The sequence below is a fragment of the Triturus cristatus genome, chromosome 5_1 (genome assembly GCF_964204655.1).
Source record: "Triturus cristatus chromosome 5_1, aTriCri1.1, whole genome shotgun sequence".
Classification (NCBI taxonomy): domain Eukaryota; kingdom Metazoa; phylum Chordata; class Amphibia; order Caudata; family Salamandridae; genus Triturus; species Triturus cristatus.
Window position 1 is genome coordinate 1,003,428,039 of NC_140587.1, and position 144,179 is coordinate 1,003,572,217.

General features: G+C 45.6%; 1 protein-coding gene and 1 long non-coding RNA gene across 2 annotated transcripts; one reads left to right on the top strand and one right to left on the bottom strand.

Moving 5' to 3' along the window:
• Positions 1-28,071: 28,071 nt before the first annotated feature.
• On the bottom strand, positions 28,072-33,049 carry LOC146832776 (uncharacterized). The gene is made up of 2 exons (XR_014961605.1): positions 32,908-33,049; positions 28,072-28,715 (listed from the first exon to the last, which is right to left on the bottom strand). It is a non-coding gene; the product is annotated as an uncharacterized LOC146832776 (long non-coding RNA).
• Positions 33,050-33,125: 76 nt separating this feature from the next.
• Positions 33,126-92,806, top strand: MED10 (mediator complex subunit 10). The gene is made up of 4 exons (XM_085606108.1): positions 33,126-33,354; positions 73,615-73,698; positions 74,220-74,322; positions 92,161-92,806. Exons 1-4 carry the CDS (start codon positions 33,200-33,202, stop codon positions 92,257-92,259), a joined length of 441 nt encoding a protein of 146 aa, XP_085462234.1. The 5' UTR covers positions 33,126-33,199; the 3' UTR covers positions 92,260-92,806.
• The last annotated feature ends 51,373 nt before the right edge of the window (positions 92,807-144,179 follow it).

The following is a 144,179-nucleotide window of genomic DNA, read 5'->3' on the forward strand; positions in this document are numbered from 1 at the left end:
TACCTTCGACATGGCACTCTTGCTCTCCTCAACTTTCTCAGACCACCTTGAGCTTGTTCTTCGTCACTCTGCTCCGATTCAGACGTTTCGGAAACTGGGGCAAGATCTCTCCCCGGTGCCAATCACAAGTTTACCCGTCTCTGACTCACGGGCCAAACTCTTTCTGCTTCTGTGGCACTTCTGCTCTCCCTTTGAGTACCCTGTGCACTACTTCCTTCTTCAGCAGAATTTGACTCTACTCCACCCACAGCAACACTTTCTTCATCTGAGTCAAATTCGGGACTTCGACTTGCACATCCCCTTTCAGCTTGGTCTAGTGCACCATCAACTGTGTCAGCAACCCTCACAGCTTGACTTGCCCTCTCAGATGGCTCTGCCACCTCAGCTGGATTTTCATTCAAGAGGGGCTGCATCTTCCAAGGGTGCTGGAACTCTGCGGGTATGGGAGGCATGCACCCAGTTCGGCAATCCCCCACACTTCACTGCTGTATTCGTAACCAGGATTATCTGGTACGGCCCACGCCAACGAGCATCCAGGCAACTCTTCCTCACGTGTTTACGCACAAGTACCCAATCCCCTGGGCACAAGTCGTGGCACAGGTCACTTGCGGCTGAAACAGCTGCTGCTTGCACCTGCTGAGACACAGAACGGACTACGTCAGCCAGGCCTTTACAGTAGTCGAGAATCAAAGCATCAGTGATGTTAATCAAAGCAGTGGCAGGTATTGCTGGCAAATACATCGCTCTCCCCATGAGGATCTCATGAGGTGACAATCCAGTCCTCCTATCAGGCACACTACGGGGACTCATGAGAACTAAGGGTAATGCGTCTGGCCATTTCAAAGATGTTGAAGAACACACTTTTGCCATCCGGTCTTTCAAAGTCCCATTAACTTATTCCACAATCCCAGAAGCCTCTGGTCGATAACTGCAATGCGACCTTTGGTCTACATTCAAAGCAGCACAGAGCAATTTCATGATCTCACTATGGAAATGCGTTCCTCTGTCTGACTCAAAAGATGTCGGGAAACCGAACCTCGGGATAAGCTCTCTCAGTAGTAACTTGGCTACGGTGAGTGTGTCACACCTACGTGTTGGGTAAGCCTCCACCCCTCTAGAAAAGACACATACAACAACTAATATGTACTTCAACCCATTGCACCTTGGCATTTCAATGAAATCCAACTGCATTCTGTTGAAAGGCCCACCTGACCTCCCAATATGACTCAGCGTCACAGCCGCACTTTTCCCTACATTCATTTGTTGACACGTAACACATCTCTGACACACAGCTTCAGCTACTGCACGAATCTTTGGATTGTACCACGTTTGACGAAACACCCGCACCATCGCATCTCTGCCAAGATGTACAGTACCATGTATCAATCTTGCCATTGGATTCAACAGACATTCCGGTAACACAGCTCTTCCATCATTCGAAATCCATACATCCACATCTCCCTTCTCACACCTAGCTCGCATCCAACTATCCCGTTCTTGATCGGAAACTTCATCCTGCAACCGTTTCAGTTCTTCCCATGTATCAGCCATGGCTAACATCACATTGAAATCGGTTCTTTCTTGGCTACCCTCAACATGCCTTTCAGTGAATGTGCATCCCTGTTATGCACAAAATCGAGCAACTTTGTCTGCATAGTTATTACCTAATAACACAAAGTCATTCCCCTTGGAGTGTGCAGAACACTTAACAACTGCGAATTCCTCTGGACTTTGTAATGCTTCCAACAATTGCCTCACATAGTCCCCATTGCTGATGGGTGAACCGGAAGATGTCATAAACCCTCTCTGTGACCATAGCTGTCCGAAGTCATGAACGACACCAAACCCATACTGACTATCGGTATAAATCGTTATACGGATCTTGTCAGCAGCCAAACAGGCACGGGTCAAAGCAATAAGTTCAGCCACCTGTGCGGAGTATACTCCTTCTAAATAAGCGGCTTCAACCACTCCAGTGAGGGTACATACAGCAAACGCTGCTTTCAGTCGACCAGCACTGTCTTTTAAGCATGAACCGTCCACAAAGAAAATTTCATCCGAGACTGGAAGCGGCTCATCGACAATGTCAGGTCTCGGTTTGGTGCACAATTCAGTCACATCAAGACAATCATGGTCCTCACAGTCTTCATCGTCTACATTTGGAATAGGCAACAGTGTGGCAGGATTTAAAACAGAACACCTCTTCAGCGTCACGTTATCTGCAGCAAGGATGACTTGTTCATAACGCGTCAACCTATTATTCGTGAGGTGCTGTGTTTTAGTCCTGGTCATCAACAGTTCAACAGAATGTGGTACATAAACAGTAAGCGGATGACCCATTACAATGCTCTCACATCTTTCGATACTGACTCCTGTCGCGGCAACGGATTTGAGACATCCGGGCAACGCAGAAGCTACTGGATCTAAAGTAGCTGAAAAGTAGGCAACTGGTCTACGGACACTTCCATGAGTCTGAGTTAAAACTGCCAATGCACAACCTTCCCTTTCACAGCAGAATAAGGCAAATGCCTTGTTGTAATCAGGCATTCCCAAAGCTGGAGCGCAACACAGAGCTTCTCTCAGCCTCAAAAATGACCTTAAACAGTCTTCGTCCCACTCACATCCTTACGCATCAGCCGCTGTAAAGGCTTCGCTTCAAAGGAAAAGTTTGGGATCCATTGGCGACAATAACCAACCATTCCCAAAAACATTCGGACTTCTCTCTGAGAAGTGGGAACGGGCATTTTCAGAATAGCCTTAATGCAATCTGGTGACACCTTTCTCTTGCCTTTCTCAATTCTGTGACCCAAATACTGTACTTCACTCAAACAGTACTGCAATTTGTTCGGAGACACTTTATGCCCATTCTCCGCCAAATAATTCAACAGAGCAACGGTATCGATCCTGCAAGCTTCTTCAGTTTCTGACGCAACAAGCAAATCGTCAATGTACTGCACTAGAACAGAGTTCTGTGGCAACACAAGACCTTCGAGATTTTTCTTCAAGATTTGATTAAAGATAGACGGGCTCTCTGTATACCCCTGTGGGATACGACACCACATTAACACACGATTTTCCAGCCAAAAAGCAAAAAGAAATTGGCTCTCCTCATGCAGAGGAATCGAGAAAAATGCTTGACACAAGTCAATCACTGTGAAGTATTCAGCTTCACATGGGATCTGAAACAGGATCACAGACGGATTCGGTACCACTGGACAACATGGAACGACTATCTCATTGATTTTTCGCAAATCTTGTACAATCCTGAATTTCCCACTCGTAGTGCCATAATAGGCGAATTGCATGGGCTACCCATGATCTCCCTCAGAATTCCCTGCTTGATCATAGACTCAATTACAGGTTTAATATCTGCATTAGTTTCAGGTGACAACTTATACTGGGGCGTCCTCGGGAACTCTACATTTGGCTTAATCTGGATTTTCACTGGGTCTACTCCCTTAACTAATCCGATCTCCTCTCCACTGAGGTCCCATACGTCAATTGACACTGAGTCCCTCAGATCAAGTGGAAGTTCCTCCACCGTCAATGCTGGGTACATTTCCACACACACACGCTGATTTGCAACCTTAAAGGTTGCATCGTCATCCCTCGTCTGTACTTCCACTCCCTTCGGGGTACAATAGATAGTGCAGTTAAGCTTGCACAATAGATCTCTACCTAACAGTCAAACTGGACTAGAATCGCACACCACAAACTGGTGTCGATCGCTGAAATTCCATATCTTGACTGGGATTGGCTCCGTCAATGGACTAGTCAGTTTCTTATTTACCACGCCAACGACTTGGATTGATTGTCCAGAAAGGGGTAGGTGTGGGACCACTGCAGATCTTACACTCGATCGAGTAGCGCCCGTATCAACCAAAAAGGTCGTAGGGTGAACGTCAATATCTGCTTCCACAAAGGGTCCCCTCTGATCTACCTCTAAGACAGCTCCAAGTGCACAATCCTCTTCTCCTCTCGAGCATGGTCGTGCCAACGGGTCTAGATCGTTTTCCTCACTCCCTTCAAACATAGGCATCTGCAAATATGTCCGAGCTCCCTGTTGTATATTCTGTATCTTGGGTGGTTGGGGAACCTGCATCTGCGGAACGCCCGTCCCCCCTTTGACCATCTTAGGTCGAGTCACTGTAGGGACCATGTCCGCCACAGGAACCTGGACTAACTCTCCTTCCTGCTGTATTTGGTTCAACGGGTTCAAAGGACACTTGCATCTCCAGTGTCCAATCTGGTGACAAAGATGACATGCTGTAGTCTTTTTCAATGTTGACACATCCATTCCTGTCTTAGGGTCTATTGACTTTGGCCTTCCCTGACCCTGGGCATTCTGAATTCCTCCTTGATTGTTTCCCTGTTTCCTTCCCAACGTTCCCCCATTAGGCTGTCCCTGGGCTGTTTGCATCTGCACAAGCATCAATTTATCTTTCAACTTCCTGTGCTTAGATTCTATCTCGTCACTACAGTATCTAGCATACCGTAAAATCTCGTCTACAGGCTTGTTCTGCCAACAAATCATATGCTGCTGTATCATGAGACTAACCTCTGGCCTCAATCCCAACACAAACTTAGAAACAAACTGTCCCATGTCTTTCGTATCCAACACATCTAGACCACTGTACTGTTTAAAAACCTGCAAAAGTCTCTCATAAAACTCATGCACAGTCTCCTTAGGCTCTTGCACTGTCCTATCTATCTTCACCCAATCGCTGTCCTGAGGTGAGATTTTCGACTTAAACCAAGTAATCACTTGTTTGAACTTTTTCATCACTATAGGCGACGGACCATTCGAAATCGGGTCCCTGTCAGGCTCCGAAGTCGGCCACTCAACAGCAATTTTACATGCCGACCACAAATCACTCGGAACCACAATGTCAAATAAGGTGTTCAGATCAATCCACAATACCTTTGAGATTTTGACAAAGCGATCGACTTGCTTATACCACTCCACAGGTTTCTCCCTAAGTCGGGGAAAATCATTTGTGAAGGCAGCCAAATGACCCCTACTCCAAGGTACATGTACATATCCTCCATTCTGCACTTCTCGTAAAGGGTAATTCCCTATCTCCGTCATCCCTCCACCCGGAGGTGGTGTCTCTCCTATAGTTCTCTTAGAGCTTTTCTTCTTGGACCATCTTCCTTCCCACTTGTCAAGCATAATCCATGCACGCATTGCTATGCTTAAATCTTTGATATGGGTTCTCAATCCCATGACTATTTTCTCTTCTAGTTCCTGGTCACTGTACTGCAACCTATGACTTCCTTGCAATGATTTAGTTTTAGACAGATCCACTTCATACCGCTTGGCCAATTCCGACAATTTCTCATGAGCAGCTTGTGCTTTTCGAGTCACATCCTTCGCTACAAAGAGTAATTCATCTTGTTCGTACATTTAGATTCTCTCAAGAGGTAAATTTCCACTTATTATCTCATCCACCTCTGCCTTCAATCTTACAACATCTAACATTCTCCCTTTCAGGGCTCCCTTCAGTACTTCTCGACAACCTACACCATCCCTTTCATTGTACTCACATTCTCGTTCCTGTGACCTACTGTCTTCTGACATACTCATAGGAACAGAACGATTCACCATTGTGCCTTATTCGCTTTTTGCTGTTATCACACTCTGGTTCTGGTTTCTCACTGGTGGTGTCCACATTCGCAAATCTGACCTTGACTCGGCCAAAGACCTCGGTCTCACTGGTCTCGGCTCTCCTTGTCCCCTAGAGGAGTCTGCTGTGGCTGGCAATGGCGTACTCCATTCTATAGGCTTCGGAGTCTGCTCCATTCCACTCACTGACCCACTTCCCTTGGACACACTCCTCACTCCTACAGCTGACTGTACTGAGCTTCCAACCTTCTCTTGATCTGGGTCGTAAACAGAAACAATAGGTCCAATAGTGACCGGTACCTTTAGAGCATTTGGTAACCTCGCACCTCTCCCAACCTCTGAGCTAGCTACAGACTGATTCCTCGTACCCTCAGCTCCTGTCGAGATCTTTCCTTCTACTCTCACGTCTGACTGGGTTGGTACTCCCCCAGTCCCTTCCATCTGAGCTGACCTCCCTTCTGGGGCATCTGGGTTGTATGGAGGTGGTCTCTCAGATAATAACCTCTCTAGTAGGCTATCATCAGTATCACTGTCATCCTCATCATCCGCTCTCTTTTCCTTTGAATTATCAGTCTTTACTAGTAAGGGATACAATCTGTGTCCTTCTACTGCCTGTACTCTCCATCTTTTCTCTTCTGCACCCCATCTGGCATCCTGGAACGCCTTAATCAACTTTTTCATCCTTTCCTAGTTTCTATCTCTTCTCCTGTCATGCGCTGCTCTAATCCACGCATGCAATGCTTCAAATTGTGTTGGCCTTGGCAAAGGTCGTAAAGCCGACATCACAGACTTCAAATGGTACAACACTTCCAACCTGAATGAACCGTATCTCGGGAAAGCTAATTCTCCTACACCTTGGGTCATTTTATGCCAATTTTCAAGCCAAATTATAGTATGCAATCCCACATTTCTTGCCATGTAATGTGCCGGAGTATCCTCGGGAGGGGCTTCTTCTCCCCCACGAGTAACCACATGTTTGTCACCTCTACACAATTCTCGGAAAGCTCTAAAGCATTTCATTGTGGAAGAATAGGTCGCACACTGCTCGTCACACCAGCAAGTTGCCCCAAAGGACTGTGGGAAATGTAGTGGCGACGGCGGGTACGCCTATGCCACGAAATGTAAATAGAACAGTATGTGTTGCGTTAGCCATCCCTGGACACGTGTTTCGAGGTAGTTGCCTCTCGTCAGCAGGGAGCAGGTCAGTGTAAAGGGGTGCCGCGTGGACTGCCAAAATGTAATTAAAAGCAGGTCAAGTACCTCTCCTGGCGCGCAGGTGCAGAACCAAGGCTCGTCAGCCCGTTAGCTCAAGGAAGCTGTTTAAATTGTGGAAGAATAGGTCGCACACTGCTCGTCACACCAGCAAGTTGCCCCAAAGGACTGTGGGAAATGTAGTGGCGACGGCGGGTACGCCTATGCCACGAAATGTAAATAGAACAGTATGTGTTGCGTTAGCCATCCCTGGACACGTGTTTCGAGGTAGTTGCCTCTCGTCAGCAGGGAGCAGGTCAGTGTAAAGGGGTGCCGCGTGGACTGCCAAAATGTAATTAAAAGCAGGTCAAGTACCTCTCCTGGCGCGCAGGTGCAGAACCAAGGCTCGTCAGCCCGTTAGCTCAAGGAAGCTGTTTAAATTGTGGAAGAATAGGTCGCACACTGCTCGTCACACCAGCAAGTTGCCCCAAAGGACTGTGGGAAATGTAGTGGCGACGGCGGGTACGCCTATGCCACGAAATGTAAATAGAACAGTATGTGTTGCGTTAGCCATCCATGGACACGTGTTTCGAGGTAGTTGCCTCTCGTCAGCAGGGAGCAGGTCAGTGTAAAGGGGTGCCGCGTGGACTGCCAAAATGTAATTAAAAGCAGGTCAAGTACCTCTCCTGGCGCGCAGGTGCAGAACCAAGGCTCGTCAGCCCGTTAGCTCAAGGAAGCTGTTTAAATTGTGGAAGAATAGGTCGCACACTGCTCGTCACACCAGCAAGTTGCCCCAAAGGACTGTGGGAAATGTAGTGGCGACGGCGGGTACGCCTATGCCACGAAATGTAAATAGAACAGTATGTGTTGCGTTAGCCATCCCTGGACACGTGTTTCGAGGTAGTTGCCTCTCGTCAGCAGGGAGCAGGTCAGTGTAAAGGGGTGCCGCGTGGACTGCCAAAATGTAATTAAAAGCAGGTCAAGTACCTCTCCTGGCGCGCAGGTGCAGAACCAAGGCTCGTCAGCCCGTTAGCTCAAGGAAGCTGTTTAAATTGTGGAAGAATAGGTCGCACACTGCTCGTCACACCAGCAAGTTGCCCCAAAGGACTGTGGGAAATGTAGTGGCGACGGCGGGTACGCCTATGCCACGAAATGTAAATAGAACAGTATGTGTTGCGTTAGCCATCCCTGGACACGTGTTTCGAGGTAGTTGCCTCTCGTCAGCAGGGAGCAGGTCAGTGTAAAGGGGTGCCGCGTGGACTGCCAAAATGTAATTAAAAGCAGGTCAAGTACCTCTCCTGGCGCGCAGGTGCAGAACCAAGGCTCGTCAGCCCGTTAGCTCAAGGAAGCTGTTTAAATTGTGGAAGAATAGGTCGCACACTGCTCGTCACACCAGCAAGTTGCCCCAAAGGACTGTGGGAAATGTAGTGGCGACGGCGGGTACGCCTATGCCACGAAATGTAAATAGAACAGTATGTGTTGCGTTAGCCATCCCTGGACACGTGTTTCGAGGTAGTTGCCTCTCGTCAGCAGGGAGCAGGTCAGTGTAAAGGGGTGCCGCGTGGACTGCCAAAATGTAATTAAAAGCAGGTCAAGTACCTCTCCTGGCGCGCAGGTGCAGAACCAAGGCTCGGCAGCCCGTTAGCTCAAGGAAGCTGTTTAAATTGTGGAAGAATAGGTCGCACACTGCTCGTCACACCAGCAAGTTGCACCAAAGGACTGTGGGAAATGTAGTGGCGACGGCGGGTACGCCTATGCCACGAAATGTAAATAGAACAGTATGTGTTGCGTTAGCCATCCCTGGACACGTGTTTCGAGGTAGTTGCCTCTCGTCAGCAGGGAGCAGGTCAGTGTAAAGGGGTGCCGCGTGGACTGCCAAAATGTAATTAAAAGCAGGTCAAGTACCTCTCCTGGCGCGCAGGTGCAGAACCAAGGCTCGTCAGCCCGTTAGCTCAAGGAAGCTGTTTAAATTGTGGAAGAATAGGTCGCACACTGCTCGTCACACCAGCAAGTTGCCCCAAAGGACTGTGGGAAATGTAGTGGCGACGGCGGGTACGCCTATGCCACGAAATGTAAATAGAACAGTATGTGTTGCGTTAGCCATCCCTGGACACGTGTTTCGAGGTAGTTGCCTCTCGTCAGCAGGGAGCAGGTCAGTGTAAAGGGGTGCCGCGTGGACTGCCAAAATGTAATTAAAAGCAGGTCAAGTACCTCTCCTGGCGCGCAGGTGCAGAACCAAGGCTCGTCAGCCGGTTAGCTCAAGGAAGCTGTTTAAATTGTGGAAGAATAGGTCGCACACTGCTCGTCACACCAGCAAGTTGCCCCAAAGGACTGTGGGAAATGTAGTGGCGACGGCGGGTACGCCTATGCCACGAAATGTAAATAGAACAGTATGTGTTGCGTTAGCCATCCCTGGACACGTGTTTCGAGGTAGTTGCCTCTCGTCAGCAGGGAGCAGGTCAGTGTAAAGGGGTGCCGCGTGGACTGCCAAAATGTAATTAAAAGCAGGTCAAGTACCTCTCCTGGCGCGCAGGTGCAGAACCAAGGCTCGTCAGCCCGTTAGCTCAAGGAAGCTGTTTAAATTGTGGAAGAATAGGTCGCACACTGCTCGTCACACCAGCAAGTTGCCCCAAAGGACTGTGGGAAATGTAGTGGCGACGGCGGGTACGCCTATGCCACGAAATGTAAATAGAACAGTATGTGTTGCGTTAGCCATCCCTGGACACGTGTTTCGAGGTAGTTGCCTCTCGTCAGCAGGGAGCAGGTCAGTGTAAAGGGGTGCCGCGTGGACTGCCAAAATGTAATTAAAAGCAGGTCAAGTACCTCTCCTGGCGCGCAGGTGCAGAACCAAGGCTCGTCAGCCCGTTAGCTCAAAAAAGCTGTTTAAATTGTGGAAGAATAGGTCGCACACTGCTCGTCACACCAGCAAGTTGCCCCAAAGGACTGTGGGAAATGTAGTGGCGACGGCGGGTACGCCTATGCCACGAAATGTAAATAGAACAGTATGTGTTGCGTTAGCCATCCCTGGACACGTGTTTCGAGGTAGTTGCCTCTCGTCAGCAGGGAGCAGGTCAGTGTAAAGGGGTGCCGCGTGGACTGCCAAAATGTAATTAAAAGCAGGTCAAGTACCTCTCCTGGCGCGCAGGTGCAGAACCAAGGCTCGTCAGCCCGTTAGCTCAAGGAAGCTGTTTAAATTGTGGAAGAATAGGTCGCACACTGCTCGTCACACCAGCAAGTTGCCCCAAAGGACTGTGGGAAATGTAGTGGCGACGGCGGGTACGCCTATGTCACGAAATGTAAATAGAACAGTATGTGTTGCGTTAGCCATCCCTGGACACGTGTTTCGAGGTAGTTGCCTCTCGTCAGCAGGGAGCAGGTCAGTGTAAAGGGGTGCCGCGTGGACTGCCAAAATGTAATTAAAAGCAGGTCAAGTACCTCTCCTGGCGCGCAGGTGGAGAACCAAGGCTCGTCAGCCCGTTAGCTCAAGGAAGCTGTTTAAATTGTGGAAGAATAGGTCGCACACTGCTCGTCACACCAGCAAGTTGCCCCAAAGGACTGTGGGAAATGTAGTGGCGACGGCGGGTACGCCTATGCCACGAAATGTAAATAGAACAGTATGTGTTGCGTTAGCCATCCCTGGACACGTGTTTCGAGGTAGTTGCCTCTCGTCAGCAGGGAGCAGGTCAGTGTAAAGGGGTGCCGCGTGGACTGCCAAAATGTAATTAAAAGCAGGTCAAGTACCTCTCCTGGCGCGCAGGTGCAGAACCAAGGCTCGTCAGCCCGTTAGCTCAAGGAAGCTGTTTAAATTGTGGAAGAATAGGTCGCACACTGCTCGTCACACCAGCAAGTTGCCCCAAAGGACTGTGGGAAATGTAGTGGCGACGGCGGGTACGCCTATGCCACGAAATGTAAATAGAACAGTATGTGTTGCGTTAGCCATCCCTGGACACGTGTTTCGAGGTAGTTGCCTCTCGTCAGCAGGGAGCAGGTCAGTGTAAAGGGGTGCCGCGTGGACTGCCAAAATGTAATTAAAAGCAGGTCAAGTACCTCTCCTGGCGCGCAGGTGCAGAACCAAGGCTCGTCAGCCCGTTAGCTCAAGGAAGCTGTTTAAATTGTGGAAGAATAGGTCGCACACTGCTCGTCACACCAGCAAGTTGCCCCAAAGGACTGTGGGAAATGTAGTGGCGACGGCGGGTACGCCTATGCCACGAAATGTAAATAGAACAGTATGTGTTGCGTTAGCCATCCCTGGACACGTGTTTCGAGGTAGTTGCCTCTCGTCAGCAGGGAGCAGGTCAGTGTAAAGGGGTGCCGCGTGGACTGCCAAAATGTAATTAAAAGCAGGTCAAGTACCTCTCCTGGCGCGCAGGTGCAGAACCAAGGCTCGTCAGCCCGTTAGCTCAAGGAAGCTGTTTAAATTGTGGAAGAATAGGTCGCACACTGCTCGTCACACCAGCAAGTTGCCCCAAAGGACTGTGGGAAATGTAGTGGCGACGGCGGGTACGCCTATGCCACGAAATGTAAATAGAACAGTATGTGTTGCGTTAGCCATCCCTGGACACGTGTTTCGAGGTAGTTGCCTCTCGTCAGCAGGGAGCAGGTCAGTGTAAAGGGGTGCCGCGTGGACTGCCAAAATGTAATTAAAAGCAGGTCAAGTACCTCTCCTGGCGCGCAGGTGCAGAACCAAGGCTCGTCAGCCCGTTAGCTCAAGGAAGCTGTTTAAATTGTGGAAGAATAGGTCGCACACTGCTCGTCACACCAGCAAGTTGCCCCAAAGGACTGTGGGAAATGTAGTGGCGACGGCGGGTACGCCTATGCCACGAAATGTAAATAGAACAGTATGTGTTGCGTTAGCCATCCCTGGACACGTGTTTCGAGGTAGTTGCCTCTCGTCAGCAGGAAGCAGGTCAGTGTAAAGGGGTGCCGCGTGGACTGCCAAAATGTAATTAAAAGCAGGTCAAGTACCTCTCCTGGCGCGCAGGTGCAGAACCAAGGCTCGTCAGCCCGTTAGCTCAAGGAAGCTGTTTAAATTGTGGAAGAATAGGTCGCACACTGCTCGTCACACCAGCAAGTTGCCCCAAAGGACTGTGGGAAATGTAGTGGCGACGGCGGGTACGCCTATGCCACGAAATGTAAATAGAACAGTATGTGTTGCGTTAGCCATCCCTGGACACGTGTTTCGAGGTAGTTGCCTCTCGTCAGCAGGGAGCAGGTCAGTGTAAAGGGGTGCCGCGTGGACTGCCAAAATGTAATTAAAAGCAGGTCAAGTACCTCTCCTGGCGCGCAGGTGCAGAACCAAGGCTCGTCAGCCCGTTAGCTCAAGGAAGCTGTTTAAATTGTGGAAGAATAGGTCGCACACTGCTCGTCACACCAGCAAGTTGCCCCAAAGGACTGTGGGAAATGTAGTGGCGACGGCGGGTACGCCTATGCCACGAAATGTAAATAGAACAGTATGTGTTGCGTTAGCCATCCCTGGACACGTGTTTCGAGGTAGTTGCCTCTCGTCAGCAGGGAGCAGGTCAGTGTAAAGGGGTGCCGCGTGGACTGCCAAAATGTAATTAAAAGCAGGTCAAGTACCTCTCCTGGCGCGCAGGTGCAGAACCAAGGCTCGTCAGCCCGTTAGCTCAAGGAAGCTGTTTAAATTGTGGAAGAATAGGTCGCACACTGCTCGTCACACCAGCAAGTTGCCCCAAAGGACTGTGGGAAATGTAGTGGCGACGGCGGGTACGCCTATGCCACGAAATGTAAATAGAACAGTATGTGTTGCGTTAGCCATCCCTGGACACGTGTTTCGAGGTAGTTGCCTCTCGTCAGCAGGGAGCAGGTCAGTGTAAAGGGGTGCCGCGTGGACTGCCAAAATGTAATTAAAAGCAGGTCAAGTACCTCTCCTGGCGCGCAGGTGCAGAACCAAGGCTCGGCAGCCCGTTAGCTCAAGGAAGCTGTTTAAAATATTGGAAGAATAGGTCGCACACTGCTCGTCACACCAGCAAGTTGCCCCAAAGGACTGTGGGAAATGTAGTGGCGACGGCGGGTACGCCTATGCCACGAAATGTAAATAGAACAGTATGTGTTGCGTTAGCCATCCCTGGACACGTGTTTCGAGGTAGTTGCCTCTCGTCAGCAGGGAGCAGGTCAGTGTAAAGGGGTGCCGCGTGGACTGCCAAAATGTAATTAAAAGCAGGTCAAGTACCTCTCCTGGCGCGCAGGTGCAGAACCAAGGCTCGTCAGCCCGTTAGCTCAAGGAAGCTGTTTAAATTGTGGAAGAATAGGTCGCACACTGCTCGTCACACCAGCAAGTTGCCCCAAAGGACTGTGGGAAATGTAGTGGCGACGGCGGGTACGCCTATGCCACGAAATGTAAATAGAACAGTATGTGTTGCGTTAGCCATCCCTGGACACGTGTTTCGAGGTAGTTGCCTCTCGTCAGCAGGGAGGAGGTCAGTGTAAAGGGGTGCCGCGTGGACTGCCAAAATGTAATTAAAAGCAGGTCAAGTACCTCTCCTGGCGCGCAGGTGCAGAACCAAGGCTCGTCAGCCCGTTAGCTCAAGGAAGCTGTTTAAATTGTGGAAGAATAGGTCGCACACTGCTCGTCACACCAGCAAGTTGCCCCAAAGGACTGTGGGAAATGTAGTGGCGACGGCGGGTACGCCTATGCCACGAAATGTAAATAGAACAGTATGTGTTGCGTTAGCCATCCCTGGACACGTGTTTCGAGGTAGTTGCCTCTCGTCAGCAGGGAGCAGGTCAGTGTAAAGGGGTGCCGCGTGGACTGCCAAAATGTAATTAAAAGCAGGTCAAGTACCTCTCCTGGCGCGCAGGTGCAGAACCAAGGCTCGTCAGCCCGTTAGCTCAAGGAAGCTGTTTAAATTGTGGAAGAATAGGTCGCACACTGCTCGTCACACCAGCAAGTTGCCCCAAAGGACTGTGGGAAATGTAGTGGCGACGGCGGGTACGCCTATGCCACGAAATGTAAATAGAACAGTATGTGTTGCGTTAGCCATCCCTGGACACGTGTTTCGAGGTAGTTGCCTCTCGTCAGCAGGGAGCAGGTCAGTGTAAAGGGGTGCCGCGTGGACTGCCAAAATGTAATTAAAAGCAGGTCAAGTACCTCTCCTGGCGCGCAGGTGCAGAACCAAGGCTCGGCAGCCCGTTAGCTCAAGGAAGCTGTTTAAATTGTGGAAGAATAGGTCGCACACTGCTCGTCACACCAGCAAGTTGCCCCAAAGGACTGTGGGAAATGTAGTGGCGACGGCGGGTACGCCTATGCCACGAAATGTAAATAGAACAGTATGTGTTGCGTTAGCCATCCCTGGACACGTGTTTCGAGGTAGTTGCCTCTCGTCAGCAGGGAGCAGGTCAGTGTAAAGGGGTGCCGCGTGGACTGCCAAAATGTAATTAAAAGCAGGTCAAGTACCTCTCCTGGCGCGCAGGTGCAGAACCAAGGCTCGTCAGCCCGTTAGCTCAAGGAAGCTGTTTAAATTGTGGAAGAATAGGTCGCACACTGCTCGTCACACCAGCAAGTTGCCCCAAAGGACTGTGGGAAATGTAGTGGCGACGGCGGGTACGCCTATGCCACGAAATGTAAATAGAACAGTATGTGTTGCGTTAGCCATCCCTGGACACGTGTTTCGAGGTAGTTGCCTCTCGTCAGCAGGGAGCAGGTCAGTGTAAAGGGGTGCCGCGTGGACTGCCAAAATGTAATTAAAAGCAGGTCAAGTACCTCTCCTGGCGCGCAGGTGCAGAACCAAGGCTCGTCAGCCCGTTAGCTCAAGGAAGCTGTTTAAATTGTGGAAGAATAGGTCGCACACTGCTCGTCACACCAGCAAGTTGCCCCAAAGGACTGTGGGAAATGTAGTGGCGACGGCGGGTACGCCTATGCCACGAAATGTAAATAGAACAGTATGTGTTGCGTTAGCCATCCCTGGACACGTGTTTCGAGGTAGTTGCCTCTCGTCAGCAGGGAGCAGGTCAGTGTAAAGGGGTGCCGCGTGGACTGCCAAAATGTAATTAAAAGTAGGTCAAGTACCTCTCCTGGCGCGCAGGTGCAGAACCAAGGCTCGTCAGCCCGTTAGCTCAAGGAAGCTGTTTAAATTGTGGAAGAATAGGTCGCACACTGCTCGTCACACCAGCAAGTTGCCCCAAAGGACTGTGGGAAATGTAGTGGCGACGGCGGGTACGCCTATGCCACGAAATGTAAATAGAACAGTATGTGTTGCGTTAGCCATCCCTGGACACGTGTTTCGAGGTAGTTGCCTCTCGTCAGCAGGGAGCAGGTCAGTGTAAAGGGGTGCCGCGTGGACTGCCAAAATGTAATTAAAAGCAGGTCAAGTACCTCTCCTGGCGCGCAGGTGCAGAACCAAGGCTCGTCAGCCCGTTAGCTCAAGGAAGCTGTTTAAATTGTGGAAGAATAGGTCGCACACTGCTCGTCACACCAGCAAGTTGCCCCAAAGGACTGTGGGAAATGTAGTGGCGACGGCGGGTACGCCTATGCCACGAAATGTAAATAGAACAGTATGTGTTGCGTTAGCCATCCCTGGACACGTGTTTCGAGGTAGTTGCCTCTCGTCAGCAGGGAGCAGGTCAGTGTAAAGGGGTGCCGCGTGGACTGCCAAAATGTAATTAAAAGCAGGTCAAGTACCTCTCCTGGCGCGCAGGTGCAGAACCAAGGCTCGTCAGCCCGTTAGCTCAAGGAAGCTGTTTAAATTGTGGAAGAATAGGTCGCACACTGCTCGTCACACCAGCAAGTTGCCCCAAAGGACTGTGGGAAATGTAGTGGCGACGGCGGGTACGCCTATGCCACGAAATGTAAATAGAACAGTATGTGTTGCGTTAGCCATCCCTGGACACGTGTTTCGAGGTAGTTGCCTCTCGTCAGCAGGGAGCAGGTCAGTGTAAAGGGGTGCCGCGTGGACTGCCAAAATGTAATTAAAAGCAGGTCAAGTACCTCTCCTGGCGCGCAGGTGCAGAACCAAGGCTCGTCAGCCCGTTAGCTCAAGGAAGCTGTTTAAATTGTGGAAGAATAGGTCGCACACTGCTCGTCACACCAGCAAGTTGCCCCAAAGGACTGTGGGAAATGTAGTGGCGACGGCGGGTACGCCTATGCCACGAAATGTAAATAGAACAGTATGTGTTGCGTTAGCCATCCCTGGACACGTGTTTCGAGGTAGTTGCCTCTCGTCAGCAGGGAGCAGGTCAGTGTAAAGGGGTGCCGCGTGGACTGCCAAAATGTAATTAAAAGCAGGTCAAGTACCTCTCCTGGCGCGCAGGTGCAGAACCAAGGCTCGTCAGCCCGTTAGCTCAAGGAAGCTGTTTAAATTGTGGAAGAATAGGTCGCACACTGCTCGTCACACCAGCAAGTTGCCCCAAAGGACTGTGGGAAATGTAGTGGCGACGGCGGGTACGCCTATGTCACGAAATGTAAATAGAACAGTATGTGTTGCGTTAGCCATCCCTGGACACGTGTTTCGAGGTAGTTGCCTCTCGTCAGCAGGGAGCAGGTCAGTGTAAAGGGGTGCCGCGTGGACTGCCAAAATGTAATTAAAAGCAGGTCAAGTACCTCTCCTGGCGCGCAGGTGCAGAACCAAGGCTCGTCAGCCCGTTAGCTCAAGGAAGCTGTTTAAATTGTGGAAGAATAGGTCGCACACTGCTCGTCACACCAGCAAGTTGCCCCAAAGGACTGTGGGAAATGTAGTGGCGACGGCGGGTACGCCTATGCCACGAAATGTAAATAGAACAGTATGTGTTGCGTTAGCCATCCCTGGACACGTGTTTCGAGGTAGTTGCCTCTCGTCAGCAGGGAGCAGGTCAGTGTAAAGGGGTGCCGCGTGGACTGCCAAAATGTAATTAAAAGCAGGTCAAGTACCTCTCCTGGCGCGCAGGTGCAGAACCAAGGCTCGTCAGCCCGTTAGCTCAAGGAAGCTGTTTAAATTGTGGAAGAATAGGTCGCACACTGCTCGTCACACCAGCAAGTTGCCCCAAAGGACTGTGGGAAATGTAGTGGCGACGGCGGGTACGCCTATGCCACGAAATGTAAATAGAACAGTATGTGTTGCGTTAGCCATCCCTGGACACGTGTTTCGAGGTAGTTGCCTCTCGTCAGCAGGGAGCAGGTCAGTGTAAAGGGGTGCCGCGTGGACTGCCAAAATGTAATTAAAAGCAGGTCAAGTACCTCTCCTGGCGCGCAGGTGCAGAACCAAGGCTCGTCAGCCCGTTAGCTCAAGGAAGCTGTTTAAATTGTGGAAGAATAGGTCGCACACTGCTCGTCACACCAGCAAGTTGCCCCAAAAGACTGTGGGAAATGTAGTGGCGACGGCGGGTACGCCTATGCCACGAAATGTAAATAGAACAGTATGTGTTGCGTTAGCCATCCCTGGACACGTGTTTCGAGGTAGTTGCCTCTCGTCAGCAGGGAGCAGGTCAGTGTAAAGGGGTGCCGCGTGGACTGCCAAAATGTAATTAAAAGCAGGTCAAGTACCTCTCCTGGCGCGCAGGTGCAGAACCAAGGCTCGTCAGCCCGTTAGCTCAAGGAAGCTGTTTAAATTGTGGAAGAATAGGTCGCACACTGCTCGTCACACCAGCAAGTTGCCCCAAAGGACTGTGGGAAATGTAGTGGCGACGGCGGGTACGCCTATGCCACGAAATGTAAATAGAACAGTATGTGTTGCGTTAGCCATCCCTGGACACGTGTTTCGAGGTAGTTGCCTCTCGTCAGCAGGGAGCAGGTCAGTGTAAAGGGGTGCCGCGTGGACTGCCAAAATGTAATTAAAAGCAGGTCAAGTACCTCTCCTGGCGCGCAGGTGCAGAACCAAGGCTCGTCAGCCCGTTAGCTCAAGGAAGCTGTTTAAATTGTGGAAGAATAGGTCGCACACTGCTCGTCACACCAGCAAGTTGCCCCAAAGGACTGTGGGAAATGTAGTGGCGACGGCGGGTACGCCTATGCCACGAAATGTAAATAGAACAGTATGTGTTGCGTTAGCCATCCCTGGACACGTGTTTCGAGGTAGTTGCCTCTCGTCAGCAGGGAGCAGGTCAGTGTAAAGGGGTGCCGCGTGGACTGCCAAAATGTAATTAAAAGCAGGTCAAGTACCTCTCCTGGCGCGCAGGTGCAGAACCAAGGCTCGTCAGCCCGTTAGCTCAAGGAAGCTGTTTAAATTGTGGAAGAATAGGTCGCACACTGCTCGTCACACCAGCAAGTTGCCCCAAAGGACTGTGGGAAATGTAGTGGCGACGGCGGGTACGCCTATGCCACGAAATGTAAATAGAACAGTATGTGTTGCGTTAGCCATCCCTGGACACGTGTTTCGAGGTAGTTGCCTCTCGTCAGCAGGGAGCAGGTCAGTGTAAAGGGGTGCCGCGTGGACTGCCAAAATGTAATTAAAAGCAGGTCAAGTACCTCTCCTGGCGCGCAGGTGCAGAACCAAGGCTCGTCAGCCCGTTAGCTCAAGGAAGCTGTTTAAATTGTGGAAGAATAGGTCGCACACTGCTCGTCACACCAGCAAGTTGCCCCAAAGGACTGTGGGAAATGTAGTGGCGACGGCGGGTACGCCTATGCCACGAAATGTAAATAGAACAGTATGTGTTGCGTTAGCCATCCCTGGACACGTGTTTCGAGGTAGTTGCCTCTCGTCAGCAGGGAGCAGGTCAGTGTAAAGGGGTGCCGCGTGGACTGCCAAAATGTAATTAAAAGCAGGTCAAGTACCTCTCCTGGCGCGCAGGTGCAGAACCAAGGCTCGTCAGCCCGTTAGCTCAAGGAAGCTGTTTAAATTGTGGAAGAATAGGTCGCACACTGCTCGTCACACCAGCAAGTTGCCCCAAAGGACTGTGGGAAATGTAGTGGCGACGGCGGGTACGCCTATGCCACGAAATGTAAATAGAACAGTATGTGTTGCGTTAGCCATCCCTGGACACGTGTTTCGAGGTAGTTGCCTCTCGTCAGCAGGGAGCAGGTCAGTGTAAAGGGGTGCCGCGTGGACTGCCAAAATGTAATTAAAAGCAGGTCAAGTACCTCTCCTGGCGCGCAGGTGCAGAACCAAGGCTCGTCAGCCCGTTAGCTCAAGGAAGCTGTTTAAATTGTGGAAGAATAGGTCGCACACTGCTCGTCACACCAGCAAGTTGCCCCAAAGGACTGTGGGAAATGTAGTGGCGACGGCGGGTACGCCTATGCCACGAAATGTAAATAGAACAGTATGTGTTGCGTTAGCCATCCCTGGACACGTGTTTCGAGGTAGTTGCCTCTCGTCAGCAGGGAGCAGGTCAGTGTAAAGGGGTGCCGCGTGGACTGCCAAAATGTAATTAAAAGCAGGTCAAGTACCTCTCCTGGCGCGCAGGTGCAGAACCAAGGCTCGTCAGCCCGTTAGCTCAAGGAAGCTGTTTAAATTGTGGAAGAATAGGTCGCACACTGCTCGTCACACCAGCAAGTTGCCCCAAAGGACTGTGGGAAATGTAGTGGCGACGGCGGGTACGCCTATGCCACGAAATGTAAATAGAACAGTATGTGTTGCGTTAGCCATCCCTGGACACGTGTTTCGAGGTAGTTGCCTCTCGTCAGCAGGGAGCAGGTCAGTGTAAAGGGGTGCCGCGTGGACTGCCAAAATGTAATTAAAAGCAGGTCAAGTACCTCTCCTGGCGCGCAGGTGCAGAACCAAGGCTCGTCAGCCCGTTAGCTCAAGGAAGCTGTTTAAATTGTGGAAGAATAGGTCGCACACTGCTCGTCACACCAGCAAGTTGCCCCAAAGGACTGTGGGAAATGTAGTGGCGACGGCGGGTACGCCTATGCCACGAAATGTAAATAGAACAGTATGTGTTGCGTTAGCCATCCCTGGACACGTGTTTCGAGGTAGTTGCCTCTCGTCAGCAGGGAGCAGGTCAGTGTAAAGGGGTGCCGCGTGGACTGCCAAAATGTAATTAAAAGCAGGTCAAGTACCTCTCCTGGCGCGCAGGTGCAGAACCAAGGCTCGTCAGCCCGTTAGCTCAAGGAAGCTGTTTAAATTGTGGAAGAATAGGTCGCACACTGCTCGTCACACCAGCAAGTTGCCCCAAAGGACTGTGGGAAATGTAGTGGCGACGGCGGGTACGCCTATGCCACGAAATGTAAATAGAACAGAATGTGTTGCGTTAGCCATACCTGCGCGCCAGGAGAGGTACTTGACCTGCTTTTAATTACATTTGGCAGTCCACGCGGCACCCCTTTACATTGACCTGCTCCCTGCTGACGAGAGGCAACTACCTCGAAACACGTGTCCAGGGATGGCTAACGCATACACATACTGTTCTATTTACATTCTGTGGCATAGGCGTACCCGCCGTCGCCACTACATTTCCCACAGTCCTTTGGGGCAACTTGCTGGTGTGACGAGCGGTGTGCGACCTACTTTTCCTTAATTTAAACGGCTTCCTTAAGCTAACGGGCTGACGAGCCTTGAGTCTGCACCTGCGCGCCAGGAGAGGTACTTGACCTGCTTTTAATTACATTTGGCAGTCCACGCGGCACCCCTTTACATTGACCTGCTCCCTGCTGACGAGAGGCAACTACCTCGAAACACGTGTCCAGGGATGGCTAACGCATACACATACTGTTCTATTTACATTCTGTGGCATAGGCGTACCCGCCGTCGCCACTACATTTCCCACAGTCCTTTGGGGCAACTTGCTGGTGTGACGAGCGGTGTGCGACCTACTTTTCCTTAATTTAAACGGCTTCCTTAAGCTAACGGGCTGACGAGCCTTGAGTCTGCACCTGCGCGCCAGGAGAGGTACTTGACCTGCTTTTAATTACATTTGGCAGTCCACGCGGCACCCCTTTACATTGACCTGCTCCCTGCTGACGAGAGGCAACTACCTCGAAACACGTGTCCAGGGATGGCTAACGCATACACATACTGTTCTATTTACATTCTGTGGCATAGGCGTACCCGCCGTCGCCACTACATTTCCTACAGTCCTTTGGGGCAACTTGCTGGTGTGACGAGCGGTGTGCGACCTACTTTTCCTTAACTTAAACGGCTTCCTTAAGCTAACGGGCTGACGAGCCTTGAGTCTGCACCTGCGCGCCAGGAGAGGGACTTGACCTGCTTTTAATTACATTTGGCAGTCCACGCGGCACCCCTTTACATTGACCTGCTCCCTGCTGACGAGAGGCAACTACCTCGAAACACGTGTCCAGGGATGGCTAACGCATACACATACTGTTCTATTTACATTCTGTGGCATAGGCGTACCCGCCGTCGCCACTACATTTCCCACAGTCCTTTGGGGCAACTTGCTGGTGTGACGAGCGGTGTGCGACCTACTTTTCCTTAATTTAAACGGCTTCCTTAAGCTAACGGGCTGACGAGCCTTGAGTCTGCACCTGCGCGCCAGGAGAGGTACTTGACCTGCTTTTAATTACATTTGGCAGTCCACGCGGCACCCCTTTACATTGACCTGCTCCCTGCTGACGAGAGGCAACTACCTCGAAACACGTGTCCAGGGATGGCTAACGCATACACATACTGTTCTATTTACATTCTGTGGCATAGGCGTACCCGCCGTCGCCACTACATTTCCCACAGTCCTTTGGGGCAACTTGCTGGTGTGACGAGCGGTGTGCGACCTACTTTTCCTTAATTTAAACGGCTTCCTTAAGCTAACGGGCTGACGAGCCTTGAGTCTGCACCTGCGCGCCAGGAGAGGTACTTGACCTGCTTTTAATTACATTTGGCAGTCCACGCGGCACCCCTTTACATTGACCTGCTCCCTGCTGACGAGAGGCAACTACCTCGAAACACGTGTCCAGGGATGGCTAACGCATACACATACTGTTCTATTTACATTCTGTGGCATAGGCGTACCCGCCGTCGCCACTACATTTCCCACAGTCCTTTGGGGCAACTTGCTGGTGTGACGAGCGGTGTGCGACCTACTTTTCCTTAATTTAAACGGCTTCCTTAAGCTAACGGGCTGACGAGCCTTGAGTCTGCACCTGCGCGCCAGGAGAGGTACTTGACCTGCTTTTAATTACATTTGGCAGTCCACGCGGCACCCCTTTACATTGACCTGCTCCCTGCTGACGAGAGGCAACTACCTCGAAACACGTGTCCAGGGATGGCTAACGCATACACATACTGTTCTATTTACATTCTGTGGCATAGGCGTACCCGCCGTCGCCACTACATTTCCCACAGTCCTTTGGGGCAACTTGCTGGTGTGACGAGCGGTGTGCGACCTACTTTTCCTTAATTTAAACGGCTTCCTTAAGCTAACGGGCTGACGAGCCTTGAGTCTGCACCTGCGCGCCAGGAGAGGTACTTGACCTGCTTTTAATTACATTTGGCAGTCCACGCGGCACCCCTTTACATTGACCTGCTCCCTGCTGACGAGAGGCAACTACCTCGAAACACGTGTCCAGGGATGGCTAACGCATACACATACTGTTCTATTTACATTCTGTGGCATAGGCGTACCCGCCGTCGCCACTACATTTCCCACAGTCCTTTGGGGCAACTTGCTGGTGTGACGAGCGGTGTGCGACCTACTTTTCCTTAATTTAAACGGCTTCCTTAAGCTAACGGGCTGATGAGCCTTGAGTCTGCACCTGCGCGCCAGGAGAGGTACTTGACCTGCTTTTAATTACATTTGGCAGTCCACGCGGCACCCCTTTACATTGACCTGCTCCCTGCTGACGAGAGGCAACTACCTCGAAACACGTGTCCAGGGATGGCTAACGCATACACATACTGTTCTATTTACATTCTGTGGCATAGGCGTACCCGCCGTCGCCACTACATTTCCCACAGTCCTTTGGGGCAACTTGCTGGTGTGACGAGCGGTGTGCGACCTACTTTTCCTTAATTTAAACGGCTTCCTTAAGCTAACGGGCTGACGAGCCTTGAGTCTGCACCTGCGCGCCAGGAGAGGTACTTGACCTGCTTTTAATTACATTTGGCAGTCCACGCGGCACCCCTTTACATTGACCTGCTCCCTGCTGACGAGAGGCAACTACCTCGAAACACGTGTCCAGGGATGGCTAACGCATACACATACTGTTCTATTTACATTCTGTGGCATAGGCGTACCCGCCGTCGCCACTACATTTCCCACAGTCCTTTGGGGCAACTTGCTGGTGTGACGAGCGGTGTGCGACCTACTTTTCCTTAATTTAAACGGCTTCCTTAAGCTAACGGGCTGACGAGCCTTGAGTCTGCACCTGCGCGCCAGGAGAGGTACTTGACCTGCTTTTAATTACATTTGGCAGTCCACGCGGCACCCCTTTACATTGACCTGCTCCCTGCTGACGAGAGGCAACTACCTCGAAACACGTGTCCAGGGATGGCTAACGCATACACATACTGTTCTATTTACATTCTGTGGCATAGGCGTACCCGCCGTCGCCACTACATTTCCCACAGTCCTTTGGGGCAACTTGCTGGTGTGACGAGCGGTGTGCGACCTACTTTTCCTTAATTTAAACGGCTTCCTTAAGCTAACGGGCTGACGAGCCTTGAGTCTGCACCTGCGCGCCAGGAGAGGTACTTGACCTGCTTTTAATTACATTTGGCAGTCCACGCGGCACCCCTTTACATTGACCTGCTCCCTGCTGACGAGAGGCAACTACCTCGAAACACGTGTCCAGGGATGGCTAACGCATACACATACTGTTCTATTTACATTCTGTGGCATAGGCGTACCCGCCGTCGCCACTACATTTCCCACAGTCCTTTGGGGCAACTTGCTGGTGTGACGAGCGGTGTGCGACCTACTTTTCCTTAATTTAAACGGCTTCCTTAAGCTAACGGGCTGACGAGCCTTGAGTCTGCACCTGCGCGCCAGGAGAGGTACTTGACCTGCTTTTAATTACATTTGGCAGTCCACGCGGCACCCCTTTACATTGACCTGCTCCCTGCTGACGAGAGGCAACTACCTCGAAACACGTGTCCAGGGATGGCTAACGCATACACATACTGTTCTATTTACATTCTGTGGCATAGGCGTACCCGCCGTCGCCACTACATTTCCCACAGTCCTTTGGGGCAACTTGCTGGTGTGACGAGCGGTGTGCGACCTACTTTTCCTTAATTTAAACGGCTTCCTTAAGCTAACGGGCTGACGAGCCTTGAGTCTGCACCTGCGCGCCAGGAGAGGTACTTGACCTGCTTTTAATTACATTTGGCAGTCCACGCGGCACCCCTTTACATTGACCTGCTCCCTGCTGACGAGAGGCAACTACCTCGAAACACGTGTCCAGGGATGGCTAACGCATACACATACTGTTCTATTTACATTCTGTGGCATAGGCGTACCCGCCGTCGCCACTACATTTCCCACAGTCCTTTGGGGCAACTTGCTGGTGTGACGAGCGGTGTGCGACCTACTTTTCCTTAATTTAAACGGCTTCCTTAAGCTAACGGGCTGACGAGCCTTGAGTCTGCACCTGCGCGCCAGGAGAGGTACTTGACCTGCTTTTAATTACATTTGGCAGTCCACGCGGCACCCCTTTACATTGACCTGCTCCCTGCTGACGAGAGGCAACTACCTCGAAACACGTGTCCAGGGATGGCTAACGCATACACATACTGTTCTATTTACATTCTGTGGCATAGGCGTACCCGCCGTCGCCACTACATTTCCCACAGTCCTTTGGGGCAACTTGCTGGTGTGACGAGCGGTGTGCGACCTACTTTTCCTTAATTTAAACGGCTTCCTTAAGCTAACGGGCTGACGAGCCTTGAGTCTGCACCTGCGCGCCAGGAGAGGTACTTGACCTGCTTTTAATTACATTTGGCAGTCCACGCGGCACCCCTTTACATTGACCTGCTCCCTGCTGACGAGAGGCAACTACCTCGAAACACGTGTCCAGGGATGGCTAACGCATACACATACTGTTCTATTTACATTCTGTGGCATAGGCGTACCCGCCGTCGCCACTACATTTCCCACAGTCCTTTGGGGCAACTTGCTGGTGTGACGAGCGGTGTGCGACCTACTTTTCCTTAATTTAAACGGCTTCCTTAAGCTAACGGGCTGACGAGCCTTGAGTCTGCACCTGCGCGCCAGGAGAGGTACTTGACCTGCTTTTAATTACATTTGGCAGTCCACGCGGCACCCCTTTACATTGACCTGCTCCCTGCTGACGAGAGGCAACTACCTCGAAACACGTGTCCAGGGATGGCTAACGCATACACATACTGTTCTATTTACATTCTGTGGCATAGGCGTACCCGCCGTCGCCACTACATTTCCCACAGTCCTTTGGGGCAACTTGCTGGTGTGACGAGCGGTGTGCGACCTACTTTTCCTTAATTTAAACGGCTTCCTTAAGCTAACGGGCTGACGAGCCTTGAGTCTGCACCTGCGCGCCAGGAGAGGTACTTGACCTGCTTTTAATTACATTTGGCAGTCCACGCGGCACCCCTTTACATTGACCTGCTCCCTGCTGACGGGAGGCAACTACCTCGAAATACGTGTCCAGGGATGGCTAACGCATACACATACTGTTCTATTTACATTCTGTGGCATAGGCGTACCCGCCGTCGCCACTACATTTCCCACAGTCCTTTGGGGCAACTTGCTGGTGTGACGAGCGGTGTGCGACCTACTTTTCCTTAATTTAAACGGCTTCCTTAAGCTAACGGGCTGACGAGCCTTGAGTCTGCACCTGCGCGCCAGGAGAGGTACTTGACCTGCTTTTAATTACATTTGGCAGTCCACGCGGCACCCCTTTACATTGACCTGCTCCCTGCTGACGAGAGGCAACTACCTCGAAACACGTGTCCAGGGATGGCTAACGCATACACATACTGTTCTATTTACATTCTGTGGCATAGGCGTACCCGCCGTCGCCACTACATTTCCCACAGTCCTTTGGGGCAACTTGCTGGTGTGACGAGCGGTGTGCGACCTACTTTTCCTTAATTTAAACGGCTTCCTTAAGCTAACGGGCTGACGAGCCTTGAGTCTGCACCTGCGCGCCAGGAGAGGTACTTGACCTGCTTTTAATTACATTTGGCAGTCCACGCGGCACCCCTTTACATTGACCTGCTCCCTGCTGACGAGAGGCAACTACCTCGAAACACGTGTCCAGGGATGGCTAACGCATACACATACTGTTCTATTTACATTCTGTGGCATAGGCGTACCCGCCGTCGCCACTACATTTCCCACAGTCCTTTGGGGCAACTTGCTGGTGTGACGAGCGGTGTGCGACCTACTTTTCCTTAATTTAAACGGCTTCCTTAAGCTAACGGGCTGACGAGCCTTGAGTCTGCACCTGCGCGCCAGGAGAGGTACTTGACCTGCTTTTAATTACATTTGGCAGTCCACGCGGCACCCCTTTACATTGACCTGCTCCCTGCTGACGAGAGGCAACTACCTCGAAACACGTGTCCAGGGATGGCTAACGCATACACATACTGTTCTATTTACATTCTGTGGCATAGGCGTACCCGCCGTCGCCACTACATTTCCCACAGTCCTTTGGGGCAACTTGCTGGTGTGACGAGCGGTGTGCGACCTACTTTTCCTTACTCTAAAGCATTTCATAATGACCAAATTCTGAACGCACACAATTTTTTCATTTACTTCCTGGTATCAATCCACCAATGACAACGCGGCTCACACCAACCGACCTATCGCAGCGTGACACCCTCTGACGTCACTTTTCTCCACTCGCAACAATTCCCCTCCTTCACAACTCACGTCTCCCCCTTGCATTCGTCCCATTCATACGCTGAAATAGCCGTTTGTCCCAAACAAGTTACTTCTCTGACTATACGTCCACAGTCTCTCGAAGTTGTCGACCTCGGTTGGCAACTGTCAGTCTCCATCCGGCCAGACAGATCGCCTCTGATAGGTTACAAATACTCAAATCCACATACAACAACCCACGACCCGCGTCGGTTTGCCATGCACTCACACATTCGCTCCCCCTATCTCGGTCCAGGTGATCGATGGCGCCTCACGATCTCCTTCGGGTGGTCAACAAATTCTACTGCGGGTGTCTTCTACACCCAATCGCTTAAGCTACTCGTCGAGCCTAAGACTTTCCCAGGCTGCGCGCGCTCACAGCCTGATCTCACAATCACTCAACATTCACACCAACTCCGCAAGACATCACACAACAAATCAACACCGCAATCTACAACATTTCACCCTATTCATACTCACTCCTCGAACTGCTGCTTTCTGCCACACTGCTACTCTCTGTCAATGTCCATCAGCCGCCGTCGTCTGCTGCTCACCATCTGATGATTCACCATCACTTAGCGTCTATGGGCCTCAAGGATCACTTATCCTAATCTAAATCTTCTCTCGCTATCGGAAATAACCATCCTCTGCTACCAACTGATAGGGCCGGATTCTTATCTAACCAATAATCTACAAGAACCCTCTCAGGTCGCCAGGATCTTTTTACTTGCCAAATAGCATAGAGGGAGTAAACACAATTATCAGAATATAACTACCGCAATTTGACATCATTAAAGGATAGAGGACTCAGAATCTAAAGTTTCTGAGATTTTATTATGAGTAAAAACATCTGAACATAAAGGCACCTCAATACAAGGCACAAAAGATAAATTGGCACTAATACAAAAGCCAACCTACGAAGGATTGCATTCGACTAAAAATAAAAAGAATTACAGATTCTAAAAGCATCAAATAAAGAATCGTTATACTAATATCAATTTTTGGAATCATTAGTTAAAACATTTCTGTCCCTACTCTATTCTGAAGGGACATCCCTACTTAGCATTCCCTCCCAAACCAGAGAATCATGAAAAAGGTGTCAGGAGTGAAACTTCCTAAGAAGTCTTCACTTAGTGAGAGCTCGATCTTTGATGCTCCTTCTAGCTTCCCGCCTAAACCTCATCTGCTCAACCCACGGGAGACTGTCCCTAATACAAAACACCAAAATCGTAGAACACGCCCTTCGGCACACCTCTTCAGTCAGGTCTTCCTCCGGTAAATTTCCATTCAGAGCTGTGGTGCAGATCAGAGCTTCCAAATCCCCTCTACTTCCACGGACGGAATGATTTCACAGTCACACACGCATACACACATCACACGCTGGTGGGGCCCATTACACCAACATTCACCCTAAATCACTCTATCCGTGCCCTGTAAAGGAGAAACACCTTTCAAATGAGCTCTATATCTAATCTGCCTGTACTTTGAGGTCAATGCGACCAGCTGATTGCTGTAGATCTAGCAAAATACACTTCAAAGAATACACAATAGAGTCAATAAACATGACCAGAAATAATCACCCGAGACAGTAATTCAAACAGATTATTCATTTATCTAATTTTTCAAGAAAAGCCAATTAAATGCAAATCCATTTTTCTCATATTTACCTATTCTGTCTAAAAGTCAGATCCTAAGTCAGAACCGGTCCTTTGTAGAAGATTTAGAGTCTTCTGTCGTCATGTAGAGTCATCATCCTCTCCGTCAGCATAGGGACCTCGCATCATCAGCTCGGGAAGAAGTGGCGCTAGACCTCTCTAGTCTACTATTATTTATACTAAAATTTACATTCTAAAAAGTTACTTTTCGTTATTCAGAACGGATGAATGGCGGAAATAATGTCATCTTGGTACTTTTTCGATATTGTGCGAGACTTTCTCACACATAGATTGTCCCAAATAATGAATAGCAGAATTGAACGTCCATGACTAATTTGCTACTTTTACGGATGTTTCCACTAGGTGAAATTGTTTCAAAAAAATGGGTTCATGTTGGGTTCGTATCAACTTTTCCGTCTTTCAGGGGCTTTTGGCAGGTATCCCAGACTTGTCATCATGCTTATGGCTTTTCAGTTCATCGGAGGTGCAAGGTCATAGGCAGAGCGAAGCCTTTCTGTAAATTTCCAGCAACTCCAATGCAGGCTGCGGGTGGTGGCCATTTTGTGGCAGGCCACAATGGACAACTTTAAGCAAAATAGACATAAAACAGAATTACTGCATAGAAATGATTATCCAGTGTTATTCCCCTGCTAATACCCTTATGTGTGTGTATTTATCTAGCCATTTGCGACATTAAAAGCCATTATTGCATATTAATTATAAGCACAAAACATCATAACATCACATAAGCAACATCGTTTTCTGTCAGTTTGCTCACCAACTTAGTTCACTTGTTATTTAGCCATGCAATAGCATTCCCACGTGTAATTCTCTTGTTAATAAGGTTGATTAGTCAACATTCGACAAACTTTTAATACTTAATAATTAATCAGTAGTACTTTTAGTTATAACATGCAAAAATGAAACAGGTATTCAGTTTCAGAGTAAAAACCCTGCTCCATCAGCTGTTCATCTTCCATCGTCCGTTAGCTTGACCTTGGGTCCCAGGCACCTTACATACTAAGAGTTACAGTTGCACATTCCAATGCACTCCCCTGTAGGCTTCTCACCGTATCTCAACTCCTAAAACAAAGACTTATTCTCACTAACGAGCTAAATGTCCTTGCACCTGCAACAGAAACATGGGAACGAAAAGGAAAGCTCTTCGCATCTTGGAGTTTTACATTTCACTGCAACTCAAGCCTTAACCATGAAATCCCTGTCGGCCTTTAAAATATAGCTAAAATAGTAAATGAACAGGCCTTCTCTTCTACATATGCAGTTAGGCCTTGCAAATTTAAACACACTACGAAATCACATTCTAAGCATTAATTCAACATGATTATCTTGTAAATAAGCAACCTACTTTTTAATTCTAACGTAGCACACATTTAATCCATTACATTGATTTGTGAAACTAATCATCTACATTATGCTAAATACATTCACGATAACTTGCAACGTTAAACTTCGCAAAACGTTATTACATGTCTAACACTCCTATGTTAAACGATTATAGCAAATACATTTCTATGGCGCTTCTAAACATACATCGATTATATGCGGGTGCCGACTAACGGTGAATATGATGCACCCCTACAAATCTTAGAATTGCATGGCGCTCTATCAGTTGCTTGATTAAACCTCTCTATATAAATACCCATATGCACATAGAAGGCAAATGAGCTCCTTGCATAAAGCTGACCAGGCTTGTTTACTATGTTTAATGTGCGAGTCTTCATTTCTGGATCTGCATGTAGATGCTTATGGTAATAACCCCGATGAAGCCATTAGCACCGCTAAGCGCTCGGGGACATTTAGCCTATGGATGTGCCACGTTAGCACTATAGCCCCATTAGTTTCCTTTTGACTGCGGTCTATGCTTATTGCAGGCAATGCCCAACTGCCTTCTAAGTCTGAGAAAAACTGCTAATTGTGTATATTTCCTTACAAGAGATAGAAAGAACCAATGGGGGTGCAGTGTGTAGAATGCAAAGTATTGGCAAGCATGCTATATTGTGAACTCTGGTTCTGAGATGAGTCAGTCTGAATGCACTGTGAATATGTTGAAAGGTAAAAAATTCAAGACACTGGCCAAATGCTAAGAATTTTGCGAAGGTAATATCAGCACAGCTAACTTTAATGAACCCATTGTTTCTGACCTCTGAGTGATACAGTGAGCAAAGGCTTGAGAAACTAGTGAGGCTATATTACTGTAAGAATATTTCAAGAGGCGCCTCCTCACGGCTGAGCACCTCACCCTAGTCCTGTTATTTTTCTTTTTACTTTTGACATTTCAAATCTAGCAGGAAAAACAATGCGGTACCTGTTAATATGGAAAAATAGAAAGACAGGGCGAACAGCTGGCGTCTGACATGAGGCAACTTGAGATTAGTTATTGCCCCTCTATCGTTTCTATTGAAGTATGGCAATATGCTTCAATAAACTGTTCTTTTTCACTGGTGTCATGAAATATGGTGCTGAGATTCCTTCTTGAATTTTACCTTCTCAAAATGAAGTTCTGTTTCTTTCAATTGAACAGTTGTCAGGAACTCGGTCTGAGATTCCTGCTGTTGCTTCACTCACTTGGAGAGCAGTCCCTCTTAGACACAGCTTTCATTGTTTATTTTACTTGGGGGTATTCATACTGTTCAAATATACATGTCCTGTAGCCTTCCTCAAGGGTGCGCACTATATTCTCTTGAGTGTTACTCCTTCTCAGATCTTTACTCCCAGCCTTGGCTAAATCGGTTAAATTAGCACACATACCAGATGTAAGTAACAAGAGGCTAATGAGGGTGCGGCATGCACAGGCACTGTGTCATGTGATGTGTTTGATACAGCCGTGCTGACACTCTCCTGCATGTTATGTAATTTCAAAAGAGGACAGTAATATAACTCAGGGTGTTCATGCATACATGCGCCTGCAGCCATCAGGTCGCCGTTTTTTTAATAAGGAGCCAGCTTGGCCTTTCATGTGCCAATAGCCAAAAAAAGCAAGGCCAGTATTCTACAGTGCTGTGAAGTGGCACAGCAGTGGCAGCAACCATTTCATAAAATGACATAATTGCAGAAGGGAAGAGGTGGTGAGCATGTGTCTACCCACATGGTATGGGTTATAAGCAGCTCTGGAAGGCCGCCAGTGTGGTGCCAGGAGCCAGTCTCTGCCGAAGCACCTGGGACCCTGCAGGGGCAGCAGCCTGCCAGGGCATTCCACCATCTCCCTGAACCCAAGGTTTACGCTAGGACCTCGTAGTCTCCCAGGGATGCCAGATTGTTGTGAAATCAGTTGATGCTCTTAAGCCGCAAGACATGTGACGGACTCCACCAATCTACCCTTTATAGACCCAGATTAGGAGGAGTAAGTCTGGGATATAATGCAAGCTTCACTCTCAGCAAGATGTGACTGCGTGCTCCCTGGGCAGATGTGGTCATAACTCCTTTGTTGTTTCCGTTTACCCTTTTGTAGACTGAGGTTAGCAGGAGTAAGTCATGGATTTAATGTATGTTTTACAAGCACCAAGATTTGACGGTGCTTGCTGTCAAGGACTTGGGCGGATGTGTAATAACTCCTCAATTGTTTTCGTATAGCCATTTCCTTCCGAGAGCCGGAAACATTGACTCCCAAGTAGAGAGTGCCTTTCTGCTCTAGCCTCTTCCTCACAAACTCACAACCACCCTCTATTACCTACCTGCTCTCATATTCCTTCTCCCCTGCCCCATTCTTCTCTAACCACCCCTTTCTCCCTGTCACTCACGCACACTTCTCTCTAAACCTCTTTCAATCTCTCAGTCTCTCATGCACATATCCTGCTCTGGTATCACACTCTCTCCTGCCATCTGAGGCGCAACTAGAGCTACATTTCGGGGGGGCTGAGCAAAAATTTCGGGGGGGGGGGGCTGAACTTTAAGCAATAGGCAGAGTGGAGCTGCAGGGGCTCTTAGAAGGGGTGAAACAACAGCAAGGCCTCATTAACATGCAAATGGTCTTTTAAAGACCTGTGAAGTGCTCGGGTGCGGCTGCTTTTTTGCCCAGGAAGGTGTCTCATCCCGGGCTGCCACACACGACGGGGGGGGTGGGGGGGAGGTGGGGGGGTGCTGAAGCCCTTTGAGTCCAATGGGTGTTGCGCGCCTGCCTGCCATGCATTATCCCTGACCCTTTACAGCAACTCCTTCCCTATTTTTTAATTTCTTTTGCCATTTGTGTCATTTATTTCTAACTCCCCTCCCTCATAACATATTTCCCATTTTCTGGTTCTCCAGCTCCGCAAGGTCATATAAATGGCAACAGCGCTATGCCAATATGATAACTCCAATGCAAACAGAAAAACAAAAGTAAAAAGCATTGTCATTTACTACACCAACAGCTTTAACTTTCAAAGATGCGAGACTGATTGCATTACAAATGCTTGTTGAGTGTAGATTTCTATGTTTTATATGTTGATTTTTCTCAGAATCTCAAAAAACAACTACTATACTATTGAAAATTGCAATTGAATTACTATGCTCTAAAAATGTGGCAACCCTACAGTGAACAAGCGTGCAAATAAGAGAAGTGCTGTGAGTGTATGAACGTGAAAGCAGGCAACATTAAACTTCTCATACAGCTTACCCAAGTGCTAAAAATAATATTTCGTACTAATACTATAACGGGAGTAAAGAACGAAGTAGCTTATTTTCAAGCCCCTTGTGCCTCCGGTACGTCACTTTTAGAATGGGAAAACGTGACATAACGGCGACTCAAGGGGCTAGTAAATAAGCCCCGAAGTGCCCTACCCTATTTTATACAGTCAGGCTTCCGTGATCTCTGTCTGTCTCGCGATCCTGGAACAGTCGAGCAAAGCAATAAACATATGCAGGTAGCAAGGAAGAGGCACCTCCCTGAAGACTTAGGATGTGCTTTAACTGCGTCATATTGCGTCACGTTCCAATCAAGGGCGGAGCCTGGGCGCGCATGTTCCCGTTCTTTAGTCAACAAGAACAGCGGTAGTCCTTTCTCTCTTTTTCCTGAACCTGGTTTGTTGCTGATTGGCTGCTCTGGCGGCACCGGGACCCCGGGGACTGGAAAATGTTCGGTCGGGCAGGAGGGGAGGCGGCCGACATGGCGGAGAAATTCGACAATCTGGAGGAACAGCTCGAGAAGTTCGTAGAGAATATCAGGCAGCTGGGGATCATCGTCAGCGACTTCCAGCCCAGCAGCCAAGCTGGGCTTAACCAGAAGCTGTGAGTGCCATCAGGCTGGAATCGTTCGTGCATCTAGAATGAAAATAGCGTAGTTCCACTTTATTGTCCATTGATGCTCCATTCTTCAGTGAACACTCGCTTCATTGACTACTCCGAACCTTTCCTAGGACTTGAGAGAGACTGCCACCAGCCTGCGAGTCATAACCCTTATATTACCCCTCTCCCCGTTGAAAATATAATGGAGTACACTTGCACTTCCCACCGTTTAATCGAAGTGCCTTGTCTCCATCAAATTGTCTTTGTAGTATTTGATATAGCATTGCTAGATACGACTGTGGCAGGTACAATAGAGTTAAAATACCGAATGGGATATAGTGTCCTACTCATACCGTTCTTCATTAATGTAATGCGTCGTTGAGGTATCCCCCTTTAAAACTAGCTCTGACATTGCCAATAGGTTATGCCTATTTATTATCCCCCACACGCTGACATGCCTCACAGAGACAGCAACACATACGTCCATCGGTGCACACAGACAACAACACACTTGCATCCATCTATACAGGCACAAAAACGGATGCAGGAAAATGTGACAGTAGCAAGTTTTTGAAGTGTGAGGAGCGGATGAGAGTGGTTGAAGAAAAAACAATAAAGGAAGTGGAAAAGGGTTTTAGTGGTAATGTAAAGGGTTGGGGGTTGGAATGTGGAACTTTGTTTATGTTTCAATGTTGCCTGGACAGTGAGTGTTCCACTTGAGGCAGTTACTCTGGTTGGTTTGGGAGCGCTGCTTTTAGGCTTGAGGTTGATTCTTTGCCTACGTGTCTTCATCATTACATATGTCTCAAAACGAGCTGGAAATAAGGGCTACATACCATCAACGTTTCTTGAAGAACAGGATCTTCAGTTCTTTTCTGAAAGGGGGGAGGGGTGGGAGTTTAGACCATAAGGACACATAGGAATGCTAGATGATTGGTGTTTTTCTTCTTGCAAAATTTGAATTTTAGCATGCCTCTTCTGCTGGGGGACACCGGCCCCACTTACCCTAGAACCCTAATCTTAGCCAGGTGCATTCTGATACCGCAATTAATAGCTAAGTTGGTGAAGCAGCATGTCGTAAGGTGACGTGTGCATGAGTAGTAAGCCAGCGTATTTCTTTCGGAGTTGATGTAATAATTTTTTTAGTCCATTAATGAAATGAGCAGCATACAGAACCCACATCAGCAGTGTAAGAGGAGTTTTGAGAATGTCAGTAACATTTCAGCAGTCGTCCCCAGGAACTGTCAATTTGTGATCAGGGAGTAATTTGCAAGATGATCATATTCCGGTAGACTTCTCTTTTTTGTTATTTTGTTTTTAGGTCTCGCTGAGACAGCATATGCTGTCACTTGCAAGATCTCTAACAGAACAAGCATTGGCATAGCCAATAGGTCTCGCTTTTGGGCCCTTATAAGTATTTAGTTATGCAACTGTTGCATAGTTAAACACTTATAAGGTCCCAAAAGCGAGACCTATTGGCTATGCCAATGCTTGTTACCATTACCAGGGTGATCAGATAGCTCCATGTCAGAGAACACCACGTTTGCATTCCTGGGCATTTTACAGGTCATTGTATTCTGGGAGTTGTAGTCTGGGTTCATTTCAATTGGACCAACACAGCTGATGACAATAGTATGTAAGGCAAAGTCAAGCAATGGAAAAGTGGTGTCACTCTAGCGTTATACCACCTGGTCACAAGTCACCGTAAAGCATAAGGTAACTCGATCTAAAAGCATGCACATGCTGTTAATTTCAAATCCAGGACTGGCAAGAGGTGTCTCACATGATATGGATCCAATTAGAAGCAGCGTGAGAAGACGCTCCGGGGGTGGTGGCAGGAATAATGACCATATGTCAAGCATACCTAAGGTTTACCGGATGGCCGCAGTTTACCGACTAGTCCATGTTTTAGTTTTTCTGTTTTGCGGTTTTACATAGCGTACACTCGCCCTGAAGGTATTGAAGCGCTTTTACTTGAGCGCCACTTACGTTACACACGGACACATTAATTTAGGGAGGCACGGGGAGATTAATCGATTTGTCCAGAATACCAGGATTTTGAGCCGACGTCGGGGCTCGAACCTGGTTCCCCAGCTCCGATGTCAGCAGCTCTGGCCGTTAGGCCATATCCTCTCCAATTGGGGTCTTGGGCTTAAATTGTATAACCAAATGCAATCTGGTGAATACAATTCGATAAATAGATCACCCCTTTAGAAGACAATTCTGGGGCAGGATCAATGACCCCTTGGCATCATGCAGTCTAAATGAACTGCGGGGCACAGAGGTTACATTCCCAGTTAGATAGCTGAATGGGTGTCGGAGATCTTGGGCTGATGTGTCAGTGTCAGATTCCCGTGCTAACCCACCTGCTCTGTATATGTATGATCCGCAGTTAGGATGCTCGAGCGGTTAGCGCGGTTGCTGCGGAGTTCGTCTTCAGGAATTCATCTGCTTGCCTTGGGTAAGTGTAAAGCCCAAAGTCTATGTGAGTCAATGAAGCTGCAGCTTCCAGCCCATCGCTACCCCCTCCCCTGCTTGTCCCAGATGTGGATTGGGGGGGTGGCACTACGGCAGCCCCCCGGTGGCTTCCTTATCGGCACAGCAGGGTGGACATGAGGTGGGCTGCTTTTCCATTCAGCGCTCCTGCGCCGAATGGGATGATGGGTGATGAGGGCTCACCTCTGTAATTGATGCTCTGTAGTGAGTAATGACATCCCTTTGCGAGGTGGGTGGGGGGGTAAATGATAGCCAGGCTGGTGCTGGGGGGGTTAAAGGTCACGGGGCCTGGGATTCTTCGTAGGGGGGCTCTTTCTCTTGACTGCACATCCACAGAGGGGTTAGAGAAAAGGGGGCACAGAGATAATCTCGTGCACCTCCGAGGGATAAGTGTGTGTGGGTGAGGGGTGATGCGAGCTGGAATGAATCAGTTTTTTTTAGCAGAGTGTGGGAGCGATCTCAGACGTGGTCAATCACTCTGGCAGGTCAAATCAGACGAACAGGCAGGCACGTGTAAAGCGAAAAGCTCCATGGACCACATTATATTTATTTATTGCAAATTTATATAGCGCAAACTCTGTATTGGAGCGCTTTACATGAGCACCCCTGTGTAATGCCAGCTGCTGCAACAGGGGGAGGGACGGAGTCTGAGGAGAGAGAGAGCGGAGGAGGAAAGAGCAACAGAGAACCAGTCTGCCAAGTAGGTGCGAACGTTAGATTGTAAGGATGAAAGGGTTGGTTAGGTGTGGCCCAAAGAAGAATTAGAGGGTATGTTTCACTTGTGCGGCCGCTAAAGTGAAAGTAATCATTTCGTGGGCGCTTTGATGTTCGCAGTGGCCGCGTGGCTCACTGAGAACATCAAAGCGCCCGCGAAATGTACACACAGGCTGCCAAATGGTGCACATGCACTGTAGTTGGGGGCCTGAAAAGCATTCGTTTGCACTTCCAAATCCCCGTTTTCTATAGCTCTCGCCAGAGCAGCGCTAAAGCGCTGGCTCAGGTGAGACCTAAAAACTTAAAAATGCTTAGAGCCCGCCCATTACTTCTCATTTGGTGGTTTCGTCACTCTAATTTCCTTGCATCTCATTGGGCAGCGTGTGCCAGTTTCACTTTCACGTTGTGCTTTTGTATCTTGTTTGGAGGATGGACCAAGTACAGCTTCCTGTCCGACGCCAGTGCCCTTCCACTAGTCACACTGTTCTGCAGATACTGTTTATTTTGTATTTTTAAGGTCTGCCTGCGGCATGCTTGCAATAAATATTGTAGACAACAAGGAGGCTGAAGCCCGCCAAATTGCTTACCATTCTTTGAATTCATTGTCACTCTTACTTTCTGCCTCCTAATTGAGTAGCGCTAGCCAACTTCACTTCCTCTTCTTTCCTATGGAGCATGTACCAAGTACAGATTTCTTCATCTGGGTTATTGTTCTTCTGCTGCTGGTGCTGTGATTAAGGTATTAGTTTTCTTTTTTTCTTCATCCTGTAGGTTGCTACTTTATTGGCACTGCATGAGTGAAAACCAAACCTCCATTAAATGTTACTTCTAACCTTCCTTCCATACAGCCATCATTTTAAGCTCCTTCATCCCTTCTACCATCTATCATTTTACTTATCCACTTCACCTATTCTTCTATATATTCATTCTTTCTCGCTTCATCCTTCCTTTCACTCATTCATCCTTTAACACATCCAGTTCACTCTTTCCTCTACGTATTCCGTCCACAGTTTTTTCCATTTATCCATCCTTTCACTCATCTTATCACCACACATTCCATCCGTCTTGTTAGCCTTCATTACACAATTTGTCAATACATCTTTCCATAGACCCTTCCTTATACCTTTTATTTGGTTAATTTTTTCCCCCATTCCTATCTTTTACTTCTTTTCTGAGGGCCTGGCAGCAGCCATTTGCTGTCTGGCCACTCAGTTTTTGAAAGTGCCTCAGCCAATTGTCTTTTTTTTCTTTATTTTTCTTAACCGCTCCAAGTGGCGTCTGCCATCTTCGAACGGTGAACAAAAAATAATTAATGTGGCAGCTGCATCTTGCCTAACGCATGCAGGTGTGATGTATTTTGGTGCTTACATCATTTTTACTGCATCTTCAGAAAAGATTGGCAAAGCCAATAAGCTGAAAAGGCAAGACCTGTTGGCTTTTCCAGTGTTTGTTTTTATTTTATATAGGCAGTCCAAGAGAGTGATTGTGTTTTCAAGTTGTCTCTCTCGTGTGCTTCTCGCACAACCACCTGCCCTCACTGCGCTCTCTTTTGGCCTTGTCCTTCTCTCCTCCCCCATGTTGCTTTCTCACCCGTGTGCATCTTTGTGCTTCTCTGTCCACATTAATGGATTAGAGGGCAGGGCTTTAGCTTGCTTTTTATCCATTTCCTGTTCCTTTCCCCGACTTTGGGGCATGTTTGTCTTTCTGTCCCGGGAGATTCTCACTGGCTCTGACAGTTTCAGAATCTAACTGCACAGGGGTCTTCAATCACCAATGAAGATCTTTGTCTTATACTGCATCTACAGTGAATTATCATTTGGGCTTTGTTTAAGGTTTTTTTTTTATTGTTGTGCTTTGCTCCTGCTACTAAGTGTCAGTTGTGTGCGGCACTCAAGGTTACACCCACTGACAGTCCACAGAATCTTATTAAATTGAGGGAATGGAGTTTCAAATCTGAGGACAGTCTTGTCTTTCTGACATTGGTAGCAAATCTGAAATTATGTGGAATCGATGCTTATGAAAGTCATAGGAAATAAAAATAATTTTCTTGCACATTTACCATGTGCAAATTACTATTTCTGATTTTAGTTTGGGATATTCAGGATTTTTTTTGGAAACATAACACATAGATGATAACTGCGCCTATGTCACTTGGGTGTCTTTTAGAGAGTCCTTTTTAGGTCTCGCCTAAGACAGTATACATGTGCTGTCGTTTACAAGAGGATTTGTTTACTACAAGGGGCTTGGAGCCTGCCCATTGCCTGCCATTCGTTGGTTTTACTTTCACTCTTATTTTCTGCCTCCTAATTAGCCAGCTTCACTTCCTCCTCTTTCGTGTGGAGCATGAACCAAGTACTGATTGTTTCATCTTGATTAGTGTCCTTCCACTGCTCGTGCTGTGCTTGGAGTACTATTTCTTCTTCCCCTGTCATCCTAGTCTGCGTTGCTTGTTGCATTCTCCCTCCATCCCCTATTGTACATGTTGCTTCTTCCCTCTCATCTACCACTGTCTTTTTTTGCTTCTTCTCCCTCCCTGTTGTCCATGTTGTTTCTTCCTCCTTCTACCCTATGTTATCCATGGTGCTTCTTCTTCCTTCCACCCTATGTTGTCTGTGTTGCTTCTTCCTGCTCCCACCCCTTGTTGTTGTGTTGTTTCTTCCTCCTCCCAACCCTGTTGTCCTGGTTGCTTCTTCCTTCTCCCAACCCTTGTTTCCTGAAAATGTGATAGTGGTCTGAGCATATATTGAACACCATTGTCCAAGTGTGTCTTCTCAGTAGTTAATTTTCAGTTAGATTCACTGCCTTCATGACAAAGTCAACCTGGTAAACCTCAAGTCCTGTCTCCCAGAGCATTTATATTGTGTTCAAACCCTATGTCTCTTTATTGAGATCTGTACATTGGACATGCTTTATGGAGCTTGATCCCCCTGCCCCCACAATATTGTAAAGTCCCTACTGCCAGCATGCATATTGCACCTAGCTGTGCCTGCCCAACCATATCCCAGTTGTCCCTTAATCATTTTTAGGTCTCGCTGAGACAGCGAAAGCTGTCTCTTTGAGACATTTTGTAAGTGGGTTTTTGAAAATGCTTCCCCTGGCATAGAGCTACAGTGCACGAGGCGTGCACGCGCGCAAAGCAGCCATATGGCTTTACGTCGCTCTCCCTCGTAGCCCCTCTCCGCCCCCTTCCCTGCTGCTATTTCACACCAGTTTATATCTACTCGCGCTTCTCTCCCCCACCCCCTCACCACCGCGTCTCGCGCGTTCAATGCCTGTTCATTATCCCCCACCATCGCGTTTTGCGCGGCCAATGCTTGTTAAAATGTTTGCTTGTTAAAATGTTTACTTTTCCTCGCTGCTGCTCACTCAGACACTCACATGCGTGCGTTTGTGTCCTTTGTTTCCTCCGCTAAGTGTGCCTGTGTTTCATCCTCTGACCTGCCAGTGGCGCGCGGTTGTTTCCTCGGGAGAGTTTGCCTTAGTTTCTCCCGGGTGAGTGCTTCACACCCTGATGCCAGCATGTTTATGCTTTTGGACCATTGCTGGCCGTTTTTATTCCCCTAAAGGTGCGATAATTTTAACGCCGTGCATGATAATATGCCCCTAAATTGTTCAATTTTACACCATACGCATATTGCATTGTGACCATGTTTTGCTATCAAGCAATGCTGCACCTGTTTGTTTAGCATTTTACATAATCCAAATTTGGAATCAACTGTTTTTCTGATCCAATCTGGTGGCGTCGGGTGACAGATTCACCAGTGCATACGTATACTTCAGTTTGCACCAGTTCTGCATGTCACATTATAATTCTAAAAGTGTTGCATCTTTATGTCCTTCTCCCTACATATGCTGAAGTTCGTTAGGTGTGGAGTCAAGGCAATCTGTTTAAAATTTCCTGACAGGAGGTATGAACACATTTTGGCATCGTGAACCTTACACCAACACTCCGTACATTAGGATTCTAACAAACCTTTCCATTCTATTGTCGGGAAAGCTTTAAAAGCAGTATGCTGAAACTGTCAGTATTCCTGCAATTGATCACATGGTGCACAGTGGAACATTAAAATGCACAGGCAATTAGATCTGACATCCGTGGTCTGGTATTTCCCCAAATATTTTGCCTTCATACCACCTGTTTTGATGAATTTGTTTTTTGTTTGCTTTAGGTCTGTGCACACTTTTTAACAATGGTAACAACTACTAAAGTGCTTATGCCCTCTCCTTCAAACATGGTAACATTGCCTTACACCAAAATAACAGATTGAATTACTTTTAAGTCCCTAGAAAAGTTGTACTACCTTTACCCATACCCTGCAGTACTCATTGTGCCACCCACTAAAGTAATTATCACTCAGGCCTGCTACTGCAGCATTTAGTTCAGTTTTAAACCGTCATTTCAACCTGGCACAATAAACCCTTGGCCAGCACTAAACCTATCCTTTTTAATGCATATTAGTCACCCTCAAGTATGCCCTGTAGGCAAATTGGGCAGGGTGCATAGTATTTAACAAGCATTTGCAATGCAATAGGTCTCGCATTTGGGAGGGTTTGAACTATTGCCTTTGTAAATGACCATGCCTTTTATTTGTATTTTCAAAACCTGCAAGTGTTGCATAAACACGCACTTTGTACTTGTAGTCGTAGCTTATGAGAAGCAAAGTTGTACTTTTTGACTGCCAGCCTTGCTTCTTGTAAGCAAGGACCATAAGTAACAAGCATTTACAATGCAATAGGTCTCGCATTTGCGAGAGTTTAAGCTATTAGTATTGTAAATGACAATGCCTTTTATTTATGGTTTAAAAACCAAAACATAAATAAAAGGCATTGTCATTTACAATGTCAATAGCTCAAACTCTCGTAAATGCGAGACCTATTGCATTGCAAATGCTTGTTGGGTTTTGCCTGCGCAGGACCTACTGTGAACTTGTAGTGGGCTTTCAGCACATCCATTGCTTATTATAGGTTGGCTTTATTGTCATTCTCATTTGCTTCTTTCTTATTTGATGGCTTATCTTCCTCTACTTGTATTTGCCCCTCCACGGAACCACAGCCTCTTTGCAATCCTTTGTTTGGATTACCTGGATCCCTCTGCTGCTCACATTTAGGAAACATGTCTTTTTCTTTCATTCAGCCAGCACTCTATCAGAGTGCATGTGTTTCCTACCTCTCTTCCTCGTGTTCCACTTCCTCCCTTCAAATGCCACCCACCTGCAGAGTTGCTCTCCACCCCTCCCAGTGTGTAAAACATGGCATCTAGGATATTTTTGATGGGGTAGAGCTGAATGGCTGTTTTTGATTTATCCCCTGCATTCCATATAATTCATAAAAACACAAAGGATTTTATGGCACTAAGGAAAGAACCATCTCCAGCACTCACTCGGGTGGCATCTGAGGCAGAAAGTTTACTTAGCATGACTCTTCTCCAAGAGGCTCATAAATCGCTCCCTTGTCTACTACAGAGAAGCACATGGCTGAATCCTATGGAAAATAAATTAAGCTGTGGCAATTGTTTGAAAAGTAAACCATTCAATTGATAAAGATTGAAACATTGAATTGATTGCAGTTTTGAGGTACCATAAGATATGTTTGCTTTTCCACCAGTATTTTTAGATGTATTTTTCATTCACTTTTTATAACCATATAAATACTTGCGAAACCAACAACTCGGCATTCACATTATAAAGGCAAGACCTATTTGCTTTGCCGATGCTTAATCCAAAGAGGTAGGATGTGCCGTATCTTGGGCTTGTGTGAAGACATTTCATGCAAAGGATGTGTTGACAGAGGTACAATAAAGGTGTAAGGGTTCCTCATTCACTGTTAATGACATGGTATAGTCTTTGCACACTGTGGCTTTTAGGTATTAGAGTAGGTTTGGTTTCTCATCAGAAGAGAGTGTTCTGAATAATGACCTGTTTCAGTGTCACTGTATGAGATCATCATGAAGATGTTGGGTGCTGGACTGTCACTGTATTGTAGAATCTTGTCCTTGAAGAGTTTGGTGATAATTATACACTTTTGTTCTTCTTAGTATATAGGGGACCAACATATGGTACAGTGCTTGATTGCCTGCAGTAGTCTCTTAGTTTTGTTAAAGGTCTTGCTGATGAGTCTTGTAATATGCCGTCTTGGATTCTGTGATGTGCTGACTGTGTCTGATTGATAGATTAGAGTAGAGTGCACTGAGACACCGGGAAAGATTCATGGTGTTGTAAGGGTAGTTCTGAAGGACTATTGGTTCGGTGAAGGGTCACTATCTATGGATGCCCAGAGGATTTGTAGGGTTTCCATCCAGATCAGGTATAGGCATGTACCTGGCACGTAGCAAGACCCTAGAAGAGTCACCCAATCATCGAGGCCCTAGCGTCTTGGGTGACATTGATTGACTGTAACTTCTACAGTGACTAACCCGGTATTGAGACCTATGGCTAGTCTTGGCCCTTGCAGTGAAGAGAATGTGGGAAGCTTGAGTCTCGGGGCAAAGTGCCTGGAGCATGTTCCAGAGAAGCTAACAACTCCCATCCCCGTGGTAAATGACAAGGGTTCGGTCCATGTATTGACACTAAACACTCAGGGCAATTAGTGGGGTGGGGAATTACCAAAAGTCAGATAATTTATAGAAGAACTTGCTAAGAAACTGGAAAAGACCACGTTCGTGCTCCTGCACAGGTAGGCCCTGAGCAGAGGGCGTTTGATCAAGCCCAATCTACAGCAGAATATTATGGCAATTCTTGCCATAATATTTTGACACACAAACCTGCCAAAGGAACACCATTGGCAGACCTGCTAGAAATGCCTACTGCTCCTATTGTTAACTTTGGTGGCGCAGACCATACGACTAGCCCGGGTGTGTCTGATGCCACCTCTGCGTGTACATCCCTGCCCCCGATCATCATAGGATCAGGGTATTTAGTATTCCAGCAAATATTGGCATGCAAAAAGAATTGTCGTTCATCTCCTGGAACCTGGCAGGGATTAGATCTAAACTCATTGGTAACGATTGGCTGCTATTTCTGGGGGAAACAATACCTGTATCTTCCAAGAAGCTTGGACCGTAGAAAGAATATTTAAAAATGGTTACACTGCCTATAGTGTGGAGGCAATAACTCAAAATAAAAGTGGGCAAGCAATGGGAAGATTAATTATTCTGTTCCCACTCACAGCTAAAGATTGACTTCCTAGATTTAATGAGTGTTCAGTTTACGTTTCCCTCTGGGATAACCATGGTACTGTTCAATGTGTATGCCAGATCAGTTTCTGTTAGAGAAGGTTCCCCTATTTTGGCCTTGCTGGATAATAAGATTGAGTTCTATCAACAGATAGTAGAAGTTGTGGTAGCAGAGGATTTCAAGGTCTCTTTTGAGCCTTCAACTTCTCTTAATGCATTGGTTGAAGAAGAGGATGAGATATGGAATATACAGTGGTTTGACTAGTAGACCCCGGCGCTCTTTTTCTTGTGCTGCGATGCAGGTAGCATTAATGATGGTTCAGCCCAGTCTCAGATCTTCCAATGGGTGAACCCCATCTGATCCTGACAGGTCACCTATATTTAAAAGAGGCTTTTGTTGAAGTGTTATAGATTACATATTACTAGATGTAAGTATTTGGCCATTCCTGAGTTATATGGTAATCATGCCCTGACTTGACAGTGACCATAATCCATTACTTTTAACTTTAAGCCGCGACGCTCTCAACAGAGAGCTGGTTGGTTGTCTTACTGTAATGCCTGAACCGCCACCCACCAATAACTCAAGAAGTTTCGGGGCCCAAGTATTGGCTAATGATAAACTGCACTCTGAAATGTATGAGTGGTATATGCACTTTTCCCTCTTTTTTTGAAGGAAACTTGGTAACTTCTATTCCAGTCTTAGATATTCAGAACATTTTTATAGAGAATTCTCACGTTTTCCCCAAAGATGTTCAAAAACGAAGGCCCCCATGTAGGAAGGAAAACCAGTTGTGCAATGCAGAATGTAGAGCTGCAAAATCACAGTTAATAGCAGCAATTAAATGTAATAGTTCTAATATTAGTGTTGTGCGCTACAGATACAAATTGGCACAAGATAAGGCTAAGAAGGAATGAGCGGACATGAATTGGGATGACATGCTGCAAACTGTTAGAATTAATGATAACAGGGTGTTTTGGCATATGATCTCCCATGGGAGCTCAGACACTGTCAGGAAAAATCTTTACTATATTGAACCATAGAAATGGGTCCATCATTTTACAACATTATATTCAGAAGCCATTCCATCTTTGCTACACCTCCAAAATCAGAATTGTGGTTTCTGTGATAATACAAATATCCCTAATGATACTGCTCTAGCATTCAGTTTGGCTGACACATCCTCTGCCAATAGTTGCCTAAAAGCAGCTAAGGCGCTTTTAGGCAACCACACCCTGACCACACCCAGGCAATTTGTACCAATCTTAACCCTCAATTTGGGAATTTTATGTCCATCTCCTATCCAACGCAATTGCGTCTGGGGGTAGGATCCCAGACACCTGGAGGGGTGCAGACATAATTTATATTTTTTGAAAAGGGGACAGCTCTAGTCCGTCCAACTATAGGCCAATCAGCCTCATTGATAATCTGAAACAAATATTTGCTAGGCACCTGCTCGACAAGTTGCAAGAATGGATGGAGACCAATCAATTCCTGTCACCCTTCCAAGCAGGATTCCGCCCCAAAACTAGCACGTCACACCAAGTTTTTAGGTTCACATTACTGTATTAGAAGTATGCTCTGATTTGTAATCAAAAACTCTGTGGCTTTCATAGATCTGAATGCGTCCTTCGACTTAGTTCCTTGAAGGCTACTGTGGAAGGTGTTAATTGAAATGGGGGCCTGGCCAACCTGATAAATTTAAATGCAAGGCTGCACGAAAATAATTATGCCCAGGTATGATGGGACCAGCCAAGGGAAATTAACATAGCAGATTCCAATTCTTTGTAGGATACGTCAAGGTTGAGTTTTGACTCTTACTCTGTTTACATCATATATAAATGATGATGTTAAGGAACTGCAGGACTGTAACAACGACTCTCCTGTATTGAATGGTAAAAATATTCCATGATACTACTACTTGCCCACGATTCCTTACTCCTATCGAAAACCTGTACTGGCCTTCGAAATACAATTAATAAGTTTCTGAACTTCTATGTTTCTAGGGGCCTGGAAATAAAAGCATCAAATACGTGATTTTTGGGAATTTCCCGTTAGAAATAGAACTGTGAGAGTGGCTGACAAACCTCTCGAAAGAGTTGATTTCTTTGATAATCTGGGTGTCAACTGACCGACTAGCTTAGTTGGGAATCCCAGCTTTGAAAAAGCACCGTACGTCTGACACAGATCCAAAGCAATACTCGGATTTCATAAACCGACCGTGTCCAGAGCCATATCCCCTGCTTTCGAGGTATATTGAGCCAAAGCACCGGGTGCTGGCCTTTTTGGTGCCGAAGTCTGGGGGTATGTGGATACTCAGAAGTTAACAGTGGAGGAGAATACATTTATCAGATCACTTATCTCTGTTCCTTCAAGTGCTCCCCTTAATCCACTTTTCATGGACTTTAGTAGCAAACATTGCAGATATGGCACACCTAATACCTTGGATGTATTGGGTTCGTATCTGGTCTACCCCAGAACTAATAGAGTATAGGGGCGCATTGCGGTATTTAATGAAGATAAGTGGCACCCTCAAGACCCCTTGGTTACAATGTATTTCAACATGGTGTAGGAGAATGGGGCTAAGCACACTCTGGGATAGTCCTGAGAAAATCAGAAAATCTGAGATTGCTGTACGCAAAACCAAGTATTGGGCCTTCCTGAATGTCCAGCAACTAGAAATGGCTTCTTTAGGTTGTCTGGCTGATCAGTTTGAAGTTTTTCTTGATATAATTTCCAACCCGCCCCCCCCGGCCAAAAGTCTGTTTGTGAGATTTCGGTTGGGTAGCCTGCCACCAAGATTTCTTCACGTGTAAGTGGGCAAGGGAGCGAAATTCAGACAAATGCGCTCCCTGTGGGGAAGTTCCTGAGATGGAGGTATACATTGTGCTTTTCTTCCCAGAAAACTGTGGCCGCATCAAGAAATGGATAAGCCCTGTCTTTTTAACCATGAAGGATAATTCTTATAAAATTTCATACAGAATTTTAAAAACTGACACCTCTGAAGCATGAATTTTTTCTGTAAGTTGGTTTTTTGCCAATGTTTGGCACAAATGCTGTAAGGTGGTACTCTAGCAAGAGAAAGAGTACATTACTCCCTTCTTGTAATTGAATTCTGATAGCTGGGGTTCGTGGGACTCTCTTGAATTAGATTATTATACTGGATGCCCTCTAAGCCAATTCAGGATACATTAGTCCTCTGCTAAATGTGCACAGACGTTATATTAGAAGAATGCCGCTGTACCTTTGGAATTTTAACAGATTTTTTTTTTCTTTTTATTAGATTTCGTAGACCTGTGAGAGAATTCTAATGGCCTCTTCTATCCATTTACTTTTTATACAGCACTAATTGTATTTTAGACTTTTAATTATACACATGTTCTTGTATTTGTACGCTTTGATGGTTCTTGGCAAACCGAATAAAGCTTATTTGATGATGGATAGATGCCAGGGTTGTCAGATTGTTGTTCTACTGCTTTTTGCCTTCTCTTCTTATGCCTTGTTTGTCCGCAAGCTCATGGTTGTCTATTGGCTTCTTCCCTATGATTTCTTTGCTATGATTTATAGGATAGCTCATAGTGCAGTGAGATTTCTTTCTCAGATAAAACGTATGCACCAGGGAAGTGATTGATTTTAGTAATCAGTAAAATAAGCAAGTCCTGTATCTTCTGTGATGACCCTAAAATAGAAATTAGATATGCCAGTGATGTTGTATGAGTTGAATGTATTGTTGGCCAGTGCTGTTAGAATCGTTGGCAGGCCACTGAGTTACTTCTAATTTTACTTACTCGATGACAGAAGGAACATGAATAAAACAGTAAATTTCCGGGGCTTATTGAAAACCTGGCTCTTCCCAATTTAGCTATTTATCTATTGATCCTACTCTCAGGGCTCCACCTCACTCCCGTGTTGTCCCCAGCTCCAAGACGCCTTGGCAATGGAGTACTGTATAAAACCCTTACTTACTTACATAAGTCCATTGACCATAGTGTATTCTTTTCCTGAGAATTTGACAAGTGATCAGTTTACTTATGTGTCCTCTGGGCGTTGGCCACTGGTGTAGTTTAATTAAACTAAACTACATTAAACCGAGCATGGAGGTATTATTGCAGAAGATAAATCTCCACCTTCCAATGGTATCTCTGCCCTGTGGATCCCTGCTTGGGGGTTGCCATAGGAGAGCGATCCCCAAATATGAATTCACCTTTTAGTCATCAGCTATTTGGGAAGCAACTCCTTAGGCAAGGGGTTGCTTCAATAGACACCTGGGATAATCCAAGATTAGAAAAATGAAGCCGGTGGGGGGCTGCTGACTGACCATGTTCCCACCCCAAAAAAGGGGCAAATGTTCTCCTCTCCACGCCCCCTCCCGGGACAAAAGTTTATTTCTATCACCCTGGGAGCAGTTAGAAGGTTTGTCCTAATTAACTAGGTTGCCCCAAATCGGCAGAAAGTTTTCACTGCATGGCAGGAATATATAGATATAGATAGATCTATAGTCTGGCCCATCCTAACGTTAGGCTCCACCCACCCCCTGAAGGCTCAACAGTCTTTCTGCTCCACTATGGACTAAAATATTTCTTTCCAGTGGCAAGCAAGATTATATTTGATTTGTTTTTTACGGTGTTGTTTTTATACATGGGCCAAGAAAGTGGGGCTAAATCTCAATATCGCCACAGGCACTAGGTCTAGCCGCACAAGTGGAGCATCATTTTTATCTGAATAGGTTTGGTTGGAATTTTGGGGATTTCTGTATGTTTCCATCAAATGTCAGCAAAATGCATGATTTAAGCCAGAATTTGGTGTTTACAAGGTATTGTGGGTAAGAAACCCCTGTAGGATCCACACAAGGCTCACCACCCTGGAATCCCCTGGCTGTCTACTTTTCAAAAATGTCTGTGGTTAGTAGGTTTCCATGGGTGCGGCTGAGCATAACACATAATACCGCAGCTACCCCCATTTCTGATCTCTCTACATAGCACTTTAGGGGCTTTTGTGTGGCGTTCTCTTGGCCCACCCACGCAAGCGGGGTACCATTATTATTGGGAGACATGTGGGATCTCGGGGTGGTACAAAATGTGTGGTTCTTCACAGATTCCAGAAGTTTTCCTCACAGACGGGTTAGGAAAATGTGTATTTTGTTTTGTCAACGTTTGAAGTTTGCAAGGGCTTCTGAATACGAAAACCTGGTGAGAGCCACTATGGTCACTCCACCTGGATTCCCCTGGGTGTGTAGTTCTTAAAAAGGTGCATATTTGCTGGGTTTTATTAAATGCTGGCTGAGCTCGGGCCCAAAATCCAGAGGTACCCGTTTTCCAAAAAAGGGTCTGTTTTCAGTGGAAAAATATGATGTGTCCATGCTGAGTTTTGGGCCTTTCCTGTTGCCAGTACTAGGTCTACCCACCCAAGTGAAGTACCGTTTGTAAAAAGTTTATTACCAATTGGATTTCTCTGCATATGTGCCATTCAAATGTAAGCCACTATGTAAGAAAGAAGACATTTTGAAAATGACCTCTGAATCACCTGGTAGTATGGGTACCCACAAATTCTGAGATGTATAAATAACCACAGCTCCTATACTCCGTATCTGATGTACATTTCAGAGATACACAGCTTTCCTTCATACACATTTCTCATTCCTTATATTGTGCCATATGAATTGCTCTATCCTCTGTGCACAATGAAACACCATAGTAAGGTGCTGCTCAGCTGTTGGCTATGGGTACCTTCAATTCAATGATAAACTACAAACCCTCTGTATCCCTGCACCCAGAAGAGTCTTGTGGACCAAACTGTATATTGCTCTTGTAATTCAGCTATTGTTACAAGAAGTTGCAGATTAAAACGTTGTAACCATTAAGCGCTTTTTCCTACTCGTTTTCATTATTTTTTAACAGTTGGTTTCTTTGGGAAAGCCTTGACGGTTTTATAGAAATGAACTCGTGCTGAGTTCAGAATTTTGTCTACTTTTCGCAATCTATTGCTTTCCAGGATCATACATGGGTTTCACCCCCCGTTTAACCATAAACTGGAAGTAGGTAGAAAGTACAAAAAGTTTGAAAAATGAGCTACCTCTTAAAAAAAAAAAATGCATGTACAGTTAAAAAATTGGATTCCCCACCCATACAGCTCTACATGTGCCTAAAAGCTGAGATGATTGTGACTTTGGCACAGCAAACCTCTTGTTGATGCCATTTTTAGGAGAAAAATAAGTACACTTTTTTGCATAGCACGTTTTTCCTATTTTTCCCCAAAAAACTCACACTGTAACTATATGTTTGCTATTTTCTTGGCCCCCTTCCAATATAATCCACAAACCCTGGGTACTTTTAGAATCCACATGATGTTGGAAAGGGGAAGGGTGCAAATTTGGCATGGGTACCTTAAGTGGGGGGAAAAAGGTATGGCTGCAAAAGCACAAAGTACCACAGAAAGCTAAAAACGGCTCAGCACGGAGTTGAAAAAGTTAAGGGGTTAAAGAACTGGTTAAGGAACAGGTCGACAAGATATGAAAAAAGAACGTTTTGTTTGTGTTACACTCCATTTCACTCCACATCGTTTGCAATTTCATTTTATCAGCATTTTCACCTGCTTCCCTTTGACCATCGCAAACTGCTTTGTAAACAAACTTTGACTAGGCAGACAAATGCTTGAACTTGTTTTTGCAATTTAAAAACACTCTGTTCTGCATACATGGGACAAAATTGTCACATAATTGCCTTTTGCCGTAGAGGTATTCAAAACATCCAAAGAAATTAAACTTATTTGGAATTCTCACTTTTACATATTGGTAACACAGCGAACTATTGTGCTGTCAGACCAGAATAGGTTGCCATTATTATCACAAAACAGAGATGAGATGCCTCAACTGTATCCTGGTTAAAAAATAAAGCTCTAAAGAACCCATTTGGATCCATGTCGCCAGGACATGTCAGGTTTTCTAGTCCCATGGCTGACCTACATAATTGGAAAATTAGCAGGGAACATGCACCCTCTTTCATGATGCGGGATATCCGTGTTCCTCCAGGGTTTCCTGTGTTTTTATTTGCTGCTCTTCCTCTATTCTGACTGACATTGATTTTTCTAGAATAGGACACCTGATGCTGTTGGAGGCAGATGATCGGTAAGAGTGAGGCTTTAACTCCTGCCCAGTTCCTCTGCTTCTGATGGCATAGTTTTGCTTCATGTATGAAGATTTGCATCGGAAAGGGTGGATGAGACGCTCTTGAGCAGTAAACTTGACACAAAGAGTATGGGTTTGTCATCTTTATTTCTTGTTATGTACTCCTATGGTCTTTATAAACTGATTGAAAGATCCTAAGGTTTTTACATGTGGAGAAGGGTTGGTGTATAATGGCAAAATGGGGGTATTGATTCACACAGGAGTAGCGGCGCCTGCGATGTATCGTACTGTAACTATGTGCATTTAAATATTGTGGTGCTGCAGGTGAGGTAAAAACCCCTAAAACCCTCCAATGGGACCAGAAGTCCTAAGTAAATAATGTCAACTCCTGTGCACGTGCATTCATGTAGTTTAAAAGTTCATCCAATGTTGAAAATCAAAGCAAGTATTGTCTCCTGGTATGTATTCTTAATCTTTAATCCAGAGAACACCACAAAGTCCAGCCAACACGTGTTTCGACGTTGGGGTGTTAACCCTCGACTTCTTCTGGCCTGTATAGTTGTTACCCAATGGAAATTCAATGCCTAGTTACCGGTTAGAATTCCGACCTGGCTAGTGCAATTATAGAGTCTTCAGAACGCATCGCCGGCATTGGTTAAGAGATCAGCGTACTCGCTACAGATCTCGTGGCATACTTCACCCATGATGAGAAGGACCGCGTACTCGCTGCAGATTTTCGTGGCTTACATCGTCTTCTTTGGTTTAATTTTCACACGCACCGGCTTATGATCGCTTACACTGTTACAGATTGTGGATGTTAAAGAAAATACTTTTATATTGATGAATCGGAATTATTTGGATACAAGACACTAGAATTGGAATGCCCTAGCCGGGTCGTAATTATAACCGGTAACTAGGCATTGAATTTACATTGGGTAACAATACAGCCCTGAAGATAACGACAAAACACGTGTTGGCTGGACATAGTGGTATTCTGTGGATTAAAGATTAAGAATACATACCAAGAGACAATACTTGATTGGATTTTCCACAGTGGAGGAAGTTTCAAACTGCACGAACGTGTGTGCACAGGAGTTGACATGAAGGGTTGGTGTATGTGTGTATTCAATTTGGCTTGATTGTATAAACCTCATGTTAAGCAGCTTACTATTCTGTCTCACACCAGATTATCAAGTATGTTTATACACATGTAAACTAGGGTGATGCGCCCTAGGAGGACTGTCAGGACATATATGATTCAAGTGTCAGTGTTATGAATGTAAATATCATTGTTTTAGGATTAGGCACACTAACGTTTTTGACATTCCCCTTACCTCCTTAATTTTATCCTATATTGTGTCAGTTGCCTTTTAAAAGAGGTTTTGTATGCTTTCCTGACAGAATAGTATATTTTTGTTTGATTATGTTTTTCAACATTGGCCCGCCACATGGTCATATAGAGTGATGTAATGTTTAAATTTTTTACTCCTTTAAAATGGTTAAACCTAATCAACGGGCAAGCTGTTGCCTCTCCTTGTTGGCTGCCTATGCTCGCTCTCACTCTGCGTGCACATTCCTTGCTGTCCCGCTCATCACCCTCCATCAAGCCTCTGCCAATCCGAGTATTGATTACCTGTCGTCTGCCCCCTGAGCAGTATTTGATTGTGCAAGGGAATTGTGCAGTATACTTTCAGTGTTATTTAGCTAGTTATTAAACTGCAGGCAATTCTGCACCAGTTCTGACCACACTGCTGCTGGATGCAGGGTGCAGGGAGCAGGGAGCAGGGACTGGCCCTGCTGGCGCCCTGAAGTTGTCTTCTTATAGCATAAGGACACAGGACGGAAATTGCTCTCATGGTGGAGGAGCGTAGGCCAGATGTAGTTTTCTTAACAGAAACCTGGCTGACGCCAGATTCCGATCCTGATATTGTATCCGCTCTGCCTCTGGGCTTTCAAATCACGCGGAGGGACCGGGCTGTTGGGAGAGGAGGTGGCATGACAATAATATATAAAGAACAGTTCCTTTGTCGAGGCACCTCCGAATCAATCCCTGACTGCGAAAGCCTCGCATTCAGCATTGAATTCTCCCCCAATAATTGTTTCTCAGGCACTCTTATATACCGACCACCCGGCCCCCCAAAGCAGTTCCACAAGACCCTCCCATCGACCCTGGCCGAGTCGGTCACAACTTTTTCCAATTATACATTGCTAGGCGATCTTAATCTCCATTTTGATGCCGCCTATGACCATACCGCCATTGAGCTGGCGAACGACTTAGCGGCTTTACAATTGGAGCAGCTGGTCGATTCAGCAACCCACATCAAGGGCCATCTTTTTGACCCAGTGTTCAGCAATTGTACCGAGCTCAAGGCTGGGCAACCTATTTGTCTTCCGTGGACTGATCATTCACTTGTCCCCCTTACATGGTCTATTCGCAATCCACCTCACCTAACCCCCATTGTAAAGAATGTTAGAAATTGGGCTAGCCTCCCGGTGGAGTCCTGGTCCAAAAGCCTTATTACCTCCTGTCCATTTTTCCTTGGACGTTAAAACCCAATATAGAGAGGCGATTGGAACCTACAAAGACAAGGTAAGGACTGCCCAAGCAACCTATCTCTCTACACAAATCATGCGGGCTAAATCTAAACCTAAAGAAATCTTTCAGATAGTAAAGAGCCTCACAAAACCTCCACCACCCTCTACGCATCCTTGTAAAACGCTAGTTCACTGTAACGAACTGGCAGAGTTTTTCCATCAAAAAGTCCTCCAAATTTACTCCTTATTTCCTGCCATGGATTTTCCCCCCGCTGCTCATACATGGCCAAGTCCGGTTGAGGCTCCCCCTCAACCCACGGCAACCTTGGAACACTTTCCCTTGTTAGAACAGGACTCCCTGGAATCTCTAGCTCGGCAAGTAAAATCAGGGTCACCATGTGACCCAGCTCCACCAGAGGCAATGATCTCGGTAATTCAGGCTGTCCTCCCTACTATCAGGAACCTCCTCAATGCCTCTATTACCTCCGGTATAGGTCTCCTCCCCTGGAAGCAGGCTATGGTGCGTGCACTGCTGAAGAAACTGAACCTTGACCCTGGCGACTTTAGCAACTACCGCCCCGTTTCCCTGCTCCCTTGGGTGAGCAAAATTCTAGAGAAGCACATCAATATCCATCTGATGGGCTTTCTGGAGAATAACCAGTTGCTGGAGGTCACCCAAGCGGGCTTTCGACCTAGACATGGGACGGAGTCTGCCTTACTAGCTGTCACCGAGGAAACCAGAAGGATCTTGGATCGAGGCGTGTCAGTGGCAGTGGTCCTCCTCGGTTTGAGCGCAGCATTCGATACGATTAATCACGACGTGCTGCTGTGTCGCCATTCCGAGGTTGGAATCTCAGGCTTGGCAATACTCTGGCTCAAATCCTTTCTGAGTAACAGGTCCTTTCAGATCTTTGAGGGTAATACATTCTCCTCTAGTAAACCCCTGAGCTGTGGCGTTCCGCAGGGCTCCTCTTTAAGCCCCGCGTTATTTAACATCTATATGAGACCACTGGCTGAGGTTGTTCGTCCGTTTGGCATTAAGATCATTTCATATGCGGACGACACTCAGCTAGTGGTATCCTTGGCACAGGAGGACGGCCAATCTGCACAAATGGGACTAAGGAAATGTTTGGCGGAAGTAACAAGCTGAATGACGAGATCCTCCCTCAAGCTTAATGGGGATAAAACTGAGCTGATGCTCATGGGACCCGCTGTTCCAACGCATTTTGACTCTCTCTGGCCCCCATGCCTAGGCACACCTCCTGTACCCAAGGACAATATAAAAAGCTTGGGGGTATGGCTTGATAAAGCCTTAACCTTTGACACCCAGGCCATCAGGCTTTCTGCAACTTGTTTTGGCCTCCTCAGGATGCTAAAAAAAAGTGCTCCCACTTTTACCTATGGATGCCAAGCAAGTTGTTGTCCAAGGCCTGATCCAGTCTCGACTGGACTTTAACAACACCCTGTATCTCGGTGCCCCCGACTATACACTGCGCAATCTGCAGATTGTTCAAAACTGCGCTGCTCGCACATTGCTCCAGCTGCCACGGAGACTGTCAGCCAAACCGGGGCTGAGTAGCCTGCACTGGCTTCCGGTTCGGCAAAGAATTGCCTTCAAGGCAATGTGCAGATCCCATCAAGCCTTCTGGCACAAAGGACCGGCAATCAGCCGTGAACTTATCACACAGTACCACCCTAGGAAACACCTTCGCTCCGGCCAGGCCTTTTTGGCGACAGTTCCCAGAATCAGGAGAACGAGAGCTGGTGGCAGGATGTTCTCCTATAATGCCGCCAAATCATGGAACCTCCTCCCCCTTCAGCTCAGGTCTAACCCTAATCTGCTCTCCTTCCGTAAGCAATTAAAGACCTTTCTTTTTAATGTCCATAACTAACCCTCAGTTGACCGCCTCTGACAAATGACTACACTCTCCAGGTAGCGCTTGGACGCCTCAGGGCAGCATTTCGCGCTTTATAAGTCTACATTTCATTTCATTTCATACCTTAGAATGCCCCAATTCCAAAACTCTCAATTTTAGACCAATTAAAAGCATTAGGACTACAGGAACAGGAGATCAGAGGAGACCTGAGCTCAAATGAGGATACAGCCATTTCTTCTGTTGGGGCGGTAAAAGAATCCACTAAATTACAAGGAAGTGAAGTGGCGTCTGTTATCATTTCAGTAGTTAGGATTATCTGCAGAATTTCACATTTTGTTTTTCCTTTATCCAAGCTGCAAACTGCTTTGTGAACAGGGATTGGGAAGTGATCTTGCATGGGACTTTGGTAACCCTGTAACCTCTGTCTTGTTTTTTCTGTTCGATATGTAGTCTCTGAGTCAAGTTTCGAGTCTCCTCTTCTTTCACTTCACTTTACCATTTAAATCTTTAGCAAATCCTTTAGCATAATTTTTTTCCTGACCTATAGACCTAGGACATGTAGAGGGACCTGCAAAGCAAGGAAGGGTCGACATAAGCAGTCTGTGAATAAGTTCTATTGAGCCTCGATTGTTAGGTCATGACAATATGTACGTATTTCCAAATAGTTGTATTGCCTAGAAGATCTCTAAGGAGTGTATAAGAGATTACTTGTTTTCCTCCCTAAAGGTGTAAAGCCTACTGTAAAAGTGGCTCAAATAATGCAACAATATCTTGACATTGATCTTACTCAAATTTCGTGCCAAACTCAGTAAAGTTAAATGTGGATTATTTTGTTAACAAACGAAGTACGCCGTTGCCACTGAAATAACCTAATGCCATAGTAAATGTTAATCTTCTTCATGATGGAACAAGTTTTGTGATGATATACTAAGCTGCTATGAAAGACATTGAGTAAAGACAGTCACACGGAGAGGACTGAATAAATAAGGTGAATCGATTGGCTACTGACACTCCAGCCAATAATTTGCGTTGTTGTACTCCACTGCTTTCTGAATGCTTGACATTAGCGAGCTCCTGTCTTATGAATGATTACTGTCTTCCCAGTATACAGGTGGTTGCTTCATATATGATATAATTCCAGAGTCGTAGCTGTGGTTTATTAACAACCAAACCAACCAAATATAAACATGGTTGGTGAACATAGGTCGCACCCGCTGTCGGTAGATTTTGCTTTTTGGACCAAATGTAGACTGCAGTCGTCCCATGAACTAATTATTCACGGTTTTATTATCTCATAAGCATTGCATTCCTCACAAAGATGATAATACTGCAAATACTGTCTAGGTTCTAGGAAACAGGTAATGTGGAAACTTAAATCTCCACTCAAAGATATATTCTTTACTCCTGACACAGATGTCTACGTTGAATAACAGTGCTTTATTGCAAAATATTCACTGTGTATTAAGTAATGCTATCCTCAAACATTTGAATGCTGGTCAAAAGGGAGTGAAGGTTGAACTTGCAGTGCAGTAGGTGAAGAAATATTGATTGATGATGAGGATAAGTGTAGACCGAATCCTGAAAGGAAAAGCCGTAATAAGACAAGAAAAGCGGTGACAATATCCTTGTGTATTCTCAGACACTTTCTATTGAATCCTAAGTATACAGCTGTGCCAAGGCACTAAGTAGTGACAAAGAAACCATAGTTGTTGCTAAGGAGAATTACATAAATACTGTATGTGAGTATGACCATGTAATCTGAACACTGTTCTGGCCTGTTGATTCAAGCTGTCGCTGGTCTCAGAACTAGAACTCTCAACCATGCCCCATTATAAACGCCCTCCTGCAACCAGAACTCACCTACACACCTAAATGTAACTCTGCTCACATGCACCATACAGTCATTGGAAATCCAATAGCTCAGTCTTTTAGAGCCAAGAATTCTTGGTTTTAAGAACATATAGATAATTGCAATACAAAATTGCATTAAAGCAAGGAGAGTTTAAAAACATCAATAAAGTCGAAGGGCCCGATTAAGAGTTCAGCAGTCCATGGGACCGCCAAGCCTGTGATGGCAGTCTACTTCCCGTATTACAAGTACAGCAGTTGGACCGCAGCTACTGACAGAATCCTCGGGTGGTGGCGCAGCCGTCTGAAGAAGTAATATGCAGATAGTGCCACATCGTCACCGTCAAGCATATTACAGGTTTCCTCACTGCCCTCCTTTTCATGGTGGTGAGCCTGCCATGGGGGCGTGGCCACGGCTGTGATGGAGGCAGACGTATCCGGGTAGAGCTCTGCTGGAGGCTCCCCCGAACGGGCTAAATTCTCCGTCCATAAGCTGCTTGCCGAGACCTTCGCCCAGCGCAGAGTAGTTCTGGAGGGACCACGGAGCTCCGGTATCGATCTTACACCGCCCGACTCCCGCTTTACGGCCCCCGGATGTGTGAGCTGATCGGCGGGCCGCTGCTACTCGGGAGGACAGGGCTTCGAGAGCCTGGGGCTTGGCTCCTCCCACAAGGCAGCAAGCAATGGCGTGGCTTGAGTGCGCTCCCTGAAATTTGCCGCGGCCGCCCTCCCTGTGACCCACTGCCTCGGCGACGGCTGCTGTGCTGCGGGGCGCTACCTGTAGTGCCGCGAAGATGCTTGCCTGAGGTCCCAGCCAAGACCTGATCGATTGGGACGCTCATCACTGCTGCAGCGCGAAGGGGAATGCCCGGGCCGGGCCTGCCTTCGCTACTTGTCTGACCAGTGTGCCGGCGCTGCCCTGTGGAGGCCCTGGACGGCAGTTGTCACTCGTGGCGCAGGAGGTTACCTGATAATCACTGCGACCGCCCTCCCTGAAGCTGCCTGTCCCAGCGTCCATGAGCATATCCTAGGACGCTAGCCTTATTGCCGAGGGGGGGCGAACACTCCTGCAGTGGATTATACTCTGCCCTAGTTGTTGACACACCACTGACCTCCGCTTTGTCTGAGGGACTACTGACGCTGTGATAGGGGCTGTGGGTCGACGTGAAGGGACTGTGGGCGCCTGCCTCCACGGACAGTTGTGCCCCCGACTGTGGGATTCCCGTGCAGCTCGACGCCACTCACAACGAACAGCGGGCGTCACCGTCAATCCGGTACTGGGCGCTCCCACAGGAATAACACGCTACCACATTTGTTACGCCTCGTCCTGAGTCATTGCCAAGTCATTGCCAAGTCTCCTCTGTGTGGGCCTCCGGGTGGGTCTGGCTGGTATTTGCGGAGGTTCCTGCGACCTGCACCGCCCAACATCTAATACACCTGGCAGCGGTAGTGTTGTACAGTGGACCGTGCGGTGCGGTTGCGCGCCCCCTCCCGGAGCATGTGCTCTACCTCTGGCGGGAGCTTTCCGCAATCCTTGACTGTTGCCTGCGAAGGTGCCTCTCTGTGGTCCCGAGTGACTGTACTGGAGCCACCTTGAGTGAGACGCGGCGTCTGCGGACCCTTCCTGCGCCTCATGTCGGTTGGCACCCGCGCGCGGGCTGGAACGGGAGGAGCGCAGGCCCCACTGACATCTACCAAGACAGGATGGCGAAGTAGGGCCTCACGCACCAAACCGTGAGCAAATTAGACGCGGTGCTCGCTGCGGTCGAGCGACTGGAGGGAACTATTAACCAGACCCGCACCTCCCTGGAGTCCAAAATTGACAAGGTGGCCATCGATCTCACTCACTTGCATGCGGATCACCAAAAGTTGGTGGATCGCACCACCACATTGGAAACTACTCTTTCAGAGATCAAACCGCAAGTGGCTCAAACAGATAACCACGTGCAGAACTTATTAAATTGAGTGAGAGGAATTTCTGGAGGAAAGGGCCGAGGATGCTGAAGGGCGGGCACGACGCACTAATGTGCGCATAGTGGGTGTGCCGAAGCGATGGGAAGGAGAGAAGCCTGCCTCTCACGTGGAGTCCTGGCTCAGGAACCTGCTGCCTGATGGAACTCTCTCGCCCCACTTTGTCATAGAACGCGCACACAGAGTCCCGGCGAGAACCCCTCCCACAGGTTCGAATCCGCGGCCTCTACTAATAAGGCTCTTTAACTATAGAGACAGGGACTCTATCCTGCACGAAACCAGGAAGCTGCAAGATGTCCAAATTGACAATAACAAAGTGATGTTTTTTCGGACTATACCATACAGGTGCAGAGACGGAGGTTTTCATTCATGGCGGTGAAGAGGCGCCTCCGGCAGCACAACCTGAAGTACTCGCTACTTTTTCCGGTTTGGTCACGAATGACAAAACTCACTTCTTCGCCACATTGGAGGAAGCGGAGGAATGGATGGACACTTTCCCCGCCGCGGGACCCTGTCACAATGGCGCCACTTCCGAAACCGAGGGTTCCCTTCCGTCGACGCCGGGGGGAGAGGAGGGCTGCGAGAGCGGATGCCATCTTCATCGCTTATGGGGCCGCACTCGGATTTGATCCTCAGTGGGCAGCGGGAGGCCCTGCAGGCAGTAGCGGAAATCAGCGTCTCCTTGATAGACGAGGGTGCTTCCAACTCCAGCCAACACGAACAGACAAGCGATGACGACCACGAATACGGCCTCCAGCCTTCACAAGACTCAAATGGACAACCGGATGTCACACCACAGACAGCTGATACCATAGTATAGGCATAGCGGAATTCCGTCGTTACTTGCACTGCAATCAGAGGTACTGTGGTCTGCATGGGGGGGGGGGGGGGGGGGGGAGCGTGGCTGTCTGCTGAACAAGTATAAATGATGGTTGCTGATGGACCTCTCAGCGCTGACGAGGGACAGGTGGTGTCCATTTCATCCAGGCCAGGCGGGTGGGCTTACTTATATACTCTGCTTCTGACACTTATGTTCCTCTGCTGCGAATGGGCCTCCTATTTTCATTGAACTTTGCCTGAAGACGGGGAGCCTCTGCGAAATGGAATATATACATTGCCAGTTATCACACAATAACGCGCAGCATACCCCCGAATGTTTTAACTGTTGTCTCTATTGAGAGTTTGGATGATTGCTAGTTGCATTTCCGCCCTTTTGGTATTATTCATGATTTTGTTGTTGTTGGGAGTTTTTATTGAGAGGTCACCTATTACATGCCAGATCACACAACATATCACACCACGATGTAGAAAGCTGGGTGAGTCGTCCATTGCCAGATCATTTGCACTGCTTATGGTTGCTGGGCAGCCGCGAACACATTTCCCATCAGGGGATCACACATGTCATGCCTACACTTAGAATCGGTACTTGGAATGTGAGAGGCCTGCATTCACCATCCCGCAGGTATCAGATATATTCTTTCCTCAAGCGACATCACATACAGATAGCTCTTCTCCAAGAGACCCATTTAGCTAAGACGGAAATTCAACGCCTACATCGCCGCTGGCGTGGTCAATTGTGCGCTACGGGGTACTCTGCTTTTGCCCGAGGAGCGCTTCTGTGGGTGCGACCAGGGGTACCATTTCAAATTACAGATTCATTGATAGACACGGAGGGTAGATATGTTGTGGTTATGGGTGCACTAGATGGCCGTCAGGTTGTCATAGCATCACTTTATGCCCCTAATACTGAGCAGGCTGCATTTCTTGATAATCTCTCATGAGTCCTGGCACCGTGTCATGATATCCTTATGTTCTTGGGGGGAGATTATAATAGTGTGCTGGATGTCTCTCTGGACCGCTCTTTTCCGCCCGTCCTGGGCACAAACACCTATAGGGCCATGAAGGCGTTAACTAGCTGGGCAGCACAGTGGCACCTGCAGGACGTCAGGAGACACCGTAATCCCCATGATAAAGTGTACTCTTATTTTTCGGGTGCTCATGGGTTGCATGTACGGTTAGACCGTTACATGCTCTCAGAAGAGCTGCTTCCTCACGTCACAGGAGCTTACTATCTAGGTAGGACACACTGAGATCACAATCCGCATGTGCTGGAGGTGGTCTGGGAATGCCCCAGGGTGACGATCCCCACTTGGCGGCTGCAGCCGGATGTCCTGCTGGATGCACCTTTCCGTAACCTGATGGCCACCAATATTACTCAATATTTTGAAAACAATGCGTATATGGCCATATATCCCCGCTGGTAGAATGGGACGCATTTAAGGTGGTGGTCAGGGGCGAATGCCTGGGTGCGCAGGCGGGTATGCGGAGGCAATTGGAGGGTGAGCTCACGCAACTTGAAAATAAATTACTTCATGGAGAGGGTGAGGGGCCGCACGGCAAGGCTGGCGCAGGATAGGGAGGAACACTCCAGACTGATGGACCGACTCCGTCTTTTGAACTATGCGGCGCACTCGGCCCGGACTCACCATATGGGGCACAAACCAGGCAAACTGCTGTCGTGGCTGATCCGACAAGATGCGGTCGCCACGACAGTGACGTCTATCAGGACTATGCGGGGCGTCACTGTGCATACACAACATGACATACATAGTGCTTTTGTGGAACACTACTCTGAATTATACAAGACTTACCTGCAAGGTACGGATGCGTACATTAGGAACTTTCTCTCTGCCCTCGCACTGCCGCAACTGGCACCGAGCCAGCAAGAGGAACTAGACGCTCCTCTGCTACCGGAGGAAATCAAGGATAGCATCTTTTCCCTTTCAAACGGCAAGTCTCCGGGTCCAAATGGACTACCGGCTGAGTTTTATAAAGCTTACTCAGGCATATTGATACCGGAATTGCAGCGGGTGTACACGAGAGCATTGGAGGATTCAACACTCACGCCTACGCAAAATGAGGCGTTGCTGGTCTCCCTTCTGAAACTGGGCAGAGATCCCGACCTCCTGGGTTCCTACCGCCCTCTGGCTCTGTTGAACACAGACTATAAGATCTTAGCCTCTATCCTAGCTAAGAGACTAGCCCCGTTTGTAAAGACTCTAATGCACCATGACCAAAATGGATTTGTCCCGACCAGAAGCACCTCTTTTAACATACGTAGACGATTCAGGCTCCAGACGTACGCATGGGAGCGCTGGCCGCACTCAGGCGGTCTGGTGCTAGACTTGGAAAAGGCCTTCTACTCCTTGGAGTGGCCTTACCTTGCAGCGGCTCTACAAAAGTATGAGCTTGGGGATGGATATTTACAACTAGTGCAACTACTGTACCAGCGCCCCACGGTGCAAGTCCGCACGGGTAAGCTTATCTCTGACGCACTATGCGTTCGGAGGGGCACCAGACAGAGATGCCCACTGTCCCCGCTGCTATTTTCCCTTGCTATGGAGCCACTGGCAGTTCTGCTCCGGGAGAGTGGTATGGACTGGGGCATCCCTCTAGGTGATGGACTTCACGCAGTGTCCTTATATGCAGATGACCTGCTGCTATATATCAAAGACCTGCGCGCTGTACCTCCAGCAATATCCACATTGTTCCATAGGTTTGAAGCGGTATCGGGACTCAGAGTAAATTGGGCTAAGTCAGGCGTTTACTCTTTCCCGGCTCGACGTGGCGGAGTCTGATGTAATCATTAACGGAACCACACTCACTTGGTATCCGACTACGTTCCGGTATCTAGGCGTCTACATATATAGGTCCTCTGCGGATATACTGGATGGCAACCTAGTGCGCGCCATCTCATCTATTAAGACACAGATACAGTTTTGGAAGACCCTACCACTAAATGTTATGAGTCGTATCACCTTAGTTAAAATGATAGTCTTACCACGACTACTTTATTATTTCGTGAACCTGTCTGTGTATTTTCCGGTGCGTGTGTTTCGGGAACTGGAAGGATTGATTCGCGCACTAATCTGGAATACGGGAAGGCCCAGAGTAGCACTGCAGAAATTCTATGCGTCGCCTGAACAGGGAAGTTTAGCGGTTCCGCATCTGGAGCTTTACTACGTAGCTGCCCAACTGCAATGGGTCACAAAATGGCTGCGTGGCAGGGACCTATCTGATACAGCAACCGGGTCACCCCCGTGGACACAGTCCCAAATATACAGTTTGTTTCATCCACGGGCAAAACTTCCCCATCCGCAACAGATCCGTGTAGGGCTGGCTCATAGAAGCTTCCGGAGAAGCCTACAGCTTACCAAAGGCACGATCCCCTACGCCCTGATATTGCCACTCACTGGGACGCCCGGAGGCGGATGCGCGATAACGGATATTGCATTATCAGCTTGGCATGAGGCTGGAGTGGAATCAGTGTGAGACCTGTACATGGATGGTGCTTTTGTTTACTTTGTGACCCTAACCGATTGTGGTATACCGGCGGGACAGTTTCTCCTACATGCGGCTATTGTGAGAACATTGATACTGGCATGGGGAGATCTGACAGCTGAGCCGCCAACACACCAGCTGATGCAGTACCTACATCTCATGGGGGAGGGGACGCATGTAGTCCACTGGCTGGTGCAGGCCTTGCTCGTGCACGTACTGACACCACCGCAGAGTCTTCGAACACACTGGGCTGTGGATGGAGGTTGGCCATGGACAGAAAAAGTGGGAACGTGTCTTAACTAGCGCCACACACATACCACGTAATTCACGGTTTAAACTCATACAAACGTACATATTACACAGAGCGTACCTTTCGCCGGACAAAATAAACCAATATTTCAACGTCACTACTTCTAGTTGTCCGAGATGTCAGCTTACGGTTGCCGACTTCCTACATATGTTGTGGTCTTGTCCCTTACCGCTGCCCTACTGGCGCACAGTAACTGAGACACTCACGAACAACACGAACACTCAGGTGCCTAGCACGTGGGAGGTTTGCATACTGGGATTTTATACTCGTAATAAAGCTAACCAGGTAAGCTCCAGGTTTTGCGACTTAGGCCTAATAACTGCAAAACGGCGAATTACTAAATGATGAAAGCACAAGGATCCCCCCGAAGCACTCAGTTGGAAAAAATCCCTAGAGATATGGGCGCAGGCGGAAGCACCGCCCTTCACAGGGAGGAAACGGCGGGGTTACGGAAGTACCCCATGGCACAATCCTGGGATGAAATTCTCCAAGCCCTTACATACCCTCAAGCTATATCACACGCACCTCCCATACAACAGGCAGGTGATGCCGCTGGAGGACTTGATTGATGAGTGCATTATGCCCTGTACAGTGCTGAATTCAACCGTATCCGTTGATCTGAAACACAGCTACGCAGGCCTCGGGGGACATTCCGTAGGTACATATTTAGTCATAAGTTGCCCTAGCATCTACACGACTGTGATCAAAACACAGTGTAGCCCGCACTCATTACAAACGATACGGCTTTGCCGCAACTTACCTCAGACGACCACTCGCCTAACGGTTTCATACTCCAGCTGGTATCTGACATCTTTCTATTATTTATTTTCCTTCTTTTCTCTGTTTTTCTCTTCCCCCCTCTTTTTGCAGTTGTAGTTCATGTTTTGCAAATCAAAAAATGGTTGATATCCTGCATTATTTACTATTATGAGCACATACTACACAAGAGGTTTTGTGATTTGAGTCTCAGGAGATGCCGGGAATGCGATGGGCATCTCTCCGGCGCCTGATGCATCTGCACACTGACAGCTTCTGTATAAGCGGAACATGCATGGGATATACATATTGACATATTAATGGGGACAACGGTATGCGTATGCAGTTTGAACTAATGGTCCATATACATACCGCTATGTGTGCTTCAGATGTAACATTTTGTCACAAATGCTTGGAGGGAACACCCGACCCTGTGTACACAGGCCCATGGCAGAATTTATTTCACTGTACGTTCGTTATGTGCATTGATGTGCTATAACTGTATGATAAAAGATAAAATGCAATAAAGATATTCAAACAAAAATGGTGGTGAGCCTGCCATGGAAAGGGTGCCATACAAGGCCCCTAGTTGCCTCTGTGCACAGGGGTGCCACCTCTATTTTTGCACCTCCTATTTCTGCACGGACAGAAATGCACAACATGTGCATTTCTCTCTGTGCAGGAATGGCTGCTGCGCTCCTCCAGTGGTGCCTTTCTAAGGCTCTCCTATGCAAGAACAGTTAGAATAAAGGCACAGAGGAATAGCTGGGACAAGGATCTGATCCTGTGGCAGAACTAAATTGGACTTGGCTACCGGCAATATTAAACTCCAAAGGGAAAAATTGTTACAGCACTATCTTAAATATAGAACAGTATCACAAAGCATACGTTTAAAATTACTTACCCAATGAGAGCCACGCAGACCAAATATAAGTGTCCAGAGGGCAATTATGTAATGATAAATCTGATCCGTAGCAAAATTCTAGAGCCTCCAAGTATGATTTTACACCAAAGGTTCTAAAAAAAACGTAAAAGTTATCTTTGTCATGCATTTAAGACTTTGCACCAAAAAGCATGAAGTGCTTTATTGCATATTTCACCATGAATAGCACAGTGAAAATATTTATTAGTTACTGGTAAATTGCCCCATTACACTTGGTAAACATTAGTTGGGAGAGTCCCCAACCTGAACTTGATATATAAAGTGCATTGCATTGCATTTCAAGTTGAATCAATTCCATATATGGTTCAAACTCTGTTTCTAAATAAGTCACTGGTAAAGTGCCTGCCGTAATACTATAGGTGTCAAATACTGTTCCTTAACAAGTCTAATAGCGTCAGGGCCAAATAGGTTGAGGTTACTCCAGAGGCATTAGCAACACAAAAGATGATGGGCGTAATGCTGAATATTGTCAAACCTTCACCACCAGTCACAAATCTGAATTATATCCATCATTGTTTTGCTCACCGTGCCACCCCAGTTTGGACCCACTCATACGCAAATCCAGCTTGACCCTGCTCCCCATGGGAACGGGTCAGCCCAAACTGCCAGACCAGGTCTTCCATTGATGTGGAAAACTAGCAGACGAAACCGGATGTGGAGCAGGGTCAAGACTGATTTTTCTTCTGGCTTGGTACAAACTGGGGTGGCAATGTGAGGCAAAAAACGATGGATAGAACCCAGTTCTGTGACAGAGGGTGAATGTCTGTCAATGTTCAGGATTCCGTCCATCTTTTTGTGTTATTACTCTAGAGATAACTAAGTTGTAGATCATCTAGTGTATTTTCTTTTTTACATGCATTGACCAGTAGTTTCATCCTGACTCTTCATACATACATTGATATCGCCGATGCAGATCGCATATATGAGGCTGCATGAGGGTTTGGATTCACACATAACCATTAGAATGAAGGTTAAATGGCAATAGTGTTAGAGATGGGACAGATTAAAGTTATAAATACATTGGGATTAGTGATGTAGTAGGATCTAATCTCAGGATTGGTCTCAGAAACCTTTTCTTGACTACCTGCAGCTCTTTGGTGTTACTGAATTCTCATAATTCTGCCCCAGAAATTGCAGCTGTGACTACCATTTGCCCATTTACTTGAGGGATTTCTCTTATAAACTGGTTGTCCGCCTTATTCTAAAATATTAGTAAAAAATGCAGATTTTGAATAAGATAGCTTTTGGCCTTTTCTTAAGTTTGCATACAGATTAAAGTGCTGGTCCAAATGAATATCTAAATAATTGAAATAGGTCACACACTTAATCCTGCGTGCAAAATTTCCTTTTTAATGGCAAGAGGGGCTTTAATAACAAGTTATTTTTTAAGAGCGTGTATAGCGTGTCCTCCTTTCAGTACTTTTTGAATCTTTCTAATAGCCTGTGCATTGAATTTTCTGTTCAAAATTTTAAAAAATGGCATCCTCTGCAAAAAGTAGGACTGGCATTTTTATATTAACTATTTTAGGTATATGAAGATCAGATTCCATTTAATAATCGACCGTGTCTTTCAAAAACAAGCTGAATAGATCCAGTGCCAGTACACAGCCTTGTCAGATACGCCTAGGGATTTCAAAACTGCCACTGCATTCACCAAAAGGACCATATCAGACCTTAGCAGTATTATCTGAATGTAGACCTTTCTCTGCAAACAGGTCATGGTCAACACCCACTCTCTGCAGTGAGTATTATAGCTTATCTTGATTTACTAAATCAAAAACTGATAATGGCCCCATCTCCACGGCCACCTACCTTTCTTCTTCAGAGTAACTAGAATTGCTGAGAGCATGGAAAATGGAATTATGTCGAATGTTACTGCTGCTTTACAGGACCACATTTTTGGGTCAGCACTTTATAAATCTGTTGGCACAAGATCTGGACATGTGGGTTTATTAACTTTCTGGCACAATATTGCACTCACCTCTGGCATCAGTGTAGTCCAGGTACAAGCAGTTTTGTTAAACCAATTACTCTGAACCCTATTGCTCATACTCTCGTTCTCAGAGGGTTAACTGCACCCAAGATAAAGCAACATTAATTTATTGCATGTTCGCTCCCCCTCCATAAGCATAGGTGACACGCTCCCAGATTTTTATTATATCCTTTCTAATGGCAACTTCTCTTAGCTTATTCCATAACCTTTGCTGATCACTTTCAAACGATTAATTGATTTCCATATCATTGACCCATTCCATAGTTCAAAAGTGATTAAGAAGTAGTCAATACGGCTGGCCTTCTTATCACATTTAATGTATTTTGCGCAGGTGAAACGGATGTGGTGCTGCCATTTACAAACGATAACCCAAAATTTTATTGGAGCATTGTAAAACATTGTCTCTTTTTATTGACTCTTCTCCAGTTTAGTTCTGGCTTCAGAATACACAAGTACCCTTCTATGACCTTACTTCCTATAACACTGGTGTGAGGGAAATGTATTAAAGTTTCTACAAACAAGTAATGTGATTCAGAAGTATTTACAGTGCTTATGATAAAGCTCAAACAATTCACTAACGCGTTCCAAAATACTTGCATCTCTGAAGACTAATCCGGTGGAATGTATACATTCCAGATCTTTTCTACTTAGGTGTTTGGTCCTGATAATCTCACATGCTGAACATTAGAACTTGCGTTTACAGCAAAACTTTGTTGTGATTTACAATGTTGTGATTTACAATTTAATTTAGTGAAGGCCCAAACCGAGAGACCACCGGTTGGTTACCCTATTTTTTTTTACTTTTCATGGGGATATGGTACTCCAAATAATCTTCCAGAATCAAGTCAGACAATGCTTCATGTCTCCTGAAAGCAGCAAACATCATGGATTTTCAATAAACCTGTCTCTTGGCATCATCAGTTATACAATTCAAGCCAGCAATATTCCAAGTCCTAATCCTCACACAGCATTTTCCTCACAATCTCGTCGACCTTCCGGTTGCTGCGTTGAAGACATGGCTATAATGCTGCTAAATGTTCAGCATCATTTCTTTGCCATCGCAGTTGTAACAGTGTTATGGCTAGTCTGTTATTTTATTTAGACAAATTAAGTAAGAGTCTAAAAATTGTTGTACTTTAGATACTTGTTTCATTGATTGTAATGATTTTTTGTAATGCAAGCTGTTTTTAATTTAAGGATGTTATTTGTTTTGGTATGTCTTAATGTGATTTGTTTTAATGATATTAATTAATATATGTTTCTTTCTGATTACAATAAATAATGTTGCTAATTGGTTACCCGTAATGCCTTGCGAATTTGAAGCTGAGCAGGCGACTTTTGACCCTCAAGTGTGCTAGGTAGATCAGAGGCTCAAAGAATGGATCTTTGGGTTTGTTCCTTCACCAGAATGGCTTTGGTTAGTTGGACATATTTCTCTGCTACCACATGCACTCCTGTTTGAGAAGGACTTACTGGCAAATGTACAGTTCCTGTGTCTTGCATAAAAGACAGCAGTCTACCAATGGAAATTTGTAGATTGGTACCTGAAACCAACTCCTCGTCTTGTCGATCCATGAGGGTATTCATTTCATATTTGTCACAGTTTGATTCTTTGCGGCCCAAGCTGTAACAGCTGGAATTTCTACTCCTGTTGTCTGTGATCAGTAGTGCTCCTTGTTGTAAAATAAGGTCGCTTTTGAAAGTTTGTGCTTTTGTCTGCTGACTTAATATAGGAAACATAACAACAGAAGAGTGGCATTTGAAAACCTCCCGGAAAAAGTTATGTCTAATCAAACATTCATATCCTTTTCATAATCATCATAATATTAAAAGACCAAAATGTAGAGGACTAAATGGAGATCAGGGTAATGAAACCTTGAATGTGACCCCCCTATGCGAATATCTACCTCTTCCCCAATGAGAACCTTCTAATGTTTCTGAACATCCATGCCGTCTCTTTCCCTTCTACTCACTGCATCGTTTACTGACGGATTCAGACTGATTGGAGAGACCACTGTCCTTTGTGCTAGATTCAGTTCCACCACAGATCTTACATGTGGATGTTGCAGACTATGAAGTTTCTAGTGAATACTGAGATTTGCAATCTTGCCGGAAAGGCTTCTGTAATCTGCTGCTTAAACACCCTGCTGACCAACCTATCTTCTCCTGTATAGAGGACAAAATAATTGGTGAGAACATCTTCTCACATAGTTCCGTAGAAAAAATACTTTTCCAGAGTCTCCAATTGTGGCAGCGGCCAGGGTCAATGCCCAGGGTTTAACATCAATTTCTTCCCTGTAGAAAGAAAGCAAGAGGATGGATACCGTAGGAAGATGTGCCAGATTTCAGCTGTTAATGAGAGCTGCGAGGGTCTCTGCTTTCCTCAGTCATTGTGACTGCTGACTATGGGCTTTGTTCAGCCAGTTTGCTGAGTTGGTTCTGAGAGAGAAAAACACTTCTAAAAGATTTTTAGAGAACGAATTCTTTCTCTGGATTCTTTTAACTATGCTTCCACAGCTTTTTAATTAGTTGAATGTCATGATGGTGTCTCACCTCACTAACACCAAAGATATTACAGAAAATCCTTGGCCTTTCATTTTTGGATTTCACTCACTTTGGATTCCTCACAGATGAAGTAATCCGAAGAACAAAACATTAGGAGAATCTTTCTGATGATCATCTATCTGCTCACGTAGACTTGCAGCACCAAACTACTTTAAACTTGATGGTGATAAAAGACCGAAAGATCTGTGTCTCAGCATCAATGCTGACAAACCTTCTCTCACTCCAGCACTGAACATCCAATACTTTGTAGCAGTGCTTGATACAAAAAGAACAAATGTGCGATTTCTTTGGAGGACAAACTGTTGTATATTTGGGTGAAATGTCACCGTGAAATCGCTTATCAACCCACACTCAGATGGAGTCTCTTTGCATTTGGGCTCTATGCCATTCTATATCTTTCTTTTGCCTAATGCTACTTTCTATTTCAAACTCCCTTCAGAAATATCTGGAGGACCAATGGATCACACATGTTGGAGGTTATGGGGACAAGAATTCTATGAAGTTGGTATTCATAATGGCTCTCTCTGCATCTAGAAGAATGAGTGAGCTTCCAGCTCTATGTATTCGTTTTTTAATTACAATAAGGTTTTATTTGTGATTTTCCTAACACTCACACCATATTACATTTAAAAATGTTTACTATGTTTTGGCGTGTCTCCTCAACTCAATTTAGTAGGTGTTTTATACTCCTGAGTCCTGACAGCAAAATGCAGTTGAAGTGTTTTTCCTCGATTGTTCTGTTGCCATTGGTGTGCAATACCAAGTTCAGTTGCTCTCAACTATTTATCCTCATGGAGACCCTGCACCCTTCCACTATGTTGAAATGTTTATTACACTAGGGTTAGACTTATTTGTTCTCTCAGTTGTCTTTTGTGGGACTTTGTATGTTGTTTTTAATCAGTTCTCTTGTACCATTTGATAACGAACACACAATCGGTCGAAAATTGATTTTATTTTTACACTTTGTGTCTGACTACAAGAGCAAAGGGCGCCTCGTGTTATAAAGGTGGTTTGTTGAACATTATGGATGGTAATTGGGTTATTCCAGAGGGAAGTTTTTGGTTCAGTTTCAATGCCCTGAGTTGGCAGATTACACCTTACTCAAGATTGCTCTGTACCATCTTATGGAACTGGTGATGGGTCAGAGGGAAATGTTCCCCCAAATGTGAACGGGTAGGTGATTGGTATAAACTAATGTATTTTTATGGAAAGACTAATTTACAGTGCAAGAGGTTGCTGGCTGAAACACCACATGGTATGTGAACCCTGGCCAAAAGTAACATCTTTTGGGGCGGTGGCTGGGAAGGTTGCGGGGGTCCACTAATGAGGATCCTAAATTACTCAACACTAATTTATGTCCATGCTGTGTGTTGAACGTTGTTGGATCCTGGACTTTTCCTTTGCATTTAATTGCAACAAACTTCTAATTGTCTGGTACTATTGCTTTTTAAGTATTTGTCTTATGTTGTTTAATGTTTACTGCCCTTTGTTTAAATAACTCGGCACTCAGTATGGGCGGCCGTGCTAATTCAGATGAGTGCAATATGTACAGATTTATCTAAACTGAGCCACTAATAACGGTGAATGTCCTTCAGTCCTAATTTAATTACGAAATAAGTCTAGATGAATGAAAAACAAAGGTTATTACCCATGTTCCATATTTGTATATTGGGTTGCCCTATTATGTTTATTCCCGCGTGTACGGAGCAAAAGTGTTAAACACCTGAGCATTCTTTATGGGATTTTGCAGAACCCTATCAGCAATCGCACTGGGCCAGACCCTTCTATTCTAGCTATCTGTCCTAGTACACACGTGATCATGAGAGCACTTTTAATATTGGTTTTAGCTGTACTTCAGAACCTGTCAAATATAACCGAGGGAAATGTAAGGTGCCTGTTGTCATATCTGCGTAGTAATCGACCAGGGACTCTAGCTATAATGCTTATGATGGACCATGCCAGTGTGCCAATCCCTATCTCAAAAAAGTTCTAGAAATCTGTTTTCATAGGTTAGTGTGATTTAGCTGTGCAGAAAATAGTTATAGTAGGAGTACGTGATTACAATACTTATTTGCTCAGTGCGATGTATTTTACTCAGTGTAAGCACTGTTGTTTTAAACTTGTATTAAACAAGCGCAAACCACTTTCGTCCTCTGAAATCGGTGTGTGATAACAGTCCAGAAATAGCTTAAGACTGTCCTTGAATTACACAAGATGTTAATGGCAACTTGCAGAGTCTATGCAGCTGGCAGACTGAGTTTCAGGCCCAGTGGTATCTAATCATCTCCTTTTACAGTCCGTTCACCTCCTGTGTATCAGAGGTTGGCATAAAGGGCCAGATGTCAAACTTTTTTTCCAGTCCAAAATACTGTAGTCTTTTTTTGCGGCCACAAAAAAATGTTTGCCCATTTACCAAAGCCATGTGGTAGTCAGTAAAATTTTACCTCCTCCTAAAATTGGTTTGTGACACGCTATAGATTTGGTGTTTTGAAGAGGCTTGTTTAAGGCGTCCCTTTCAAGTACCAAATTGCTACTAGATTTGTCAGTGGTTTGCTACAGGGATTCCATTCGTTATCCATTGAAAGGTTACTGACTCCTAGGTTTTTCGCAAAAGGGAAGGGGCGAATTGTTGAAAAGGTTTTAGGGGAGTAGGAAGCGGTCCAGGGGAGCACTTACCCTCTCTCAGAGAAGCTTTTTTTTAAAAAAAATGATTCGCCCTTATTTTAAAGAAATTGGGCTGCTTAAAATAAAATGTCTTTATTTAAATGCATTCACAGTAATAGTGGCCTGCTGACCTTTGCAGGTCGCCATGTCTGCGATTTTATCCAATCGGAGTGAGTTGCAATTTGTGTTTTGCAACCTACCTGATTAATATTAATTGGGTAGGTCGAATGAGGCCCACTTTGATTCGAAACTTTACAAACCAACCTTTTAGTACATAGGCTAGTTTCCTAAGTTCTGTATTGGTTGCAAAAATACTAGTTGTAGATTACAACTCGTTTATGCGACCAGTACAGTGAAACGTCTGCCTCACAGTGAGTTTTCACTCCCGTCTCCAACCTCCTTTTCAGGCTTTCACCCTCCGCTTCCAGCGCAATTTTTCTATCGGACCACCACTCAAGATGTGACCATATCACCTTAATGCTCCCCGGTTTCTAATTTAAACTCCTCACACCACCACCACATCTTTCTGCAACCCCTACCACTTGCTAGAATCTCCGTAGGTAACCACTTTATATTGTCTTGTTTCCAATGCCACCACTTTGACTTTAACCCGATGCATACAGAACTACTGGTCTTTCATCTTGTACTCCACCAGACTCCCCATGAACCTTGGTGGCTTGTCCTGCTCAACCATAGAAGAGACACCTGTGTACAGTGAGCAGCAGTCAGCTGACTGACTGCCTGCTTCCTTACCAATCTCATAACACAGGAGGCCATTCTTCAATCCACCCTTTCAAACCCACCCCATTCTCACTTTCTAGCACCTTGCCTCGTTCTCCAGGTAGTTACCTGAGCAGTACTGTTCTTGTAGTCCTAATTTTTTAAAGAACCATGATATGGAAACGCAGTCTTTCTGACTAGTGACTTGTAACCTTTTTTTCTTCAATATTACTTGTAGGAATTTCATGGTTTCTGGTCTGCAAGATATTGATAAATGCCGACAGCAACTGCATGATATCAGTGTACCGTTGGAGGTTTTTGAGTAAGTACGTTAGTTGCAGCTTTGTATAATTGCGTGCGCTTTGCATGTCCGAATTCCTTCTGTTATGCTTTGCGCAGGTTTAAAAAATGCATGTTGTTGTCGCACTATTTAAAACATTAATTGTGAACTGCTCAGTGCTTTACATTCGAGAACGGGTTGGGGTGGCTTCGTCTTATTTGACGCTTGGTTCAGTGAAACACGCCCCTTGTATTATCTCTCGCACATCCGTTGTAATTAAAGCGTAAAAAAGATCATTTTCTGTTCGAGAGAATGTGTAGAGGTATGATTTTTTTTCCTTCCTAGTGAAAAGCTTCGTGGCTTGTAGAGACTTCTTTTGTTTTCAGGATTTATGTTCATTCCTCTTCAGCAGCACCCTTTTGAAAGAGAGGGCTCCTGCCCAAAATATACAATAAAAAGAATACAGTGTACGTAGTGACCTGCTCCTAACCTTTCGTATAGCTCAGCATCTGTTGATAAATACGTTTTTTACTTTAATGTGTGGCATTTCTTTGGATTTACAGATACATTGATCAAGGACGTAATCCCCAGCTCTACACCAAGGAGTGCCTGGAAAGGGCCTTGGCCAAAAATGAACAAGTGAAGGGCAAAATAGATACAGTGAAGGTACATTTTCCATCTGCCAGAGTACAGTTACTGTTTCAAAGTGGATGTGTTTTGATATTTGGTTGCCGTTGTTTTCGGGTAAATTTTTCTGTTGTGATATTGCAGACTATTCCCTGGAGACTGGTCTGGGTGCATCCAAGACCTTTCCCATGAGCCTCACGTACTCTTAGATGGCAAACTCAATATTACAATATAATTAACCTGCCATTAGTTCAGAAACTCTTTGTAATGAGGTGTGCGGCAGGAAATGAGCAAGTGAAGTCTGGTTTTCTTCATGCTTTTGAGAATCTCGAAAGCGACCGATTTGGTGGATTATTTACCTGTCCGTGGTAGTCTGAAATTTGCCAACCCTTTCGCCAACCCCAAGCAGTTTGTAACACCGGGGCGTGATGGTCGACAGAGTACACTTGTTGCTTTTACCTGAGCAGGTATACTTCTCTTATTCTTTAATTTAAATTAAGACTGGGTATTTGTGCTCTCGTTTATTTATTTTTAATTGCACATCAAGTTAGAAATGCAAATTTAAGTTGACCAAACTAATGGGATGGGCATTTTATAAATTAATTTCTACAAATGTGCATAATATTAACTAGTGTTACTGTGCTGTTTTTGAGAATTTGATATTAATAAGTTTGTATTGCCTTCTGCTGCATTTGTGTCCTGTTGTACAGTTTAACTGCTTATAGTTTCTGTTCCCCTTCTAAATGTCAATCCTTATATCACCTGCAAGGAGGAAAGAATGAGTCAAACTTATGCCCGCAAAGGCTACACAAATGTCCGCACTTAACTCGCTGACCTATTTGATCTTTACTTTGGTTTCAGTTCTATGCCTAGATAGTTGAAAGCGGTTTTACCACCGTAGCCTGCATATGAGGCATAGTGCATAAACATTTTTCCAAAAATATAGGCTCCAAAAGATAGACCGCAAAAAATTTCGTCCTTCTATGAAATATCTATTTCCAGAGAAATTTACCTGCACCTATAAATGCTATCCAGGATTTGATTCTAATTGTGCCCTGACTAGAGTTTGAATAATTAACCAAGTCCTAAAATATGTGGAAAATTAGTTTGCCTTGATTTAAGGAATAAATACAGGTAGCAATTTGTGTAGGTCGATGTTAACTTTATTTTCAGAGGCAGTGATCCTTTCAGACTAGAGCTTCTAGCAAGCTTGTTGTTCAAGCATCATGTGATATATGTATGTAGGAAAGTAGTATCTGCTTCTTATGGTTACCCCCACTTTTTGCTGATGTCACACTGTTGTTGGCCTAGTCTGACTGGGATCCTGCTATCCAGGACCCCAGTCTATCTGCTTTCTCCTGTAAAATTGATATGCATGTACTTTAGGTACACTCCAGATTGGATTCTGGGGTACCCTTATCAGTCCCTAGTATATGGTACACCATGTACCCAGGGCATAGGTACCCCAGAGGCCTCCCATAGGCTGAAGCATGTATTATGCCACCCCTGGGAGGCCATCCAAATTGACACAACCAGCCTGCTACAGCAGACTGTGTAAGCTGGTGCTTGCACCACTTACTTAAGATATAGGTTCACTATATATATTAAGATCACTACACTTAAATATCTGTCACCCCTATAGCAGGCCTTAACAATCCTGAAGGCAGGGTGCTGGGTTTTATGCGAGAGGGTGCCCCTGCATGAGCAGAGCCCCTCTGCAGCCTTCGGAAACCATTCTCCGGGGTTGTCTGCGTTGCAGCCAGACATATACGTTTAAGTGCATTATAACCTCGCGGTAAAAGCTAACTTTAAAACGGCTGCTTAGAAACATGTTGTGCTTGGTGTCAAACACCTTGGAATCATACCTCCACGCCAGTAACTGTAGTGGTATGATTCCACCCTTCCAAAGGAACATATGTGAGTCACTGGTACACCGGGACCAGCTTTCTCGACCTGGGCAGCACAAAATGGATGCTGCCAGCCACAGACACGATTCTGCTCTCCTGCTGCTGAGCCAAGCTCGCGCAGAGGAAGGCATGACAATAGGCATCCTGTCACAGGGAGGTGTAACAACCTCCCAGATAGGATTTAGTGTATTAGGGCCGGGTGGGTGCTCTCTGAGAGTGCCAGAAAGTCTGCACTAGGGGCACATTTGGTGTCTCTTTGCACAGTCCAGCTCAAACAATTTCTAGGAGCCATTTGCTCCTGCTCTGGTGCAAAACTGGACAAAGGACATGGGTGTAGCCTCCCCTCTGCCCTACCCCTCCCCTAGGAGGGTCCACAGAATCTTTTGAGCCCCTTCCCATGGGTATAAAGTGGGTTACCTGACTACAGGACTTTAGATTTTACCTAGTACTTTGACTGCCTGCACAACGCTGGACGACTGAAGAATCTCCCTTGGAGTAAAGGAGTTACTCCCCTGCAAAAGCAGGCACCTAAACGCATCTGACCGGTTTGCTTCTCCCGAGCTCCTGAGGACTCCGAAGATTTCAGCAACACAGGAGGTGGGTTTCCGAAGGTCCCTGAGGTCGATCTGCCCTCTCAGCGATTCTGAGACCAGTATTCCTCGTGGTGACCGTGCACCCCGAACCCCTGTGCACCGCATACATTTGCAGTTGCATATGCTTAGTGACGATTCCTGAGCCTGTGCTTTGGATTCCGTGTAGTCCCGACCCCGTGGAGTATTTGCACCAAAGGTTTCCGGCCTCCACTCCACTCTGTTGGTACTTTGCAAACTTGCTTGAGGTCTCCTCGCGATCCCTGGTCCGTTGGCCCGTGGGTCCTGGCAAGGGTCACCTTGTTAATTCTTGGGCGTACCTGGTTGCTCCAGACGTGCCCTGACTCTCCTTTGCTTGGAGAGTCCCCTGGACCTTGCTGGTCCTCACCGTAACCTGTTTCCTCTGACCGCATGGGTTGCATTTGCCAAGACTTGTTGGTGCTCCAGCCGACATCGACCCCTCAGCTCTCGACATCCTTCGTGTGACAGCTCACCTCCGAACTTTGGTCGCCCTCGACGTCTCCTGGTCCCCGTGGCTGTAGAGTCAAACAACCCTTCTTCACTCCTGAAGCACTCAACTTTGGTGGGCATTCGACTACCGAGCCCCTGGTCACCTGAAGTGACCCAGACTCTGTCCCCTCTGCTTTCAGGTTCTTCTCCCCTCGAATCCAGGCTTGGATTCCACCAGACATTCTTCGCCCTCCTGGCAGCAGTACTTCTTTGCAGCTCTCAATTGAAAACGACAAAGGTTTATGACACCACTTGACCCCTATGCACCCGGCTCCTCTGGGCTAGATAACACGGGTACTTCGGTACTCACTGGTGGGTTGGCCTTAGAACCTTCTAAGTTCCAAAGGGTTTGCTCGAAGTCCTCTTAGAAGTGTCCTTAACTTGTAAATTTCCAATCGCAACTTTCCCATAGGGTTGTACGGAGCACGCGTCTGTGTTTCCTCACTGCACCCGTCCTCCGTGGGCTCCCTGTGTCGCTCCTCTGGGTGGTTCCTTGGGGTCACAGCGATTCTATGTGCTCTAGGCACTGTGTCTAGTTAAGTCATTGTTGTTATACCATTTTTTAGGTCTCGCCTAAGCCAGCGCATGTGCTGCACTGCAAGACATGTAGTAGGTGGATTTTCAAAGTGTTGCCACAGGCTTTTGGTGGCCTAAAGCTTACGTGCACCTGAGCAGGCATGCGCGCAGCCGCCATCTGTCTTTCCTCCGTTGATCGCGATCACTTTCGCGGGCCACGCAGCCGTGTCACTTTCACGGCCGCACGGCCAATGCTTGTTAATTCTAATTATAGTGTTGATTCAGTTCCACTGTATGTAGCTGGCAAGATAATATAAATAGGACCTATGTTCTTATTTGTGCAAGTACTTGTTTGCAAAATACTATATCTGTACAACCAATAAGCCTTTACTTTGGTTCTGCTTGTAAATGGGGCTGACAGGGGATTACATTCTATTGTTGCATACTGATTACAAAATTGCAGCCGCTGAAGGCAATCGGAGTCGAACAAGGAAAACCCTGCTGCTTTCCCCTAATAATTCACTGACCGAAACAATCATTCAAAAAGGCAGCGTCCCCACTCCCGCCCTCACCTGACAGACGCCCAGCCCCTCCTCACCACCCTGCCTTCTCACAAACGGGTTCGTTCACATATGCACCGGATTTTATTTCAGTCTCTGCTCTTATTTTGTAATCAGATAGTGTCACGAGAGTGTCAAGCTGTAGCATGTGTAATAAACGGAGCACCTGGGGCAACAGCGACCAGAACCCACTCCTGGCTCACTTTTCTGAGGTTAAACCTGCAGCGCATTAAACAAGAACCTCGATCAACAAAATCTAAATACACTTGCAAGGCCTGCCAAGACCATTCGATTTGGAAACTCTGCCTGGCGTTTGACATTACCGGGTTCATGACCTTTACCACCCCTCTGATGCCCTTCGCTTGTTTACTTTCCACCACTGTCTTAAAATAGAGGCCTCCCGAGGAAATGAATTCTCTAAAGCAAGAAAAATAATGAAAATGTCACTTCAAAGCAAATGCTTCAGTGAAAGCTGAAATAATCGAGCATTATAAAGACGCAAATGAGATGTCTTTCTGGGACAATAGTTTATTACATTCACAGCAAAGGAATTTACAGATCTCACAATCTTTTTTTCTTGTTGTAAATTCTATTAAACCAGCTGCAAATGGTTCTTACTTACAAAGGGTCTCGCCTCTGGGACCTTATAAGTGTTTAGCCATGCAACAGTTGATGTTGATGCACCAAGGATATTGTTCTGCATAACTAAATACTTATAAGGTCCCAAAAGCGAGACCTATTGGCTATGCCAATGCTTGTTTAGTATATGGTTCTGTCTCCCCCTGGAGCCCGCTGTGTTTTTTGCTATTTAAGAATGTTCTATTGATTCAGTTTTGTGTACTATGCGCCCTAGTCTCGTATAGAGACTAGTAGAGTGTTATAAAATTAATAAATACATATTTTTATATAAACACTGTGTGATTCTCTTTTCATTTAATCATTTAGGAGGTGAATTCTGGTAAAACAAGTTGCTTTACATTCCTTCAAGATTAAGCCTGAAGGCTGCTCTCCATAACTACCATTAGCTGTCAATAAGGTTATCTTTGACCTCCGACATCATAAGGGTCGTGTGGCCTGGTACAAGGTGCCCACAAGGTACGATTCCCCCCTGCTAGAGGGGTGATATGAGAAAAGCGGCAGAATTTAGACACCAATTTAAAAGTGCACACGAAGTACAAAATGGCTACCACTCGCCACCCACACAACTCTGGCTGGCTGTTGCTGGGGAAAATCCCAGCCTCGCCAGCTGGACAATAGGGCTCCTGTGGCAGGGAGGTGCTAGCATCTCCCCAGACAGGATAATATGGATTGGAACAGGGTGGGTGCACCAAATGTCCTTTCAGAGTTGCACGTAGGCAGCTGCAGAGCCCCAATTCTGCATACACCGCTTGGAACCGGTTCAGGGGCATCCTGCCCCTCGCCCAGGCGGGAAACACACAAAGGGGAGAGGGTGTAGCCACCCTTTCCTGCCTCACCAGCCATTGGTGGACACTACTCTGGACACTCCCCTAATCTTGGGGATAAAGGTGAAAAACGTGGCCCCAGAGCCTCAGATTAATCTTGGACTTCAAAGACTTGACCTTCGACGAGCTGCTGCCCAGCTGACTGAAGAAATCTCCCTTGGGATAAAGGAGTTATCCCCCTGCTTGGCAGGCACCTGAAACACTGCAAGTGACCCGGTTGGAACTTCGCTGCTCCTGCGGACTTCGACGACTTCCAGCACCCTTGAGGTGGGTTTCCAGCGCATCCCAGAGGCCAGTGAGTGTGCTCAACGAGTTTGGGCACCGTGGACCGCGTGGGTGCCGAGATCCCCAATACCCCAGGACACCGGCCACCTCTTGCGTAGCACACGACCCTGACCAGTGGGGAAGTTGTGCTTTGGCCCGTTTACGAGCCAACCACTCTACAGCAATTGTGCCAAAGACCAGCGCCCTAGCCCCCTCCGGTGGCCCGTGGGTGCCCTTTTACGCACTCCAATTTGCCGCCTCCCGCGGTCCCTCGTCTCTCGACTTGTGGGCCCTAGCGGAGGTCTATCTCGACAATCAAGAGTTCCCCTGGTTGCTCCAGGCCTGCTTTACAGTCTCCCCGAAGGAGACCTCTCTCAGACCTCGTGGGTCTGCACCGTAGCAGATTTGTTCATCTTGCGTGGGTTGCGGTTGCCAAGGCTTAGTGGATCCAATCCGGACACTAACACCGCAGCGACCCTCATCCGACGTGGGACAGTCGCCCTCCAGAAGCTGGCCTTCCTTGAAGCCTTCCGGAGCCCGTGGCTGCAGATCCAAGCTACACCACTTTCCACCTGAAGCACCCGACATCGAAGGGCTCTTTGCTTTGAGCCTCCTGGGCACTTTGCCGTGACCCAGACTCTGTCCCCTCTGCTTTCAGGTTCTTCTCTACAATCTTTGATCTTCACGGAATCATCGACGGTTTTGGCTAGCAGAACTTTTGACTATTTTCCCATTGAAAATCAGCCCGCGACCCGACAGCAGAAACGACCTATGCACCCGGCTTCCCTGGGGCAGGTAACAGTGGTACCTCGGTACTCTCGGGGTAGTGGGCTCCTCAAAAGCTTAACTCTAAAGTTTTAACTTTGAACTCCTGCTAGAAGTATTTTTAAACTATTTATTTCCAACCGCGACATTCTCCATAGGCTACAATAGAGATCCCGATAGCAGCTATTTCCACTGCACGCGCCTCCCGTGGGTCCCCTTCCTCATAACCTGGGGTGGATTCTTAAGGGGCCAGCGATCCTAAATGCCCTAGGCATTGTCTGTAGAATTGTCGTGGTTCTTATACCACTATTTTAGTATATGGTTTGGTCCCCCCCTGGGGCCCAATGTTAACAGTGCTATTTATTTGTATCTATCAATGCTTGTTTAATGTGTAACTTTGCCTCAGCCTCATAAAGAGACTGTGGGATTCTGTTTAGAATAAATACATATATTTTATATGTATACCTGTGTGGGCTACTCTTTCATTTGGTTATTCAAGAGGTTATCTATGGTAAAACAATAAGCTTAACACTCCTTCAAGACTTAGCCTGAAGGCTGCTCTCCACAGCTACCACTAGGATAGCTTTCTTTAAAGGTTGTCTTAAACCTATCATCAATAAGAGTTGAATTGGACTGGTGCAAGGTGTCCCTATAACTAGGAGACAGCATATGCCAGGCCAACTTCTCACACCAACATAAAAATAAAAATGTCACTTGCCCTGTATTTCTTTCTGTATGCCTGGAGGGTGCTTTTTGTTTTCACATTAGTTGACATATTCTTCCTAAACAACTTTGATGAAACACATAGCCTGTACAGATATAATCATAAGAATTCCCTGACCCCCCCGCCCCAAGCAACAATACACTCACTCCTACAAATATCAGGAAACCCCACCTGTCCTACTATCCATACACACCACAAAATACAACAGGTAAACAGTTTTGATTTTAGCCGTTGTAGTGTTGTGAGCTCGATCACTCTTAAAAACGGTCGATGCATGCTTCATGACAATATGATACATTATTTACATTAGTCAAAAGACAAGCTGTTCCTACAAAGTGACAGTGCAGCGTGAATGAATAATGTGATAAAAAATGGTGTCCTTGTGCTAAACACAGATATAAGCACATCTGACTGATTGGAATTATATGTTATTGTACATGGCGCCCATGCAATGACTGTCAAAAACCTCAATCTGAATTTAAAATCGGTCCACATATGTTGTCGACGTTTCTACCCCTTAGCACAATTACTTGAACAGGGTCATCATCAGGACAAAGTAAAAACAGGAGGAACCAGGGGATTGGGGTACAGGGACAACCGTAGAAGTCCACGCCACACTATTCCCCCCCATAGGGACCATCTTTTTGTTTATATGTATCTACATCTGAGCTTACAGCCACCTCCAAAGGCTTACCATTTGCTGGTACCATGATCACTCCATTTTTCCATCTCCCCATTTGTGAAGGGCATGCATACTTCCTGCCTCTTCGTGTCTTTAGCCCTCCCAAAGCACACCGACCAAATATTTAAACCTAAGCAGAGGCCATTGTTATTCATGGTTTCAGGAGTACTTTATTGTTTTATTTAACTGGGTTGGATGGCTCGTCCGCCACACATTATGAGCGTTGTTGTAAACTAGCTCCACAGTGCAGATTTCCATTATTTTTAAAATCCCTTGTCTGTCTGCAACCACCGCTTCCTCCTCCTGTGCCGTCTGCAACATGAAGCCTCCTGCGCTTCTCCCTCCCATGAGGTCAGTATTACCAGCCTGAAGAGGCTCCACAATTTATTAAAAGCTTACAGTGTATCACCGTCATTCTAGATGACATAGTGCTACGAAGCGGTAAGTGTTTGCTTACATCTCACTACAGATTCCTACATCGAAGGATAGGTTTACTTAGGCCCTTGTCGCTGCGTCAGCTTCCTCATAGGCATCCTCATTCTTCCTTCTAAAGCCACTTTATCTCACTCATTTTTTTTAGCTGGTGTGGGGACATGTTTGCAGTCTGTCTCCTGGCACTATCTTGCATACTTCAACAGGCTGCATGTCTCCCAGTCCATTTCCACTTGGACCCACCTCCTAGCTGCGCGGGCACCCTCCTGGGGCAGCTGGGAAAAGTTGGCGCAAGCTAAAAATGAAAAAATGCTATTGTGACTTGTGGACCACACAGAGCCGAACCTGGTAATTGCTAGAGATCTGGGTCACAGTAAAGATGTGAATTGTCAGTGTCTCCGGGATCACTGGATTCTGTTTCTCTCGGGATTTGATATGGGAGCCTCCTGGCACAGGACAATTTTGCACAGATAGGGCCAAAATTATTGTTGTATTCAACTGTATACAACAATGAAGGAATGTGGCATTTGTACCTGGTTAGTTCACTCCTATGTTTTTGTTTTCATTTGGTTATGGTTTGTTTTGACAACAGCAAGGGCTTGTCTTCGGAATGTTTCGCTTGCTGACTATTTCTCTGTGTGTTTTTGCCTTCACCCAAGAGTCTTTCCTAGTTTGTGTCTGGATCCCACCCAGTGATCCAGATCATGGCTTCCTTCTCTTTAGTAGTTGTAAAAGTCGCCCTCCTATTTTACCAACCCTTTGTAGTGGTGTCTACAAAGTGATTTGATTTATTTTTAAGTCCAAGCCTCATTACGTACGCTGTGCTTGTCCGTCTTTCGGGTTTTAACTTGGCAAACTAAGCAACAGTTTAATATTACTTGGTATTGAATTGGCACCAGTGTACACACCTTTTGTATCCGATGTCCACACAGATTAAGCGCACACATATCGTGTTTATGCGCATTATAAGTAATCCTTTACTGAACCGTTTTGCATGTAGACTTACTAAACCATTACAGTTCAGACTTTGTTTATTGCAACTTAAAATATGCGTTGCACATTTGTTTTGCTTGTGTATCTTTAGACAGTGTTTTATGTTTTCACATTGGTCACGTTTACCACCTTGTGCTTTAAGTGAATTGTTATATTTGTTATATAAAGTGAATTTTCTAAGTGTTCCGAGTATTTAACACACATGTGCTAGCAGTATGGCTCTGTAGTACGGAAGTAAGTTTTTGATGCATCTCCATGTGAGTTGTTTTGAGTTTTTCTTGAAGATTGAGTATAAATCTTCATATGATGTACTCAAATGTGGTGGTGATCTGGTTCATCTTGGGAATTTGATGTTGCCATTCTTTGTTATGAAGTTTGAACATTTAGCATGCTACTCGCCGAAAAGCTCTTCAACACCTTGTCTGGGGTAGTAAGCGCTTTATAAATACTATTACAATATTTCACATGCATGCTCATAATACTTTAGAAAACATTTTACATTTCAATACCAATCCACATACTTACACTCCATGACACGTAATACCACACCACATAATTCCAGTACACTCAATACCACATAATTACTATCCATATGTTTCCACTGCACATCATTCCACATAATTCCACTACACAACTCCACTCAACCCAACACAATTCCGCGCCACACAATTCCACTACAAACTGTTCCTGTCCAACCTGCATAAATTCACTCCACACATCCACTCCATAACACTTGGCTAAAAGACTTTGCCATTGAAAACGCCATTAGCTCTCGAATTGCCGAGACCAATTGGCTTTGCCAATGCTTGTAATTTATTAATTCCCCATTCTATCTGGCTTCTTCTTCCCACCAACTCGACCAGGCTTGGCGGTAGCCTGCCTAATCTTCTAATGCATATGCCTTCCTTGGTTTCATCAGATAATGCAGACATGACACATTGTGCGCTTCATTTAGATATTCTGTCTTTACCATTGCTAATTCTGTGGTTTGATCTACTTATGGCTGTTATCACATTCCTCTTTAAGTCCAGTACCTGCTTCTCCAGGGCTCTAATTCGCTCATACTGCTTCCATTTAATTCTTCCTATTGTGCTTTCTATTCTATTGTGTAGTACGGTTTTATACACTTCCCTGACTATGATCGAATAATCAACCATTTCAACATTCTCAACAAAATACAACAGAATCAGTCCAGATCCCCATTGTCATCAGGCCTTCCAGCTCCTAGGCATTAACCCTCCAGTTAGTCCCGAAAGTATCAGTATTTACCCTCAGCACTATTCAGTAGCGAATGATCAGAAAAACCATGTGTCAGATATTCTGCCTCTTTTATAGGAAAGCTTTCCCCTGCAGGGTAAGAGCGCATGATCAACCCTGAAAGTTTTGTGCGCTGTGGAGAAGTATGAGTACTGCCTGTCTGATGGTGCTTCAACCCCCAGACGTTTAATAAGCCTAAAGTTCTGATGTATTGAGCCAGTGGTGTTTGTTTGGGCACGTGGACTCTGGGTGATTTGGTCCTTTGCACTTCTAGTATCATTACGTCATTAAAATTACAGTGTACATCCACTTCAAGCAGGATTGAAACAATTTTCTTCAGTGCCTGCCATGGCATACTTGGCACATGCACATTAGTTATGGTGAGGCCGATATTTCCCCTGGTCACTTGTAATTCCATAGCACATTCCCTAGAGTTGGACCAAGTTTTAGTAACCAGGATGAGAGGGCTATTTTTTTTTTTTGGCTAGTAATGTTACTCTTTGAGCCCTTTGGGTAAAACCAGCAAGCGCTAATGAAATATATCGGCCTTTTCTAACAATTTACATGTTGTCCACATCAAGTGAGGTATATGGCTACTGATATATTGGGCCTCAATCGTTCTCTTGATTTTATTGCCCAGGCTATTGACATTCTATGGGAATATTTTCAGCCTCTCATAGGGTCTCTCAAACATCATCGTACATCTTGGTCAACCCTCCCTCCGTTACCCAGAGTGACTGCTGTCACTGTGTCCTAGCTTTCTGCTCTCTCTCTTCTACTTGTCTACTAACAAACATCTTTACTTCCATCGTCCCTATTCCCCTATCCCTACTTTTCCAGGTTACAAGCTTGAAAGTACTTGCTACCCCAACTACAGAAAGGTATTTTGCCTTCCCAACCCCTATAGTGAACCTTTAACCTTGCTTTTAAACTTAGCCCACCAAACAAGTCTGAGTGCTCCGCTTTCCTATTGAAACGTTGTGTGTATCTTGTTAACATGAAGCTGGCCTGGGAAAATGCTCTATATAAGTCAATGTGTATCTTGTGCCCTAGTCCCCATCATGATTTGTGTCCCCCATTCACCTTGTTTGCCATGTTCTTATTAGCTGTCAACCACCGGCCCCCGTGGTGCAATACCTTCCATATCTTGGGCATTATATTAGTCAAATCATTCAGACAACATTTTCCACTGTCATGGGTGTCACTTATGGACCCTGTCTCAGAAGGGCTTTCATCCTTTCCTCTGATGGGTTGAAATTCTCACAAGAGGACCAGGCCTACCTTGTGATGACCGTTTCTGCCAGTTCTTGCAGCTTTCCACATTGGCAACCAGCTGTGCTTGCTCAGTCTCTGCTTGTTGGTTTGTTAGTCTCCATGGGATTTAGCTTTCCTGAGTGCATTAGGTCTTTGCAACCTCAGTTCCACGCTTTGCCATTCATCCTTTTCTGTCACATGATCCATTTTGCTCAAGCCTCTGCCACATCTCATCTGGTGCTGTGAAGAACAATGAAGTCTTGTCCTTGATCACACTGAGTTTCGTGGTAATTTAGTAGAGCATTTAAAAGTCCCAGTTGTCTCAGTTTCATCCTAATCTCAAAGAAGGTGTTTCTATTGCACCTTCGCTGTGCAATCTCTGATGAAGTGTACTTTACTATCATCCACCGTCCAAGGACCATGAATTAAATCCCTCTAGAATGTAGTAGCCTGGGCACCATATGTCCTGGAAAGGCCTCTAGGGCTGAGAGGGCACCTTGGCCAAGTTTCCACAGTGAAGGTCAAAGAAGTTCTCTCGTATATATTTAGGATTGACCATTTCTCCAGGAATAGTTCCACACCTTGGCCTTCCTTTTTCTCAGGCAAACCGGTGAACCATATATTATTGAGCTGCGAACGGCCTTCAGCAACTTCCTCTGTTTTTAAAGCTTCACTGCAGCTATTATCTCCCTCCTTCGCAGCTGCTGCTTCTCAATGCCTTACCCCAACATTGCTAGCTTTACTTTATTCTCGGCCACCCTTGTGGTGAGTTTCCAGTGGTCCGCTCTAGGCCGATAACATCAATCGCCACAGTGTCCACTTTAGTCTCCAGGGACCCTTTCATTGTTGAGATTGTACTTTGGGATTTTGTCAAATTGCTTTACATGACTTTTCAATGCTGACTCCACGTTACTGAGCGAGATCTCCTCAGCGCTCTGGAGCAGCTTCATAGTGTGGGGCTTGTCGATCTTTACAGTCACTGGCATCTGTCATTGCCTTAGTTGCCCCCTTCCAGTATTGGTTACCCAACTCATCATAGTCTTTGGATATGAGCTGGTTAATTAGATACTCCTTTGGTCCAGGGCTAAGGACTCCGCAGACACAGAGCAGCCTACACTGTGTCAACTGTCTCCCTCCTCTCTGGGTTGGAGGAACTCCAAATATAGAAAAAATTACCAAAAAGTGTTGCGAACTCTTGTCGTCCCAACCCGGGTACCTTCTCCTCTCATGGTGTTCCTGCCATCCACCAAACCTCTTCACTCATTTCAGACCGAGAGGCGCAGCTTGGACCTGCACACTTCATTTATGATGTTGCCAGGAGGGAGGGTCCTGCTTTGCTGTACACTACTTCCATAGGCCTCGCCCCTGTTATCTAAGACCAATGGCATCAGCCATATTGACCTGCCACTGCTATTTCTGTCACCGATCCTCCAGCCCTTTCCAGGGCATTTCCCTAAGCCCACAGTTATTTACCCAGGGGCGACTCCGGTTTACATCACTTTACACTGCCTCAGCCGCTTTACTAGAGCAGCACTATCTTCCATGTTGTATCCCTGTAGTGGTTGTTGCGGGTGGTCACATTTGTCAGCACAACCTTCAGTTACTGTCTGGCTCAGGCCCCGGTTTCAGCGATGTCCTCCCAACCAGTTCCAGGTGCTGCCTCCGTTCTAGCAAGCCGCCATCATAATTCCTCCAGTCTTCCAGGCGCAGCTACTTGATCTGCTCATGGGACTTGGTACCAGTGTGTCTCAACACCACTTGGCATGCTCGAATTCACAGTCAACCTCCGGGCAGAATATTACAGGATGATTTTGACTAGGGATGGTGATGTCACCAGGAGCTCACCGAAGATGCATCCCGCACCATCTTGTGATTGGCTCTGCCCCTATATCCTTCTTTTTAAACCCACAAAATCTGAAGCAATGCAAGGCTTTTCCAGGAAAACATCAACTCCTTGATGGGTACGTGACTGGAATGAAGATAAGCTAGCCTTAAACTATAAGCACCATATTTCCTTCTGGAAAAAGAGGACCAGTCTAAGGCAAAGGACATTACTTTTCAGTTCCCTTTATTTATTTACCATTTATAAAGCGCCTGGTTATACCCACCAGGCTAGATGGAAAAGGATAGATATATATTCTTATTTCCTCAATAGTCTTAAAATGTATGCCTAGGTGGAAAAGATAGAGGTTGTTCGAATGAGCAGGTAAGTAACCTTCGAGATTCAAGCTTTGTAAAGCAGAGAGTACAGGAGAACTGTTGAATGGGTGTTTAGTGGAAACAGTGAGATTAGTTTGCTTTTAAAGGTGTACATGTAATTGGACACTGCAACTCCTCAATTTTTAAAATCCTTTGAATAACCTTGGCACATATAGCAAACAATGTAATTTCCACCTGACAAACTGTAAACAAGATTTAAAGGCAGTGGTCTTACATGTCTTTCTGCTCAAATTTGTCCTCTCTTTAATATTGTCCTTAAGCATAACCTAATAATAAATCTTGTTAGGGAAGACAGGTGGCACGTTTCATGACTAGCGGGAATGGTCTTTTGGCAGAAGCATACCCAAGATGGTGTAAAGGCTTTTCTTCCTCATTCTATCTGCTGGATAGCAACTAGGCCTCAGAAAGGGCTGCATTGCCTTCTTTCATCTTAATTTTACCCCTCCTCAGAGTCTAACAATGGACCATAAAAAGAGCAGCACCACAGATCTTTAGGAAAGTGGTAGAAGACCAGATCAGATGCGCTGTGCTGAATCTTGAGCTACATAACTCTGTATCATGCCCACCCATGCACATTACTCCATCTGGAGCTTTGGTCACTCCTTTAATTAATTGCTAGTTAGAAACCCCCTTTTTAAAACCTTAAAAATGTTCCCTTCTTTGCTACCCGGAGGGTCCGTCCATCAGGGAGCAAAATAATGTGCCTCTCATTCTCCGAAATATTGAGGCTCGTACAGGAGCTACATGCCCAAAGGTTAGATCCTTTGCTCCAATATAGACAATACTATTAACAAGGGTGCTGTGTTTTAGAAGTGAAACTTTTACCATTCAATCCAATACAGTGGTTGAACTGTTCCATCTGTGCAGGATATGGAATTCATTGCTCTAACTTACTGGGTCATTCCTATTCTGTAGGTCCTCAGCTGCCAATTGGGGAAAGTAGAAATTGCTTCCACTGCTGTTTCTCTGTGTGACTATTGGATAAAATCTCTCTAAGACTCTCTGGTATATATGAGGCGTAAAATAAACCTTTAATAGGAGGAATGTTGAGATGAGATAGATACTCGTAAATTAGGTGCAGCACTGTCCGCAAGCAAGTATGGTGCCCTCCCTAAAGGATCTCACTTATATAGGTCACCTTCACTGCCCATACTCCAGTTGTTCCCTCTTACATGGTGATCTTTTCTTCCCAGATCTGTTTTCCAGGATTCTAGTAAGGAACCTGTTTTATCCAGGAGCAGAAGACGTTTGAGGTCTGCCCTTTCCACAGCTTCACAGATGCTGTTTCAACATCCAGTTGAATCCATATCTTTGCCTGAGCATTGAGGTTTTAGTGAACCATTGCGCCATGAGGTTAAGCTTCCATTTTATTTCTGGGTGTGATGGCAGTGAAATGTTGAGAAATCTTGTCACCCCCGAGCATCTTGATGTACCAAAGCATGGTTTGGATTTTATGGAATCGACTCCAGTCTTTTTGGATAATTCTGGCTCTTTTGAAACGTTCGAAGCCGGGCGTTTAGGCGGGGCTGTAGAACGATCCGACCGATCTTGGGTAAGGCCCGCAGGTGATCCCTCGACCTGAGCCTTATCAAGACCATCTCTTACGGCCTCCGCATCGACGGATTGGCCTAGCTCCTCGCCTGAGCTATCTTCCTCGGCCCCAAGGGCCTCATCGTCATCTCCTACCTCGTCGACGATGTCTTCGTCCTCGAGGATCTCCTCATTATCGTCGTCATATTGGGATTCCTGCTCCGAAGCAGGGCCCGAGTCTACCTCTTCGACGCTCTCGACTTCTTCATCCTCGGTGCCGAATATGTTAACCGGGTTAGGCGCCGATTGTTTGGCCTTCAATCTAGCCGCTCGTCTATTCCGAAGGGTCTTCTTTGACCTGAACCGGGCGCAGGCCATACACCTGGACTCATCATGATCCGGTGATAAACATTTGTTGCACACCGGATGGACATCGATGTGTGGATATTTAGCGTGACGTAGAGGACATCTCTTGAAGGGAGTCCTCGATTCCATCTTTGAACGTCGATCGCTGTTCGGACCGAAACTCAGTCCGTGAAGGGTGAATAAGTTTGAGAACCAGTCTAAGAAGTTATCGATACCGAACACAAACAATACCGTCGATACCTAAAGGCTGTTGGCCTTAAATAAAGTTTTCCTAACTTGAGCTAAGATAAGCACATCCGAACCCAATGGCGGAAAAAAACAATCTGAGGATGGAGAGGATGCCCATGCGCACTGTAGTCCAGGGGAGGAGCCACCTATCTCGTGATACTTCGAAGACTCTTCCAGGACAACAATGTGCAATCATCCAGACCCAACACTAGGCGGCGATCTATGCACAGATATGAATGTCAGCAGCCCTACATGCCAAGAACAGATGCATACTGGTAAGTAGCATATTCGTTCTGTGACTTCAGGAGGTTGCATTGGAGAATAGATCCTCCTCCTGCTCCCATGAGAGACCACTTGTTGAGCTTCAGTCGATAATGCCCAGATTGCTCTTGATTACTCCTCTCCAGTGTTTGAATTCCCGTAAAAGTGGACATCTTGTGTATTTTTATTTTGTTTTCCTCTTTAAATCCTGCTTAGTTTTCTGTATCATGTCGTGAAACTTTCTTATATCCTACTTGCCCTTGAAAATGTAATTTAACAGCTATCACTGATATAAAATCTAATAATGAAGAACTACTGTTACAGGCAAGAAGGTTTTGCTCTCCATGTCAAGGAATCAAAGTATCAGATCTTCCAGGGCTTTAAGCTTGGCAACTTTTAGTTTTTAGCCATATGTCAAAATCTTTGATTCCGTAGGATCACCAATGAATGATGACATGCTGGCTGCTTTGAGTTATTTTTTTTTTACAGCCAGCAGTGGCAACTATGCCCATGTACAAAACTTGATTTCATTAATTGGCTGAGTTCTGTCAACAAAGATGTTCTCTTAACTAAGCATCAAGTGTTTTCTCTAAAAAGTCTTGGCCGTCAAATGCATGTTGTGTACTGCAATTTAATTGGTGTTAGCATAAAGGTTTAGTCAGTAAGCGACAGAAAAAATATCACTACAGCATTAAATTAAGCTAAACATTTTTAAAGGGCTAAGAGGGCCAGAAGAGAGAGAGAGATAGATATATGTATATATATTTTCTTTTTTTATGAACAACGTTATTGAGGTTTTGGCAACAAACTTAGTCATACCAAATCCAGCCACTACTGTTCATTAGCACAGGAAATAGAATCATAGCACATCACATAGTCAACAGTTTAAAGCTCACATAAGCACACTCATGAGGTTACAGCCCCCAATAATTTACAATAACGAACCAAGACCAACATGATCCTATTAATTGCTCCAGAATCTAGCATGCTTTTTGGGGTGCCCTAGACTTTCTGAACTGTTTTTTTCTTCCTGTGCACACCAGTCCACTCCGTAGTGCCATTGACACAGCAAGGGCAGAGTGCGGGATTGCCATGTGCAAGCAGTGTCCCGTTTTGCAATCATGCTGGCTACTCCAACCAGTGCCTTGTCGGCACTCGTGCCTCCCATGCCATCAAAGGTTTCCAAGGGATAGGTTTACGTGAAAGGTCCATCTCCCACCCCACTAACACCGACAATGTCCAAGAAGATATTATTTTTAAAACATAATTTCATATTGCTTTTGTTATTCTTCTAGAATGGGGGCTTAAGATAAAATTGTTGAAACCTAATCACAAATTTCTTTTGTTTTTTCTAGAAATTCAAAAGTTTATTGATTCAAGAGTTGAGTAAAGTGTTTCCTGAGGACATGGCAAAATACAAAGCTATCAGAGGTGAAGATCACTCATCGTCATAAGCAGCAGCATCATCAACACCCTTGTGACTTAATTTGATTGAGGCGGATGCCTTTTGTTTTTGAAAGGACGTTGTTTTTGCTCACTTCAGTTTTAAGTGAGACAAAGTAAAGCTTTACCCTCAAAGCTATGATTGATGTAGGAGTGCACGCTCTACTGTTGTCAATATTGCAGAACGAGCATGCTATTCACACTGAAGGGAACATCTTGTCACAGCTTTCGAAATGGGATTAAAGAGCCCTTTACCTGTACTTTTAGAGTTTGGTTGGTTGTCTGAAACCAGAAGTTGATCAGATTTTGATAAAGGTAAACATTGAAAACTCATCATGATGTGTGATGATATTTCAATTGTCCATTTTGTAAGGGCTAAAGAACGGTGAAAATGTGATATTTAGAATGTTCAAATAGACTTTTGTTTTTAAATTTGTGTGTACATCATTTTTGTACTTCTTATTTTTGTAAAATTAAACTGTCAGACTACAAGGTGAGGAGTGATTTTGGATTTTTTATGTTCAATACTGTAATAAAATGAGTACTAGTTGATGATAATGACATGCCTCTGTTCATACATCAGTGTTGGAATCCTGTTTTAAGTATGGTGAAGCTAATCTGTGGGTTCAGTACACAGAATAGGCCTCTTCAAACCATTGGCATGCTTGAGTAAGCGCACTTCAGCCTTTAACTTCAAACATTGCCAACCCCATCTTGAAATGGCCTTGGGGTGCATTCAAGTCTCGCTGTCATTACAGTTATTATATTGACTATTTAGGTGTTTCCAACCATCTCCTAGGTATTGCTCCTATTAAAATGTATGAGTGGCTATTGTACATTTGAAAAGTTTGCTTAGTCATAACACTTTTTATTCCATTCAATTGTTTCTTGTACATGCATGGTCTATAAAAGGTAATCTTTATGGTTATTTTGTTCACTACTTTTCACATTTGTACACTTTACGGCAAAACAAATGAGTTGTTGGGGTTGCCAAAGGGTTGTTCTTCTAATAGTCTCCGTTACTGGAATGGTCTATTAGAGTCCTTAGCAGCCATATTCTTTTTGTCTGCTGACCAGACCGAATGTGCCTATGTGTTCCTGCTGCCAGGTCTCTGCAAACCGCATGCCCAGTGGATTTGACAAAGACAGTAGGTTTAAATTATAACTTCAAACCAGCCCTACTGGCTTCACCACTGCTTGAGTTATTTAAAGATGTTTATAGACCGACTACGACACAGCTGTAAAATTCAACTATACCTGTGTCTAAATTCACAAATTAATGTTGATTGAAATCTGCCAGTGTAGTGATGCTTCATTGGTGACATTAGCATAAATTACTACAGGGTATATCAAACCATTATCTAGGGATCTGGAACAGTAAGTGTTGCCCTGATGGATGTATTTTGTAGGCCATAGCCTGCCAGACAGTGCAGCTGTCTGATTTGCTAACCGTATCCTGGGTACAGTCGGAAAGTCTCTCTGGGAATGCCTTCTGCCCATTGCTTACCATTAGCTTTGTGGTTTGTAACTTACATTTGCTTGCTTTATATTTGCTGGCTCTATTTGTTTTAGGCTGTCCAGCTCGAGTTCGTACCTTCCCTTGCCCAAACCCTATTTACTGTATTCACCCACCAGCTCAGGATTTCTGTAAACAGGCCTTTAACCCCTTTGCTGCTAGGCCTACACCCCCCCCCCCCCCACCCCTTTAAGCTATTTTTTTGGGGTAGTGCGCACTTAGGCCCCTGTAACCTTTTGACCACATAAGGTATCCACACCAAATTTGAGTCCTTTTCTTCCAACGTCATGGAGATTCTAAATGTACCCAGGGTTTGTGGATTCCCCTGGAGGGGTCCCAGACAGCCAAAATACAGCAACATTTTGGTTTTTTGGGGGGAATAATGCGAAAAACGGGCTGCAAATGAAAGCATCTGGGTTTTTCCCTGCAAATGTTATCAAAAAAGGGGTTGTGGGGGCCGAAATCGCAATTTTCCCAGCTTTTAGGGAATGACAGACTTTTGTCAGAAAACCAACATTTTGTATACAGTTTTGGCATTTTTCTGGGACATAGCCTATTTTTGCTATTTTATGTGCTTTCAACCTCCTTCCAGTTAATGGTAGAAATGGGTGTGAAAGCAATAATGGATCCTGGAAAGCTATACATTTTAGAAATGTAGACAAAATTCTGAATTCAGCAAGGGGTCATTTGTGTAGATTCATCAAGGTTTCTTTATAGAAACTAACAGTTAAATGTAGGAAAAATTTAAAATTAGTTGAAAGAAACAGCCTTTTGTGTCAACGTTTTCACCTGTAACTTCTTCTAATTATGACAGCTCTTTTAAAGCAATATACCGTTACATCCGCTGGACCTTCCTGGTTGTGGGGATATATAGGACTTGTAGGTTCACCAAGAACCCGACGGACCCAGAGTCAAAAACTGAGCAGCAATTTGCAGTGGCTTTTTATTATGTACCGGGTATATAGCAATTATTGTGGGAAAATGTATACATGGAAAAATCGATATGAAAGACACCTATGTATTTCTGAAATGGGAACAAATTATAGAGTTTAGAAACAGTACATATTTGCAAGTTTTCGAAATTGTGAATACTCATACTAGCATGAGAATTATCGGTCAGTTTTCAAAATGACCTTTTTTACACAATGTCTTTCATTTGGAAGGCAGAAATGCATCAAAAATCAATAGGTAATAACAGTTGCTTTACAAATCTGACTTACCCTAAGTCTCCTGATAAAAATGGTACCTCACTTGTGTGGGTAGGCCTAGTGTCCACGACAGGAAATGGCTCAAAACCCAACGTGAACACACCACATTTTCACAATGAAAATTTACCCTTTTTTGCGAAGCGTCTAGTTGTAGTTTTTGAACACTAGCTCTGGCCGGCACCTAGGGAAACCTAGCGAACCTATACATTTTTGAAAACTAGACACCCAGGGGAATCCATGATGGGGTGACTTGACTGCCTCCCACCAGGTTCTGTTACCCAGAATCCCTTGCAAACCTAAATAATTGTGAAAAAAACCCCACATTTTCCCCTCATTTCTGTGGTGGAAAGATCTGGAATCTGCGTGGATTCACAAATTTCCACCCACCCCGCGTTCCCCAAAGTCTTCCAAGAAAAATGGTACCTCACTTGTGCCGGTCGACCTAGTGCCCGCGACAGGAAACGGTGCAAAACGCAACGTGATCACACCTCAATTTCACAGTGAAAAATTACCCTTTTTTGGCAAAGGGCCTAGCTGTAGTTTTTGAACCCTAGCTCTGCCGGCACCTAGGGAAACCTAGCAAACCTATACATTTTTGAAAACTACACACCCAGGGGAATGCAGGATGGGGTGACTTGACTGCCTCCCACCAGGTTCTGTTACCCAGAATCCCTTGCAAACCTAAACAAGCATTTGCAATGCAATAGGTCTCGCCCTTGGGACCTTAGAAGTGTCTAGTTATGCAGCATATTATTGATTATATCACTGACAATTAAATATATTAATATTTGTGGAAAATAGGACAACTGAGATCACTTGTATACCACCACTCTCACAATCCTCAGACTATCAGTGTACATAAGTGCTGGTAAAGTGTTTAAGGGTTGACTTCACAGTAGAATAATCAAAGTATGTACAGTTGAAGACCTGACTTTACAAAATGTATCTTAGCACAAATATACAATCAGCAGAAGGTCCTTTCATTCAGTCACTTGGCTAAATGTTCAAGTACAAGAATCATCTTGTATGCAGTCACACCAATGCAAGATCCTGCCATACTGACACTGGACTCATGTGCAGCCGTACACAATCTTGTGGGCTTCTGCTTGGAATGCATAAATCAGCACAATGTCGTACAGTACATAGTCACTAAATGTACATGATGGTATAATTTCTTAACATGCAGCCACACACCCTGTATGTAATGATATGTGCGTGTTCTGTGGTGCACAGTAACTGGGACTGAGCCAGTTAGTGGAAGACCCTGCCATGCACAATGCACTGTCAACTTTCTCCTTCCATGTACATACAGGAAGAGGGGAGTAAGGTAAGACCTGTCTTTATAGAACAGATTTCTTAATGTCCTAAGTACCACTTTCCAAGACAACTGACGTTAGAGGAGCCAGGTATGACACACTTCAAAGTCAGCTTGCTGTCAGTGCAGGGGGGGTTGGACTGAAAACAAGGCAGGTGATCATCTCTGCCAACCCTACCATTCGATAGTAAAGGGCAGTAGAGTCAAAGGATGAAAGAACACTCCGTGTGTAAAAGAAACCAAAACCTTGTGCTATAAAGACAGCCTACCCAAGGACGAATCACCAGGTCCATCAAGGAGAGTGCTCCATTTTCAAAATGTAATTCAGGCTGCCCAAAATAACTAGAAAATGTCCTGCCCCCTCTAATTCTAAACAAATGACTTTATCCAGTGTCGGGCGTCGCAGCTAAGGACTTCAGGACACCAAAAGCATTCTTCTGCAAGTGTTTGATGACAGCACCGCGTGACGGAAAAAAGGACTCCGTGTATCTAGGGACATAAAACTTTGAGTAAAAAAGAAACAAATTGCTTAAGCAGCAGCACATTAGAAATGTTAAGGTGTGAAGGAAGGCAGATAGATAAAATCATTGATCTTAACATCCAGAATATGCAGAGGTAAACCAAGTGCCATGGGAACTTAAAACCACTCTGTGACAAACAGGCAGTGTTCGCTGCAGGACTGTAGAGTGACCAACATCGTTCAAACGGGCAGCTTCTGCTGCTTTATTATAAAGTCTCAATAAACAACGGAGAAGTATTATATTTTAAGACATACTACGGAAACCGCAGGAAGGCAAAGTTGTTACATGCTTCTGGCCGATAATACCTTACTTGTAAGTTGTTTCACGCACTGCCGCCTGAAACAACCTTTTTGTAGCCATTAGTGGAATATTGTGTTCAAATGAATATGCCAAATGTTATGAATCAAAAACTCACATTTAAATCACCATATCCTACAACATTGTACAAATATTTAAGAAACAACGGACAACTCGCCTGAAAGAATGGCTGACTGCTGTCAGGACTACACAGTAGCAACAGAATTCCTTGTAGTACCACATCGGTGATTGAGTTATCCAAATGAAGGTTCTCCAGGCCAGCAGCGAAATCCAATATTCTAACTGTTTGAGCACCCCCGTCTGTTTGTGCTCCCTTGACGTCAGAGGAAAACTTAAAAATACCCTGCTTTCTGTATGTTTGTGCCTGCACGTCGGTCTATGCCTCTCTTAAAACACCGCCTAAGCCTTCCCGAAATCTAATATGGAATGCATGGAGAGGCACCGAAAGACTGCATTAAGCAATATACACCCGATGAGGAGGCACAGCCAGACGGGGATCTTGAAACGACTGGAACACCGGAATCATCAAAAGACATTTTCTCCGGCCTGAACTCTCTACAACTTTATGAATGTTTTGGTGGCATTCCTGCGTCATGGACGCTGGGAGTGCTTCAGAGCTTTTCTCCACTGTCTTCTATGTGAATAAGGCAGGAGCTTTTCTAGCTGCTTTGTGTTTTGGCTCCAGTGAAATAACTCATCAGTTTCTGTTGGGTTGCATTGCAAAAGTGATGCGAGCTTCCTGTCCCTGACAGTCAAACTTATCTACAGCGATCTCAGGCACAACAGGAATGCTTGCAGTTTCTCACTCAGTAATTGTAACAAGGAACAGCAAAACAGAAATTAAAACAAGGACAGCATACTCAACCGGGCGCGCTTCTCTTTGTCCTGTTTTGTTTCCCTGCTTGTGCTGTCTCTGCCTTCCCTGTGAATTGGCCCGTGTTGCAAACATGAACGTAACTCCTTTAGCATGAAAAGCATTGTATGCGTATGTGTTGTGGACAGGTCAGGCAAAATAGAGTGCGAACTCCCCCAGCCAATCACAGCACAAAACAAGCATTTAAAATGCAATAGGACTCGTGTTTATGGGAGACCGATTGCATTGTAAATTAAAGTGCATGCCTGGAAGAAGGTACGAATGGGAGTTGGGGGTGGTGGTGGGCAGAGAAGCCACAGACTGCGGGAGGGAAAGGGGGAGGCAGGGGAACAAAAACGTTTTCAAAGTAATGGGGCTGATAGCTATGGAAGGAGAAAAATGACGACATGGCCGTCGGGAGGCGGGATTAAGTTGCTGAAAACCAATTAGATTGCAGCATTTAGGATTTCAGCCAATCACAAAGATAGGTGGAAAGTGGGCGGAGCTTCCCCCACTATACTGAATACAGCATCTCTCGCCGAGACAGCGCATGCGCTGCCTAGGCGAAACATAAATATTGTCACAAAAAACACATTTCCCCCACATTTCTGTGGTGGAAAGTTCTGGAATCTGCATGGATTTCCACCCACCCCGCGTTCCCCAAAGTCTTACGAGAAAAATGGTACCTCACTTGTGTGGGTCGGCCTAGTGCCCGCGACAGGAAACGGCGCAAAACGCAACGTAGTCACACCTCAATTTTGCAGTGAAAAATTACCCTTTTTTGACAAAGTGCCTAGCTGTAGTTTGTGAACCCTAGCTCTGCCGGTACCTAGGGAAACCTACCAGACCCACACATTTATGAAAACCACCTGGTTTTACAAGGGGGGTCACCTGGGTTATTGGCCCTGTCCTCGGCGGCCATCTAGGGAAACCTACCAAACCCACACATTTCTGAAAACTAGACGGGGGCTTCCAGGGAGGTATGGCTTGCCTGGATCCCCCAATGTTTCAACATCAACATTGCCTATCAAAAAATATTTTGGGCCCTTCCCTGTCGTGGGTACTTGGGTCTCCCACACGAGTAACGCATCATTTTTATCGGGAGACCCGGGGGATTGCTGAGTGGTGGGAAATGTGTGTGAGCCCGGTGATGCCACAACTTTCCCACACAAAAATGTGTGAAAAAAGTGATTTTTTTTTTCCAGCTAAAATTGAGGTTTGCAGGGGATTCTGGGTATGGAAACGGGGGATCCACACAAGTCATACCTCCTTGGAAGCCCCCGGGTGTCTAGTTTTCAGAAATGTGAGCGTTTGGTAGGTTTCCCTAGATGGCTGCCGAGCATGGGACTAAAAACCCAGGTGACCCCCCTTGCAAATCCAAATCGTTTTGACATAATTAGTTGTTTATTTCTGCAGCGTGAGAATTTTGGCACAATATTGCAGGGAAAATGTGACAGACATTTTGAGGTTTGCAGGACATTGTGGATAAAATAAATTGTTGGAATTCACAAGAGACATCACCATGTACTCCCATGGGTTTGTGACCATATCTACAGTTGGTAGGTTATTCTTAGATGGAATGTACACCTTGGCAGAGAGACTAAAAAGACAAAGATTCCTGCATAGCCATCTATTCCTCAAACACACACACACACATACTGGTTGGATTTGGCGCGAGTGATGGTTCAGTATATAAAAATTTTATTAACCAGAGATTTCACAAAAATGAAATGCACTGTCGATAATTAAATGGGCAAAAAACAGAACCAGTGACTCGCAGCACGTGAGCTGTAAAGCCACGGCAAGGCACCAACCGCTTTACAGGCCATTCACACACCTTTCATACGTGATACACACAAGACCATTCACACCACCAGGCACAAAATCACCACATCACAACATTCACAAAAAAGGACAAGGTACACCCTGCTTCAGAAAGACAAAAAAAAATATTACTGCACAGCCATCTAATCCTCAAGCACACACACATATACTGGTTAGATTTGACACGAGGGTTAGTGATGGTTCAGTATATACAATTGTATTGGCAAGTGATTTCACAAAAATGAAATGCACTGTTAATAATTGAAAGGACAAGAAACTGAACCATTGACTCACAGCTCGTGAGCTGTAAAGCCACGACAAGGCACCAACCTCTTTACAGGCCATTCATACACCTTTCATACGTGTGACACATACAAAACATTCATACCGCCAGCCGCGGGCCCATCACAATACAACACTCACACCAGCAGACAGCGCCATTCAAGGGCCCATAACTTTCACACGCCCACATTCCTGACACAACAACTACACAAACTGATGGATTGCGTGGAGTGGCACTCAGCTAGCAAGCTAGCAGTGTGTGTAGTGACCAGCAGCAAGTCACTATTCACACACCGCCAGCCGAGCGCCAGTCCATGCACACCGCCAGCCAAGCGCCAGTCCACGCACAACGCCAGCCAATCGGCAGTCCACTCACAACGCCAGCCAAGTGCCAATCCACGCACGCCAGCCAAGCGTCAATCCACGCACACCGCCAGCCAAGCACCAATCCACGCACATCGCCAGCCAAGCACCAGTCCATGCACACCGCCAGCCAAGCGCCAGCCTACACACACCGCCATCCCATTTAGGATATTTTTATACAAAAAAAACACAAGCAAATTGATACAAATCTACTAACACAAAATCTGAAACTAAATACATTGCACTAATGCCAACCCTGAAACAGAATAAAATGTTTTAAACAATACAGACCAGGCAGTTCACTTTACCACTCATGGATGCTCCCAAAAATTATTTTGTGTGGTACGCTTTAAAACAAGCAGGCACACACAGCCCAGGGTTAGAAGGACACTCTGGGCAGAAAAGACGAGTCTCCTTCTGCAGATCTCTTCGCCAACAGACTCTACATCTCCTAGTGGGAAAGTCTTTTGAAGATGTGGGAGGAATGTAATCAGGAAAGTGGCGATCTTTCAATCGAGCCACATCCTCCACCACTCCAAATCTAGGAACACTTGCCTGTTCCACAACAAGGCTAGCTATCACAGAGTGCTGAAACTGAAGAAATGTCAACTTTGACACAGGAGAACACTCCTTGAACTCAACAAAAGCATTGAAAGTTGCTATGTTGAAGAGATGGATGGCCAACTTCTTATACCAAACATAAGCCTTCCGAATAGCAGTGTAAGGTTCCATCCTCTGATCTACTCTGTCAACACCACCCATGTGCTTATTGTAGTCTAGAATGCACACAGGTTTGCGCACTTCAGCAACCTGACCCCAAACAGGCACAGGTGAAGTACTCTTACCATGGATGGTACTCGGCATGTACACATCTCTCCTGTCCACAAATTTCACAGCTAGTAGTTCATCACTACGCAAGGAACTGCACTGTCTCCTCTGAAGTCTTTTGCAAACAAGCTCTTTCGGATAACCTTTACGGTTAGAGCGGATTGTGCCACATGCAAAAGTGTCCACTTTAAACAATCCCTTTAACAATTGCACAGCAGTGTAGAAGTTATCAAGGTACAAATGGTGGCCTCTGTTAAACAGTCTTCTAGCAAGATCCCACACAATTTTCTCAAACTCCAAAAGTGGACGGACAACCGGGGGGGTCAATAGTGGAATCCCTACCAGTGTACACACGGAAATTAAAACCATATCCTGTCCTACTCTCAGATAATATATATAGCTTAATTCCATGGCGTGCTCTCTTGCTAGGGATGTACTGCCTAAAACTTGAACAAGATCAAAGACTCATCAATAGATCTTTCTTTCCCTGGAGTATAGATCTCTGAAAATCGATCTACAAAGTGATCAAAAACAGGCCGAATCTTAAAAAGACGGTCACAGTCAGGGTGAATATGTGGCAACGCCAAAGAATTATCAACAAAATGCAGCATACGTAGCAAAAGTGAATACCGATCACGAGTCATAACTGCAGGAAATCTGGCTGTTGCCATCAAGGGGCTGGTAGACCAATATGAAGCCAGGGACGGCTTCCTTATCAAACCCATCAATAAAGTCAAACCCAAAAACTTCTTAATCTCTTCCAGATTCGTGGGAGTCCACCGGGTAGCTCTAGAGTGGGGCCTAAGTTTGTCACTGTTGTCCCTCAAAACTGTTCAGCATACAAATTAGTCTGCTCAACAATCTCACCCAAAAATACATCATCCATAAACAACTGAAAAAACTGTATAGGCAAAACATTTTCACAATCCACTCTACACCCTGCATCACCGCTAAAGGCAGGCAACACCGGCTGCACCATGTTTAGATCAACCCAGAGTCCAGCACTTCCAGTAGGAAGCCTAACAGTCTCAGGTTGCAATCCAGATGCCTCTTGCACCATCGGCACAGCAGTATCCTCCTCTAAAACAGGCACTTCATCTGCACTGAGAGAGCCTTCATCATCCGATGATTCCATGTGGAGAGAAAACTCACTGCCTGAATCGTCCCCTCCCTCCTCTCCCTCAGACGCACTGTTAGTCTCATAATCCTGCTCAGAGGAAGATTCAAGAAGCATACCAACCACCTGCTGAGCAGACATTCTACGGCTAGCCATAATGATTACTAATAAAGGTAACTTGTCAAACAAGTCAACAACAACAAACACTTTGTAAAATAAGTAATAAACAAAATGCACCTTTATCAGAAATACCTATATACTGTATAAAGATACCACTCACTTGCCAGAAGCAGCTAAACTCACCACCATCTACTCTGCACAGACACAGTCTGGATCAACAATATCCCACTAAAAAAGAAAGAGAAAAGAAAATTACACATAAGACAATGCAAAACACATCGCAAAGAATTTCATGCTCAAAACGCTAACTAAATATGCTGCCATTATGACACTACTTACAAAAAAATTCATTCATACATTACAATATTACTCATTTGGAGTAAATACAACAAAAATGTTTTTCTTACCAAAAAAATGCAACTATGCAAAACTGCAGAGCAACCACTGTCGAAACCGCAAACAGTAATCAGAAGTTTTACACTAGATTGAAAAAGGAGAAAAAACATTACAATCACATATGCAAATAATGCACCAGTCCACACACAGTCCACCAGCCAAGCTAAGGGGTAGGTGGGCCTAAGAGTATAAATTAAATATTCACCCCCGTAAAAGGGGAGCAACCCTTGACCTTGAGGCCAACCCCCAAAACAAAAATTAAATAAACTCTGGTGTCTAGTGGCTTCTGCCTCCTTTGGGGGCTGATGGGCCTAAAAACATACTGCAATTCTGCCACCCAAAGAGGGCAAAAATGACCACAATCATCCTCCCATAAAGGGGAGCGACCCATGTCCAAGGGGCCGCTCCCCAACATAAAAAAAACCTTGGTGGCCTAGTGGCTCTACAACAAAAAAAAAATCAGCCGGTTTGCCCCTCAGGGTGATACCAAAGGGAATGATGGAGCGTTTGAGCAAATCAAACACTCACCCCCAGTCAACTGATCTGGGTTTAAACCCTCATCCTTACTGATTTCCATATGGCCATGTCTGAACTGGGGTGGTGGAGTGAGCTAAAGAATGATGATGGATTAAACCCAGATCAGTTGACTGGGGGTGAGTGTTTGATTTGCTCAAGCGCTCCGTCCATTATCCTCTTTGGTACTGCCCCTCAGGGTGGCAGAAACAGGCAAACCTTGCCCAAGGGGCCACTCCCCACTACATTTATTCTATTGGCTCAGTGGGCCGATTTTATTTTAAAAAATTGGGGGGGGGGGGGGCAGACAAAGCCAAAATGTATGCCCCCAAAAGAGGAGTGCCCCTTTCCTAAGGAACTGCTCCCCCAAACAAAACTTACGTACATAGGCTTTATAAAATGTCCCCCAAAGGGGAGTGACCCTTGCCCAAGGGGCCACTCCCCACTACATTTATTCTATTGGCCCAGTGGGCCGATTTTATTTAAAAAGAATTAAATCTGCCCCCACCCAGGAGGGCAGACAAAGCCAAAATGTATGCCCCCAAAAGGGGAGCAATCCTAGCCTAAGGGGCCGCTCCCCCAAACAACAAAACACACTTGAGTAAACAAAAACTAAAAAATCCCTGGCGCTAGTGGACATTCCTGCTGCACCATCGCACGATCGTGCAGCAGGAATGCACAAAAGAGGCCTTGAGGGAAAGGAAACCCTTTCCTTTCCCCCGATGCCTCTTTCGTTTAAATCCCCCCCCCCTCCCCAGCCCCAAAACGTACCTGTTTGTTCCCCAACGCAAAGGTCTTCCCCTGCCTTCCCTGGTAAAAACACCCGGATCGACCACCCACGGGGGGAGTGCCAGCGCTTCCCCCGTGGGTGGGTGTCATGATGAGCTGGTCTCGTCATGAGCACACGGCTACTGGGTGCCATGACGAGTCCAGCTCGTCATGAGCACACAAGGGGTTAAATCTTGCTCTTATCTTGTCGCATTTTCTGTGCATTCAAAGACCGAGGTCAAATGCCAGGCTCTGTCTTCCAGGGAGCTTAGTCTTAACCTTTCTTTCTCTGACTTCAAAGTGAGAGGATTTATGTGATAATCATTCTGGCTACTGGGGGACTGCTTGAAGAATGATGTATGATGCGATTTCTTTTTTCTAGCACAACAAAATGTAAATTTCTGTAAATGAACTGTGCCGATGATTAAGAATATATCAGAATTTGAAAAGTATAAATGAAGCAATTTTTGGAGTAATTCTGAAGTGGGGTGGAAACAAATATTTTAATGTGATTAAAACAAATCAATACACTAGGTGATGACATCTCCACACATCGTTTGTGCACTGTATACTTGCATCAGTAAAACTGGGTCTGTGCAAATATAATTGTCACTTCAATTGAAGATGTGTTGTCGGTAATAGCAGTGTGCTACCAAACCATACATATTCCATGCCACTTTACTCTCCATCACTCAGTACTACGCCACACTGGATCACTGCACTGTACTCTGCACCCCTCCACACCTCTATACTCTACACTACTCTACGACAATGCACTCTACCCCGCACTGATTTACTTTGTGCCATCCAATCTGCACCACTCCACTCTGTGCCACTGCACTCTATGCCAATCCGCCTCACTCCACTCTAACCTACTCTGCACTCTACACCACTCCACTCTGAAACAATCTACTCTGTGCCACTGCACTCAGTGCCACTCCACTTTGCCTCACTGGATTCTGCTCTGCCTCACTGCTCTCTGCTCTGCCTCACTGCACTCTGCATCACTTTACTCAAAACCAATGCTCTCTGTGCCACTGCTCTGTACACCAATATACTCTGCTCCACTGCACTCTACTGTACAACAGTTTGTGCCACTGTACTCTATGCTATTGTACTCTACGTCACTGGACTGTACACCACCCTATTCTACTCTGCCCTACTGTAGTCTAAACCACTGCTCTCTACGCCACTCTACTATGCACCACTGCTCTCTGCAACAGTCTACTCTGAAACACTGCGCACTCTGCCACTGAATTCTAGGCCACTACAGTCTACGCTACACCACTCTACGCCACTGCCCTCTACGCCAGTCTAATCTAAACTACTGCACACTACGCCAATGCCACTAAAAACGAATGCACTGTACGCCACTACACTCTATGCCAACTACTCTGCACCACTGTGCTCTACGCCAATATACTCTACTCTGCAACTCACTATGCCACTGCACGCTAAGCTACTCTAATCTGCACCACTGCATTCTATGGAACTCTACTCTGCAAACCTGCACTCTCCGCCACTCTACTCTGCACCACTGCAGTCTAATCCCCTGCACACTATGCCATTCTACACCATTGCGCTGTTACTGCATTCTTCACCACTCTATTGTACTCTGCACCACTGCTCTCTGCACTGTTCAACTCTGTGCCACTCTACTCCACTGTACTCTACACTACTGTACTCTGAAAGACTGCACACTCCACCACTGAACTCAACACTCTACTCTGCACCACGGTACTCTACGCCACTGCGCACTATTCCAGTCTACACCATTGTGCTCTAGTCCTGTACACTGCGCCACCCTACTCTGTGCCACTGCACTCTGCCCCACTGCACTTTGTCACTGTACTCTACTGTGCACCACTCAACTGTATGCCACTCTGCTGCACTTTGTGCCAGTGCCCCCTATGCCACTCTACACCTCTGCACTCCACCCTGCACCACTCCACTCAACCCTGAACAACTCCGCGCCACTTAACTCTATTCTGAAACAATCTACTGTACGCTCCTACACTTTTCTCTGCACCACTCTACTCTGTGCCACTGCACTATACGTCACTCTACTGTACATCGCCGCGCTCCATGCCAATGCACTCTACGCCATTTTTTCTTGAAACCAATTCATTCTACGCCATGGCACTGTACACCAATCTACTCTGTACCTCTGTACTTGAAACCACTTCACTCTAGGCCACTCTACTCCACCACACTTTGCGATGCTCCACTCTAGGACTCTCTACTCCATTAAACTCCACTCCACTACATGCCACTCCAATCTACGCCAATCTACAACACTACTCCACTCTACAAGGCTCTACACAACTCCCTCTATGCCACTCAGTGCCACTTTACTCCACTCTATTCTACTGCAACCTACTCCACTCTATGCCAATCCACTCTACAACACTTTATTCCACAACACTTTTCTCCACTCTGCCATTCCACTGTCCTACACTAGTTTACTGTATGCCACTTCATTTTCCGACAATCTACTTTGCTGTACACCACTGTACTCTAAAACACTCTACTCCAGTCAACACTTCTCTGTCACTCCACTCTACACCCTTTCATGACACTGCTCCTCCACTCCACAATACTCTACTCCACTCAGCTGTACTCTACAACACTCTGCTCCCTCTACGCCACACCACTCTTCTCTACTCCATGCCACTCCATAACACTCCACTCCACGGAGACACCACACACCACTCTCCTTTATCCCCATACTTTTTAGCCATGCTGAACAGCAGCCACACTGGTGTTTAACACTGCTAAAACATATAGGCAAAGCCAAAAGATCTTGCATAGGCGAGTCCTATTGGCTTTGCAAGTGCTTGTTGCATAGAGGTATTCGCAGACTCACTTTCATGCTAGTCATATTTAAGTGTTCCTGTCTGAGAACTTAGTTAATAAGTAAGATGTTCAGTTTTCAGCAAATCTTTATTCGTATTTTGAAAAGTAACAACATAGCTGTCAGGCATTACCAAAATCTGATAGCTGTTAAGGAAACATCTCCTTTTTTCACCCCTGCCCCTCCCTCACAAAAAACCCACAAGTCACGTGTTCTTCTGCCTTGTTGAATTGCATACCAATGTTTTATTGGCTGATACTCTCACCAAAATGTCTCATCAAAGTTCAGCCCCATAAATCAACAACCCCAAGACTTTGTTGTGTTTTCTGTGTACTGTGTCTGTCCTGGGCAGTTTTTTATAATGAAGTAGCGACCGTACACTTTGCAACCAAGGGCTTTGCAAAGGTACGGAGGTGTGCCCCATAAGTGAAGGGTAATCTGTTTGACAGCCAGTATTAAGTGGAAGGCATCGTATTCCATTGCTACATGTAAGGGGTATGTCCCCTCAACAGGTCCCCTTAAAATGATTGATGGTAGGTTTGTCTCTAATTATGTTCTGGCAGTTTGCTCTATATCATCCAAATGCCAGCTAACTGCGGGCAACTGCAAAATCTCTGGGTAGTAGTACCCTAGCACCCCAATTCTCTCCAGCTTCTCTCTGATCGCATGGGGTCAAATATATGTAGTATAACATGCATGTGGTGCCATCTGTAAATGCTCTTACACAATGTTTATTTACCTTGTCACATCTATCAAAATAATTAGCCATCCTGATCAAAAGTGCTCATTTGAACATCTAGTTCCCCTTTCCTATTGTTATTAAAAGGGTAACTTCTGTGACTGGAGAGTGGGGGCTATTTGTTGTCTCAATACCACATGTACAGTAACTGGGAGGGTTTGTAATGTCTTTTAAAGGGCGTAAGGTCTAGATTAATTACTTTCTGCACATATGAGTGTACAGCCCAATGTCGTAGCTGTACTTGGTGAAATATTTCATTTTGCTTTGTGTTCAAATCTAAATTAACCAATCAAATGACTTAATGCTACCTTTGTCTAAAGAAAGTTGCACAAGTCAGTGCAGACAACTTCTTGCCATGCTTCAAATTCTATTCTATCTAGACCTGGGGTTCGAGTTCTAGTGCCATGTTGTGGCGTGAAAGGGGCAGGGTAGGTTGTCTGATGTTGGCTCTGAAAGTGTGCTAGACCTTTAGTGTAGTGTTCAGGACAAGTGACACATATACATTTGCCTGTAGTTGCAGTTTGAGGACCCACGAATACCTCCCAAAGGGGCTGCCTGCTAGCATATGGTCTGTGAAGCACATGTGGCCCATTCCACCTCATACTGAAACTGTGAGGCTTGATAATATTGCAATAGATACTGAACACTTGGGTCCACATACACAGAATGCTGTGTCCATCAGGCATAACTAATACATTCCTTCACCGGTTTAGCTAATCTATATGTTTGTTGTTACTGTCTTAAGTACTTAAAGGAAACGGAAATGCCTGAAACATACAATATTTTGCCTGAAACATTTAATAGTTTGGGCCGGAGTATCATTTTCAGTGACATTTTCATCGCACCCAGAATAACCTATAGGAACCCTAGCACAAGAGGACTGACTTAATATTGCAATTTCAAATTATTTTATTGACATAGACCTCTTCAGAGATCCACAATATGATAAAATAATATTTACGAATAATTCAGATCCATAATATCACTATATAAAAATACAATGTATACAGAAAAAATTATTATTCATAGTTTAAACATCTCTAAAACAGTGGAAGAAACGCTTACATTAAAAAAAAAAAACTTTATAACATACTAATTCATCTGTGGGAGCTCTTATTAGCTCAATCAAATCTATAGTTCTGGAAATATTATATTTAGTGCAAATAGGTTTTAAAAATTGGGTGTGTGCATCAACCAAGCAATTGTTGGGACAATCAAATGGGACATCTTGAATGCCTCCACTACATAGACCACAGTGCAGTGGCGTAGCTGGGGGGGGGGGGGGGGGGCGGTGGGGGCGGTCCGCCCCAGGCGGCACTATTTTGGGGGCGGACAAAGGCATTCAGATAAGGCTCGGCTTGCTTTTGTGGACGTTCGGGGACGGGCAGACAGAGAGGGAATAGAACTCGGGCAATGTCCTCTTCTTTTTTGTGCTGGCAGCTGTCCCCCCCTCTCTTCCTATTATTCCCTCTCTTTCTGTCTTGCTCCTCACTTACTGAAAACCGTAACTTGAAGAAATGGTTCACAACCTCTTTCCTTCTTTCATTTAGTTGCTTCCCTGTGAAATGGATCCAAAAAAGAAAAACACTCTTGCGGGAAATGCCCTTTTTCTGACATTTTTCTATTCCAAAGTGCAGCAGGATGGAGAGAAATAGAAGGTTTTAAATATGTAAAATAAATACATAACTAAATAAAGCAAGACAGAGTGGTTGCAAAGTGGCCAGATTGGTTTTATTCACATCCAAACACATCAGCCTCACTTTACAGACTTTGCAGTGAAGCGCTACTTTTGTGTTCTTGTCTTTCTTTGAACAGCATTGTTGTCCCCAGGTGGGGAAGTGCACCATTCCTGGAGGTACTGCAATACCTGGTTGATGGATGGATTGGAAAACAAAATAAATGTGTACCATGGCCCTGTTTATGGATGTGGTCTTTTTAAACCATACTGCTTACGTTTATTAAGGATATAAGCAATGGACATTGGAACAGTTCCCTTCAGGGTCCTGTAGTCATGTCCTTAACTTTTCAGGTAAAACCACTCGCTGATTTCTGAATAGTGAGTGATCGTTAAGGTAAACATGTTGTTTCTGCTTACATTTCACATGCTTTACTTAATCTTGCATTCCCTATGAGTGTTTGCTTTTACATTTTTTTTTTAGGCAGCATATTACTCTTATCAAGTGCATAATTTGAATTGAGCCACATCCAAGTGTTTATAGCGGGCACAGTTAGGTTGCAGCTGAAGGCAGTGCGAGTTTCTCTCAGTGGGGCAGTATGGTGTTCAGTGGGGAGAGGATGTGGCACTATGGCCAGAGCTGTCGAATTTGGAACTGGGGAACTGGGTTCAGCCTTCATGACCAGTCCACCAGACCACTCTACTGAGGGAGCATAGCATTAAAGTGAAAAAATAGACTAATAACGTGCGCCTATTGAGCGCACTTGGTTATATACATACGGTTATTGATGAACACGTAGCGGTTGAGCCTGAGACTTAAAGGTCACACTGACAGAGGGATGCCAAGTACAGGTCCTACAGGCCCCTCCACCTAGACAGACCATGGGGCATATTAGTGTTACCATATAAATACTACATGTTCATCAATAACCGTATGTATATAACCAAGTGCGCTCAATAGGCGCACGTTATTAGTCTATTTTTTCACCTTAATTTAGGTTTCTGCACGGAGTGGTACACCTGGGGCTGGATCCATGCTGTCCTGAAGAAGAGGTTAGCGGATACCTCGAAACATGTTGACAAAATAATAGGCAATATAACCACATAAGTTATATTTTTCCTGTTATTAACCCCTTTTTATCTTACCAGCTAGGAGTAGGAATAAATTGTTAACTCACTAGTTAGGTATTTTTAACTAACACGAACACCACTCCCCCAACACTGCACAACACATAGTTTCACACAAAAAAAGTGCTCCTACGTAAATCTCACAAGTCGTAGCACGCCCCAAGCAGTAGATGTTTGGGATGGCCCCAATGATGAAGCATGTCACCTAGGGGCAACCCTGGGTGAGTGAGGGGACTCTAGAAAAGCATTTTTCTTTTCTAAATTGTTGAGGCTCACCAATTTGGTGAACCCACTGTCTGTTGACTTAGGCTAGTTTCTCATGATCCATTATCTATGGATCAATTGAGTGTACTTTAATGATATAGGAGGACGAACCTAGCCTGAACCTCCTTCTCCCTCTTATTCTGACAAATAAAGTACTTAACCTTGAAGGTGGGGAACTGGAAATCATGACCAATTATTGACAGAAGTCCTCCAATTTGGACATAACCTCTTCTGAGCCCCTACTTATATTCAATGAGGCTTTGGCCGATACCTTATTACGGGTGTGGGCCAAAGTTTGTTCTGGACCTCTAGACAAATTGCCAGAAACCATCACCCTGCCCCAGGTGACCCTGCTTTTCTCTCGCAGCACCGTTTCCCCAAAGGTCTTGTGGTGCAAGCCTCCAGCATGCATTTTAAACCCAACACTTTCCCTGCCACTCCCCCGATAGAGAATCTAAGTGAGTGGAGACATTTGTGGAACTGGAATTTTCCTCCACCAGTGTGACAGTGGGATCGGTTAACACCATCTGCTTGTTAGTATGGTATTTACACACCCTTTGTGATACAGTAGCACACATCCTCCCTGGTGTGCCCCAAGATCTCAGACTTATTGTTGCTGAGGCGATTTTAGACTGCAGTGTTGCGTTGAAGTTCACGATTCGTTGTTGCATGGACTCCACCGGTCAGGCTATCCGCACCAGTAGTGTCATTCACCGCCATGACTGTCTGCAATTGACTGGGTTCTCCGCGATGTCCCGTCCTCCCTGATAGACATGCCCTTTGATGACAGGACTTGCCTGCTGGGGGACAAAGCTGAATTCTGCTTGTGAGCTTTTTACGGAGAGCAGGGCTACCATTTGATGTCTTGGCCCATCTGCTCCGTCTCTCCAACCACACAAGTGCTTCAGTCGGTGCTTTGCTAGAAGGGACCCGTCCCGCCAGCCTGTCCATCCTCTTCAAGAAACCCAGCAGTTTCATCGTTGAAGCTGTGATGCCCACAGTTTTTGCTGCCAAAGTCATAAGGCCAATCAGTTTACCCCTCCCCTGCAGCCCCACCTGCCAAACCTCATTAGCTTGCCCTTACAGGAGCACAGCTGCCCGGTGAAAGACCGAATCCACCAAATCTTGCCTTGGTTGGCAGGCAATAACATCAAATAGACAGGTCCTACATACTGTTCACAGCGTATACACCTTACCCTTCCTCTCTTCCCCACTGTACCTTCCACCGTCTGCCCAGTGACTGACGGTGGACCATCTCCATTTTGCAGCAGTATGTGCAAGCCCTTTTGGCCAAAGGTGCCGTCGAGATGGGGGCCAATGCCAGAAGTAGGACATGGGTGTTACTCCCACTATTTTGTGGTGCACTATAAAGAATGGAGGCCTTCACTCTGTTCTAGACCTGCACCCTCTCAGTGCTTTCCTCCAAAAGTAGAAATTCAAGATGCTCATCTTGACCCGGGTCTTGTCTGCCCTAAACTCTGGAGACTGGATGGTGGTGCTGGACCTGCAGGATGCTTACTTCCATATGCCCTTCTTGCCGGCCTTTCAGCACTACCTGTGGTTCTTGATGAGATAGTGAGACAGGACCATTTTCAGTTTGCTATGCTACCTTTTTGGTTTCACAAGCACCCCTTAGGTTGTTCACAAATGTGATGGAGGTGGTAGCAGCACACCTTTTGTGGTCAGTGGTGCCAGTCTTCCCCCTACCTCGAAGACTGGCTGTTCAAGGCGCGCTCACCCCAGGCAGTCATCAACCGCCAGACTATGGCAAACCTCCTGAAATATTTTGTGTTTACTATCAACTTACCTAATTGTCCCCTGACTCCTCAGATGGTCCACTTTGAGAGAACCATTCTGGACTCAGTTTGGTTTAATGCCTTTCCTCTGAGAAAGAGTGTCCAGGACATTCAGGCTATGATCTCGATCTTGCATCCTCGGTCCTTGATTTCAGTGATGTTGACTATGAAGCAGCTGGGAGTGATGGGCTCTTGAATCCTGATGGTCGAGCATGCCAGGTGACCTTTGCAGGCTTTGCAATTGGACCTGAAGACTCTATGTGTTCAAAATCCAGGGGACCTCCCTTACCATGTTCAGGTTCTGGAGGAGACTGCGAAAGACCTACAGTGGTGGCAACTGAACTGCGATTGGGTCAACGGCAGATCCCCTTTCCTTCCCCACTCAGAGCTGACAGTAGTAACCGATGCATCCCTTCTGGTTTGGGGTGGCCATCTTAGAGAGGTAGAGATCAGAGACCTCTGGTCTCCAGTTAAGTCCTGCCTGCATATCAACCTCTTTGAGCTGACAGCCATCCACCTGGAGTTAAATGCCTTACTTTCATCTGTCAACGGGAGGCTCGTGCAGGTGCTCACGGACAACTCCACTGCCATGTGGTACTGCAACAAACATGGCTTGTGCTTGGAGGTCCTGTGACGTTGGTTGCACTGCCAAACAAAGCACACACGCCAACCTCAGGAACCTCCCATGGGTCACTGGACATCATCCCTGTGGGAGCTGCATGGCATGCAACTCCACCAGCCACTCCACTGTCCTCCACTTAGGCACTTTCAGATGGATAAAAAGGCAGAATACAAACTGCAACACAAAGAATTGTATCTACCTGATCACCTGTTTGTGCACCATGTACTACGTAGACATGACCACGAGACCAGTTAAGATCAGAATGGGAGAACACAGATGCACCATTAGATGTGACCGGAAAGTTACAAAAATGAGCAATCACTTTAAGGAGGCGAACCACTCCATCACTGACCTGAAATGGACTATCTTGGAGGCAGACCCATCCTGGAATGCAAGTACTATCTTCAGGTGGGAATAACTGTGGGTTTTCTGTCTCCAGACCAATACAAATGGGCACAATGAGGAGATCCCTTGGATGGAGATCTAAATACTAACATCCATCAGTATTGATTGGCCCTCCATGACAATTGTGATACAGCATCATCCCCTGTGTATCCTGGATTGAGTGCATCCAAAGCTACATTCACTGGTTCTTACAAACTTCAGGTCTGACGCACTATCAGCCCGATGACATCCTGGACTCGGGCATGTCAAATAACACACACACTACATCTCAGACCTCTAACTACAACAGTAGAACGCTGTCAATTAATGATGTCAACACGGGGTTGTGTTCAACCCCATTTGCCACATCAGCATGAATACATTTGATACATACTTGTCCTATGACATACTATTTAGGGCCCCCGCACCCCCCCACCCTTTCTTTCCTGTCCCATTAGCACTCTGGGACCGCTTATGCAAGGCTTTTTATTTATATTTATTTTTTATTTCCCTAGTGTACAAACTAGACATCCTAATCTCCCTGACCACTACAAGATGGCCGCTGGATATGCACAGTACCGTCACACTGACGGTTTATCACCCTAGCCTCCTGTTCTGCTTGGGTTTTTCCTCCTGATAGAACCCGCTCCACAGAGCCCTTCTGACCCAAACCAGAACGTTACCCCCTCCCTAGGGCCTTTTTACACCTAAATAACCACATATATACGTACCACCTAAGGACAGGGAATTCCTATTATATATATATATATCAAGACCTCACAGCCTCGCAATCTCAGCAACCACAGTCTCGCGGCCTTAGGCAGACCCAGAATCTCCTACCCATTCGGCAGCGACACACACACGATCTCGCGACCTCAGTCAGGTCCAGAATCTCCTACCCATTCGGCAGCGACACACACGATCTCGCGACCTCAGTCAGGTCCAGAATCTCCTACCCATTCGGCAGCGACACACAAAGTCTCGCGACCTGGGTCAGGTCCAGAATCTCCTACCCATTCGGCAGCGACACACTCACGATCTCGCGGCCTCAGTCAGACCCAGAATCTCCTACCCATCCGGTAGCAACACACAAAGTCTCGCGACCTGGGTCAGGTCCAGAATCTCCTACCCATTCGGTAGCAACACACAAAGTCTCGCGACCTGGGTCAGGTCCAGAATCTCCTACCCATTCGGCAGCAACACACACACGATCTCGCGGCCTCAGTCAGACCCAGAATCTCCTACCCATCCGGTAGCAACACACAAAGTCTCGCGACCTGGGTCAGGTCCAGAATCTCCTACCCATTCGGCAGCGACACACACACGATCTCGCGGCCTCAGTCAGACCCAGAATCTCCTACCTACACGGCAGCCTTAGCACGAGCTCATCCTATTAGTACACGACAGGGGAATTGGGATTACTATATATCAGATCACACAAAGACTATTAGTTGAGCACAACCTGTTCTCTTAGTTCGAGGGGCTTGTTTTCCCCCTCATCCAGTTACCACTTACCTGACCAGGATTAACCTCTGTTCATCTTAAGGCAACTCTGACTAAAGAATAGGCTATCCTCCTATACAAAAGTACACAACACATGCTAACGTACAACAAGCTAAATACTTTATTTAAATGCCACATGCACATTCGCAGAATACATTATATATATAGACAACCTGCAAGGAAAGTGAAAGGTCAAGTTGTATACTCTAATAGTAAAGGGTTAACGTCACCTGATTATATTCAGCCTGTACTCAAAGGTCATCCAGGTTCCCTTCCCATCTGCGCCTCGGCTTCGCCTGGAAGTCACACCTCTGTAGTCACAGATCTACTCCCTTCTCTTTTCCTCCTAGTCACTGGAACCTCCTCCTCATCAGCTGCTCTCTCCTCTTTAGATTCAGGTTCGTCATCTGTCTTCCCTGGAATAAGTAGTAGCTTTACTGCTAACGGCCAGATGCCGCCTATGGTCTAGAAGCAAGTGCCAGTATCTGCCTCAGACTTTCACTAATATAGATGTGCATTCTCCCATGGAAATTTCCAGCTCGAAACCTGCCGCCCACCAAATTCCTGTACCTCCCTGTGCCAAGGACACGTTCCCAGCCGGCCGGCCTGTTGTAGTGTCTTCGGCATGAAGGAGAATACAATCCTTCGATAAGGGCCGGCCTGAACCGGTTCTCTCCAAGCGAATAACACCTCCTAACTAAAACACTGCCTATGACCTAGAAACTTCCCAAGCTGCCAGAGCAGGAGGAAAGATGGAGTCTCTCCCGTTTAAGGCCTACCAGGCCTGAATGCAGCACAGCTCCATTAGATACCCTTACTACAGAACATATTACCCCTAATGCTAACGAATCTATCCCCTAGGATATGTATGCAAACCCTGATCTATGGGGAAGAACACAGGATCATGTTGAAGTGCCTAATAAATAGGCTCTATACACTACTCTAACCCTTAGACTTGAATGGAAAGAGACTGAAGTCACATTAGGCCTCCCTTAACACGGGAAGGCCGGGAAAATCGGGCAGTACATTCCACCCTTGACTTCAGTCTATTATACATTCAATAAACATGACTAACATCGGTGGAGGAATAACATCTCTCCCGTTTGAGGCCTACCAGGCCTGAATTCAACACAGCTCTATGAAATACCCTCACTATAGGGCAAGTTATTCTCAAGGCTAACGAATCTATCCCCTAGGATATGTATGCAAACCCTGATCTATGGGGAAGGACACAGGATCATGTTGAAGTGCCTAATAAATAGGCTCTATACACTACTCTAACCCTTAGACTTGAATGGAAAGAGACTGAAGTCACATTAGGCCTCCCTTAACACGGGAAGGCCGGGAAAATCGGGCAGTACATTCCACCCTTGACTTCAGTCTATTATACATTCAATAAACATGACTAACATCGGTGGAGGAATAACATCTCTCCCGTTTGAGGCCTACCAGGCCTGAATTCAACACAGCTCTATGAAATACCCTCACTATAGGGCAAGTTATTCTCAAGGCTAACGAATCTATCCCCTAGGATATGTATGCAAACCCTGATCTATGGGGAAGGACACAGGATCATGTTGAAGTGCCTAATAAATAGGCTCTATACACTACTCTAACCCTTAGACTTGAATGGAAAGAGACTGAAGTCACATTAGGCCTCCCTTAACACGGGAAGGCCGGGAAAATCGGGCAGTACATTCCACCCTTGACTTCAGTCTATTATACATTCAATAAACATGACTAACATCGGTGGAGGAATAACATCTCTCCCGTTTGAGGCCTACCAGGCCTGAATTCAACACAGCTCTATGAAATACCCTCACTATAGGGCAAGTTATTCTCAAGGCTAACGAATCTATCCCCTGGGCTATGTATATAGGCCCTAAGCTATGGGTAGGAGCACGGGATTGTGTCAAAAGTGTCTAATAGATAGGCCCTATTCACTACTCTAGTACATGGATGGAAAGAGACTGAAGTCATATTAGGCCTCCCTTAACACGGAAAGGCCGGGCACATTCCACCCTTGACTTCAGTCTATTATAAACAAAACGAACTGATCTATGTCTAGTACCAAGTGTGCAGAATTGAAGCATTGAAGGAATACACGTGAATAAAGCAACAGATAGAAATCAAAATGCCGATAATAATCAGAATACCTAACAATCGTGTCCATGTTTAAGCAAAAGATAATCAATGGCCGCTCGATTTTGCAAAATGGTCCTACGTTCACCCTGGGCGTCCGATAGCATGTCAGACAGGGCTGTAGAAGTATTATTAATGGATTTCACCATCCAGCAGGCCATTTTCTCAAGAGATTTGGCATTATAGACTGCCAAAGCAGGAACACCAATAATTCTCATCCACACAACTTACACACACAGGGAAGTTTGAAGCAAGGTAGAGTCAAAAGGCAGAATCACATTAGACCACGTCAAAGCCGATAGGTCAAAATCATAATTCACCTAACCCAAATAACATTATACGCTAAATCCCTCAGTATACAACATTGAGCACATGTGTGCACCACCACCCACAAGACCGCACCTCAACATATCACACCTTCTATTCTTGGAAAGACCATTCCACTAAAAGGTAGAACACACTTAAGTCAGTACAGAATGGTGGTGGTTGAGGGTCACCATAGAGTGTCAGACCACAAGTGGCTGATTCACAACATAGCACCCCATGACCCTTGATCATCACCATTCACATATGCCAAAAACAAAATCCAGCAAATAGCAACTGTATTACATAACCGAAAAGCAAAATGATCATTAAAGTACTGCATATCGTAATTAAAAGCAAAAACCATTGAAAACCACATGTCTAAATTAAAAGTCACAACTACTAAAAAGCACATGTGGAAACAGCAACTCATATCTTGAAGCTGCTACACAAAAATACATAGTTCAAAACAAAGCATGACTTAAAAAGCAGCAAAAAACTCATCAAAGGTATGTGATAATCACTGTAGAGCAAATAAAGTTCGCATTCTCCAAACACATGTAGTAGCCATGATTCAGGTGCAGCTAGAAATAGCTCATAGACATCCGGATACATGTTGAATGGATACAGAAAATAAATCAAGCAAGCTCTTGAAAGCTCCCAATGTTTCTAATAATTAAACTGGATACTCCACTGTCAAAACTCAGACATAGTAGCAACAGCTACAAGTTATTACTGTTCACTAACTCAGAAAATATTTACTCTGAGCGCTGCAAAGCGTCTCTATTGATCTCCATCCCTAATAAAAAAAAAACAGTCCTTCAGTATGAGAAAAACACACCGCCTTCATGCAAATAATGGTGGCCGCACGTGAAGGAAACAGTTCTACACTTTGCTGATCCCATTTCGCTTTGAAAGAAGCAGGCCATCATGCTCTCCGGTACACATCAGCAGATGTATGTTCTTGATAAGGGAGGACCCCGTCCAGTCTGGATAGCCACCGGCATCAGCCGCCACCGTCTCGTATTACTCCAGGCTTGGGGGGGGGAAGGGAAGGGGAGGGGAGAGGGAGGGCCCCACTCACACGGGAGAAGGGAGTCCCACTCATACGCGGAGAACTGGGCGAATCTGAAAAAGAAACAAGCATCACTTTTCTTGCAAAGAACATTTTTCAAAAGTACAATATTTCAATTTCTGTCTATATAGGTCCCCTCCAGCTCTGGGGAATCGTGTAATAATACTACTAACGCTTTAGCCTCTAAAGTCTTGATAAAAATCCCTCTGTTTCAATACACAGCAAGAAGGGCTGGGGCAGTCTCCTTCTCTCACTTCGCTCACTGCACCCCTCACAGGTGCTGCCCCCCTTCACAAATCTCCGCGGACACTAAATGGCCTCTTGCCAAATATAACAAGCAGAGGCTTCTCCGGCTGTCTGTAGCTCACACCTTATCTCCTTCAAGGTCGGAGAGAACCGCACGCCTGCCAACTTTCTCGGACTGTCTGCAACTTGCCTCATGGGGGGGGGAACCTGCGCCTATGCAAACCTCCCAGACAGTTATGTCCAGGAAGCAGTCCCTACCTATGGAGGAGAGGAGCTGAGATGAGATGACCCCTCCCGTAGGAATTCCTTCTCGGACTTCACAGAAAGCCTGAGCCCTGCCTAGCGTTGCTGGATGATCTCATTGCAAGACTCCCAAACAGCAATCTGAAAGACGCTGTGAAATGACCCACTTCCAGAACAACTCTTTACAGGTCTGAGAGGAAAAATAGCTGTAACCACTCCTTACCTCCAGCAAGACTGCACATGTCTTAATCTGAAAATGCTCTCCCATAGGCAAATCACATTGCCTCTAACCCTGTTTTGTTCAGTATTTGTTGGGGCGCAAAAGCACAATATGTGTCCAGCATCTGAAATTAAAAGCGACCTATTAATTCCCTGCACTTTCCTGCAACTAACAAGGGCACAGTGCTCTAGAAGTATCTCACGAAATAAACGTACATGTTAATGAAGTGGCCACATATTATACTTATTGTACACAATCAGCTGTACACATCCAAAATCACATTGTTGCAATTCTCTTTTAAAGCAAAATATATCATACACTGTCATGTCTCTCTCCAAAATGCCATCAATCACCTATTGAATAACACCCTTCCTCACAACTACGGAGACTAGAATTTCAAGGGAGTCCCACGTTTCAGAGCCATGCTCTGAGATCTTACTTGCACTTTACAACTGAAAACAGTAGATATGCATTCCTTAACTAAAACTTGAAAGGGATCCAGCCCTCTCTGCCTCACGTAGCAAGCTATTTATAAGCACTCTCCACAAGACACGCTGAAATATACACATACCAATTCTAAATCAGCACAATGAGCTCACTTCACGAGCCAGCACATCATACTGTCTGCCCCCATTCAAATAAATCAAGTGATGTTCAAAAGTCTGTTTCCAATTACTCAGCCCACTCCCGGGCTAGGGCTACACAAGGCATTGAATCCCAGCCGGGAATAGCAACGGGCAACTTAAAAGTATATTTACATTGTTTAGAACAGATCATGAAAAAGAGAGAAGTAGAGAAAGGAAAGAAAGAAGAAGAAATGCTAGACAAACCAATATATCACAAAGAACATACAAACAAAGTCACGCACACGCTGGCAGCAAACACGGGACAACACAACGCACACAGAATACGTAAACGGTTCACGACGCCAAATGTTCTGCTTGGGTTTTTCCTCCTGATAGAACCCGCTCCACAGAGCCCTTCTGACCCAAACCAGAACGTTACCCCCTCCCTAGGGCCTTTTTACACCTAAATAACCACATATATACGTACCACCTAAGGACAGGGAATTCCTATTATATATATATATATCAAGACCTCACAGCCTCGCAATCTCAGCAACCACAGTCTCGCGGCCTTAGGCAGACCCAGAATCTCCTACCCATTCGGCAGCGACACACACACGATCTCGCGACCTCAGTCAGGTCCAGAATCTCCTACCCATTCGGCAGCGACACACACGATCTCGCGACCTCAGTCAGGTCCAGAATCTCCTACCCATTCGGCAGCGACACACAAAGTCTCGCGACCTGGGTCAGGTCCAGAATCTCCTACCCATTCGGCAGCGACACACTCACGATCTCGCGGCCTCAGTCAGACCCAGAATCTCCTACCCATCCGGTAGCAACACACAAAGTCTCGCGACCTGGGTCAGGTCCAGAATCTCCTACCCATTCGGTAGCAACACACAAAGTCTCGCGACCTGGGTCAGGTCCAGAATCTCCTACCCATTCGGCAGCAACACACACACGATCTCGCGGCCTCAGTCAGACCCAGAATCTCCTACCCATCCGGTAGCAACACACAAAGTCTCGCGACCTGGGTCAGGTCCAGAATCTCCTACCCATTCGGCAGCGACACACACACGATCTCGCGGCCTCAGTCAGACCCAGAATCTCCTACCTACACGGCAGCCTTAGCACGAGCTCATCCTATTAGTACACGACAGGGGAATTGGGATTACTATATATCAGATCACACAAAGACTATTAGTTGAGCACAACCTGTTCTCTTAGTTCGAGGGGCTTGTTTTCCCCCTCATCCAGTTACCACTTACCTGACCAGGATTAACCTCTGTTCATCTTAAGGCAACTCTGACTAAAGAATAGGCTATCCTCCTATACAAAAGTACACAACACATGCTAACGTACAACAAGCTAAATACTTTATTTAAATGCCACATGCACATTCGCAGAATACATTATATATATAGACAACCTGCAAGGAAAGTGAAAGGTTAAGTTGTATACTCTAATAGTAAAGGGTTAACGTCACCTGATTATATTCAGCCTGTACTCAAAGGTCATCCAGGTTCTCTTCCCATCTGCGCCTCGGCTTCGCCTGGAAGTCACACCTCTGTAGTCACAGATCTACTCCCTTCTCTTTTCCTCCTAGTCACTGGAACCTCCTCCTCATCAGCTGCTCTCTCCTCTTTAGATTCAGGTTCGTCATCTGTCTTCCCTGGAATAAGTAGTAGCTTTACTGCTAACGGCCAGATGCCGCCTATGGTCTAGAAGCAAGTGCCAGTATCTGCCTCAGACTTTCACTAATATAGATGTGCATTCTCCCATGGAAATTTCCAGCTCGAAACCTGCCGCCCACCAAATTCCTGTACCTCCCCGTGCCAAGGACACGTTCCCAGCCGGCCGGCCTGTTGTAGTGTCTTCGGCATGAAGGAGAATACAATCCTTCGATAAGGGCCGGCCTGAACCGGTTCTCTCCAAGCGAATAACACCTCCTAACTAAAACACTGCCTATGACCTAGAAACTTGAATGGAAAGAGACTGAAGTCACATTAGGCCTCCCTTAACACGGGAAGGCCGGGAAAATCGGGCAGTACATTCCACCCTTGACTTCAGTCTATTATACATTCAATAAACATGACTAACATCGGTGGAGGAATAACATCTCTCCCGTTTGAGGCCTACCAGGCCTGAATTCAACACAGCTCTATGAAATACCCTCACTATAGGGCAAGTTATTCTCAAGGCTAACGAATCTATCCCCTAGGATATGTATGCAAACCCTGATCTATGGGGAAGGACACAGGATCATGTTGAAGTGCCTAATAAATAGGCTCTATACACTACTCTAACCCTTAGACTTGAATGGAAAGAGACTGAAGTCACATTAGGCCTCCCTTAACACGGGAAGGCCGGGAAAATCGGGCAGTACACCTCCTTCGAAGAGAACTGGTATTAACAAACCGCAGTCCCCACTGGGCTCACTGTTCCGGGGACGCAGAGTTGGGTAGGTGCAGACAAGCTGTAATTGTAAGTACATGAGAAGTCGGCCTTTTGGGCTGGCCAACGCTTTTTTTCTGCAATTATAGAAGTGATGATAACTGCGATGTAAATTTACAGATAGCAGGCATACAATGCAGCACCTCCGCGTCACCTGATGATGCTGGAGTCCAACATACTTATAGTCTTCATTGGGTCCCAGTGAGAGCAAGGGTTAAGTTCAAGGCCCTAGTAACCGCCCATGCCGCCCTGTACGAGTATGGCCCTGTCTATCTTAGGAAGCGTTTTCAGTTTTATGTCCCCAGTAGACACTTGTTCTCGTCTAACATGCTAAGGGCAATTACGCCCGGATTCCGCCTGAAAAGGAAAGGTGGTAGTTCCCTGGCTGTTCTGGCTATGGACGCCTGGAATTCACTCCCCTTTGACCTATGCAGCCTGCAGGATCCTATTCAATTCAGAAAGAAGGTAAAAGCGTTTCTTTTCTACTGAACTGTCCTCCGTCTGTTTTGTGTTTATCTCTTTGTTCTATGTGGGCTTGCGCCGGGATACTCTTCTGAGTAGCTGTGCTCGTTACAAACTCTGCTGACATAACAAAACATACTTTAGGTAAGCGTGACAATCTTAGTTCTAATGCCTGTTTTGAACCCGATAGTAGTGCACTATGAGTACTGACCATACGTGTGTGATGCAAGCATGGTGTCAGTGGACATACTACAAGAATACTCGTTATTGCCGAATCACTCACCAATTTCTTACGTATCAACTACCACAAGCATTTTGTGGGGCACAAACACTCGGGGACACCAGTATATGTCATATGTATGCGTGTTTGTACCATAAGTGTTCACGATGTGGTTTTTACCCAATGATAATGATGACGATTCATTCCCCACAGTATCTCTACGTGGGGCATGACATTGTGATAATGACCAGCTATGTGCAAAACAACTGGGGTTATATGTAACTTCAGAGAAATAGGGGCCATTTATAATTCTTTTTATATTTCTCCAGTTTAAGTGCTGTTAGGTACCATGTACCAACAAAGAAACGCTCTAGCTAGCCTCAGTAGGGGATTAATATCTTCCTAATTTCTTCCTCTACCCGATCTCAATACTCAGACTACCCGGATTCCGTCTAAACGCAGAGGTAGCACTCACCTACTATAGGTTTTTTTATCCCTGGAAGGGCAATCCTATCATTAAAATACAGTGTCGGATCACCCATACCAGTTTTATCCTTCAATCCACACCCCACATCACGTTACAAGCCATCTCACTTGCACTCAACATGCGGCAGCCTCGTAAAAGATCTCCGCCAAAGGGACCCTTCGGGGGACCCATTGGACATTGCAGCACCGGCCCAACGAGGAGCACCGCCATATGATAAAGCATGACATCCTCTAGGGGATGTGTGAGGGCAACATAAACAGTGCCGCTGACTGTCCCAGTTCCACTTCTCTGGCCCAGGCATTCTCCATGTTCTGCCTCTCTCCTCTCTTTCCTCTCAGGAACATTAGCCCTATTTTTGAATTTTCTGATTCTTGATAGGAGCATGGGCTTCTGGACCTTTTAAACTTTTTAACTCTCCTGACCTATTCATCCCATTGAGGGCTAAATGGGAAGCATAGGTTGGCCTTTTGGAAGATGAATAATGGAGGTAAGGCCTCTTGGCACCAAGGAAGTTGGGGATCTCCACTTTGCTATTGATTCAACTCCACTATTTACACACTACATATCTATCTGCACTGAGGCTTTTTGAAAGCCTGCAAGCGTCCCTCGTCCTCTGTGCACGTTGTGGTGAGGAGGAAGCAGAATTTTCTCATGTGGTTTGGATTTTCCTTATTATATCTCACTATTGCAGAATTTGTTTTTTTTTAATACACATAACAGGTTTTCGAGCATTCAATAGAGAAGACGGCCTGTATCGCCCTCCTGGGACTGATGGCGGACCTGGGGTGAAGGCAGGCGGAGAGGACATTGGTTGGGGGTGGGAACTCTGATTGCAAAGAGGGATATTTCCTAGTTTTCTCACCTAAACTATCTTTTGAGGTTTGCTGTTATTTTCTGTACTCCAGAATATTCTGCTAGTGGGATATTGTGGCACCAGACTAAATCCTCCTGCTTAAGTTCAGGAGTAGGTAGGTATAAGGCGTTGATGTGTTTAAAAAAAAGCCCATCATGCATGTGATTGTCTTTGTCCAATGCCCACGAATCCATGGCTTCTTGTTTAACCCCTTGCATGCCCGCCCCTTTCCCCGCCCAGTGCCGCGCTTAACATTAGCGGGCGGAGTTCATGACGAGCTGGACTCGTCATGGGCACAGCGCCACCGCAGCCCATGACGAGTCCAGCTCGTCATGGGCACTGAAGGGGTTAATGACCTGCCTTACTCTTTCTAGTAAGATTCGTTGTCACCAAGTTCCTGAATGTGATCGGGGACTATGATGTTCTGTGGTGTTGAAGGAGTTATATTATTGGTGTTGTTGCCCCAATGAGATTAGAGATCAGCCTTAGTGTTTTGAGTACTAGGGCGATATGTGATGATAAAGTGGAACTTGCTAAAGAATAGCAACCCCCTTATCTGTCTGGGAGTAAGTGCCTCTAAGGACCTAAATAAACTAGAGGTTATTGTGCTCCGTGTGGATGGTAATGATAGGTTAGGCTTGAGTAAATATTGGCACCATTCCTGGAAGCATAGTTTTTTGGTGAGTAATTCACACTCGCAGCTGTGTTATTCTGCTCGGCAGGTTATAGCTTCTATGAAAAGAATTCTGTTGGGTGCATGTGTCTAGTACTACTGTCTCATTAGGAGAGAATACCTCCACCTGCCACTTGCGAAGCATCTGCCTCCCCAAAGTAAGGTTGGGAAGGATCAGGGTGTCTCAATACTGGGGCTCAGGTGAATTTTTCTTTTAAGAGCTGGTTGGCGTCCTCAGCTGCTTGCAACCAAAGACAAGGTTCTTTTTTCCATAACAACTTCGTGCTAGACGCTCACGATATTGGAAAAATGGGTGATAAACCTCTGATAAAAATGTGTGAACCCCAGGAAGCTCTGAACGTCTTTAGCCGATGTGGATTTTGGCTAGTCTAGAATTACCTTTACCTTTCTTGTGTCCATTGTGATACCTGAAGAGGATAGAACATACCCTAGGAACTCAACAGAGTGGAAGTGAAAAATATTTCTCCAATTTAGCAAAGAGGGAGTGCTGACTGAGTCTTTCCAGAACAATACAGACATGGTTCATGTGGTCAGTCATAGGAATGAATGAGGATATCATTGATGTGAACGATGACAGATACATCGAGTAGGTCTCGGCGCCTCATTGATAAAAAAAACTGGAACACCTCGAGGTGTTATACAGACTGAAGGGCATGATGGTCTACTCAAACAATCTGAGCTTACTTCGGAAGGCCGTCTTATACTCGTTGCCCTCCTTGACTCGAATGAGGTGATACGCCGCACAGGTCCATCTTTGTGTATATTGCAAAATTCTGTACTTGGTCAAGCAAGACCAGGATTAAGGGCAGCGGGTACTGATTTTTGATGGTCAGCTTGTTCACCGCACTGTAATCAATGCATGCCCTCAGCTCCCCATTCTTCTGGATAAAGAAAAGAGGTGAGGAAACAGGAGACGTGGAATGCCTAATGAAACCTAAAGCTAGTTGTTCATCCAGATATTTTTGGAGATGTGCAGTTTCTGGTAGCACATAAATGCGAGTACAGGGAAGGGTCACCCTTGGTAATAAATCGATATGGCAATTGAACTTCCAGTGTGGAGGCAGCAATGTGTTTTTTTTGCTCATCAAAGATATCATGCAAGTCTTGATACCCTTCGGGGAGCTGGACTTTTGGCGTCTGATTTACAGCCACACAGGTCAGAGGTGGAACCATTTCCTGGGCTGTAGAATAACAGAGAGTCCGAGAGTAATGAGAGCCCAAGGTTACTAGTCGTAATGACCAGTCAATGAGAGGGTTTTAATTTTGTCAGTTTTCACACCCCATGGACACTGGGATGGTCTGGAATTCAGTGAGTCCTGACAATAATTCTGAGCTATCTACAGCTTTTGCGAGCTCTGGCTCTGCTTTGCGTAGCTTTGGGATATTTAATGAACCTGTGAAGATGAGATCTAGAAAGTTTCCAGTAGCTCCTGAATCCAGGAGCATGAGCAGAACCTTACGTTGCTGTGGGAAAATTATCATTGTCACCGAGATAGTCAAGTGCTGTGGAATCCTACCTAGGGTATTTGCCAAATGTTGTGAGATCTGTGCTAATGCCTTACCTAGCTGGTGTTGACCTTGGTACTAACTGTGTTTGCTAGTTTTCCTGCTTTGTGTCCGAGACCAAGGCTATGGTTTTCCATATGCCTTTTGGTTTCATGGTTCTCTGGCAAAATGCCCAGCCTTACCACCGTATAGGCATAGGTTTAATTTTTTCTGACAGTCCTTCTCTTCAAAGGTCTGTGGACCACGTGTGGTTCCAATTTACATGGGCTCAAGTGTGTTATGGCTCTTATTTTCAATGTTTTTGCTTTCTGAGCAAACAATCAATAACTTAGGATCCTCTTGAGGATGCTCGCATTTGTGCTTGGTTAGATGATGGTCTAGATGCACTACAAGGTCAATGAACTGACCAGTTGGTGGGTGGGTCAACAATGTGGGCCAAATAATCCTTCAAGTTGTCACTCAAGCCCCTGTAAAAGAGCATGGTTTGTTTTTCTTCGGGCCATTAAGTCTCAATGATTAGCTTACAAAAGATGTTTATGTAGGTAAGTAAGTCCTTACTTCCCTGTGTAAATTCAGGAGCTTGTTGTCACTCACTTGAACAAAGGTATGCCTGGCAAAGAGACAATGCATGGTCTCTTTAAATCACCTAAAATCATGTAGTGTGGGATCATCATTTTCAATGAGTGGAATAGCAAGTTGGCGATAGTACCACTGACTTTCGTGGTGTCTGATGGAAAATCGTAAGATTTTCAAAGGAATTGCAACGGACACTGGCTCCAAATGTTTGGCTCTATCCCAGAAGAACCATTCTGCTGGGGCTAAGGAAATGGGCATAGGTGAGGTTACTGTGATGTTTACCAGGTGGCTAACTCCTAGTGCTGTGGTTTGTCCTGCCTGCTGGCCAAAATCTCCAAAATGTGTAGGTTGCAATATGGGTCTGGTCCCTGTATCAGTTGACCTGTTTTTTGTGGAAGCACACAACTTCTGCCCAATCAAAGCATGCACTCCTGGCTCCCAACATGTGTGGACCCAAAGCCCCTCTAGTTATGCTCCCCTTAATTGCCTGGCCACAGCTGTGTTGTCAGTCCAGACCATAAAAAGGATACAATTGTGGTTCTTTTCAGGTTCAGACAATCTATTTTTATCAACCTGCTTTCCAGTTCGTGAGGTATCCACTTGTCACCATTAAAGAAAATGCTATGTGGTAGCTCCCAACCGATTTGAGCAACGGTTCTTAACCTTTTTCCTTCTGTGGACCCTCAGTTAATCATTACTGGAATCCAGGGACCCCCTCCCCCCTCACTGAGTCATTACTGGAAGGAGGAGATCCTAGCCTATGCAGTTTTGAATATTTGAATTGCAAAACAATAAACAAAAACAGGCATTCATCAAACAAATACGCAAATGACTTAATATTGTATTTAATTCAGAAACTAATATCAATTTTAATTTTGATGGGAAGATTGGAGCTTTTATAAATTCAATTTTGGGCCACCCACCATCCCTACTATATTTAGTTTGCTGCATTTGAACTGCTCCCACGAATCAGTCTGAGGATACAAACCTAATTTCAAATTCTTTCTCATTTACAGAATGTTTTAAAATGTTACATTTTTCATTTTGGTTCTTTCTTTAAATACACTTTATAATCTGTTAATATTTTAAGCAGCCGCTGACACTATGAGTAGGTGTTGCAGACCCCCGGAGGTCCCCAGAACACAGGTTTAAAACTGCTATATTATAGGACATGAAGCATCACCCCCGAGCACATGCTTTAAGTGCTCCAAAGGCTTCCCTGCCCACATTCATCACTTTCATAGCTGTTAGAGCATCTTCAAGGCAATTGAAAAAAGCATGCCATCAAAGAAAGCATACCATTAAACTGACAGAAAAATACCCAAAATCTGAGGTAGAAACATGTAGCGTATTGAGACTTGTCAATAACAGGCTACAGATGAAGCCCAAGAAGGAACACAATAGACTTCTCTTGGTACGTGAATTGGTTTTGAAGTAGCATCCTGCCCCAAAAATAACAAGCCCCTACAGGGAAAAAGTGAAGATCCGCCTCTTAGAAGAAATAATTTTTCTCTGATGGAGGATTGATGATGTAATTGCTGGGCACAGCCATGTCCCGCAGGGTCGGGACAGGTGAATGACAGATGGACATTGATGAGAGGAATATCGAAATTAGGCCAGGGTGGAGCTCACGGAGTTTTGCTACATGAATTCCACGGAGCGACACAAAAACTCTGCTAGACTCTGTGGAATTCTGTGAGTGGATGAAGCTACTCAATGCGCCCAATCCCGCTATGTCCTAGACGTTCAGCAAGGTGCATCACATTCTCGTGATGAAAATCTCACGCACACAGCACCACACGGTTCTCATGGGCGCTGACCTTTTGTTTTCTGTGCATGGTGCTGAGACCTGTTTTTAATACAACCGTATTCTTTCAATCCCCAGTCTTTCTGACTTATCCACCCCTCTTTTTCCTTTATTGTATCAGTGTGTGTTTTTGTGTTTATGTATTTTAAGCTTTTGTCATTGTGTTTCTCGTGATTTTTTTCCACTTTTTTTGAGTTTTTTCTTTTTCCTTTCTTTTTTCTCCCATTTTTTATACCCTCCACTGCCATAGCAGAGCAGGGCGGGGGAGGGAGCAGCGGCACCAGGGTGGCTGTTAACCACATGCCTTTTGGCCGTCAGCACCGCCAAGGGCTGCAACCCACGTCATTTTCTCAGAGGTCGAGGTATCTTCACTCATTTTTATGTGCAGCGCCACCTCCCCTTCATGCTGTCAGCGGATAAGGCCTCCAGGAGTATCAGCTATTGTGGGGCGGATGTGCTGGAGTGCACGCTGGAGCTCTGAGGCCCAGTGCACCCAGCAGCAGTTAACGCACTGGTGGGCCGACATCCTGGACAGGGAACAGGACCCGATGGGCTTGAAGGTTGTGTGGCTCAGTGAGGTACTATTTATTTGTTCTTTTTAAGCTAATATTTTTTTTCCAAATATCATGCAGCTCACACTCAGGTAAGTTAAGTTTGCGTTACAAATATTATGTGTTCCAGCCGGGTGCTCGGCGCTACCTAATCGTACTTGTTGGTGCTCAGTTGGGCTAATTATTCTATCCTGTCACCAAGATAGTAGTAGTAGTAGTAATATCTGTGCCTTTCTTTATCTAGCTCGTACAGTCCCCGGCAATCTCCCAGTGCTTTGTAGTATGCATCTGTGCATTGAATAAAAGGGAGACTGAGTTGACCCATCAAAGTGGGTTGAGATTGATTAAGAAGCAAAGATCATTTATTGCAATGCATTAGTAGTTCCAAAATGTTGTTTAGGAAATTTGGAATAGGGCTTAGGTGTAGGAAATTAGGACTAGGTCAACTAGTATGTAGTATAGGTGATCTGATATATAAAAGTACAATATTACTGTGTTTGCCTTTGCCTGTTAAAATATTTTTGGGGAGATTATTAACTGTATCACTGATCTTTCATATCTCCTTTATTTCTTACATCAGCATCCAGGGGCAAGAAGAGGGCTGGCAGCACGGAGGCCGGTCAGGTACACAGAGGGAGGTCTCTACCAGTGCCATGGCAGCTAGTTCCACCTCCAAAACTGCTACCAATGCCGTGGCTGATGCAGAAGGATCTGCTGGCCCCAGTAAGTCCTCATGTTAATATTATATTATTGCCCTAACTTTTACCGCTCCACATTTATACTAATTATTCCTTTTTTTTTTTTTACTTTGCCCGTCTCCTAATTCTTTTTTCCCCCAACTCCTCTTAGTTTTACTTTTATCTGTTTGTTAAATTCTTGTTATCCTTGCATTACCGTAGTTTTTTTTTCTATATTTCAAATTTCTGTAGTTGACTTACTTCTGTCCGTATTAGTCTGTCTGTAGCTTCCTTTCTTCTGCTTTGTCAGTTACCTTTCCGTCTCTTCTTATGTATCTTGTGGACTGGTACTGTAAGACTAAGATAACCGATTTTAGGACCGGTACTCTACTGTGAAGATTGCAATTGCATGCCCGAATAGGCTATTATTCTACACATGTTCATTGAGAAGGCTTTCTTTTTCTTGCTCATGCTCAAACAGTAAAACTGGAGAGTGGCCATGGTCATCATGAGTGGACCTCCCAAATGTTGTGCATCTTAGTCATTTATACACTAGTAGTATACCAGCAGTTTCAATGACTGTGCAGCATGGCTGGAAACTAGTACGAGGACAGTCCCATTGCATTTGCCAACCAACATCATTGGTCCTTTATTGACCAATTATTCCTCCCCTTTATTGCACGCCAATGACTCAAGAGTCATCATAGCTCTGCCCCTCCTTTGCAAAATGTTTTTTATCGGCCTGACTACCTGGCTTTTAAAACATTGTAAAAAAACAAAATGCCCAACAAGATATTTTTGATAGAAGATAATGCAACTGAACTGTAGTGATGCATTGTGGTTGAATCAGATGTGTAATGTTTTTTCTAGCTGCACAACCGCCAGTACCGGGGCCAACGCCTGCAGAACAGACGTGGCGGCGGTCAAAGTGGGAGACCCAGCAGCGACACAAACTTCTGGATGACAGCCATTCAAAGACCTTGCTGTCTTCAAATATGTTTGCAGTTATATGGGATGGTGAACTTGGCTACTGTTGCATTCCCCCGAACACCCTTAAAAGTTTCTTCAGCACTGAAAGCTGTAAATAGCTGTTGCCTAACCCCCACAAAAGACATCCAGTGTGCAGTGATACACATGTAATCAGTGGCTTGACAACTGGTCCACATGTCTGTCGTCAGATGGATAGTTGCACAGCACTCTGCTGCAAAGCATTTCCAACCAATTCCAGTACATCGTGATGGAGTGCAGGAACAGCCATTCTGGCATGTAGGTCCTGCTTTTACCCTTCCATTTCAGGCAGATGGCTGCCACAAACTCTAAAAAAAAATCCCACTCCTTCCACAAAAAAAAAAGAGAGGAGGTCCAGCACTAATATTTTAGCCAGCTTGTCATTGTAGAAATGCGCTGTTGGGTGGTTGCGGTAGTAGGGACACTCCTGCCTAAACATGCTCATAATAGTAGCCTGGATTTTTTTGGGTTGGTGGTGCAACTGATGCAGGCAACTTCTGGAGGAGGACCAGTAGGTGGCAGACTCAGTGCGGGTATTGGGGCAGTCACTTCTGTGTGCTGTGCTGTCTTCATCTGACTCTTGTGCCATTTGAGGTTGCTGGTGAGGCGGGTGATACTGGTTTGCTGTTGGGAACAGGGCTGCTTTGCATAAAGATGGAACCACATAGCTGTCGTGTCAGTGCCAGGACCCAGCTACAAGCGAGATTCCTTCTAGGGGAGCAGCTGACCGGGCCATTTCTGCAAGGAATCTCCCTCGCCGGCGGAACACCTTACCTGCAGCCGCGAGTGGAGACCACAAGTCCCAGCAGCCCCTGCTCATCCCCCGACGGCACTTCCGCCGCCAGCGCGCCCGGAGGCGCTAGAAAAACGACTGCTTCCTCGGCGGAGCGGGGGGAACCACATAGCTGTCGTGTCAGTGCCAGGACCCAGCTACAAGCGAGATTCCTTCTAGGGGAGCAGCTGACCGGGCCATTTCTGCAAGGAATCTCCCTCGCCGGCGGAACACCTTACCTGCAGCCGCGAGTGGAGACCACAAGTCCCAGCAGCCCCTGCTCATCCCCCGACGGCACTTCCGCCGCCAGCGCGCCCGGAGGCGCTAGAAAAACGACTGCTTCCTCCGCTTCGCGGGACGCGCGCGGGCGACGCCGGGCTGAGCCCGGGCAGAGGGCGGGCCGTCTGTGGCCGTCAGGGGCTGAAGGAGGCTGGGCTGGGGCCCCTCACTAAGCATCGAGTGCTGGTAAGCGGTTATACAAAGTATAATGAGTAACCACGCGAGTTGTAAGTCTAACATCGCCCCTACTGCCCCTGCACGTGGGACCTATGATATCCTCACTTCCTCATTTGAAAATATGCTGGAGGATGCTGTTAACAGGGTCAACAAAGAAATAGAGAACACTGAAAGGAGACTTTCTATGGGTTGCATTCCATCACATCAACCATTGTCAGAGGGCCTTTGTGATAATAGAACCGCGACCTCTGCGTCATTATTCCCTACCGTTATAATTAACAAACCAGCCCACTGTGAAACCATCGTCGAGGCTTCCCCGATCACCGACGCTGTAATTACCATCCCCGACTCCCAGTCAAGCCCCAATGTCATTGACACCAATAACACTGTAACAACATCAGAAAAGACTGTGGGGGAGAAAAGGAAGAGGGGTCCCGGTAAATTCACCAGAAGCAAGAGGAAACAGCCCCCTTGCAATAAATTACAACGGACATCAATGAGCATGTGGTTACGAGGAGCTGATGACTCTGGCAGGGCTCCCATTGATTGTATTGTGCATCCAGTAATCAGTACTCCTGCTCTCACCACAGGGGAATCGACCCATTCTTCCACCCTCACACAAACTGAGCCTGCACCAAGGGACGGCCTATCTGTAAACCAGAACGGAAATCTAATTGATACTATAGTGGACTCTACCTTTAACCGATTGAAGGACCTAATGGTAAACCAGTTTAATACTATCTTTAAAAGACTTGATAGACTGGAAAGTATCATAAAAAATGAGGAAACAAAAAGAAAAGGGATTATGACAATAGAACAAACCAGAGGTGACAAGCTATTAAAAGACCTGGATGCTCTCTATAAAAGAACCACAGAGGGTACCGATAATAGTGTCTTGCCTGGACCAATTGGTGTGTGTAAAGAATGTACTGGGGGGGTTAATTTGAATAGACCATCAACAATCCCTATGATTAGCTCTGTGCCTAGTTTGTTGCCATCAAAAAAGGCACATACCTCGAACAACCCCCCTACCAATCGGGTACCCTCTCCTATCGCACCAATTGTAACACCCCAGCCAGGCTTTGCAAAACAACCTGACACCACTAACAGACCTACTTTTCCCCAGGTTATTAAAAGTACGGAAGTCACTCTTCAGTTGCCACCAGAAGCCTGTCCCTACGTAATAATACTAGCTGGCGTACCCCCCCTTAGACACAACCAGACAGAGACCTGGGACGAGTTAAAAAATAAATGTCTGGACTGGTTGCGCAAACACAAGAGCGTGGGGTGGGAGATCGCTAATGATATTTTAATGGTTCGTAGGGTAGCCTGGGTGGGTCCCTCCACCAAACACATCACAGGCGATTGTATAATCGTATCTCTAAGGCTTCCCTCATTGGCAAAATGGTTGCTGAATGCCCCATTTGATCCGTTCTCTAGCTCTACAAATATTATTCTGGTACCACTAGGTTTCTTTTACAGACCACGAGCAAGGTTACATAATGATACTAATCTGGCACCCCAGTTATTTAACAGGTTCAGTACCTTATCTGACCTGGAGAACCAGGATTGACTTGCACATAGTTTTACTTTCACTGAAAAATCACAATCGAGCCATTTGTACGTGAATTCTGATATTGCTGAATGTACTCTCACTGATAACCCCCAGAGATTGCGGCAGGTAGGATTAGCATCTGCCGCTCCCCTCGCGTCCATCCCCTGTAAACTCTATGAACAAAACCTGAATATACTTAGCTGGAACATCGCAGGCTTGAAAGCTAAATTGACTTCAGATGAATGGGTCAACATGGTTAGTCGATTTAACATCTTGATGTTCCAAGAAACTTGGTGCACTAGTGGTCTATTGCTCGAAGGATTTGTTTGTTATAACAAACTAGCACCGATCCCTGACTCCGGTAGACCAAGCGGGGGTTTATCCACATGGATAAAAATCACCGAAGGAAATAGCATAAAACCCATAGAGACCAACAGCGATAATATTCAGGCTTTGATTTATACGTATGGAATCACGGTTTGTTTGATAAATTTTTATAATAACGATTTTACAACATTGCCTAACAAAAATTTTATCAGGTTATTTGAATTTATCGACATTTTAGTGCACGAACAAAAATATGGTAAATTAGATGGCATTTGTCTGGGGGGAGACTTTAATGCCCACCTACATAACAGCATAGATACATCTGCCATAAGTACTGCCGGGAAAATCCCCTGTAAGAGAGGGGAAGAATTGCGCAATTATTTATCCATCCACGGCTTAATCGATGTAATGGCTAAAGTTGGTCACGACTCAGGCAATCCCCCATTGCCTACCTATAGAGGACGTGGTTGCTCATCCACCATTGATTATATTTTTATCTCTGGTTCCCTTGAAAAATTTTTTGCGAAGGCTGAAGTTTTAGGTACCATTTATAGTGACCACAACCCAATTTTTACTACTTTTAGATTTTTAAATAAATCCAGGAAACGTCTAGAAATAGGGGCAAAAGATCTGACAGTATCTACTGATAAGTCGAAACTGATCTGGAGAGGGATAGATAATAACGCTTTATTTGCCCGTATTATTAAATCCCACCGTCCACTTATAGAGATGTGCTGTCTAGCACCTGTCCTGGTACCGACATCATCCAGGCTTTTACTATGCTGTGTGCCGGAATAAAATCAGAAATTTCGAAACCAGTTAAGATCCAAGGTAAGAACCCTAGATGGTTTGATGGCACCTGCTCAAGGGCAAATAGGTCCTTACGTGAAGCATTAAAAGCTGAACCTAGAGATACGGCATTAGTGAAGCATCTGAGAGAGCGTTATAAGAACGCAACCAAAACACGTGCGGAGGCAGTGTTAAAGGAACGGTGGGACTCTCTTGCCTGCGCTGCAGCTCTCAAAGACACAACGGGGTTTTGGAGAGAGGTGAAAACTCTTAGATCCACTGGATCAAATATTATCCCCATAGGATGTAATATATCGAGCAACGTATGGGAGGAGCACTTCTCAAAAATCTATTTTGCTGACACACCAAGTACTGACAGTTTTCCATCACCCTCCAATTTTATTATATCATTACCTGAAGTTGAAGATGCCATACATGAAAGTGCAGGGAACAAAGCGCCAGGCCCAGATGGTCTGTCAATCGATCTTATTAAATCTGAACCCGACCTTTGGGCCCCTCTTTTATGTAATGTTTTTAATAATCTGCTTAATAGCTCCATCCCAGTAACCTGGACGACAAGTATAATAGTACCCATCTTCAAGAAAGGGGATAGATCCGACCCCTGTTGCTATCGCCCAATATCCTTGATCGATAACACCTTAAAGATCTTGGGCCGGGTCGTTTTTAATAAAATCAGGATCTGGGCAGAGGAGGAACAAATTTTAAACTGTTGCCAACTGGGCTTTAGGAGCCGTTTTGGCACAGTTGAACAGTGTTTAAACCTGAACCTCATATTGGGGAAATATACGGTTGCAAAAAAAGTACCCTTATATTTGGGTTTTATGGACCTAACTTCAGCCTTCGATTTTGTTAACCGCTCACGTCTATGGGAGATTCTTTTAAACTATGGGTTGGATGATGCACTTGTACACTTTTTGGCACATTTGCACAAAGACCTGAAAGCTCGAGTTAGGATCAACAATGAAGGGGAGGTTTCTAGGGATATTTTAATTGGCAGAGGGGTCCGACAAGGGTGTGTCTTGGCCCCTCTGCTTTTTATTCTCTATATTAATGAATTGAATAATTCCCTGGTTAAACTAACTAGTGACATACCAAAAATCAACGGCCAAACGTATCCTGCACTTTTATATGCAGATGATGCGGTCCTTATGGGCCGCACACCCAAAACATTACGTATTTTAATTTCTGGTTTCGTATCTTTTATGGAAGAGTTGGGATTACGCACAAACTTTAATAAATCATTCATAATGTCTTGTGGACCCAAAAAATACAACACAAAGAACATAAGGATCGGAACTGATCTTTTAAAAAGCACGAGCACTTTCCCCTATCTTGGCCTAGTCTTTTCCGACACAGGTTCATGGAAATCACACGTTGCAAGAAGCAGAAATAAACTAGGTATGACAATTAATTCTATAACCAGTCTACGACAACCTAAAAAGGCAGATATAGTTACTCCATTACTGCAGATCTACAGAACCCAGTGCTTGCCTACTGCGACCTATGGCTCCGAGGTTTGGGGGTTCGCGGACTGCAGTGGGATACAATCCGAAGAAAACAGATTTTGCAGAAGGTTACTTGGGGCACAAATTTCATTGCCAACCTTCCTATGCCATAAAGAATTGAACCTACATTACGTAGAAGACTTTATTAAATCTCGCCCTGCATTATTCTGGCTGAAGATATGGCGCAACCCTGCTGCCATTTTAACTCAACGGATTATAACAGACTGCCTGAGATGTGATAGGGGTAAAAACATACCCTGGCTCAATGCTGTTTACAAAAGTTTAGCCAGTATAAATTTAGAACATAGCTTTTCTTTTCCCTTTGCTGCTGAAAATATAACCCTAAGATCAGCCAGGGATGCACTATACGATTTATATCGTACAGACAGAGCAAAGGCTGAGTATATCAAACCATCTATTATTAGATACATGTCCATCCCGAGGATAGTAGGCACCAATCACTCCAAACCACAAGAGTACCTAAGAAAAAACATTGGGAGATGGAATAGGCGCTTGCTCTTTCGCCTTAGGGATAACAGTGTCAAATATCTGCTATGTTTCCCCATTGGCTTTAATAAAAATCTGGAGGAGACAGTTTGTCCATGTGGTGATGGCTGCAAACAAACCCTACCACACTTTCTGTTTTCCTGCAGATTTTATGTAAAGTACACTAAACAATATCTTATTCCCTATTTTAAGGCAAATGGGATAATTAATCACATCCCTGCATACGAAGAAATACTGCAACTAGGCAGTGAGGATATGATTTATCGTGCTGGCTCTTTTTTATTAGCAGCTGTCAAATCTCGAGCCTCCATGTTTACCCCTTGAAAATCTATTTTTTGCCTACCCAATATACATTATCGCCCATTTGTAATTTATTAACATTAGTATATATAGGGCCTTTAAGCACCCAACGATTAAAATTATTATTTATAATGTCGGAAGTCTACTAACTGCCTATTTTGCACAGTGCTTAAAGTTTACATTTTGTATTTTTGTACACTAAAGAATGATGATCTTCGCACGAATTACCAGTCTAACCCACTCCCATTTTTAAATTGTTTTTAAATTTATCTTATGTTTTTATCTTTTAACTGTCTTTGTTCGAGTGTGGAATGAGTATTATATGTATATCGATAGTAATGTTGTACTTTTATGGAGCAGATTGTATCCGAATAAAGATAAATTGATTGATTGATTGATTGATTGATTGATTGATAAAGATGTCACTCTGTTCTTCCTTATCACCACCTACAACTCCCACTCTGATGGGAGGCTCTAGAGCTGATACCCCTCCCATATTCACCTTGACCACCACCACGTGCAGAAAGTTTATTAACATGCACCTCACAGCGGAGTGTGTGATGCTTTTTTCAAATGGCTCGCTTGGCCTCCAGGACAATAGTTTGTACCAAACTTACCTCGATGAACACTAGCATTGCAAGTGGAGCATATTGAGATATTGTCCTCCTGCTTGCTAACTGAAAATAAGTCCCAAACTGGGGAGGAGTACCTTTTCTGTGAGCCATTGGTGCCGGTGCCAATGCCTAAGGAAGTGGAGATAGGCCGGTGTGGTGACGATTGGCTCTCTGCAGTGTGCACTTCTACAGAGCTACTGGAGAATGCGTGCCTCAGCATGGGCCTTGCATATATGGGAGCTGGCGCAGAAAGGGGTGCTGGTGCCACATCACTTGGAGAAGCTTGGATAGGAGGGAAATTGTCAGTCTCCTCTGTGCCAGCTTCCACAATTAGTGGCTTGTCGTCATCCTTGCCCTCTTCCATAATTGCAAGGCTTTCAGGAACTTTCCTTTTCCTGAGCCTCTCCTGGCATGTCTCTGACTCAACTGGGGTCCAATCCATATCCAGATCCTCAGAAGGGGCACTTGGAGAAGATGATTGAATACCCTTACTTTTTCTTGCCGGAGATCTGGAAGCTAATGATTGTAAAAGAAGAGGTTCTTGCTCAGCAGGAGGCTCAACTTCCTGTTCACCTCATATTTCAGTAGGACCCATTGCTGGCTGCGGCTGTTGTCCACTTTCTGGAAACAATTGGGTACTACTTTGGGAAAGAGACAAATCCAATTCAATGTCACTGCTCGTTGGCGCCAACATGATTGTAGTGGCTGCCTAGCTAAGAGGCATGGACTTAGGTTGGGGTCATGCTGTTGATGCAGGAGTGCTGCTCCCAGTTTCCTCCCCGTAAGCCAGTCCAGCAGGCACATGTCTCCCGAAAAGGTTGTGGTCAGCACACCACTGCTGGAAAGCTGCTTCTTCTACTCCCCAATGGCAACTTTCTTGGCAGCACCTTTCTTTGGGGCCATCTTGAAGCTGTTTACAGTGGCACTTAGCTGCACAAGTTGAAGAGACTGAAAGACTTACATGACTGTCTGGCAATAAGTGATGTCTCTTGTACAAAGCAAACAAGCAAGAAAAACATTTAGTGAAATGTGGCATTATTGTAGTTTGAATTTGACTAACAACAGAGCATTTCAAAGTCAAACCATACCACCAGGACATAGATTTAATTTCCAATCAGGATAACAATTTAACTGTTTGCTTTGTGTGCAATGCATGCATCTAAGGTAGAAACCTGTGGCAGTCAGGTTATCCAGGGGAAAATTGAATAATTCTTAAAAACATTAATGCTGGCGTGTTGTGCACCTATGGCAGGCAGGGTGTCCATTGGAAAATTGATTAATCCTTAAAAACTATATGCTGGTGTGTGTTGTGCACCAATGACATGCAGGGTGTCCAGAGAAATATTGAATATTCTAAAAAATGAATGCTGTTGTGCAGCTGTGCACCTATGGCGGGTAGGTGGTGGCTGGATGATGAAAAAACCTAAAGGAAATGTTTTAAAAGAATGCAAATAAAAAATAAATGAAAAAGAACATTAAAATAAAACATTCAATTTAATATATGTAATATTTTTTTATTTTTTTTATTAGCAGTTTATTGATGGTGTACTAGGGGACTATGAGAAACTCATAGAGAGGCAAGGGAGTGCAGGTGAAAAGTATAAACAGCATGTAATGTATAACTGTAAATAAATACACAAATATATAATATGTTACACAATGATCATCAAGCAAAAAATTAAACTGATACCATGGAAAAGTACAAAAATGAACAAATACAAAAAGGGCATAGCTTTCTCCTATTAATTTCTCTTTGAAAACTAGAAAACTGCACAAAATGGCCCCGGACCACATGGTCAAACAACAACAACCAGCAAGGCGGCATGGCCCACAACAAAAAAACACATGCAGGCCTATGGCAGAAGCACACTGGCTGACTGCACAAAATGGCCACCAGCCACATGGTCGAACAACAACAATCATCAAGGAGGCATGGCCACAGAAAAGAATATGAGCAGGCCTATTGCAAAAGCACACTGACTACACAAAATGGCCGCCAGCCACATGGTCAAACAACAACAAGCAGCAAAGAGGCATGGTCACAACAAAGAAAACATGCAGGCCATTGGGCAAGTATATTGACGCCATTATCAAAGAATTCGTACCCAGCACGAATACGTACATAAAAGATACCATGGATCTCATTGTTACAATTGAGAACAGACCATTCGACAACAATTCTGAAATCATGGCAGGCTTAGATATCGAATCTCTTTACACAAACATCTTGTGGACTTCAAGTAATAAGAGATATCTTAGATTCTAGGCCACGCCCCTGTCTGATCCCTACAGATTTTGTAATGGATTTACTCCAGGTTGCATTGGAGAATAATTATTTTCTATATCGTGATTCCTTTTACCTACAAGTTAAAGGAGTATCTATGGGTGCATGTTTTGCCCCAAATTTTGCAATTCTATACGTACACAACTTGGAAAAAACCCACATTCTTACGGGTATCAATCCTTTTCTTGAGTGTATCTCCCTCTGGCGTCGTTACATTGACGACATCCTTGTCTTTTGGAAGGGTACTTCAGAGACACTTGATTTGTTCATGGTTTGGCTCAACCAGTCACAACAACATCTAAACTTCACATGTGATGCTAAACCCAACGATTTACCCTTCCTGGATGTCACTATACACGCAGAGGAGGGTGTCATTGGTACTTGCCTTTTTCGAAAACCCACGGAGAGGAATACCCTCCTTTATTACTCAAGTTATCACCCCCGAGCTCTACGTGATGGTCTCCCCTATGGACAATTCCTACGGATCCGTAGGAATTGTAAGTGGCGTAAAGACTATTTCTCTGAATCAGATGTCCTAATACAAATGTTATCAGACAGAGGTTATCCCAAACGCCTTCTGTCTAGAGCACGTAAGAGAGCCTGGTACTGTCCACGTGAAGTACTTTTGATACCACAACCCAAACAAAACATGTCGCGAATTCCATTTGTTTCCAAATTTAGCCCTTCTAGTCATTTGGTCTCCAAAATCATCAAACGTAACTGGTCTGTACTCAGGCAGTTGGATTCTTTCAAGGAACCTCCCCTGTTTTCATACCAACGGGGTAAAAATCTTGCAACACACTTGGTCCATGCTATAACTTGGCCCACCAATACACCTGAGACTAATACCATTACCTCAGCGTGGGGTCTTCCCCCTATCACTGGACATTACAAATGTTAGAACTGTTCAGTTTGTGACCTAACGCAACACACAAAGGAGTTCAAGTCAGGCACCAGAAGTTACACACTTAAAACCATGACGTATTGCAGGTCTGTCAATGTGGTATATGCAATCAGATGTCCCTGTGACCTTATGTATATCGGACAAACTACTCAAATGATTAAACAGCGTATCATTCAACATAAAAGCAGAATACATTGTAAAACATTGACTGCTCCATTGGTGAACCATTTTTTGGAAAAGGGTCATAACTCCACAAATTTTGTCTGGCAAGTGATTGAACAACCCACGTTACCCCAAAGAGGGGGTAATATTAAACTACTGTTGAACAAAAGTGAATCCAAATGGATGACCATCTGTAACTCCGTGAACGCTGGCCTGAATACCATTGATGAATGGAACAGCACCATTTTGCTCTGAAGCCTCTCATGTGTCCTCACGGAATTCTATCTCATTTTACCCTAGAATCTAAGGACTCCTTCTTTTCCCTTTTTTTTCCCCTTTTCCTTCCCCGCGCCACCCCCACCCAACCCACACCAACCCCCCCCCCCTTTCTCTATCCTTTTCCTTTTTTCCCCCCTACCTACCCGTCCCACCTCCCTCCCTCGCTGGCCTTTTGTCCTTTCTGATTAATCCTATGAGTAACTCTATATGACTTGCAACCCTTTTGCACCTTCCAAGTGTGTTTTTGATTACTTGGTATAATTGCTATATATATACTACATGGCATGCCCCTGCCACCTTAAATTTTTAATATACAGTCCTTTCAATTTTAGAACAACACGTTCAATTGGGTCTTTGTATTTGTTTTATTAATTGCCCTTTGCATTCTTGATTAATTCCAACTATTTCTTCGTTTCCCTTTCTTTCTCTTCACACTGTCTTTCATTTCTATTGCATTCGACCTTTCACCCGAACATAGTCTTACGTTTTAGCCCCGCCCCCCGCTGTCCCGATTTACAGAGCTTTGACTTCCCACGCATCTCTGCCGAGTAATTCACACGGTGCATGACTCCTGGTGACCTAGACGCCCCGCGGCTGCTGTATTCATTAGGTAATCGCCTCCATGTATGCTGCAAGTTTTCCGTGCCCCCTGGGAATGCGGTTTTGGCATCCCTTTTTACTTTATTTTCCATTACAGGCAGTCCGTCCTTTTCCCCCCTTCCCCAGATTGGTTCCGCGCTCCGTCTCGGTCGAGACATTTTGAAATTGGATACTCAGTGACCCCAAGGCATTGATTTATTTTGCCTGACAATGTAAGTTTTCTTCCGATTCCTCTTGCTTCTAGATAGACCGCCTCGTAGAACCATTAGTTTACTTACTATTGACACCGGTATCCGTGTTCCCTCCCTTCTCCCCCCCCCCCCCTGTTTAGAACTGCTGCCAGCCTGACGAGTCATCACGCCTCCATGGCTACGAGTTAAATCTCGTTTATACAGATTTGCTGCTTTCATCGCCCATTCCTCTACCGGACCCGGATCAAACAGGCATTGATCCACACCTTTTTCCTAAATTGCTCAATACGAATACATCCCTACTGTAAGTTTTCCTGGTTCCTTTGTCACTAGATATGACGCCACGTAGAATTATGAGGTTACTTTAGTTTGACACTGGTATCCTTGTTTCCCCCCCCCCCTCTTTTAGAACGGTTGCCTACCTTATTAGTCACCACGCTTCCATGGCCATGAGTATACCCTCGGCGATATAGATCAACTGACTTCGTCGCCCATCTTCTTACCGGACTCAGTCCCCCGTCCCCTTCAAACAGTCCCAGGTAATCGTTTCTAGTTAGTTCCGTTTTCTTTATCTTTTCCATCACCATAAGCTTAATTTGTCATTTCCTTACTTTTTCTGGACCTGCTCTTGCACTATTTCCACACTTCAGGTAATTGTTTTACCACTCTCCTTTTCCTTCTTTTACCCTTTCCTCTCTCCCTCCCCGCCCAATTACCCACTCTTGCCCTTTGTGACGTCTTGACTATTAGGCCAGATTAGTTCTCTGTTTTTACCTTTGCTTCTCCTCTACAAAAATCTAAACTTCTCCTCTTTTATTCATTCATACTGTTTCCTCTCTTGCATAGCACTGTGATGAATATTACAACCCAGTCCTGATGATGATCCCACTTTATTCCGGATCGAAACGCCGTCGACCTTTCAGCTTAACTGATGGCTTTATGGTTCTTTAAATTAATGTATAAACTATTTTGCATTGTTGAAAATTGAATTCAGAACCCTGTAATCTTTGTTCCATTTTTCACTTTTCACTTCACGTTGCGCCGTTTCCTGCTGATCTCACCTTGTCACTTGCGTCGCCGTCTTCGTGTCACATACACTTTGAGCACCAAGTACAAGTCCGGGTTGTCCATATTAATTTTGCGTTCAGTGCTGTTATATTTGTTTCCAATTTGTTCTAATTTAATTGTATACATGTCTTTATGTAATTAATCTGATTTAATACAGTATGTCTTTTTCCTAAATCATTCATTCTTTGAGTCTTCCTTATCTCTTCTGTAATGTTTTTTTACATGCGATACATTTGTCTGTGTTGAATGATACCAGTTGAGAGTTGTTGTTGTTTCTTGGCCTATGGCAGAAGCACACTGGTTGGCTACACAAAATGGTGCCGACCACATGCTCAAAGAACAACAACCAATAAGGAGACATGGCCCACAGCTGTCATGGCCACCCAACACCTGCCCTCCCAGTGGACCCAAAAGATGTTTGAATGGAGGTGCAGAGTGTTGTCTGTGCCTGGTAATAGTGTTTGAGCACTACAGGACATGTGTGTCTAGCAGTCACGCACAATTTACATGCTCAGTATTACATGCCCAAGTGCTTTCTAAATGATGTGTGGTTTTTTTTGGGCTTCGTCATCCAAGATTAGCCACAATTCAGAATGA

Bases quoted from the DNA above. Each gene is read 5' to 3' on its own strand.
- MED10 (XM_085606108.1), top strand. From the start codon at position 33,200: ATGTTCGGTCGGGCAGGAGGGGAGGCGGCCGACATGGCGGAGAAATTC. The intron at 33,355-73,614 runs GTGAGTGCCATC...TATTACTTGTAG, and splicing joins GCTGGGCTTAACCAGAAGCT to GAATTTCATGGTTTCTGGTC. The intron at 73,699-74,219 runs GTAAGTACGTTA...TTGGATTTACAG, and splicing joins GTACCGTTGGAGGTTTTTGA to ATACATTGATCAAGGACGTA.